Here is a 144,179-nt window from a genome sequence, read left to right as displayed (position 1 = left end):
AAACTGCCAACTCTTGAGCCACGATTTTGTGATTTCTCTGACCATTCCCCATTTAACTTTGGGGTGGATTTGCTGGGACGTCCACTCCTGGGAAGATCTGCAAGTGACTTTAATGTTTTCCACTTGTGAATAATGACTCTCACTTGAGAATGATGGATTTCAAAAAGTTTGGAAATGACCTTATAACCCTTCACAGATTGATGGGTAGCAAAATTGTGTCTGTAAAAAGCAAGCAGCAGCAACCAAAACCTCTGCTTTGATGGAGGTGCTCACACTCAGTTCAGTTAAGTAATACATACTGTTTCTTATTTTGGCTTATTATTTGTTAACTAAATAATGACACAGTGTAATATATTGTGTTTTGTTGTTCATCTGAGTTTGTATTTTTCTAATCTTAAGACCTGCTAAGAACCAGGTTAGTTTTATGTCCATATATGTGAAACCCTTACATTTAAAGAGGGTGTACTTTCTTTGAATAATGAATGTATTCCCAAACTATAGCTTTATGTTGTTTTAATTTCTTCTTTAAGCACTTCAAAGTGAAACTAAACTCTAAACTAAATAAATAGTCATGCTAAACATACATTTTTGGATCAGATTATTTTTTAAGTCAATACTATGCAATGTCAGTCTCTCCTAGTTGTTCACTTTGCTTCTTATCTGTCACAATCTCATTAATCTTGATTAAACATTAATCTCAGTTAGAGCAACCATCTTTAAGAACACTTTGCCACTCCATCAGCAGGAAAGAGACACATAGCTCACACACCCACATGTCTGTGGTATGTCTGGAGACAGGGAGAGCCATTGTTAAGAGATTAAACTGAGGCCACCCAGGGAGATGGGGTTCTGGTACTAAAATAAAAAATATATAATCAAATTTTCAAGTAATGATAAAAAAAGATGAAACAATTGTATCAGCAATATTACATATTAGGAAGAGGCAGGGATCTGTAAAGGAAATTAACATCAAAGCACGAAAGACGTGATTCTTTCAAAGTTTGGTCTGAAAATAAGAGCAATGTCCTGTCTTCCCCTCTTGCGTCACTAGCCATGTTTGCCGAGGTTTCCGTCTGGGATGAGGAGACTTTCTCTTCCTGATGTCTCCCCTACAAAGACATTTCTGTCACCAGGTTAATTTCCCACTACAAGACGGACGGCAAACACCCATAACCTACAACACCTCCTATAAGCGGAAAAGGGTGTGCACCCTCTGGAGTAGGAGATGAAAAGAAAGATGAGAAAGGGATGCTGGGACCTCAAAGGTCAAACACAAAATACCAGATCCATTTTTCTTTTAAGGAGGACTTTGTTGCTTATTCAATAATGAGTAAAGATGAGATGCTGTCTCCCTCCTCAAAAGATAAATTTAGCCATTTATAAGCCACACACATACACAGAATAGATCAGTGGTAATGTCAGCCCTTTCCTGGGGCTTGTATGTTGCACCTGATGTTCTTTGTCATCTAGTCAAAGAAAAATATTGGTTGTGTGCTTTACCCACTCTGCTACTATAATAGAATTTCAAAGATAATAGCATTTGTGGGAAAACAGAGACCTTAACTTTCTTTCCAAACTCAAATGAATGAACACAGCAGGAATGATGTCATTGCTAATATGATAAGCCGAAGCAGTTGTATGAATACTGTGAAACTTGTGACGTCATACGGTGACTCAGACACACAAAAGCTACAAGAGGTTATGATCACGGAGGAAGAAGCTCAATGACTAACACATGCATTATCCATATATTAAATATATATTGCAAATGCACTAATAATTAGCATATAAGTTATGCATGAAAAGGCCTATCTGCTTAATCTATCTGCCTGTCTGTCTGGCAAGTTACCTGTCTGTCTGGCAAGCTACTGCACTCTGGAATACTGCAAACAAATGGTCTGCACTGTTAAAGTTATTGGTGTGTAAGATGCCAATACAGCATTCTTCTTAACTATGTTAAGTCCATAAAAACTAATACTAGACAAAGCAGAAGAGATAAGAAGAGACATAATTACAGAAAAAGTAAAAATGATCAAATGTATTTAAGCTAATGTATACATTAGAATCAGGGTTCAGTAGGCAGAGAGTTCTGTGGTGTGAAATTTTTTGATAGGAAATGTAAAATCACTTTAACTAACTGTGGTCTGAGAATAACCAGGGCTTCACCTATAGATCTTAATGGTCCACGGGGCACATACCACGTCAATAAATCAGAGATCTGTCCAGGACCGAGGCTGTCCTGGCTTTGAAAAATTTGCTTTTTCTTTAAAAAAAAAAATTGTACAGACTGCAGATTGTAGCTATTTAGATAATTTGGCACTGCATAACCAAACTGGCAAAAGATCATTTTAGAGATTATCTTTGGCTGGAGTAAATAATAACAAACATAACATTTTTGACTTGATTATCAAGGCAAAGTCAAATATTATCCAAGTATTCCGAGGGGTCTCTTTACTCTGATGCTAATGGTATCTGGGGGACCAAACATTGTGCATTTTAAAAAGTCTTGGGACATCTCAGGTTTATTTTTTATTAAGGATCCAAGTTTTAAGATTTTCTAGTCTGTTAGGAGAGAGCTGTAGAAGAATAGAGTCACTCACAGAGGCATAAAAAGCTGTTGGAGAAGTATGAGAGTACAAAGTTTAGGGATCACTGAGTCGTTATTAAAAGACATTGGATCCAAATGAGGTTTCTTTGGCAATGAATAAATAATGGAATATTTAAAACAGTCTGATTAATAACCAGAACCAAACGTATTAAAAATGGAACTGGGGAAAATACGATCTTAAGCCAGTGAAAGACAATAATCTCCAGGATGTAGGAGAAGAGCAAACACTCTTATTTCTGCTCAATATAAGCTTTAGCCATAGGTTAGCATCAAAAATGGCAACAGATGAAAACAGATAGCAAATTTGGCACCTAGCACCCAGAAATCTTTTTTTATTTTATCTGTAAAATAAATAAAGTTACTGAGGAAATTCTTCACATTTATCATCAAAGAGCTCATGCCCCATCAGCCCTGAAATAATACAGCCCTTAATAAAATATGGAGACAACACTGAGCAAAATTGATAACTGTCTAAATAAGACTTATACATATTTTACTTTCAGCCAATGACATTTTTTTTACCCCTTTTTGTTGTTTGATTGCGTTATTTAGCTTCTCATAATAGTTTACCTTCTTAACTAACTTCCTGAAATGTTCCTTAATTTTTGAGTTGTCATCAATTCATCAATGAATAATTAGATAATTAGTGACATGACATGACATGACAGTGGAGCCAAAAACACATCACTCCTGACTGTTCATGTGAACAGCTAAAAAAAGATTTTATGTGAAATCATACCTGAACATTCAATTTGTACATAATAAGATCTGCACTTAAAGTATATTGTAAATGTAATAACAATCGTTCCACTTTTTTGACAGAAGACATAAAACCAAAAAGCCCAAAATTGAGAGGGATGACTGCTTTTGCCAGGAGCATTAGTTGTGCAAAATTACCATAGTTTCCCACAGAACTATGGCATTAGCATATACACTATGCTACACTACAAACTCTTAATACTAGCTGCGATGACAGGTTTGAAAGATCTGAATTCAGACTGAGCAATGTTCCTGCGTTACATTCATAACATGGCTGTCTCAAATTACCCAGCAGCACACAGTAGACAGCCAAGTTTATAAGCACAGTGCAAACAACTGTCATTTACAATTTTCTCAGAGTGTTAAAAACAAGTTTGAGTGTAACTCCCAGATTGCATTTCAGGACAGCAGAAACTTATGCCAGAACCAAGCATTGCAGTAACTGTTATTATAACATGCGAGCACACGATTTAAATATTGTAATTCTTATAGGATATGAGTAAGGATGCTGCTGTTTCAGAAGATAATTTCATATCACTTCCTTTGCAACCAAAGTATATAAACACAAAGATTCCTATTACTCCTTAAAATTCCTGCATGTCATTGGATATCTTCGGTGAACTCCCTTGTATCATCATTTTGTCTTAAATGTGTCTCAATTCAGTCTTTCAAGTGCAAAGTGAAACAACAAAATCTCAGTGATGTCTTTTTAAATTAATCAGCCTAAGAAGGGCTGCGAGACAGCAAAAATTTACGACATGACTTGTAACTCATGAATCTTCTTGAAAGAGAGGGAGAAGCCTCCCACTCTCTACACTCCGTGCACCTCTACATGCCTCTCTGAGAGACAACATTTATAACTACTAAGGATGGGCGTGCATGTGTGTGCTCTAGCTTTTGAATGAAGTGAAAGAGGATAGGTCAGAGAAGGCTGTGTATATCAATGCCAGATATCGACTCACTGCTTGCTTTACTTTACTCCTCTACTTGGAAGTCACCTGCAGGGCCTATGGTCTTTGGTGTATCGCAATTTAATGTAGGATACAAATGACCAGTGTTGATCAAGTTACTTGAAAAAAGTAATCAGTAACTAATTACTGATTACTTCCCCCAAAAGGTAATCCTGTTACTTTACTGATTACTTATTTTCAAAAGTAATTAATTACTTAGTTACTTTTTAAAAACACGATTTACAACCTGAATAGGTGATAAAGTGATAGATCTTTCAGCCTAATTCTACTTTTTCTACATAATCAATCATACAAAATGTAATCAAATGGAAAAGTCTCTTTTTAAAACTAGTTTTATTAGTTTTAATCTTTTAACTTTACGCATCAGGCAAAACTTTAATTATATGCAACATTCTCTGACTGGAAGAAATTTGTTTAATATTTAAACCTATTTTCTACACATTCCAGCACATAAAATAATTTTTTTGTGTGTGTTTACACTCACTCTTTCAAATAGATGCAAGTAAAACACAGCAGAAAATAAATAAAGTCAAAGACTCAGCGGTCCTGTTGCTCTATTTTCACCTGTAAAGCAGGAGTGAGGTAGGCGGAGGTTTACCCTGGTGCAGGTGTGCCGCAGCGGTCAGTGGAAGAATCCGTGAGTTTCTCTGTGAATTTCCCATTACGTTGTAGCGCACTTGGCGCTTGCTTGGAAGTTTAGGGGGTTTTTTCGCTGTAAAAAGAAGTTTTCTTCCCACGCACAACGGACACTAATGTTTTTGTCACTTTTTATGGAATCAAACTTAAAGTAAGGTCAGTACTTCCACGCTTTAAACGCTGCATGCTCATACTCTCTCCCACAATCGATATGTGATCCATTGTTGATCTGCACACAGCTGTTGTCACGAACGTTGCACTTGCTTATGTCACTGTCATGAGACATTCTCGCAAAAAAATCACGATTTTAGTAACGCAGTAATGCAGCGTTCCCACGGGAAAGTAATGGTAATCTAATTACCGTTTTTGCAATAGTAATCCCTTACTTTACTCGTTACTTGAAAAAAGTAATCGGATTACAATAATGCCTACTGCCCATCTCTGCAAATGACTCACACAAAGTATATACATCTATAATATGTTGTTTAGCATTGACATGCAGTGTGCAGCCAGAAGTTAAAGTGATCTGGAACAATCTGGAATGATGTTCTGGCATCTTGAGTCAATGAGTAATTAAATGTGATAGAGAGGTTAATGCATTTTTTTCTTTGATGCAGCTTGGCTTTGCTTTCCATTACGGCCTGGAGATAGTTGCTGGGTAATAAAATGATGACATCCCATGGCCTGCTTGCACCTTCAACACCCATTTTCCCTTTTTATTCCTCTGATACGTTCATGGTGCAGCTCAATATCACCAAACACACAAAAGGTTTCTGCCTATTATCTGTGAGTGTAAATGTACAGTTTCCCGGGCAGAGAAAAAACATGAAGAAACTATATTCAAAGCTAAGGACTGCTCAGCAAGTGAAATTTACAAGGAATTTAATTCCTGCGTGTGTTTCATTTTAGAGTTTTTACTCCTCAGCTGTAAAAAGCTTATGCGGTATTGTGGTCACCCCACCAGGCAGCTGGTGTGGACACCAAAGTTTGTGAATGGGATAACTCGAGTATGAGCCAACATAGGATTTTCAAATTGATACCATAAATGCCTCTACTGAAAATAACAGCTATGTTTGAATCTCAGTGACCCCAAGGCTGAGGTCAGAGGTCAAGTTTTCTAAAAATCTTGCTGACGCAATAACTTGAGAACAAGATAATGTAGGATTTTCAAATTGATACCATACGGCCATCTACGCGGAGGCTGAGGGGAAGCACTAACAACCGCTAGTATTTTTAAATCAGATATTGGACCTATATATAATGTGTTGCTAAGTTATGTTTTGTGAGGCCTTGAAGCTTCTTCAGTTCTGACCTGAACTGAAGAAGCTTCTCGGATGAGAGGTGAAACGTCTTCAAGCAACTTAAAGAAGTCCAGACGCTTTTCTTTCCAAGCTCCTTAGATTGCCCCCTTTCTGGTTTCATATTTTTTTGCATATTGACAAAACCAAAGTTTAACTTTTTGTGTAAAACTAATGCAGCATTTCATGCAAAGAACATTATACCAACAGTTAAATATAGTTCTAGTGCAATTGTCTGGTGGTGCTTGTGTGTGTGTGTGTGTGTGTGTGTGTGTGTGTGTGTGTGTGTGTGTGTGTGTGTGTGTGTGTGTGTGTGTGTGTGTGTGTGTGTGTGTGTGTGTGTGTGTGTGTGTGTGTATATATATATATATATAATTTGTATTTATTTATTTTTTTCCTGAATATATTTGGTCAAATCGTAAAATAGAAATGAATATCCTCGTAGCAGCACGGATCAGCTGATTAATAAATAGATTACATCACAACCTACCAAGAGACTGGGTTCTATGGCTGCAATCAACATATTTCAAAATTTTACTTGGAAGGCAAACATTCTACATTTATGTTTTTTCACAGTTTCAGTAATGCTTGGCAAATCATTTGCAAATGTTTGCTTAAAGTCAGTGTCTTCCATGCAAACTAATTGTCACTGTGGCCTCCTCCAGGTAGGACATGCTCAGAAAACCTGATCCAGAAGGCGCCGAGGAGGTATCCTAGTCAGATGGCTGAACCAATTCAACTGGCTCCTTGCGATGTGGAGGAGTAGCACCTCTACTCTGAGCCTCCCTCGGATGGCTGAACTCTTCACCCTACTTCTAAGAGAGAGCCGAGCCACCCTCGGACAAAGCTCATTTCCACCAGTTCTGTGTCAGCGATTTCGTTCTTTCAATCACTACCCAAAGTTTTTGACCACAGGTAAGAATATGAAATGTGTGTAACTCCAACAAGTATGTAAATTGTTGGCCAGAGTGTAGAGATTATGTCAGATCTTAGACATTTTAAGTAGGAGCAAATAAGAATGAATCATCTGACACCTCATAGGTTTTTTCCTGTTTGCCATTAGAAGATCAATCTCAAAACCTCTGGTGTGCATGTTATATAAAGTGATATAATGGTGAAGTGTGAGGTATTTGCAAATAAAATATAATACCAAAGTATCTAATATTTTATGAGTGAGGATAGGGACCTAGATCAGCCATTAAATCAACAGCCTTCACTTTCACTTTATCAGCTCGCTCTTCACCACGATAGACCAGTACAGTGTCTGGATCACTGCAGCTGTAGGCCCAATCCATCTGTCAATCTCCTGTTCGCCTCCTTTCCTCACTCATGATCCCGAGATACTTGAATCCTTTGATAAAGTATTACCTTTAGGTAAAATGGTTGGCACAAAATACATAATGTGTATTTAAAAAAATCATTTGGGGGAAAAGTAAATCTTTTGATAACTCCAAAAGAGAGTTATCAGTCCTGCAAATGTGTGCATTGTCCAAGAATTTAAAGGACTGAATATGGAAGACTGTCTAACAGAAAGCCCATGGGAATGTCATAATACAGCTTTTAAAAGGCAATAAGATCTGAAAATTTATGTGAAAAGAAAATCCATCCAAACTTGTTCTCTTAAGGTCAGTGACATTTCCTGAACAATTCATTATGATGAATATCATAAACGGTCCGCATATAGTTCTCAGGGGTAATAAAATCCAAATACAGAGATCCAGCTCTCAAAAGTCATTTGTTACAATGCAAACGCTTGTTTTAGTACTGTAGTGGGCTGGAGGCTGCAACACAACATCTGTACGCGGTAACTAAATATATTCAAAGTAAAAAGAAAATTAAATATATTTGCTTTTTAATTTTTATTACTTTATTTAATTTTTTCCAGCTTAATGTAATTTTTTAATATGTAAGTTCTAAGTTTAAATATCTCCAGGAACAAAAGGCAGTACACAGCTGTTTCACACCTTAAGGTTCACACTCCCTTGCTGCCTCCCAGAGTCCTCAAAGAGACAAAAGACTCTTCCTGTGGAGTTTTCTGCTTCCCCCAACTTCCTTACTACACCCCCACCATTTGTCTTACTGTATGAGTGTGAGACATGTTAAAATCCAGTGGCACCAAGGTATCATACAATAAAATAATGTGATTAATACATAAGTAAAAGAAATTCCTATACATGCCCCTTCCTGATTTCTTATGTTTTAACATGTTTGTTACACTTACATGTTTCCAATTTCAAATGTTAACACAGATGTTCAGAGTAAATACAGATTGTAGTTTTTTAAATGATGATTTCATTTAGTTTGGGGAAACAGCTCTCCAACTTTACCTCATGTAGAAAAAGTCATTTCCTTCTAAACCTAATAAGTGGTTTTGTCATCTAGCAAGAACTGCAATCAAGCATTTGCAATAACTAATAAAAAAAGCACTTGGGACAATTGTGTTGGTGACAGCTTTTGTTATAATATCAATAATATTCATATGAATATGGGATACTGTTACATGTTTGCACAGACTTTTGTGGAATATGGAGACACTCCTGGCACTATATGAGCAAAGTGAGACTCATTTTTTAGGGTTGGTGGAGATGAGTGTGAAGATCCAAACAATCCCTGTCAGTGATGGAGAAGCTTTGATGGAAATATTTGGTAAAAAGTTCACCAGCATGAAGGAAATGAAGTTTCAAACTTTCCTTAGGAGGAGCCCAGCACGCCTGCTTAAAGAAAAGTGAGTGTGGCGATGTGGATGCTTGCAGCGACTGCTGTATAGAGGCCATCCTGCTACACATGAAACACATCAGAGTCATAATTGTTATTTTAGTCACGTGTTTGTTTATTATCCTTATTGTTTTATCTGGGACTGTTTGCAGACATCTCAGAGAGAGGAGACACCAGCATCTGAACAGAGACTCAAACCAGCAACCTGCAGCTCCCTGCTTGGCTGCTCCAGTTTTCTCCTCACTCATGTTGCCCACCAGTGATTTCTAGCTGCCCACCCACACAGCAGGCTAGAATATGCGCTGAGCCTCAGCACCCAATACTTGGACATATTTTCTTTATTAAATAATGAACCAGACCCCAAAAGTAAACAGCTGTTATTGCTAGGCAACGGGAGCAGCATTTGGTGATGCAGCACCTGACATTCCTGACCATGTGGGCGGAGCTTGCATGAAATGGAATGTTCAGTAGAACTGTGCAACACAAGCACTTAGTTCCAGCATGTTTCATTGTATCCAGACACAGCTAGAGACACATCTACAGCAGCATCTCTGTGCAGGACAAACGACAGTTGACGAAGAAACATCGAAAACTTCACTTCACTCCTCTACAAAACGTTGGCTCCTTTGTTTAAAAGGCCAAAATGAATCAGGGGAGAACGAGAAGAGGATCGGCGAGTGCTTCACCTCACAATTCAGTACAGCTGATTAACCTGCAAGAAGAACTTCAAATGATACAGGCTGAAAATATCAAATTAAAAGAAGAGGCAGAAAAATCAAGAGGAGAAGCTAAAGATTCAAAGTTTGAAACTGATGTAGTATTGCAGGAATTACTGCATGTGGGTCTCAAACTTAAAGGAGAGAAAATGGGAAAACAACAGGCAGAAAAGGAGAATGAAAAGATGAAGAAAGAACTGTTGGAAGCTCAAAAAGCATTGGAGGAAGAGAAAAGCACAGCACAAGAAGCCAAAAATAAATATCAAACTGCAAAGAAGGAGGCAGGAAATGTGATGCAGGAATTACAGGAGGTGCAGGAAGCTTTTGGAGAGGGAAAAAGGAAAATGCAGTTGGCAACTCAAGAAGCTGCAAATGTAACGGCTGAAGCTGAAACACTAAGGAAGGAATTAGTGCATGTAAAGCAACAACTTGAAGAGGAGAAAAGACGTAAACATGAGGCAGAAAATGAGATTGAAAATTTGAAGAAAGAATTGTTGGAAGCTCAAAAAGTGTTGGAGGAAGAGAAAATTAAAATACAGGAAGCAAAGAAAGAAATGGAAGATACAAAGAGTCACACTGAAAACATGAAGAAGGAACTGATGAAAGTGCAAGAAGAACTTGCAGAAGAGAAAATTGAGGTGAAGGTATTCAAGAAAGAAATGACGGTGACCAAGAAAGACTGCAAAGATGCACTGAAAGAAATGCGAAAGCACAAAAAGGAAGCTAAAGAGCTCCTCAAACACAAAGTGAAACTGGCCAAACAGCAGCTGAAAGAAAAATTTAAAGATGCCGAGGAGCAGCTCAACAAGACCTTAAACGAACTGAAGGCAAAAGAAAAAGAAAAGCAAGCCGAGGACAGGAGGGGATTCTGGAGCAGACTGCTGAGAAAGAACTGACCCAGCAGCATCAATAGTTTCTTCCCCCTCTCTCCACCTTTCTTTCAGCCCATCCTTCGTCTTGGGACGTTTGCTTGTTTTTTAAAAACTGAAATGCATAAATAAAATTGCCATAACTTGACCTCATGTTGCCTGCTTCTTTTCTTGTGTGTCTGTGGATGTAAAACAGTAACACACTTTCTGCTCTGTGTCTTTAATTGTAAATAAATGCAATATGTTTTCATTTTAAAATGCAGTGCAAAAAACTTCTGCTCTAAATCTTTTTTTTAGCAAAAGGCTTTTTTTTGCCTATTGTGGAAGTTTTCCATTTAAATAAAGCCTGCAGACGAGCGGTGAGCGGTAGCTAACATTCTTTGATCAAACACACAAAGAACAGACAACCAAGCTTGATGAAGTCCCTGCATGACCGCGGGACAGACGGTCAGCAGAGTCTCCCTGAGCCCAGCATGGCTCTCAGTTAAATATCTCCAGGAACAAAAGGCAGTACACAGCTGTTTCACACCTTAAGGTTCACACTCCCTTGCTGCCTCCCAGAGTCCTCAAAGAGACAAAAGACTCTTCCTGTGGAGTTTTCTGCTTCCCCCAACTTCCTTACTACACCCCCACCATTTGTCTTACTGTATGAGTGTGAGACATGTTAAAATCCAGTGGCACCAAGGTATCATACAATAAAATAATGTGATTAATACATAAGTAAAAGAAATTCCTATACATGCCCCTTCCTGATTTCTTATGTTTTAACATGTTTGTTACACTTACATGTTTCCAATTTCAAATGTTAACACAGATGTTCAGAGTAAATACAGATTGTAGTTTTTTAAATGATGATTTCATTTAGTTTGGGGAAACAGCTCTCCAACTTTACCTCATGTAGAAAAAGTCATTTCCTTCTAAACCTAATAAGTGGTTTTGTCATCTAGCAAGAACTGCAATCAAGCATTTGCAATAACTAATAAAAAAAGCACTTGGGACAATTGTGTTGGTGACAGCTTTTGTTATAATATCAATAATATTCATATGAATATGGGATACTGTTACATGTTTGCACAGACTTTTGTGGAATATGGAGACACTCCTGGCATTATATGAGCAAAGTGAGACTCATTTTTTAGGGTTGGTGGAGATGAGTGTGAAGATCCAAACAATCCCTGTCAGTGATGGAGAAGCTTTGATGGAAATATTTGGTAAAAAGTTCACCAACATGAAGGAAATGAAGTTTCAAACTTTCCTTAGGAGGAGCCCAGCACGCCTGCTTAAAGAAAAGTGAGTGTGGCGATGTGGATGCTTGCAGCGACTGCTGTATAGAGGCCATCCTGCTACACATGAAACACATCAGAGTCATAATTGTTATTTTAGTCACGTGTTTGTTTATTATCCTTATTGTTTTATCTGGGACTGTTTGCAGACATCTCAGAGAGAGGAGACACCAGCATCTGAACAGAGACTCAAACCAGCAACCTGCAGCTCCCTGCTTGGCTGCTCCAGTTTTCTCCTCACTCATGTTGCCCACCAGTGATTTCTAGCTGCCCACCCACACAGCAGGCTAGAATATGCGCTGAGCCTCAGCACCCAATACTTGGACATATTTTCTTTATTAAATAATGAACCAGACCCCAAAAGTAAACAGCTGTTATTGCTAGGCAACGGGAGCAGCATTTGGTGATGCAGCACCTGACATTCCTGACCATGTGGGCGGAGCATGCATGAAATGGAATGTTTAGTAGAACTGTGCAACACAAGCACTTAGTTCCAGCATGTTTCATTGTATCCAGACACAGCTAGAGACACATCTACAGCAGCATCTCTGTGCAGGACAAACGACAGTTGACGAAGAAACATCGAAAACTTCACTTCACTCCTCTACAAAACGTTGGCTCCTTTGTTTAAAAGGCCAAAATGAATCAGGGGAGAACGAGAAGAGGATCGGCGAGTGCTTCACCTCACAATTCAGTACAGCTGATTAACCTGCAAGAAGAACTTCAAATGATACAGGCTGAAAATATCAAATTAAAAGAAGAGGCAGAAAAATCAAGAGGAGAAGCTAAAGATTCAAAGTTTGAAACTGATGTAGTATTGCAGGAATTACTGCATGTGGGTCTCAAACTTAAAGGAGAGAAAATGGGAAAACAACAGGCAGAAAAGGAGAATGAAAAGATGAAGAAAGAACTGTTGGAAGCTCAAAAAGCATTGGAGGAAGAGAAAAGCACAGCACAAGAAGCCAAAAATAAATATCAAACTGCAAAGAAGGAGGCAGGAAATGTGATGCAGGAATTACAGGAGGTGCAGGAAGCTTTTGGAGAGGGAAAAAGGAAAATGCAGTTGGCAACTCAAGAAGCTGCAAATGTAACGGCTGAAGCTGAAACACTAAGGAAGGAATTAGTGCATGTAAAGCAACAACTTGAAGAGGAGAAAAGACGTAAACATGAGGCAGAAAATGAGATTGAAAATTTGAAGAAAGAATTGTTGGAAGCTCAAAAAGTGTTGGAGGAAGAGAAAATTAAAATACAGGAAGCAAAGAAAGAAATGGAAGATACAAAGAGTCACACTGAAAACATGAAGAAGGAACTGATGAAAGTGCAAGAAGAACTTGCAGAAGAGAAAATTGAGGTGAAGGTATTCAAGAAAGAAATGACGGTGACCAAGAAAGACTGCAAAGACGCACTGAAAGAAATGCGAAAGCACAAAAAGGAAGCTAAAGAGCTCCTCAAACACAAAGGGAAACTGGCCAAACAGCAGCTGAAAGAAAAATTTAAAGATGCCGAGGAGCAGCTCAACAAGACCTTAAACGAACTGAAGGCAAAAGAAAAAGAAAAGCAAGCCGAGGACAGGAGGGGATTCTGGAGCAGACTGCTGAGAAAGAACTGACCCAGCAGCATCAATAGTTTCTTCCCCCTCTCTCCACCTTTCTTTCAGCCCATCCTTCGTCTTGGGACGTTTGCTTGTTTTTTAAAAACTGAAATGCATAAATAAAATTGCCATAACTTGACCTCATGTTGCCTGCTTCTTTTCTTGTGTGTCTGTGGATGTAAAACAGTAACACACTTTCTGCTCTGTGTCTTTAATTGTAAATAAATGCAATATGTTTTCATTTTAAAATGCAGTGCAAAAAACTTCTGCTCTAAATCTTTTTTTTAGCAAAAGGCTTTTTTTTGCCTATTGTGGAAGTTTTCCATTTAAATAAAGCCTGCAGACGAGCGGTGAGCGGTAGCTAACATTCTTTGATCAAACACACAAAGAACAGACAACCAAGCTTGATGAAGTCCCTGCATGACCGCGGGACAGACGGTCAGCAGAGTCTCCCTGAGCCCAGCATGGCTCTCAGTTAAATATCTCCAGGAACAAAAGGCAGTACACAGCTGTTTCACACCTTAAGGTTCACACTCCCTTGCTGCCTCCCAGAGTCCTCAAAGAGACAAAAGACTCTTCCTGTGGAGTTTTCTGCTTCCCCCAACTTCCTTACTACACCCCCACCATTTGTCTTACTGTATGAGTGTGAGACATGTTAAAATCCAGTGGCACCAAGGTATCATACAATAAAATAATGTGATTAATACATAAGTAAAAGAAATTCCTATACATGCCCCTTCCTGATTTCTTATGTTTTAACATGTTTGTTACACTTACATGTTTCCAATTTCAAATGTTAACACAGATGTTCAGAGTAAATACAGATTGTAGTTTTTTAAATGATGATTTCATTTAGTTTGGGGAAACAGCTCTCCAACTTTACCTCATGTAGAAAAAGTCATTTCCTTCTAAACCTAATAAGTGGTTTTGTCATCTAGCAAGAACTGCAATCAAGCATTTGCAATAACTAATAAAAAAAGCACTTGGGACAATTGTGTTGGTGACAGCTTTTGTTATAATATCAATAATATTCATATGAATATGGGATACTGTTACATGTTTGCACAGACTTTTGTGGAATATGGAGACACTCCTGGCATTATATGAGCAAAGTGAGACTCATTTTTTAGGGTTGGTGGAGATGAGTGTGAAGATCCAAACAATCCCTGTCAGTGATGGAGAAGCTTTGATGGAAATATTTGGTAAAAAGTTCACCAACATGAAGGAAATGAAGTTTCAAACTTTCCTTAGGAGGAGCCCAGCACGCCTGCTTAAAGAAAAGTGAGTGTGGCGATGTGGATGCTTGCAGCGACTGCTGTATAGAGGCCATCCTGCTACACATGAAACACATCAGAGTCATAATTGTTATTTTAGTCACGTGTTTGTTTATTATCCTTATTGTTTTATCTGGGACAGTTTGCAGACATCTCAGAGAGAGGAGACACCAGCATCTGAACAGAGACTCAAACCAGCAACCTGCAGCTCCCTGCTTGGCTGCTCCAGTTTTCTCCTCACTCATGTTGCCCACCAGTGATTTCTAGCTGCCCACCCACACAGCAGGCTAGAATATGCGCTGAGCCTCAGCACCCAATACTTGGACATATTTTCTTTATTAAATAATGAACCAGACCCCAAAAGTAAACAGCTGTTATTGCTAGGCAACGGGAGCAGCATTTGGTGATGCAGCACCTGACATTCCTGACCATGTGGGCGGAGCATGCATGAAATGGAATGTTTAGTAGAACTGTGCAACACAAGCACTTAGTTCCAGCATGTTTCATTGTATCCAGACACAGCTAGAGACACATCTACAGCAGCATCTCTGTGCAGGACAAACGACAGTTGACGAAGAAACATCGAAAACTTCACTTCACTCCTCTACAAAACGTTGGCTCCTTTGTTTAAAAGGCCAAAATGAATCAGGGGAGAACGAGAAGAGGATCGGCGAGTGCTTCACCTCACAATTCAGTACAGCTGATTAACCTGCAAGAAGAACTTCAAATGATACAGGCTGAAAATATCAAATTAAAAGAAGAGGCAGAAAAATCAAGAGGAGAAGCTAAAGATTCAAAGTTTGAAACTGATGTAGTATTGCAGGAATTACTGCATGTGGGTCTCAAACTTAAAGGAGAGAAAATGGGAAAACAACAGGCAGAAAAGGAGAATGAAAAGATGAAGAAAGAACTGTTGGAAGCTCAAAAAGCATTGGAGGAAGAGAAAAGCACAGCACAAGAAGCCAAAAATAAATATCAAACTGCAAAGAAGGAGGCAGGAAATGTGATGCAGGAATTACAGGAGGTGCAGGAAGCTTTTGGAGAGGGAAAAAGGAAAATGCAGTTGGCAACTCAAGAAGCTGCAAATGTAACGGCTGAAGCTGAAACACTAAGGAAGGAATTAGTGCATGTAAAGCAACAACTTGAAGAGGAGAAAAGACGTAAACATGAGGCAGAAAATGAGATTGAAAATTTGAAGAAAGAATTGTTGGAAGCTCAAAAAGTGTTGGAGGAAGAGAAAATTAAAATACAGGAAGCAAAGAAAGAAATGGAAGATACAAAGAGTCACACTGAAAACATGAAGAAGGAACTGATGAAAGTGCAAGAAGAACTTGCAGAAGAGAAAATTGAGGTGAAGGTATTCAAGAAAGAAATGACGGTGACCAAGAAAGGCTGCAAAGACGCACTGAAAGAAATGCGAAAGCACAAAAAGGAAGCTAAAGAGCTCCTCAAACACAAAGGGAAACTGGCCAAACAGCAGCTGAAAGAAAAATTTAAAGATGCCGAGGAGCAGCTCAACAAGACCTTAAACGAACTGAAGGCAAAAGAAAAAGAAAAGCAAGCTGAGGACAGGAGGGGATTCTGGAGCAGACTGCTGAGAAAGAACTGACCCAGCAGCATCAATAGTTTCTTCCCCCTCTCTCCACCTTTCTTTCAGCCCATCCTTCTTCTTGGGACGTTTGTTTGTTTTTTAAAAACTGAAATGCACAAATAAAATTGCCATAACTTGACCTCATGTTGCCTGCTTCTTTTCTTGTGTGTCTGTGGATGTAAAACAGTAACACACTTTCTGCTCTGTGTCTTTAATTGTAAATAAATGCAATATGTTTTCATTTTAAAATGCAGTGCAAAAAACTTCTGCTCTGAATCTTTTTTTTAGCAAAAAGCTTTTTTTTGCCTATTGTGGAAGTTTTCCATTTAAATAAAGCCTGCAGACGAGCGGTGAGCGGTAGCTAACATTCTTTGATCAAACACACAAAGAACAGACAACCAAGCTTGATGAAGTCCCTGCATGACCGCGGGACAGACGGTCAGCAGAGTCTCCCTGAGCCTAGCATGGCTCTCAGTTAAAAAGTAGTTTTCAAAGCCTTTGCACAAGAAAGGTTTTTTAAAGTATTACAGCTTAATATCAAAAATGTAATGCTTTATTACATGTTGTAGTATGGTGGGGATATGAGGTCAGCTATAAACTAAAGGAGAGGCTGTCAGTACCTCACCAGGAGATGCAAGTTTTAATAAGAATTTTTCTTATCATTTTCTTCTTGTCAAAGGACAAAGTGTTGTACATTTATGTATTTAAAAGTGGTTTAACTTCAAAACTAAATGTCTTACAGATCGTGTCAAGCTGTCTGGATCCTTTTTGACTCCCTCTTTTTATCTGTTTTCACAGATATTCATATCTCACCCTGTAGCATTATATTAGGTTATACTTAACAAATGCACTTTTCTCTTTGGTCATTGCTCACATACATGCATAAAGAAACTACAACAAATCACTCTTTGGACGTGGAAACCAGGTTCTTGGACCCGCACTTGACCCCTGAGACTTCTGCCCATGGTTTCTCTTGATTTTCATGTCCGAGCATTGAAATATTCTCTACAAATGGCAGATCTCACTAGATTGAGAACCCTATATATCACCTACACCACCATCATTCTGGTAATATTCTTAAAAGTCTCGTCAGGACCTGCCTGTAGCTTCCTAAGCAGCATGATTAAAGGTGTCAGATCGCTTTTTTTGTTTGTTTTTCTGGCCCCTCAGCTTTAACAGTTTTAGTCCATGTTCGTTAAACTCCATTGTGACGATGGCTAGATTCTTAGAAGCCACAGACAAAACCCATGTCGTGGTATATATCACACCTACAGGATATAAATTAACATCATGTGTGTAACTCCAACAAGTGTGTAAATTGTTGGCCAGAATGTAGAGATTATGTCAGATCTTACACATTTTAAGTAGGAGCAAATAAGAATGAATCATCTGGCACCTCATAGGTTTTTTCCTGTTTACCATTAGAAGATCAATCTCAAAACCTCCGGTGTGCATGTGATATATAAAGTGATATAATGGTGAAGTGTCACCTCACCTCTGTGGACTCATTCCGCTTCCTGGGTACCACCATCACCCAGGACCTGAAGTGGGAGCCCACCATCACCTCCGTCATTAAGAAAGCCCAGCAGAGGATGTACTTCCTGAGGCAGTTGAAGAAATTCAACCTGCCAACACGGACGATGATGCAATTCTACACTGCAATCATCGAGTCATCCTCACCTCCTCCATCACCGTGTGGTACGCTGGAGCCACTATCAGGGACAAACAGAGACTGCAGCGTGTTGTGCGCTCTGCTGAGAAGGTGATTGGCTGCAGACTCCCATCTCTGCAGGACCTGTACACCTCCAGGACACTAGGGCGTGCAGCTCGGATCACAGCTGACCCTTCTCACCCTGGACACAGTCTGTTTGACCTGCTCCCGTCAGGCAGGAGGCTCCGGTCCATTCGCACCAGAACCTCTCGCCATAAGAACAGTTTCTTCCCTCATGAACAGTAACCATATGACTGTTCCCACCACTAACACATGACCCTACGCTGTGTTCACTGCATCATTCCATGTTTGTCACTGATCACCACACGCACTCATGTATATATCTATGTACTTAGCACTTTTAATTCTTATTTTTATGTCTATTTAAGCGTTATATGACAGTATGTTTGCACTAAGTACCGCAGCAATTTCCTAATGTTGTAAACCTGCTCAACATTTGGCAATAAAACCCTTTCTGATTCTGATTCTGATTGTTTTTCAGGATACCCTCTTGATGCCTCTCAGGTGTGGTGTTCCAAAGAGACCCTGAGACAGACTTTGTACATGCTAAAGTCAGCTTGGGGATACTTCATTGTCGCCTTCACAGAACTGGAGGAGGAGGGTGGAGACCAGGAGGTCTGTGGATCTCTATTAAGACAGGTAAAAAAGCCAGATAAGTAGCAGAAAATGGATGGGTGGATAGATGGATGAAAAGCTTGACAGTCATAATATTATCAAGGAGTTGCCTTTAAATTGTTAAATGTTTAATATTGTCATGTCTGATAACATCAGTGGACCAAATTATACAGAAACTGCAACTCAATCAGAAACACTAATCAGATTAACTGTCCATCATTTTTTCTGTCTCAAAGTTTTTTTTCTTCCATCAGATGTTGTCATTGGGGACATATTCAGACATATTTAACTGGCTTCTGTAATCACACAGAAATTGGACACAGTAATGCCTTTAACCATCCGCCCTCATTCTTCTCATCCCCCGATCTTGTTTTCTATCAATTTTTTTTTTTTTTTTTGCATTCTCTCCCAACATTTTTCCTTCTCCCGTTTGTTTTCTTATGATGTTTCTCAGATTTTAGTTTTGTTTCTTTTTCCCTAGAACATTACAGAAGTCAATTTTGATTTACTTGACTCAGCAGCTCAGCAGAATGTTATGGTCTTTAAATGCTTCTAAAAAAGAAAATAACCATGATGTTGCGTTTAAGTGCAGAGTAAAGAGTTTATGTTTTTAATATTTAGGTGGTCGTGTCACTTCAGCGAGTACGCACACTGTGCCGCAGACAATATCATCTTTCATGTTTTAGCTAAAATATCCTGCTGTCATCAAGCTGTAGATAGGACTTCATGCAGCAAGTCAAATTTTAGGTGGGATTTATGTGTATTTTCATAACATATGAAATAGATTATATATTAATGCTATTGTATTATATATATATATATATATACATATATATATATACATATATATATATATATACATATATATATATATATATATATATATATATATATATATATATATATATATATATATATATATATATATATATATATGTATTTTTTTTTTTTTTTTTTTTTTTTTTTTTTAAATTTCCCCGCTCACCCCTGTGGGCGGTTAATCCTTCAAGCTCGGGTCCTCTACCAGAGGCCTGGGAGCTTGAGGGTCCTGCGCAGTATCTTAGCTGTTCCTAGGACTGCGCTCTTCTGGACAGAGATCTCCGATGTTGTTCCTGGGATCTGCTGGAGCCACTTGCCTAGCTTGAGAGTCACTGCACCTAGTGCTCCAATTACCACGGGGACCACTGTCACCTTCACCCTCCACTTCCTCTCGAGCTCTTCTCTGAGCCCTCGGTATTTCTCCAGCTTCTCGTGTTCCTTCTTCCTGATGTTGCTGTCATTCGGAACCGCTACATCGATCACTACGGCCGTCTTCTTCTGTTTGTCTACCACCACTATGTCCTTCCGCTTAGCGTACAGCGTCAGGATGCTGGACTTGGGGCGAAACCCTCCATGCATGGTAAGGAGCTTTCTTATCTTTATGTCAGTGGCTTCTATCTCCTCCTTTGGCCAGCCTATTACCCCAGCAGGGTACCTGATCACGGGCAGGGCGTAGGTGTTGATGGCCTGGATCTTGTTCTTACCGTTCAGCTGACTCCTCAGGACTTGCCTGAACCTCTGCAGGTACTTGGTGGTTGCAGCTTTCCTAGCGGCCTCTTCATGGTTCCCATTTGCCTGCGGGATCCCCAAGTACTTGTAACTGTCCTCTATGTCTGCAATGTTGCCTTCTGGTAGTTTGATCCCCTCTGTTCTGACTACCTTCCCTCTCTTTGTTACCATCTGACTACACTTCTCCAGTCCGAACGACATTCCGATGTCATTGCTGTATATTCTGGTGGTGTGGATCAATTAATTGGGCTTGGAGTTGGCCTCTAGTGTTGTACACCACATACCCATTGAGTTCCTGATGAAGGCTCTCAGGGTCCTGTTGATCTTGTACAATTCTAGGCATTGCAGGATCCAGGTGTGGGGCATTGAGTCATAGGCCTTCTTGTAATCAATCCAGGCAGCGCACATGTTGGTCAGTCTGGTCTTGCAATCTCTGCTGACTGCTTGGTCTATCAGTAGCTGGTGTTTTGTGCCTCTAGTATTCTTGCCCATACCTTTCTGTGCCCCGCTCATATATTGACCCATCTTAGGCGCTATGATGCCTGACAGGAGCTTCCACGTGGTGCTGAGGCAGGTTATTGGTCGGTAGTTGGAGAGGACCGGTCCCTTCTAGGGGTCCTTGAGGGTCAGGACTGTCCGGCCTGATCCTTCGTCAACTAGCAGCAGGAGAATAAACAGCCGGTTAATTCTCCTGCCTTCTATCTCTCTGGTGTACTTCCTCAAGCGGCTGGCCAAGGCTGTGAGTCGTTGCTTGGCAGTTTCCAAGGCCTCAGATATGGACAGCTTCCTGTACTTCTTAGGCACCTTCTTCATTGTGCCTTTCTCCAACTCCGATAGTTGGCTGACCTCCTACCTTGATTTTAGCCTCTAGCCTCCTTCTCCATGGAGGGTACTGCCCCTTGTGGCTGTTCAACTTGTAGCCAAGAATCTCACTGATCACTGCCGTATTGTAGATCAGCTTGTTAGTGTCGGTAATCGTGGCTGTAGGTATCGTCCGTAGTGCTGCATTAACATCATCTAGCAGACCTTCCGAGGGTACTTCACGTAATCTTGGTAACCGGCTACGGGGGGTCCAGGTTTCAAGCTTGGCCATGATCCTACCTTTCAGGAGTAGTCTAACCACTACGCTATCCAAATGCTATATATATCGAAATATATATATATATATATATATATATATATATATATATATATATATATACATATCGAAATATATATATATATATATATATATATATATGTATATATATATACTTGCACAGCCACCGATTGTGCAAGTTCCCCCACTTAAAATGATGACAGAGGGCAGTAATTTGCACCAGAGGTACACTTCAACTGTGAGAGACAGAATGCGAAAAAAAAATCCATGAATCCACATGGTAGGATTTGTAAAGAATTTATTCGTAAATTAGGGTGGAAAAAAAGTATTTGGTCACCTCAAACAAGGAAAATCTCTGGCTCTCACAGACCTGTAACATCTTCTGTAAGAAGCTTTTCTGTCCCCCACTCGTTACCTGTTTGAATGGCACCTGTTTGAACTCATCATCTGTATAAAAGACACCTGTCCACAGCCTCAAACAGTCAGACTCCAAACTCCGCCATGGCCAAGACCAAAGAGCTTTCGAAGGACACCAGGAAAAGTATTGTAGACCTGCACCAGACTGGGAAGAGTGAATCTACAATAGGCAAGCAGCTTGGTGTGAAAAAATCAACTGTGGGAGCAATCATCAGAAAATGGAAGACATACAAGACCACTGATAATCTCGCTCGATCCGGGGCTCCACGCAAGATCTCATCCCGTGGGGTCAAAATGATCATGAGAACGGTGAGCAAAGATCCCAGAACCACACGGGGGGACCTGGTGAATGACCTGCAGAGAGCTGGGACCAAAGTAACAAAGGTCACCATCAGTAACACACTACAACGGCAGGGAATCAAATCCCGCAGTGCCAGACGTGTTCCGCTGCTGAAGCCAGTGCATGTCCAGGCCCATCTGAAGTTTGCCAGAGAGCACATGGATGATACAGCAGAGGATTGGGAGAATGCCATGTGGTCAGATGAAACCAAAGTAGAACTTTTTGGTATAAACTCAACTCGTCGTGTTTGGAGGAAGAAGAATACTGAGTTGCATCCCAAGAACACCATACCTACTGTGAAGCATGGGGGTGGAAACATCATGCTATGGGGCTGTTTTTCTGCCAAGGGGACAGGACGACTGATCCGTGTTAAGGACAGAATGAATGGGGCCATGTATCGTGAGATTTTGAGCCAAAACCTCCTTCCATCAGTGAGAACTTTGAAGATGAAACGAGGCTGGGTCTTCCAACATGACAATGATCCAAAACACACCGCCCGGGCAACAAAGGAGTGGCTCCGTAAGAAGCATTAGAAAGTCCTGGAGTGGCCTAGCCAGTCTCCAGACCTCAACCCCATAGAAAATCTGTGGCGGGAGTTGAAAGTCCGTGTTGCTCGGCGACAGCCCCAAAACATCACTGCTCTCGAGAAGATCTGCATGGAGGAATGGGTCAAAATACCAGCTACTGTGTGTGCAAACCTGGTAGAGACCTATAGTAAACGTTTGACCTCTGTTATTGCCAACAAAGGTTATGTTACAAAGTATTGAGTTGTATTTTTGTTATTGACCAAATACTTATTTTCCACCCTAATTTACGAATAAATTCTTTACAAATCCTACCATGTGGATTCATGGATTTTTTTTTTCACATTCTGTCTCTCACAGTTGAAGTGTACCTCTGGTGCAAATTACTGACCTCTGTCATCATTTTAGGTGGGACTTGCACAATCGGTGGCTGACTAAATACTTTTTTGCCCCACTGTACCTCCTCAAATAAACTCCAATCAAATAAAGAAAAGGATCAGTAACTTTCTGGAATGAGGGCTAAGTGTAAGGTCACATTTTCCAAGAGACATATTAGACAAACTTATAAAAGTAAATAAAAATAAAGAAAACTGTTAAAAGCCTCTCATATTTTTCCTTACAGTCTTGTTGAGGTCATTTGGAATTAAACTGGACCTATAATTTCTGCCTGTGTTAAATATTAAATATTTTAAGCAATGTTCATAGTTTAATAATATAAAAACTGGATTTGATGTGCACATTAGGTATATTCAGCCTGTTTGCTTCCAACTAACTTCCAACTGGATTAGACTGAAATCATTTTAAACCTGTCTAATTCCTCATGTGGTTGCCCTTTGCACTGTATTGTATAAAGGAGATTAACTGCGAGCCTGCAATCTCAATAAAGCATTGTAACCAGTCATCGACTTAACTAAGAATCTTAATTTGGACCAACCTACCGATACACTGCAGAGCTGCTGATTCAGAATATTCAGTGAATATTCTGTTTACTGTGGTTTATTGTTTATTGCCGTTTTGATCAAGAATGACCATAACAGCAGTTTTCCAGAATGGAGAGGTAGTCTGAGAAAAGCTGAAGCTGAAGGTAAGTGGCGAGGATGGTCCAGGTGAACTGTGGCACAGGAAAACAAGGTAAGCAGAAAAAAACAAAAGCATGAAAACTTGGAGCCAACACCAACGTGAGGTCATTGACAAACTGGCGGCAAAGAAGAGTCCCCATGGAGCTTAAGACCTCATCCTGATTACCCAGAATCAGCTTCAGGTGTGCAGGACTGCAGGAGACATCCGCCCAGGGGCGGAGACCAAAGGAACTCAGGTGCCTGATGGAATTTCCCATCATATCTCCGGATCATGACATCATGGAACCATATATGCAACAATAACTGTCCACACTGATCATGGCCTACTTGTTATCCAGCATACAAGGCTGAAAACCAAGGGAGACAGAGCTTTTGCCACTGTGGCTGCCAGACTGTGGAACTCTCTTCCTCAGAACTTAAGATCTGCGGACTCAGTGATCACTTTTAAAAAACAACTAAAAACACATCTTTTTAGAATTGCATTTGTTAACTTTTGACTGTTTTTGTTTTATACCTTGTGAAGCACTTTGTGATCTTTTATCTAGAAATGTGCTATAGAAATAAAATTTTACTTACTTACTAGGATAAAGAACTGTCACGGTTTTCCAAGTCCTGCATTTGGATCCTCATCTCTGCCTGCCCGCACACAGAGCCCTGACAAAAACATGTCTAGACTTTGGAGTCATTACACCCTGTCTGTGTCTAGCACATGTTAGTCACCAGTAATGGATGAGTTTGGCGATGTTTTAAAGGTGTAGGACTGCTTCCCGTTTACATCGACCCTAGTGCAGTGCCTGTGTTTTATTTTCTTTGCTTTGCGTGATCACCTGCAAGAGGAAGTACAGAACATGCAGAGACAAAAGATTATGACAAAAGTCACTGAGTCAATTCAATGGCAGGCAAATTAAGAGTATTTGTTGACTCTAAAGACTTGAACAAGGTAATCAAATGACCACACTACCTCTTACCAACCCTTGATGATGTCACATATAGGCTAGCTGGAGCCTGCTACTTTAGTATCATGGATGCTAGTTCAGGTTACTGGGCCCTGACAACATTCAACATAGCATTTGGGCTACAAATTCCTTTGCCTACCATTTAGACTGAAATCTTCCCAAAGATGAGTTGATATATTACAATGTATCATATATAATATATGATAATGGTGTAATATAAAAACAAAAATTAAGATGCTGAAAAAGTGCGTTTTTAAAAACTACTGTTTTATAGGAATCAAGAGTAAGTAGCAGCCAGCTACTACTGATGAAATACACTTGAGTAATTGATCATCAGCAAGTGCAAACACCTCTACAAAAGCAAATTTTTGGGTAGTTTGCTGGAGTATTCACTATGTCAAGGGGGAAAGACAAGAGAAGCAATTGTTTCTACCAATTAGTCTACAAAGGGTCAAAAGCCTGTTTCCATGGCCATCATTCTAAAGGGAGAGAAATTAGTCACAAGTAGGAACTATTCAAGAGAACTGCAGATGTTACCAGGAGTGCACATCCCAACAAATTTATCCAAAGGGCAGACCATGCAATCCTGCAAAGTGGAGATGCTTGTGCATAATGCACAGAGCCATCTACGAAGAAATCCAGACACGGCATATCAGTACAAACATGTCTTACCAACTGTCAAGCATGGTGGTGGATGAGGTGATGATTTGGGCTTGATTTGCAGCCATAGGACCTGAGCACCTTGGAGCCATTAACTCCTTCATTTCAAAGTATTCTAGAGTCAAATGTGAACTGTCCAAAAGCTAAAGCTTGGCTGAAGTTAGGTCAAATGAACCTAGGAATACCAGAAAATCTACAACAGAATGGCTGAAAACAAAACAAAGTTGTTGCAATACCCAGACCTGATGAAAATGCTTTGGCAAGAGAGCTGTGCATAAATAAATCCCTGCAAACCTCAATGTACTGAAGCAGCTAAAGAATGGTGGGCCAAAATTCCTCCACAACAATATGAGACACTGATGACTCCATACACAAAGCAATTACTACGAGCTATTGCTGCTAAAGTTTTTTTCTACAAGCTACTGAATCAAACAGTACACTTAGTTTTTGCCCACTGCTTCTGCATTTACCTATTGATGTTTAGAAGAATTGCCAAATGAATTCTTGCAATGTCCTGACACATAAAACTTCCTTTCCAAAACACAAATTTAAAAGGTGAGCTTGGTGTAAAGACTACCCGTTACTGTGGCAGCAGTGATGAGACCAGAGAGATGGAAAAATTTAAAAACAGATGTCCGAAGATTGTCTCAGATCTTTTTAATTCAGGGTGATGGTGCATGTGCAGTAATTCTTTCCTTGGGCATAGTACAGACCGAAATAAAACAAAAACCTGGTAAGAATTGCCGAACCGTAGCTGTGTTAGGAATGCTTAGAAATCATTACAATTTTGTGTCCATGAACTTAAAAAAAGAATCAAAAAACACAGTTTTATATGTCTCTCCAAGTGACAGCACTGCAAGCTCCAGAATGTTTCAGTTTTTTGTTTTAACTTGACTGGAAACTGCTGTGCTCAGTCATTTTTATATTTGCAACTTTAAAAAGATTTATGGCTAGAATTGGATTAGGGGCAGAGTGCTGCATGTTGTGAAATGCACAAAAGATATTATAGACCAATTCTCATGAAAACAGTCTACAAAGAGTAAAGAGGTCAAATGTAAATTGGCTAAATAAGAATTTTCTGCTTCAGCAAAAACCCTTACTGGAAGTAACTGGCAAAGTTGCTTCTGTTGTAATCCATCAGGATGACATGGAGCCTTCTAGGATGACAGAGGGTTATTACATCACACTGATCCGGTAAGTAAAGTCTGGAATTTTTGATTGATTTGTAGTTCTTCAGTATTTAATCTGCGATAAAGATAAAGACATAAAACTGTCTTGGCGTTCTGAGAGTGCAGAATTGAAGACTTTATATTTTCGTTTGATTTTTTAAAAAACAACAACAACAACAATATGCAAGTTTGGATTACAAAAAGCAAACAAAAAAAGAAAACGTCATCAAGGAATCGTGCAGACAGAGATAATGGTATAAGCACTACAGTTCTTCCGAGGAACTGGCTCCCAATCAACGTCTTCAGCTACAGTAACTGATCCATGCCTGAGTGCATTTTCCGTACAGTGATGGTAAGGCCTTTTCTTGGGAATACACTGTTGTCCAGCAAGAGTCTTCTTGGAATTAATTATTATCTCTTTTCTAATAACAAATATAATTTAAATGCATTCCTCTGGGGGTATTTATGCTTTTCTTCTATTTAGAAACTTTCCTGTTCTCCTTATGCTTGATTTTCCCAGTCCATGGACATGCTGCATCAATGCATGCTAGGAAAAAAAAGCACATTTTTTAATGTAATTCAATACAAAACCATACCATTTATTCTCCCAGGAGAAATTCCATTTACAAGGCTCTCACTCTCTCGAACATTTACAAACACTGAGCTGATGCAACCTTGTCTCTCTCTGGCTCTCTTCCCCTTCTCGTGTCATCCTTTTCTCTCAAGCTTTTAGATCCCATGTCAGCAATGTTGAGTAGTTGGGGGGCCCTCCAGGAAAAGTGTGTTAGTATCAATTGCTCCCATGGGGAACGTCATCTGAGAAGAGCTCTTTTGCCTTCAAATATACAGCGTGAGTTCAGCAGCTGAATCACAAGACAGAAATGCAGTATAGCTTTTCAGGCATGCTTTGGCAGAATATAAAAGTCCAGTTTGTCATCTTGACCTTCAGAATGTGTTGGATCAGATGATGAGGCATGACTAATTGTGTGTGGATACCAAAGAAGACAGGGATACTGAGTGAGCAGAGCGCTGAGGTCAGGGGCTACTGTCAGGATGCTCTCAAGGGTATGAGATTCATTTCACTTCTGAAGCGCTGGGTAATACATCTGCTTACTCGTGTCTTGTTGTCCTTACCTATCGCTGCCTTTCAGCGCTGTGAAATGAGCAAAAAGGGTAATTCTGCAGTCCTGGAAATGGAAAATTGGGATACAGTGAAGCATCCTGCCTGAATAAACAAACTCCACACTGTCATCTCATTTGTTTTCTGAGATTTCAGTACTAAACCAACAAACAAAATCCTCCACAGCTTTCATTCATCCCTCCCTTACTGACTTTGCTTTTCATGCAGATGTGGGAGGCATCCCAGAGTTTGCAGAATAAGGGACAGAATACTGAAATTAAGCCACAGTGTTACTAGCGTGCTGTTAACATATGCTCTTTCTCAGAGTCGGCCAAAGACAGTGATGTCTGGAGGCTCAAGGAGAGCCCCGGAGCCTGGTGTCAGACCCAGGCATGGTGCCCAGAACTCGTACACAAGCACTCAGCGGGATAATAATCTGATAATAGCAAACACACATTCGGAGTTATTACGCACAGACAAAAGTAAAAGAGCAAAAAAAGATCAAAAGAAAAGGGCAGCCAACCGAGTGGAGAAATAGAAGGGAACTGGCTCAAGCAGAGATTATTTCCTTCTTTAAAATGTTGCTGAAGGCAACATCGAGAATAGTATGAGAAGCATATATGCAACACAAAAACAAATGTTCATATCAGTACCTTCAAGCTTTCCTCTCATCCTAAGTCAAGACTTCCTTTTCTGCACATTTTCCTCTTTACATTTTTTAAAGTTACAACATTTATTGATGTCTTGTCATTCCCGCTTTGTGATTTTTTCCAACACTATTATAACCGTGCAGTTTCTCAGCTCATGCCTGAAAGCAGCTGACCTGAACTAGAAAACAGTGGTCTGGCTTTTTTCAACTTGTGCTTGAGGTTGGTCCACAACACGTTGACAGATGTCAGATAGGAGTGTGGTCTTACTCTATTATTGTGTTGCCTTTGGAAGGATAAACCACACAATGGTCACAAATATGTTACAAATGGCTTTGGTGATTCACACAATACTGTGGCTAAGAAATATGCTATGCACGCTGTTGGGCTCAGATGCTTTTCAGCATCTGTTTCAGACAGACTGGACCAGATAAACCGATTAGAGTTTTTATGGTTTATGTTCACACAATATCTTTCATGTTTTTTTTGTCCGAGGATCTCTATTTGAGCCAGGCTGTTAAGAACCACAATATTATTTGTAGTGAATAATCTCACACACATGGTGAATGGACTCAAAATAATGGTTATATGTCAAGGAGAGAGACATAAATTTGTTTTTCAGGCATAGAACTTGTATAAGTTTAGTCTGTTCCAGTAATGTAATTTCAATTTTGCTTAATTTAAACAACACACAGAGAAAGAGAGAGTAAAAAGGGAAACTTGATGGGTTTTTTTCTTTTTTGGAAGCTGGCTGCATGTTACATTTTTGCAGCTTCCTGTTCTTGTTATTCCCTGAAACAATTTGCCACAATTCCCTTTGACACTGGTGCGAATTTATTGCTTAAATCGTTCAGTTAAATAAAGCTGAACAGTAGCCATGTGAGCTGTGTTCAAACTTTGGCAACGGTAAAATTAGATTGTTTTCCAAAAGCAAAAATGAAACTCTTAAACTTCTTAAAGCAAATAAACTGATGTGTTAAACTCTAAAGTCCCAACAACAAAGCCTAATGACTCTGGCCATGTCTCGCTAACAAGGCTTTGGACAACTTGAAAGGTTTGCAAATTCAAGTTCCTTTGGAGTGGACTGTATTAACTTTGTTTATCCCTTTTCTTATCTACCCCTGTAATAAGGCCAACAATTTGTTCAGTACATAATGTTAGCCAGCCTCCACCCTCAGCTGTACTTCACTGCTAAATACCCTTGAAGCACACTGACCTAATATAAATGATGAAAGAGGAATAAAATCTAGAAAAGGAACAGATTCCTGTAAACGGAAGTTTTGAGAAGTGATTCACAGCTAGGAACTGAGCTTACTAAGATAATATTAAGTTGCACGCTGTCTTCAGAACTACAATAATTCCTTGTGGTAGCAAGGTCCTGGAAACATTCCTAAGAGACTTTGGTCCATATTAATGTGAGAGCATCACACAGTTGCTGCAGAGTTGCTGTCTGTATGACTATTGTGCAAATCTCCTGTTACAGCACATCCCAAAGGTAATATATGGGACTGAGATTTGGTGACTGTGGAGGCTGTATGAGTAGAGTGACATGACATGTTATCCTGCTGGAAGCAACCTTCAGAAAATTGGAACACTGTGGTCACAAAGGGATGAACATGGTCAGTAGTAATACTCAAAAAAAAAAAGGCTCAGTTGGTACTAAGGAGCCCAAAGTGTACCAAGACAAGAAAATATCCCCCACTCCATTGCACCACCACCATTTATTTCTGTGTGCCCTTAGTGGGTAGCCACTCTTGATTTTTGCCTGTTTACTTGAATGTTATCCAGCAATGACCTGCCTTACTCCCCTTCTGTTTCTCCATGCCTCAGTTCTTCTCTCTATTATTGTAAGGTCTTTACGTTACAATTTAAAGCACCTTGTGATGATTGTTGTTTTGATGTGGTGCCATATGTATTGAAATGAATTGAACTGAATTTCAGTTTGTTGGATTTTCTGGACTTATCTACCAAAGTCTCTTTGTTGTTGTTGGTAAATCTGATGCTGCCATTTTGGATCCATATATGGACTCTGCAACAGGAAAATTTTGTAATAAGGCAGGGTGTGGGAACAAATAGTAAAGTTCTGCTCAGGTTTTAAAGGTTAAGGTTTTGAAAGAGAAATGATAAGACACTCTCTTTGAACTTGTTAAAAGTCTAGAAGTGGGAGATGGCCTTTTGGCTGGGCCAGGAACATGAGGAATTTTGATAACACGGATCTGACGAAATTAGAGCACGAACAGCTCTTTCAAAGTTGGCTACAGATAAAAACAATGAAATCAATAAAGTTTCACAATACTACTAAGTTGAATAAAAAATCACGACTAGACTGCCCTGGTGAGCTGTATGTCAAAGCAAAGTTCGGAGTAATGATACTGCAGCCAGGATGTCTGACGTTGAAGGACAGGTTTCCAAGATTCTTTAAGTCACGGGTCAGCTCTGGAAGGACAAATGAAAAGACGTCAGATCTGGGCTTGTTAAACAGAAGTTTGGGAACATCCGTCAGTCAGCAGAACATATAGCTATGTGCCATCTGTGCAACAGTGGAAAATAATATTTCTTCTATGAGTTACATGATCCAAGGAAACAATATGAATAGAGAATAAACTGGGATCTATTATTGAATCTTGTGAGAACACTGCATGAAGAATAAGGGGGAAAAAATCCCCTACTAAGACGAGAAATGATGAGTCAGATAGGTAGGAGTAACACCATACAAGAGAACTATCCTTGATTCCAGTGCAGAGTTCAATGAGATTTAAAGTATATCATACATATCAAATGTAGAAGGTAGGAGAATTAAAACTGAGAAATGACTGGAGTCAGCAGTGAGCAGTAAATTATTTGTAAGTTGAGTAAGAGCTGTTTTTGTGTTAGGTACAATACCAGCTGGGTATTTCATTATTGGTGTCATTCAGAGATGAAGACACAACAACCTTTTGAATAGTTTAGGTAGCTGATGGGAAGATCAGGTAGCTGGAAAAAATTGAAATGGGAATAATCATGTCTAATGTTTGCACTGAGATCTGTCTGACATTATTTAAAGAATAACAGCCTCACCATACCATGTCCGTCTGTCTGTCTCTTTCTTTCGCCGCCAACTCCTCCTACTCAATCAGGATTTGAGCAACCAAACTTGGCACACAGGTACAAACCAGCCAGAATTCTGGCTCCTGCAGATTGGCTGAGTTCCCATGTGGTATACAAATCAAACTCAATAAATCCATCAGTCAATTACAGGTACTCCTGACCTCAGTTCGTTATAAGTACAAAACACCCCTGTCCACAGAATAAAAAGATGACGATAACAACTGTTGGTGTGATGATTCAGAAATATAAACTGACCATCAATCTGCCCCGGTCTGGAACTCCACATAAGATCTTGCATCATTGGGGTGAGGATGATCATGAGAAACGTGGTGGATCAGCCCAAAGCTACACGGAAGGAGCTTGTTGATGATCAGAAGACAGTTGGGACCACAGTCACCACGAACACCACTGATAACACACAACACCATAATCAATTAAAATCTTGCAGCCCAGCGAGGTCCCCCTGCTCACAAGGAACATGTAAAGGCCTGTCTTAAACTTTCCAGTGAACATCTAAATGAGTCAAAGAAGGCTTGAGAGAAAGTGCTGATGAAACCAAAATCAAGATCTTTGGCATCAGCTTGACCTGCAGTGTTTGGAGGAAGAGAAATGCTGTATATGAACCAAAGAACACCGTCCCCAAAGTTTCGCACGGAGGTGGAAACGTTATGCTTTGGGGTTGTTTTTCTGCTAAGGGTACAGGACGAGGTCCAATGGACAATATCCTTGATTTATACATCTTATAAAGTGTATATATTATTATATATATTATTATATTATGTTATTTCTTGAATGTCGTGGCAGTTTTGCACTTTTAATGATTTGTTTGAACTGTTGTGTTGGGGTGGATTGTACTGCGTACAACTTTAACAACTCTAAAAACAAGAATTGATTGCACAAGATTGGATTTTTTTGTCCACACTGGTTCAAAATTATACATAGAGTCTCAAATATACAAATACATCTCCACTAATAATTGTCAAGTCACGCCTACAACAGCTGCTTTGGGTAGCCATCACAAAGCCTGTGGCTTCTATCTATCTATCTATCTATCTATCTATCTATCTATCTATCTATCTATCTATCTATCTATCTATCTATCTATCTATCTATCTATCTATCTATCTATCTATCTATCTAAACAGCTGCTTTGGGTAGCCATCACAAAGCCTGTGGCTTCTATCTATCTATCTATCTATCTATCTATCTATCTATCTATCTATCTATCTATCTATCTATCTATCTATCTATCTATCTATCTATCTATCTATCTATCTATCTATCTATCTAAACAGCTGCTTTGGGTAGCCATCACAAAGCCTGTGGCTTCTATCTATCTATCTATCTATCTATCTATCTATCTATCTATCTATCTATCTATCTATCTATCTATCTATCTATCTATCTATCTATCTAGATAGATAGATAGATAGATAGATATCTATCTATCTATCTATCTATCTATCTATCTATCTATCTATCTATCTATCTATCTATCTATCTATCTATCTATCTAAACAGCTGCTTTGGGTAGCCATCACAAAGCCTGTGGCTTCTATCTATCTATCTATCTATCTATCTATCTATCTATCTATCTATCTATCTATCTATCTATCTATCTATCTATCTATCTATCTAGATAGATAGATAGATAGATAGATAGATAGATAGATAGATAGATAGATAGATAGATAGATAGATAGATAGATAGATAGATAGAGTCCATGCCTTGTTGGGTTACAACTGTTTTAGCAGCAAAAGGGTGACACAATTATCTAATAACATTAGACAGGTGGTCATAACATTATATTGGATTTTTGCATGTTTTCCCATAAAGACTTGCCAGGGGTCACCATCCATTGTTTAGGTCCACTTTTGTGAAATTGGATTTCATTTATGTAAGCACAACAGGTTCTTTTTCTATTCAAGAAAAAAATTTGAAATAACAGGAAAATGCCAGATACGTTGCAAATACGTATTGCATGACAACGGGGGTCATGTTTACATACTTTAAGGGGCAGCTATGCACGCAAGATCCTTGTTTCCACTACTTTCAAACCTTTCATCTCTTTATTTAATAGAAGTTCACCAGTGGCAGGGATTACTTGTAATGAGCTACACATGGGAATGAAACTCTTGTTAATATTCACACCTGAGCTCTTATTCTCAAGTCTGCTGGCACACACCATTTCCAAACTCGCTTGAACAAATCTTTTTGAAAAGTGTTTGTTCTGTTATTTATTAAAATGTTTATTATTATTATTATTATTATTATTATTATTATTATTATTTTATTTTATTTTATTTTATTTTTTGTGAATTGGGTGAAAATTTGAAACCTGTTTTTCCAGTAATACTTATTCCTGTATAAGAATGCATTGCTGTGAAAGATGATGATAAAACTGCATCTTTATGCCTTTTCAGCACAAGTCTGTCACATGGTTGACTAAGCAATACTGACCTGCAACTTCCACCCCTTTTCAACAACCAATAAATCTGTCAGATCAGTCAGAAAGGGTGGTCTCCAGCAGCTAGTGGTAACTGTTTGCCAGAGGTCTCTGCAAACATTGCACAAATCCTAATTACATGAACACCTTAGGTCCCATTCCAGAGAGGTGAGCTAGTCTGGATTGAGGCTTGAATAATAGTTCCCATGTTGCAAGCAAAAATCATCATTCATGCTCACTCCTTGTCACTGTGCAGATTGAACCATTTGATTTACACGTCTCAAGTCACTGAAAGAGCTGCTCTAAAGACTTTGATATTGGTAGGGCTTCACCTGATTTGTCCTTCCATTAACTCAGAGCGTGCATTTTTCTGTTTGTGGAATATAAGGAGAGTAAAGAGCTTGCATTCGGATGAAATTATTTTGGAGGCAGCTTTGCTAATTTATGTCACCATAAACCCTTAGCTATAAAAGTATGATCTCACCCAAACTTCATCTTCCTTGACTCCGGCATCTAATAGCAAACATGTGTATCTGTATCATACATGAAGGATAACTTATTTTGTTCCAGTCAAAAGGGAAGAAATGGAGTGTGTGGCTTTGAATCCCTATTAGACTGAAAATAAAATTGGGAGATCTTGCATTTCAAAAGGGCTTAAATAGTTTTTTTATTTGACTTTACAAATCCCTGAGTGACACATTTATTTTTCATGATGAGCAATCACCACAAGTTTTATCTTGTAGCGTACAAAACAGCAGCTGCATGAATTATTGTAATAACAGTGCATAATGATTTCAAAACATGGCATAATAACCGGTGTAATTGTGGCCTGCAGTAGGAGGAGCAGCAGCAGCAACTCTCGACATTTAAAAACTACTTCCACAGCACCCAAAACATGCTCAGCATCTCCTCACACACTAAATGTCTGGCACCAAATTGCAGACAGATGCAGTAAAAAAGATGGTTTGGATTATCTGACAGCTAAAGTACCTGAAATTTTCCTTAGGGATTACTAAACACGTTAAAATAAGCACAATGAATAATACATTTACATTATTTGGACATCTACACACATGACCATTTAAAAAACAAAAAACAAAAAAAAAAACAAAAAAAATGTCCATGTTCTAGTGTTTTGTTATGTTTAGCTCACCCAGGTTAGGTTATGGTTTGGTTTTGCCTTTTATTTTATTCTGTTTCACCGACATTGAATAAACGGCTCGTTTTGTTTCGCTCAACAGCTATTTTGCGTGTTTGCACTTGGGTCCACCTCCTCACTCGACACAGTCAGCTTCGCAGCCAGACTGTGACAGCACATGTTCATGCCATACCATTACCTCCTGTTTGATAGATGTAGTATGCTTTAGATCCTGGACTTTACCTTTACATTTCAAGAGTGTTCTTGACCTGTTTAAATGCTGTTAAGTTGTTTATCCTAACTATTGAAATAATTCTGCACTTTAGTTGTTTTCTGTAGTCTTTCAGACCTGTCGGGGTTGCTGAGCTGGACAGTGCATTCCTTCATTTGAAGAATGTTGATTTTGCCACTCCTAAAGTTTTCGCTATCACTCTGATAGGTTATTTTTATTTCTTTCAACCCAATGATGGCCTCCCCCACACACACTGACATCTTTTTGGACGCCATTTAAAATTATCATGAAAATACAAATGCAGGTCTTTTAAATCAACTTCAGGTATGTGTGCTTCATTTGCCATGAAATAACAAGACCTCACCTGGCCATGTAGCGGCTTGTCAATCAATTGTCCAATTAAGCCTCTTTAAATGGGGGGTTGTGTATAATCATTGGTGTGATTCATAAAAAGTTTATGCAAAAGTTTTGTTAAACCCCTTGAAGTGAACCTGAACATCTGCACTTCAGTAACATATTGGTTGTTTGATTTAAAATTCACTGTGGTGGTGTACAATGACAAAATTACAAAAAATGTCTATCTGTCCCGCAACTTATGGACTTGACAGAGATAGTATAAAATAGATGAGCATCAATCACAGTAGAATCAAACACTTAATCTGTACTGTGTATTAATAAAACTTTTCTTAATGAAAACCAAGTGCAGAGATTTCTGCCTTCCATATCAAATTATTCATTTATATATTTTTTTCTTTTCTTTAATCCTTTCATACATGTTGAATATTTGCACAAGCACAAATCCCATCCACATTTCAGACTGCATGGATTTAGAAAAAGAAAAAAATACTCCTAAACTTTACAGATCCAGAAAGAGCTGCTTCTCCGTGCAGTTTTTCCTGTTTCTAGCATCACCCTCATTTTGGTGTAGAGTGTTTACACTCTATTCTTCTGTGTGAGGAACATATTTCTTATTTGTTTAGTTGTCTACATCTGCAACCCCCCAGCAAAAAATGTAAATAATAACAACTTTTATATCCTGCAATGAGGATACAGCGGTCATTTTTCATTTTGAGAAGGAAATAAAGTTACCATTTAAAGTTTGTTAAATCTGAAAACCCTTTTGCACAAACTGCAATTTAATGTTCCATACTGGAGGAGTGAATTTGTGCAAATCAGGGCAAAATAAATAAATGACAAAGCCAATTTTTTTATAAAGCATTGCTTTCCATTGCATGATAAGTGCATTCACAACATCTGGGAGTAAAATATTGCATGATGGTATTGTCAGTTTCATTTTGCCGACTTAAAGTTGGCCAATTACATAACCATTACTGGAACCCCAACTTACATCCTCTACATCTTTATAGAAGGTGTCAGTCAAGCGTGGTCTGTACATACCTGCACGGTCATCTCATCCGCCAGAGTAATTGAAAACACTGCTGTGGAAGTATGAGGACTTTAATAACGCCTTGCTCCACTGAAAATTACAATTCTTTCAAATCGTCAGATGAAAACACACATTTGGAAGGTTAAAGATAGTTTTACACATTTTCTCATTTCCAGTACAGCTGACCTTTGACCATATGCTTAATTGATATCTAAACTGGATATGCAACACGATTGAATAAACACTGGAAACCATCAGCAATCAGCAGATGAAGCGGTCTGTTGACACGAGATTAAAACAATTCACAGGGTTGACTGGAAAACAGCTTGTCATGATTGATTGGTTGGAAGAAGGTTACGAATTCAAGGCCAAAGCTTTCCCTCTGCTCTGTACTGATATCCAAGGTATTACTTATCATATGATGACAACTAATACTTACACAGACAAAAAGACAAAAAAAAAATAACTATAACGTGTAGCTAAATAAAACTATATATAGTAAACATCATGGGCTGTTAAATCCAATAAAAGCTGCTGAGCCAGCACACAGTGTCCAAGAGCATCAGTAGCTGTCCAGGACCACACCCAACACATACACTTTGGGTGTGAGAAGATTAGGGTGGATGAATAGGATGTTAAAAGTTAATATTTTAAAAAAAAAAAGTTAATAAAACTTTAACACTGTTCATTTCTGATTTCCAACCAGCAGTTAGAAATGTTGTTTCTTTCCATAGCCATTAAACTGGCAGTCTCCCTTTAAACTGCCTCTTTACCGCTAGCCTTTGCCTCTTCGGACAAAAGGCCTCTTTTTCTTTGGCTGTGCACCTTTTACTCAGCTACCTGGGGAAAGCTGCCAATGGCAATGCACAGAAAAACAAAAGTAATTTTGGGTAGTCAAGGACAGCAGGTGGTGGTAGACAGAGCTGCAAAGTGAAAGTCATGCTAAAAGGGAACCAAACTTGCCAATAATAGGTTCAATAGGCATTTATTTTATAATGAAATGTTACCCAAAAAGCCTTATTATTTTAGTAAACTCAATAAAGTCTGTAAACATATTTCCCTAACTTAACTATGTCATGTTTGTGCTCACCATAACCAGACACTAACCTCTATGCCTTCTCTTACATAATAACTGTTTTTAAACTGTGATTCCTAACATCCACATTTAAGTGGCTGCGTAATATCAGAATACACTTCTCTGTTAATGTGTTTTTCTTGACCTTGAGTAAAGATTTTCAGTTAAACTTTCATTTCCATGGTCAAAAATGAACTTTCATGCTCAACTGCCTCCATATTGTTTGACACCGCAGATGTACAAAATGAAACAGAAGATGACTCACTGTCTCTAAATATGGAAAGCCATTCATTCTAGTGAAAGCACGTATACCACGAAAATGTTACAATCAGCCCCTTCTTCAGTGCTCATAATGTATGGTTAGTGTCTTTCTCTAGTCAAGCAGGCACAGAAATCAATTAATAGTCACATGTCTCCTGTCCCATCCAATCATTTATGTTCGTGATCCGTCTCGTTTATGTGGGCTCATTCATCTCTGTCTCATTCATTCTGCTTCCTTCAACGCTGTTGATCCTCGGTGTTTCTGCTCTGCCTTCGCCTTGCAATTTACCACCCTCCACTTCCCCCGGCCTCATCTAGCATTAGGTGTGGTTTCGTGAAATTTTTGTGTGTGTTCACTTTGATTAAAGAGGAACTCGACTGATTTCACAAAGTCTTTTGAAGACTTTCATGGTCTTGGGAAAGGCTTGTACAGATGTGAAAAAAAAAGTTGGACTGCATACAGCTTAATTTTCATTAGGGGCTCCATGAAAAACTGGGAATGTTGTGGAGACCTCTAAACCAGTAAACAGAAATCAACTATTACTGCTAAGAGTAAATGTTACAGTTACTCAGCTAACTAAAATTAATTGTTCGCCCCTGGTAAACTGTTTTGTTGCTCCAAAGAAATACAAAACATCTCGAGTTGCAAAGTCAGAAAGATTTATCCAACATCTTCGAGCTTGGCGTACCGACATATCACACATCAGTTTGCTTTCAAACTGTCCACAGCTACATTTTGACAATAATCTGGAAGAGCTGATCACAGGCATCAACTTCCTATTCAGTGACTGATGCTCATTGCTATTTCTTCATCAAGACTTGTAAAATCAATACATAATTTCGCCGACTAGGGTGGTCTGCGAAGATGTCCTATTACCCCAATCAGCCACAATTTTAAACCCCATAGTAACTGCCAAAACAGCTCTGACTCTTCTGCACATGGGGCCTCTGGGCGGCGTCCTATAGCGTCTGGCTCCATGTTGCTGGCAGCAAATTCTCTGGGATCTGTGAGTTGCAGTGGGTGGAGCCTCCGTGGATTGCTCTTTTTTTCAGTGCATGCCAAAAATGCTCAGTCAGATATGTACAGTGTGGAAGCTGGGTCACTGCTAAGAGATCTTTTCCTGCTTTCTCCAGGCGCTGCTATTACTGCAATTAGTTCAGTGTCCTCTGTTATCCTGCTGGAGGAGTCATCGGAGGGTGTTGTTCCCATTTGGGAGGTTGTGCTCGCTCTGCAACAGTGTTTAAGTGTGTAATACATGAAGCAATGCGAACAGGATCCAAGTTTCACAAAAGATAAACATTGCTAATCCCAATTTGTTTTTGCTCATCTGTGTGATTTACTTTTTTCTACATGTGCCAGGTGATGCAGTGGTGCCTCACGGCACCTGATGCTTGACTCCAGCCTTCGTAGAGTTTGCTTGGGTGCGCCACCTTCCTCCCGCGGCCTGTGGTAGATTAACTAGTGATTCTAAGGTGTAAATGTTTCACCTAAGAGTGAGTGGCTGCACATGTCAGTGTGTTATCCCTTTAAGGAGCTGGATGTATGGCAGCACGCTGCCAAGCTACACACATCATGTCCACTACCCCACAGCAGTTTCCGGCTCTAAATTTTGTGGTTATGGTTGAATCTTTTAATACATGCACTCAATGAAATGATACAACAATTTGCATGCATTCACGTCACGTTAAAGCAAAGTAAATTCCAACAATCTGTTGAAAGACAAAGGTGGAGGGGGAGAGATAAGGATGATGAAATAAAGAGAACAAGAATCTGTAGTATTCGGGCTCATGAAGGATCTATTTTATCTATTAGGAGGATTTTCTCTAACCAAAAACACATGGATGGAAGAGAAGGAAGAGAACCAGTTTCTAAGCTGGGCCTTTAACTGCAAATGTTAATCGTAGTCAATTTTTTATGAGACACCAAAAAATGGAAGTGAATCTCACCAAAATGGAATTACACATTTTCTATTTTCACACCATTCAAAAATATGTTGTTTCTAGCTCAGGATTCAGTTCAAGTAACCGGCTTCAGTTCATCTGACCTTCATAAATAAAAAGATTTTCAACATCCATCATGATGGCAGGGGGTTCTTTTGTGGTGGTGGTCAGAATCAGAGGAGATCTCTCTCTCTCACAAGGCTGAGACAATGCCCTCGAGTAACACCTTGAGAAAGTTACATTTTCAACTTGGATCAGACATCAGGAAGAATGAGGCACATTTGCGAGAAGACAACCATATCCTCCCCTGATTAATTAATCAGATCGCCTTCCAGAAGAGAAGTGTCACAAAGAGTTTAGAAGGAAAAGGAGAACAAACCTAATAATCAGTATGTTGAAACCAACGACCGCCACACTGCACATGAGGCTTACGGCATGCCATTTACTTGAAATCACATGAACTTGACTCAACGACTTACACACACACACCGGACAACAAAGTTTCACATGTGACCGTACCAGAGGTTAGAAAGGTCATACAACTGAGAATAGAAAGTGGGTTAAATGAGGTTATGCGTCTATCTAAACAGCCATTCAAACAAAGAAAGTTGTGATTTCTGCTGTCGCCGGAATTGTGACACAAGACACGCTGACAGGAACTTTAAGCAGAAATGATTTCAAAACATTTCTAGCAGCAGTCCAAAGAATTAAAAATAACGGACTAAAATGAGCATCAAAGTGCCAAACAGTTATGCTTTTCTTCTGTGTGTGCTTATCTTCTTGCCAGACCATTAACAGGAATACTGATCTATTATAAAACATCAACCTTCCTTTGTACTTACCAGTCATTTAAACTCAGTTGTTTCAGTTTCTTTTATTTACTTTCAGTCCAAACTGAAGAGACATTTATATCCCAACCAAGACCAAAAGCTTTAACATTTTTCATATTGGACTTATTTTCACCTAGTCTTTGCGGTACAGTGAGCTTGATGTAATTTGACTGATGGCGATAATCTGCTCAGCAGACATGGGTTTTGTGGTTTTGAGCATGTTGCGTTCCGTGGTGGTACTTTGTTTTCCATTTGCGTGGAAAGACTTCAAGTGTCAAACCCAGCCAAGGAGCTGGCTGAGGGTTTGTTGTTCTGAACAAGAGTACAAATGTGAGCAACTTAACACTGATTTTATTTGTGCAGAATGATGCCCCCTGCTGAAGCGTTTCTTCACATTTCACTCACAAAATACTTATTTTTTTAATGCATTCTAATATTTGCTCTGATGATTGTTATATGAGTGACATTTGCACACACACACACACACACACACACACACACACACACACACACACACACACACACACACATATATATATATATATATATATATATATATACATACATATATAGTCTTATATGGGCAAAAATAGTTTTAGTTTATTTTGCATTTCATTAAATGTTATTATCACTGTTGGGCTCACTTGATATTGTTCCCCAAATTTATTGCTTAATGTGGCAAAACAGTTTAGTTTTCGTGAGATCAAAAGCTGGACACTGCTCCAGATGTGCAGAGGTTTCTCTCTCAAGCGCACTTCATTAGAGTGGATGGTCGTGTCATAAATTAAACACCTTTCCCCCCATTTCTTTTGATTATCGAACTTACTTCTTTCCTAAACGGATCAATCAGTTTGGCTTTAGAGCAGCAGAATCGGTGATCACATCCTCCTTCGAACATAAAGACACACAGAGTTGTTTTTCCCAAGCCAAACAGCTGTGCAGCGTCATTGGATTTGTCACTGCCTTTGAAGCACATCCATCCTCTTTCGTTTGCAGATACAATGGGATACCTCATAATGAAAGGGAAATCAGTGTCCACTTTTGTCATAATTTTACTATAAATCAGTATATAGTTCGTTCAAAGGAAATCTTTCTGCCGTTAAACAGGAAGGCATTACCGCTAACGAGCAAAGGACTGCCTGCTGGCGGAGGAGTTTCGGAGCTCGGTGACAGCGCGCACTGTCCTTTCAGCACCAAGGTTTCACTTTACGCACGACCACAGCTTCACCCAGCCATGCAGTGAGAGCACCGAGTGGTCACTATAAATACCCTGCAACAATTGAACTGTGAAAGACAGAAGATTATGTGGAAAATCTGAGAGTATTTTTCTGAAGACTCCAAGATGAAAAGTTAGGTTTTTGATTACACACACACACACACACACACACACACACACACACACACACACACACACACACACACACACACACACACACACATTTATTTATAGTGTTTTATTCTCAGGGGTATGAAACATAACGCTTCACCCCTATCGTGTCTTGACAATATTGTGGGGGAAACGGGGGGACTGGGAGGGGGCGAATGGGAGCCACTTGCACGCCCATACCCATACTTTTCTCTCTCTCCCCCCTTTAAAAAAAAAGCTGTTCAAACTACGGCAGGGTAGTACAGACTAATCCCCAAAGAGGAGAAACATGCAAACCTCAGTAATCCTATTTACCGAATTGTTCTGACCAGAGACTATAAGGCAATAAGTATTAAAACCCGTTTGTAATTAATTTTCAAAATGATCCTTAAACTGTCCATAGCATAATTGCGTTTCAATTTCCATGATGGATGTAAAACGCGCAATGGCTCTAATGAGGTTATGAGCCTCAGAAGAAGGATATGGGAGCATTTCCACTAAGATGTCGGTATCTGCGCTGTATTCTGGGCTGAGTGGAAATTTCAGTGGAAGTAGCCTATTAGTAGGAAAAAGGCTTCCTGTAACCGCGTATCGTACATATAAATGGAGTAAGGCAAAGGAGGGGGGCGCAGAAAACTTGACACAGCATTCAAGTGATGGTCACTCAACCCATGCACACTCACAGACATTGCGGAGTAACCTACAGCGGACAGGTCACCACGTCGGCGAGACAGAATAAAAAGTGAGCCTCACTTCTTGGCGACTAATCTGCTACTTCAGCCAGGACGCGCACGGGATCTGGGAGCACCGGACCACTTGAGCTTTTCTGTGCGCTCTCTCCCTGCAGTCTGCCGGTCTTCAAAGGATGACCACAGGGGCTCGGTGAAGATCCCTGACTTCACGAGCTTTGTTTTTGCATTAATAAAAGCAGCTTTTAAGAGGACATATTTTGGGGCGGACAAACTCCGAAGTTGCGCACAGTTTGCATTTCTTACTGCTGTGTGCCTGAAGACTTTATAAAGGTAAAAATAGCTTTAAATTGTTACTTTTAGAATCTAGATTTCTTTACTGTTATGTTTTTATTCTTAGTTCCTCTCTTACTGATGCATTGTTGCCTTTTGTCTGAGGGTGACTTAACTGTGTCGTGTAACTTCTCGGTAACAGAAGCCTGGATCAACATAAATAAAACTTTTTAAGCTACAAGACTACAGCCACATTTAGACAATGAAGACACTCAAGTTATTAAAAACATAAAAACAGAGTAACTGTTTGAAAACAAGCACGTGGTAAGCAGTTTTGCATAATATTTTGGAAAGCGTATTTGAAGATAAAGTTAAATAGCGCATGGGTAAGATTACTTAACAGTCCATCAAGCTTCGGTCAATCAATTATGATCCGAACTTGGTGGACTATTAGGTGCGTGCAGTACTGTGATTTTCGCTTTGTGGCCCATTAAGAAACTCTTGTGTTATTGTTTTGCGGCGTTGGGAGGATTTTAACCAGCATTTACAGTCGCTCTTGGCGGGGTGTAGCCTAATGGGATTCTGGGACTTGTGAAATTAGGAAATGAAAGGCTTTTAACATTCATACTCAATCTCTCCTGCAGGTGCCCAGAAAAGAAAATACGACCTCACTGTTTCCCCCTCACTCCCCGGGAGCTATGAGCGAACTACGCAGGCATTTCATTATAGGACTGGTGTTACTGATGTGCACGCTCACCGACCACTGCGGCGAGAGCGCGCCCTCCACGGTCCCAACAGGGGACGCATCGGCCGGCATGGACGAGCAGCAGGACTTGAGGCGGATGGTGGAGATCGTGAAGCAGGTGGAGGGGAGTCGGGGACGCCACAGTGCCAAAACAGAAGCGCCGGCAATTTCACGGGAGACGAGCTCTCCGATGGAGCAGAAGGATTTTCGGGACCTCAAAGCATTCAGAGGGAATCAGGCTGTCGGTGAGTTTTCTTCCAGGAAGGAATCTTAAGTTGGATGTACAGTCAGGGATGTAGCATACTGCGATATGGAAGTTTCATAGAGAAGAACAATTTCCTCTCTATTTTCTCGCTAAGGCTACCAAGTGCATGCAATATAACCAAAACTATTTGGTTATAAAACCACTATACTTACTGATAGTACTGACGGTTATTTGAGGGTCATTTGGGCCAACTGGCCCTTTAAAGCTCTCTTACTATATTTTGCTTGATAAAAACATCCTTGTTCTATGTGTTGTGATGGATAACTCCAGAGCTGATATTTTAAGGCCTCCTGATAAAAATATGCCATCCATCCATTTTCTTCTGTCTATATGATACAGACTAAAACTTGACACCCTTTCCTTATCTCCTCTCTTTAAACAGTCATATTTCCCAGAGATCTAAGAAAGAAGGAGAAGTTCATAAAATACTTAACAGGTAAGACATTACTGCAAAATCAATGTCTTTTAAAGTGTTTGCTAAAAAGATTCCTACAAAAACAGGCCAGGGAAGTCAGCTATAGCACACAAAAGTGAATTACAGCTTCAGACAATGACTACAAAACAGATGTTATTGAAGGTTGCTGCGGCAACGTTCTTAAAGCCTCCTCTCTGTTCTTGTTTCAGGTCCGCTCTCCTTCAGCCCCAAGTGCAGGAAGTCGGTGTATAAACTCTACCACCACACGAGAGACTGCACGATACCTGCATGTAAGCTGCCATTACACTGGCCCTCTTGACACCCTGAGTAAAGATCTTGTCCGTTCAATGTCAACACACTAAACCACTCACTATCTGTCCATCCTATTTTCTTTCCTCAGACTTCAAAAGATGTGCACGGCTTCTGACACGGCTAGCAGGCAGCCCACAGTGCACGGAGGGGTAGCACACACCAGGTACGGTACCATGTTCCTCTGATTCAAACATGAATTTTTTATGGCGAACAGCTTGTTAATGTGTCTCGTTGAACGTAGACAACAGAGTTCAGAGCACATTATAGACCGTGTGTGGGTGTAACACAGTCATTAATGTTGAATGGGATGTGATAAGGAGGAAGTATGAGGTAGTCTTCAAGGTCATTTACTTGAGCAAAATTAACAAGGCCATGTGGTAAAACTGCAGCCACAAGTAAAAGTCTTCAGCGTGGACTCATGTGCTCTGAGCTGATTTGTTGTTACTAGAGTAGCATTGCTAATGCATGCATGTTTTTTGGTATCAGCTTGCTTTTATAGTTCTATAACTGTCACTACGTTATATACAGGATTGTAGTTATAATCTGTACAAACGCATTACAGCTTGTTTTGTTTGTTTGTTTTTTTCATTAACGTAAATTTGATTGGTAACATAACTACCGTATAAAGCAGAAAGAAAGAAAGGTATAGTTCTAGTGCCATTTCTCTCTTAAAAGTTGGCTAGAAGTACAAAATACTTCTTAATTTGACTGAACTTACAGTCATTAAACATACTGTGTTACTTTCTACTTCTGTGGCACAGATAACTAAACTTCCACTCAAATATTGTACTTTATGATGCATTCAAACGTTAAATGAATGTCCATTTTATGAATCTGTATTTCGAGCCAAGCTCTATAATATATTAATACACTAATCTATAACAGTATTTATATTTAAAGCTATTTTTACTATTTCCTATAAGCACTTAACTGTGTTTTCTTCTAGCTCGGCAGCAGAGTTCAATTATTACATTGAGCACTTAAAGCATAAAATTACTGCTTACATAGAATTAATTGAGAATAATGATGTAATCAAGCACTTAAATTCTCACTACACTAAATCATTAGTAGTACTAAGAATAATTTTGCTTAAGTAAAAGACTAGATTCAGGATATTACCTTTTTTTTTTTTTTACTTTTGTGTGATTCGTATTTAAGTAAGAATAATAAGAATAAATAAAATGTTTGCACTGCATGAATTATCAGTGTCATTCAGAGTCAAAAACCTCTCCGGTTATGGTTATAGTGTAATGGTTATGTTGTTCTGAGGCACTACTCAGACGTTTGTTCTCCGTGGTGATATGCTTGCTGTGTCCACACACACACGCCCTAACAGTGGCACAGCGAGAGCAAAGTATCAAATTTCTTATTATTTGTGATTCTTTCTGAAGAGGGGAGAATTTTTCAGGTGTTTTCAAGTTGGTCCTGAATATCACGTCTTCTTTGTTACAGGTCAAAGTCACACACGAGTCCTTCAGAAGAAAAAAAAACTTGGGAAAAAAGTGCCTTGGACAGTAAGGAAGCCTAAATCTGACCAGCCCCGACGGACACTAGGCACAGTATTGTCATTCACTGAGGTCTCCTTCTGCTAAGGCGTGGATGGGTGCCACCCACCACTCAGGCTGGGCCTTGATGGTTAGCTGTCACCGCATGGGGGAGCAACCCAGGCAACAAAACCCAGACCAGGATAAAGACAGTGAAACTGAAGAGTGGAGAAGATAAAGAAACAAGCGGTTGAGACACACCAACCTGGGGCCTCTTCATGCTGGGATCCAAAAAAGATGTTGCTAAAACAAAACAAAAACATATTTTTCTTCATTTATTTTGCTCAAGAAAAGAGCGAAATCCAAATATGCTCAACCCTGCCTGTACTACCTTCTACACAGACAAGTTTTCACAGACCTCCAGCTGGCAGTCAGTGCATAGTTTCAGCCACTTGTGCTCATACTGAGAAAGAACTGTGATTAAATTATTAATTGCATGAATTTTCCTCTGCATCTTTGTGAAAAAGATAAAAAATAATAATAATAAAACAAAAGAAGTGGTTGTTGGATTTTGGTAGAGTGCAGTACAGAGTATATTTATGTATTTGAGTCATCAAAAGGTAACATTGTACATAATGTAGGCCATCTTTAAAAGCAGGAGCAATATCTTCACGCTGTAAAGCGAAACATAAAAAGAAGCCACCGATGTACCATAAATTAACATGACTGGCATTTCCCAAAGGGGTGTCCAATATATATATATAAATATATATATACCATAGCTATATTTAAAAATGAAATATACTTAAATAAATTATGAGATTGGTACAAATATGGATTGCCTTTCTTTTCTTGTGCGATATTTTGCTTTGCATTCCCATCTTGAATGAGGAATGATCCTCGAATAACCCTGTGACTGGACTGAGTCCTGGAACATCTGATCCTGTGAACTTCCCACTGCTATTTCAGACAGACTGTTAAAAAAGATCAACTGGCAAAGCTCAAAGTGTTCGAATACATGTTATTGCAACATGATTTTTTTTTATGTGATCACTTTCCAGATGTGGCGGTCAGCAGATTTCACTTGCTTTGCAGCAGTCACATTGAGAAAGGAGTTCCTCTTAAAAGGCTGAGTCACTCAGGTTTTCCTGTATATTTCTACTGGTATCTATTCATCAAAACCTTTTATTGTTATTTGAGCAGGTTTTGAGAAGTTTCCTGCAAATGCACTTAAGCAAAGGTGAATGTACAGTGCTTAACAAATTTATTATATCTAATGTAGGGCCTAAATTAAGAATACTGGTTATTACCAAAAAGGATGAGTTACTAATATGCTCAAAATTACATTTATTTACTGCTATCCCTGTAAATACAACAGAAAAAATAGTTTTAGTGGTTGAATGTTATGTTTCATTCATTTATGACTTCTCTAGCTCAAATTTGGGTATAGAAACTTATTTAATTTTGTCACTTACTTTTGTAAGTAATGCAATTCGGTTTATTACTTACCTAATAAATAACAATATATTATTAATTTTAAACAACCTCCTATGTTTTCTTCATTTTTATGGCAAATCGAATAAATTTATTAAGCACTGCAATATGTTTTTTGTTTGTTGTTGGTTTTTTTAAAGCATTTTAAAGGAGGAATGGGACCCACGAAAAGCAACACCATTGTTACTGTGGATGTGCTACAGACCACAACAACTGACAGGCTTCACTGAAACCAAATTGTGATAAAGAAATTGAATGCACACTAATATCAATTAGCAATTATGCTGATTAAGGGGAGGAGATAAATAACAACAAGACAGAATTAATTAAAAAGTATACAATTCTATTGACAGTTATATTATCTGTAAATCCACAACTGGTGCAAAAATAGTCCCTACAAAGACAAAGATCAAGTTTACTGCCACTATATGCAGATTACATGGACGACTGATTATCTAAAATACACCTCAAACATGGCAAAATACTTGAGTACTTTTCGGGTTCTTTTGGGTGAACTGGCCCTTTAAATAAGTGCATCAAGATAAAGTTCTCTTAAGCCTTTTGCATGAAATTTGAACCCTGTACAGATGCAACTGCTGCAGACTGAATATTTTTGCAAGAAATTACTTTCGAGGGAAGCTTAATTTGTTTGGGTTTGATCCTAACCAAGACAAGAAAACACTGCTTGGAGGACCTTGAGTTGAACTTCATAAAGAGATTAAAGTTGGCTCTGCTCTATTCAAGTATCCCAGTGAGACAGAGGCAGTTAGCCAGTATGCATTTATAGCAGAAGCTAAAGCACCTTCATGGAATTAAGTCGTTTATTTCAAGGTACTCTGTGAAAACAGACCACCGTGTATGTTTTTAAAAATTAGACTACTAAAATATCTATATATTTTCTTGATCTTTTTTTCCAATTCAGGGTTACAGTGGGGCTCCAGCCTATCCCTGCTGTCACACAGCAAGAGTTAAATAGATCACCAGTCTGTATCAGGACTTACACAGAGACAGATAACAATTTACACCTATGGCCAATTTAGAATCATTAATTAACCGAACATGCATGTCTTTTAGAAGACAGCAGGACGTCAGTGTACCCAGAGAGTACACGCAAACCCCACAGAGAGGCCCCAGCAGCTGGAAGATTCAAGCCAAGGACCTCCTTTCTCCCCAAAGGGGAGCAACTTAAAGACTAAGAAGAGCTCTTGTACAATAATATAATCACTTTTTATGTAAAGTAAGGTAAGGCTGATACCATTTCTGTTTTTACACTAAATAAGAGGCTTGAGCTGGTTAACTTAACATAAATGGTGGTAAATGGACTGATTCTTACATACCGCTTTTCTACTCTCCTGCAGTATTCAAAGCGCTCTATACAACATGCCTCATTCACCCAATCACACCCATTCATACAAGCGCTTTCCTCTATACTTTAGTGCTGTTTAGCTAACATTCACACACATTCATACTCCAATGGATGTATGGGAGAGCAACTGGGGGTTACTATCTTGCCCCCCAACTGGGGGCAAGATAGTAAGATATTTGGCATGCAGACTAGGTGGAGCCAGGGATCAAACCACCAACCTTCAAATCAGTAGCTGACCTGCTCTACCACCTGAGCTACAGCCCATGGTGAAAAGATCCAAATTTTAAAAAAACAACAACAAAAAAACTATTTCATCATCAACCTTTAAAGCTTACTATTTAGAATACGAGTTTTTAAATTGTACAAAAAATGTTTACTAAGGCATAAAAAAATTAGTTGCAATTGAATTGAATTGAATTGATTGAATTGAATTGATATACCTTTATTAGTCCCACAAGGGGAAATTTCATAAGGCTGCCGACCTATTGCACGCAATGGCGGTGCCATCTTACCCTCCGACCATACATACATTACACAAAACATCACATGGGGAAGACAGGTCAGAGAGGTATAACAATGGAAAATGCACCACATGAGGAAAGATAAGGAAAAAAAAAACTCCCCCCAGACTGAGCTCCAACAGGGAGATCAGTTTGAGAACAGAAAAAAACACCTCTGCACATAGCACATAAAAAAACTCTTAATACACATGACAAGCAACAGGGGTGGGTAAAGGGTGAAAGGCAGCCGAATTAGACAGTACATCCGGGCCTGCGTGCGCTGGTCTCCTTGATCCCCGTCAGCATCGGAAGGGAATAAGCGTCAAAGGCGTTTGGAAAAGGAGGGGGGATGATTGTGTGCATATATGCATGACCTCAATAGAAGCTCAAATACTTTTTTTTTCTTCTTTTTTTGGACACAGGCAAGACCAGTCTGTTTTATTTAGCACTGAAATAAAGTTTGCTGGGGAAAGTAAGCCAGGGAATTAATTTGCATACTAAATAACTTGTACTGATTTTCTGGCATAGCTTAAAGAGTAGTTTGACATTGTTTTGAAATCATATTTAATAGCTGTCTTACCTAGACGTAAATGGGGAGATTTCCGACATGCTCTCGTCTAAATGCCAGATACAAAGTAACATTCAAAAACTAGTTCACTAGCCCAGCTGAGAGTCAATATAGGGAAGGAGCTGGTTTGTCTAAAGCTAACTTAAGGTTATGTATATAACCCCGGTTCTCTGAGTAGCATGAGTGAGCGTCTCACTATCCGATTGTTCAGTCTGACGTCACTAGCCGTGTCTGGGTCTAAACTCCGCTCCAGGTCCATATATCAAACAATCACTATGGCATTACTGAGAGTTGAAAAACTGTTTAAAGTCTTTCATCTTTAATAAAATGATCAGCGTTCTGCCCTACCAGGTGTAACAATTGAGTTTAACATCCAGGCATCCATGAAAATGGAATTTATGACATTTAACGGAGTTAGAAGTTAGCAGGAAGTTAGCTCGCTAGCTTCTATCTAAATACAATATAGCATGTCCTGACTGCGGGGTTTTGGAAACAAATTCAAACGTACAGCTCTGTTATCACTTCCAGCATAAATGAAGACAGAAAACTAAACAGCAGTGACGTTTGTAAGGTTACTGAAGTTGGGCTAGCTGGTATATAATGATGTGCTACGTGACCGCTAGCGACACAGCTATGTTAGCATAATATAAACAAGCTAACTTTTTTTCCACTCGATAAAAGTTAACGTGAGTGTTCAGGAACAAATGTAATCACATGGCAGGATGCTGTAAAAGGACCAAACTTCAGCCAGGAGAACAACTGAGATAATCCATCCACAATACGAGGTTAGTCATTCATATACTGCTGCATGGGCTGGGCTGTAGTTACATCCTAAGGTTTTAAAAACTGAGCTTAAATAAATGATTAGTGGTAATAAAAGCTGAGGGAGGTCAACAGTGATCACTGACTGTTTTAGGAGCTTTTTGAGATCAAATAGAAGAAAATACATAACATTAAACATGTTAACAACACAAAAGCCATATTAAACGCAGACTACTTTAGACCCGGAAGTAGGATTCGTCGCGTCATCACTGAACAACCGGATTGGAACACCTCCTGCGTGACCTTAGCCAGCCCTTACAGGCTGGGTAAGGGCAGCCTGTAAGGGCGCCCATGTCAGGAGGGGCTAGTGCCTCCCTATATAATAGGCTGACATAGCGTCAGATGCCATTCAAAAACCTCTTCTCGCTTCTCACAGAAACCTGTAGACAACTGTGCTATTGGGTGCTAAGCTAAACTGTCCACAGATTCGAGTGAACAACTCGGTCGCCGGGCGCTTTGTTCCCAGCTTTTCAGTTGTCCACTAGCATACAAGCAGTAACAATACTGTTCTGTAGCTAGTGCTGGTGTCAAGTAGCAATACTTTCACCCAGGGAAGTAGCAGTATTTTCCAAAAGCGAAGTAGCAACACTTTGCTAATAAAGGTACCACTAGCTTCACCATCAGGTAGCAATACCCTTCGATGCTAGCGGTTTTACACATTAGGTAGCAATAGCTGTAGAAAAGTAGCACTACTTTTCACCCCACGTTAGCTGAGGAATAGCAATATTCTCCACACTCAGTGTCAGTCTCGCTAACGTGTGCAACCCTCTAGCTAACCATAGCTACGACTGTCAACGAAGTTGCACAACTCTGTCCTAGCGGCAAGAAGATTTCTTCCTGGGATACACACCCTGTGTGTGCGGCATGCCTGGGTTTATCTCACACTCGGGCTGCCTTGACACCCGCACACGACTGTATCCACTGCGCGGCTTTCCCACGCAAACTACTCCGCCGCAGGCTATCTCGCCAGGCTAACCTGTCGGGTGGCGACCCTTTGCTGTGTGAGGCTGCTGCAGCGCAAGGAGAAACTGAGATGCCCGATGATTTGGCCGCAACTGGATCTCGACATGCAGGACATGTGCAAGCGCGCAGCTGCTAGGCTCAACATCCTGTGGCCCGCGATACAAACAGAGATTGTAAAGTCTCGTTTTGACAGAAAGAAATTGCCAAAGGCGAAAAAGACGGGGAAGCATGTGTTGCCTGTTTTCTCGGAGCTTCTTGATGAGATAGCGGTGACGTGGAAAGCAAAACCTTACAGCGAGAAACACCCCATCGTGGGGAGCTCCCTGCTGAATTGTGAGGGGATGGAGTCTATCGGCCTCCACCAGATGCCACAAGTGGAGCCGTTGGTAGCAAGCCATCTTCACCCGAGACGTCTCTGTCCTCATCGGCCCCATCTCTCCCCTCCAAAACAGACCGCTTCCAGTCTAGCCTTACAGATAAGTGCTACAAGGCAGCGGCTCTGTCATTAAGCTGAGCTAGAAGAGGACATGCACGGGGCGACCATGGCTCAGGGATTGGGAATCGCACCTGTAACCGGAAGGTCGCCGGTTCGATCCCTGGGCTCTCTGTCCTGGTCGTTTTGTCCTTGGGCAAGACACTTTACCCTACTTGCCTACTGGTGTTGGCCAGAGGGGCCGATGGCGCGATATGGCAGCCTCGCTTCTGTCAGTCTGCCCCAGGGCAGCTGTGGCTACAACTGTAGTTTGCCTCCACCAGTGTGTGAATGTGAGAGTGAATGAATAGTGGTATTGTAAAGCGCTTTGGGTGCCTTGAAAAGCGCTATATAAATCCAATCCATTATTATTAATATTATTATTATTATTATGACAGCTAAACCAGATACCACAGTGTGGGAAGAGATCTCTCATTTCCACGGCTGTGATAATGCAGATGAGCCCGTCACCTCGCTCACCTGTGACAGAGGTGACGGAACACCGAAATGGCGTATGTTTCGCGCTGCAACCAAAAGGGGGTGCCAAAACGCCATCTTCGGTTGAGTGGCCAGTGAGCCCTCTGTCTCTCCACATAAAGAGCTGGGCTACCTGCACTCAGTCAAGATGGGTGCTGAGGTCATTGGAAAAGGGCTACAGGCTGCAATTCAATGTCACTCCACCACATTGCAAAGAAATCGTTTACTCTCGTGCTCTGGGCGAATCTGCCACTTTTCTCCTGGAGGAAATTTCCACCTTGAGAGACAAAGGAGCTATAAGAGTTGTCCCTCCCGAGGAAATGCACAGCGGATTTTATTCAAGGTATTTCCTTGTGCCAAAGAAAGGGGGGAGGGGCATGAGAGCCTTCCTGGATCTCCGTGCCCTGAACCGGCATTTAAGGACATACAAGTTCAGGATGTTGATGCAGGCGACTGGTTCACATCAATCGACCTGAGGGATGCTTATTTCCACATCCCCATATATCCCCCACACCGAAAGTATCTAAGATTTGCTTTCCAGGGGATAGCGTACGAGTTTATAGTCCTGCCTTATGGTCTCTTACTGAGCCCAAGGGTGTTTGTGAAATGCACCGAGGCAGCAGTGGCCCCGCTCAGGGAAAAGGGCATTCGAGTCGCCACATACATCGACGACTGGCTGGTGGCAGCCCCAACCCGCCAGGAAGTGGCTTGTCACACAAATGCTCTCATACACCATCTGGAGAGTTTGGGTTTCCAGATAAACGTGGAAAAGAGCATATTGAAGCCAACTCAATGCATTACTACTTTCATAGGGCTCAGCCTAGACTCCCTCCGGGTGAGAGCTTTTCTGTCCCCAGAGAGAACAGCGGCCATACGGTCATCCCTAGCACTGTTTCGCAAAGTCAACACAGTGACCCTCAAACAGTGCCAGAGGCTCCTCGGTCTGATGGCTTCTTCTCTAGTGGCGATAACACTGGGACACCTGCACATGAGAGGCTTTCAGCGCTGGGTGGGCTCGCGGGGACTGGACCCTCACCGAAACGGCCACTGTTGCGTGAGAGTCTCTGCAGACTGTTCACTCGCTGTCCGCGAGTAGAAGAAGCCAGGTTTCTTGTCTCAGGGCATTGCCATGGGGGCAGTTTCAACCAGGAAGGTGATTTCCACAGATGCCTCTCTTTCAGGCTGGGGGGCCACCCACGAGGGCAGAACAGTGAATGGGGAGTGGGGCCCTCACATGCGCTCCACCCACATAAACTGTCTGGAACTGCTGGCAGTTCACCTGTCGCTAAAACACTTTCTCCCTTGGCTGAGAGGTCATCATGTTTTAGTGAGGTTGGACAATTCCACTGTTGTGGCCTACATCAACAGACAAGGGGTCTGGGGTCCCCCAAGTTACACACACTAGCACACAGACTGATAGTCTGGAGCAGTGTCCACCTGCTGTCACTGAGAGCAACTCACGTGCCGGGAATCTTGAACTTTGGAGCAGATCTTCTCTCCAGGAGCAATCTGCTGTATGGCGAATGGAAGCTTCACCCAGAGGTGGTGAAGCAGATCTGGCTGCGATTCGGTCAGGCGACCGTGGACATTTATGCATCCAGGGAGAATGCTCAGTGTCCCCTGTTTTACTCGCTGCACGATCAGAAAGCTCCACTCGGGGTGGATGCTCTAGCTCACGAGTGGCCGAGAACCCTCCTCTATGCTTTTCCCCCAGTGGCCCTCATTTCTCCAACTCTGGCCAGAGTGAGGGAGAGAAGTCACTATATCATAGGTGTCAAACTCTGGCCCGCAGCCTAATTACATTTGGCCCGCGAAGCCATACCAAATTACTATTAGAGCTGGCCTACTGGTATTATACAGCTAATATATATATATTGTTTAGTATTAAGCTTTGCTTGTTCCATATTCAGTTTTTCAGCAAAACGTGTTTGAGTCCATAAGAAAAGATTCATTCTTATATTTGGAGGAATAAATATATTTCAATAAATATTAACGTTAGCCCGCGACTTTGTTCTAGTTTTGAATTTTGGCCCACTGTGTATTTGAGTTTGACACCCCTGCACTATATGATCCTAATAGCCCCGCACTGGCCAGGGAAGCACTGGCTGGCGGAGATTTTTCAGCAGCTGTGCGGCCGTTACAGAGATCTCAGAGATCTCCTGTCTCAGGCACGGGGGGAAATATTCCACCCCCATCCAGAGAGGCTAGCTCTATGGGATTGGCCCGTGAGTGGTTTAACCTGAACACGGTGGGGCTCCCTCATAGTGTTATCGACACTATTCAGTGTTCTAGAGCATCGTCTACTAGGATGCTATATGAGCACAAGTGGCGTGTGTTTGAAAGCTGGTGCTTAGAATCACAGGCCATCCATTTTCAGTGCTCTGTGGCTGTGATTCTGTCATTTCTTCAGGCCCTGATTGATAAGGGTAAAGCCTTCTCCACCTTCAAGGTGTATTTGGCAGCAATTTCAGCCTGCCATATTGGTTTTGAGGGGAAGACTGTTGGCCAGCATCCCTTAATATGCCGTTTCATGAAGGGTGCACGGCGTAAATTGCTTACATCTAGAATACAATACAATATAATTTTATTTATATAGCACATTTAAAAACCCGAAGGCACACGAAAGTGCTTCACAGTAATATGGAGAGTCAACATAAGTGTCTAGGCCGTTGGCTCCATCGTGGGACCTTCCCATAGTATTAGCTGCGCTCTCCTGTTGCCCATTTGAACCCCTGGAACAGGTTGAGTTAAAATTTCTGTCCTTGAAGACGGCTCTATTGATTGCTTTAGCTTCAGCTAAGCGTGTAGGAGAGACCCACGCTCTCTCAGTGCATCAGTCATGCATTCAGTTCTCCTCGGATAATACGAGGCTCAACCCTGCCTTTATCCCAAAGGCCGGCTTTTTACCCACCACCTTTCTCCTCAGAGGAGCAACAGCAGCTGCATACCTTGTGCCCAGTCCGTGCTCTGCACACACCCAGAGTGTCAGACAAAGTGACCAGCTGTTCGTGTCCTGGGCTAAACCACATATGGGAAAGCTTGTGTCTAAACAGCGCCTCTCCCATTGGATAGTAGGAACAATTTCCCTGGCCTATACTTCGGCCTCCTGCTGGCTTGCGTGCGCATTCCACTAGAGGTTTGGCAACCTCATGGGCTCTCTTTAGGGGAGTTTCTATTCCTTCTCCCCTGTGAAGTGCTGTTGGGGACAGTTGTCTTCTTAACAGGCATGTCTGGCAATCTGGGAGTCAGTATTTCTCCCATAGTGAGACACGAAACGAATGCTATGAAAGAGAACTTAAGGTTATGTATATAACCCCGGTTCTCTGAGTAGCATGAGTGAGTGTCTCATCGGACCGCCCTCCTTGCTATGGAAGCGAGGAAGAGGTGGGCTTGTTTTGAATGACATCTGACGCTATGTCAGCCTATTATATAGGGAGGCACTAGCCCCTCCTGACATGGGCGTCACTTAGCAGGAGGCGTTCCCATAGTGAGACGCTCGCTCATGCTACTCAGAGAACCGGGGTTATATACATAACCTTAAGTTAGCTTTAGACAAACCAGCTCCTTCCCTATATTGACTCTCAACTGGGCTAGTGAACTAATTTTTGAATGTTACTTTGTATCTGGCATTTAGACGAGAGCATGTCGGAAATCTCCCCATTTACGTCTAGGTAAGACAGCTATTAAATATGATTTCAAAACAATGTCAAACTATTCTTTAAGCTATGCCAGAAAATCAGTACAAGTTATTTAGTATGCAAATTAATTCCCTGGCTTACTTTCCCCAACATACTTTATTTCAGTGCTAAATAAAACAGACTGGTCTTGCCTGTGTCCAGAAAAAGAAGAAAAAAAATCATTAAGTCAGGAAAAAAAAAGTTGTGTTCTCATATTTAAAACTTAAAAGCTCCTAAGGTTTACAGATACACAGCTATATCTACGCTAAAACTAGAGTCATCACCAACTGGAAGCCCTCCAGCCACCAGTTGATTCATCTTGTCTTTCTACTCCACTCTTGTGTAATGATTTGCAGCCGTTTTTCCTTGCATCTATCTCTATCTGTGGTGAAATTAGTCTACCATTGTGAAGTGCACTGAGTGGTCATTTGTGTGGGTGATTTAGAGACCAAATTTATTATAACACTGTCGCCACTTCTGACTTAAGTGATTGCTGTAATGAGAAGATTAAGTTTTGCGTCTATTAAAAAAATAAATTTTTTTCACTGCTGTTTTTTAAAACAAAACAAATACATGCCATGTTCTTTATACAAACCGAACATCTCCCAGTATATAAAAATAATATGTCAAGAGAATATCCTAGCCATCAAGCACTAATGGTAGCATTCCCTTTGATCCCAGTGTCAGCATTTAACCCATACACCTCTATTACTACTATAGCAATAGCCCTAATCAATGCAAATAGCTGACCTGATTGACTACCTCCCTGGACTTTTTTTGGGGGGGAGGTAACAACGGTAAAAACAATAACAATAATAATATTTATAACAAGGTGCAATAATATTTAATGTGCAATATGTATGACTGTGCAATGACAACAAAGAGTTATCTTATATTATCTTATCAATTTTGTAGAATTTTCAGGAAACAAAAATTGACAATGTGTAAAAAATAATAATAATAACAAAAGGAACTTTAAACTGTCACACTCACTTTATTTGTTTTATTAATCAATTGAATGTACAGTCTGTTAACTTGCCCACACAATACTGTTCTAAATGTACATTATGCGTACACCAAAACAGGTAATCTGGTGGTATTTAGTATTTACTCACAACAGAGTTATACATATATTTGTGTAAGTATATTTAATTGAGAACCCATATTTATTCATACATCTAAGACATGTCAATGTAGATGTTAGGAGTTCTTCTCCAGGAAAGCTTTGCAGCATCGTACACACTGCTCATAGACCTTTTCAAAGTCTTCATCACTTCCCTAAAAGACAAAATTAGGGAGGGGGAGATTAAAATGATTTAGCCAACTATTCATAGCTCGCAATCACTGGAATTTGTTGTCTGTTGCACACAGTGAAAATATACAGTTATATGAATGGAACAGAAGTACGGCCTGCCCTCTGATGCAGGCTGGATACACCCAAATTATAAAAAATGACAGTTTGTTACTCAACTGAGAAATGTTCTTATTCCGAGAACCAAATTGTCAAGACTGAAGCCAAAAGGGTTTTGAAATTCTATTCATAACTATTCAAAGTGGTATTTCTCGCTGAGATTTACGTTTTTAAAAAAAGAATTTGTAAACACATAACTACATTGAATTTTGTGATTCCCTAATAAATTATTTATTATTTTGTTAAAATAATTTATTATTTTTTATATATTTTATAAAAATAAAAATATAAAACATATTTTATATTTGTTTTTTCCCCCCATTATCTGATAGAATTTTGTGTGTTAGGGCAAACAAGTCCTTCTCCCACATTGCATCCCTAACTTATGGGGTTCCACAAGGTTTGATCCTGGGTCCACAATTATTTTCCTTCTACATTCCATTTAGCTGGCATCATTAAATCCTTTTCTGACATTTTGTATCACTCTATTCTGATGACATTCAGCTGTATCTGTGACCGTGGATGTGGACCTAAGCAGCTGCAGAGGCCACTGTTTTCCTGTCTAGGCTAAAATGTTTTCAGTGGCACCATTAAGTGCTTATAAAATAAGTAACTGTGAAATTCATAGGCTACTTGGTAATCTTCCTAACATGTCAGGTTATGCCTTGTCAAAAAAAATATTTGAAATGATTTGTTATCACATCAAAATGTTTAAGTACGTAGAGTACAATGATTGTTGTGATGCTGAATTGGGTTTTTAAGCATCGTGTAATTCTATTGTGTACTAACTACTAAATTGCTGGTATCATGACATCCCTATACCAATGATCCAGCACTGTATGAGTAGCAGCAGCAGCATTTCTTGTGTATTATGTGCAGAAAGATGAATGATGAACACCTTCACATTGATAAAATAAAAGAATCAGAAAGTTTGACATTGAGTTAATTTAACCCATTATAAGTAATCCAAATTGTTCTATAATCAAGTTCTTATTGTTTAATTACGAATTAACAAACAAGAAATAAAAAAAATGAAAAGTCGATACCTACATTTTAAAATATTCCATTAACAATCGCTCAATGCAACTGATTGAAAATAATAATAGAGCTAAGAAACATTTAATAGAGAAACGTTGTTATCTGTATTTTAAATTTTTAAAGTTTACAATGGCCGTTTAACACGTCTCTTTCCTCCTCTTCAGTTCACATCATCATGAACTCATGTTTGTAGTCTTGTCACAAAACTTCATCTTGGTTTAAATTCAACTGTTATTCTCAACTGATTGAGTGAGTAACTACACACCTGTGACACATGCCACATACTCCAAATTACTAAAATATAAATATTTTAATAATTCCATTTGTGCATTACGGACAATCCAGAATTCATGTGTAAAAACAACATAATTCTTTATTTATCCTGACACACGGACAGCGATTGTTCTCCCCTTTTTTGCTCGCTTGGCTGTCATGCTATGTGGTTGCTGGCGAGGTACCAATCCAAGTACTTACATGCCTCCAAAACCACATTGACTATAATGAGATTTGGTAAAATTACACAAAGAAATACAGCGTCCAAAGCCAAAATCACACAATCCAATACACTCAATACAATCACATAAACTGTGGTCACTCTTTCTTCTTCCAGCTGCATCACTAATAATTCATGACTGTTTTATTTAAAGTCCAAGTTCTTACGGGAAAATCAAAGACATAGGAACTATACAATATAATTCATCTAAAATAGCTCTAGCCACACACATTTTTCATAAAGACCACATATGAAAATTATTACTTATTATAAGATCCCTTGCCATTTATTTAAATAAACCAACCATAAAAATATATTAAAGTTTAAATGGCCACAGGAGGTTAAGATTTTTTTTTTTTTTTTAAATGTCTATTGTCAACACTCAAACTTTCAAAGCCTTCCAAAGGTCTCTGCCTGCACTTTTCCAATTCTTGCCTTTTTCACTCATAATACTCAAGACAATAAAAACCAGCCAAGAATCCATGTCCAAATCATCTGGCAGGACTCAAAACATCTAGGGAACAAAAAGAACTACCGAGCCACGGACTGTGAAAAGCTTACCAATGTGAAACCAGAAAACATCTGTTATGGTTCCGTAAAACTAATATATTATGGTGAGTGTTGGTCTGGAAAGGCTGAATACCACTTTTTTGTGAGAAACACAGCTATTTTACTAGCAACCGTTCATTTTGTTTTGGCGCTCTTTACTGCATCAATTGTGTCTGGATTTCTCCCTGCAGACAACTTAACTCTTCCACTTGCACCTGAAGACTGATCCGGTCCATCCAAAACCATAAATATACTTCAAATGACTGCTCTGTGTGACATTTCCTGCCCTTTATCTTGTCCATAGAATTTTTCCCACGTGATCCTTTGAAGAGAAACACAAATGTTACAGAATGGGCTGAATGTAGCTTTTTTGTATCTACTACAATTACTGAAAGAGTTTGACGTTTTACTTTGAAATACTTTTTTGGGCTTTTAATCAGGATTCTTATTATGAAAAAAAAGTTCTTCCCGCTTTATTGTCTCTTGTATATATTAGATTTCATTTTTTTTGTATGTTTGGCTTAAAGTTCCCCCTTTTCACATTTAGTGCACAACAGAGTTCATTTAGACACCTTATCACTAGTAGAAATACTAGATTGGGTTTTTGCCTGGGTAGAGAGTCTAAAGGGCAGGTCAGATGATCCCCACTCACACATTAGACTAGGGATATAACAATTCATCGAGTCACTCAAATAACTCAATTATAGGAAAAAAAACCCTCAATACAAATTGTTTTAATTCAATGCTTCATTTAATCCACTGCTCGGTAGCGCTCAGTTGTCACCATGTAAACGTGATAATTTTACCAGCATTTGAGACTAAAAATAGATGTGCAATAGTAATGTATCTAGGGCCACGCATGTGAATAAAAAAGTATTACAACATTAAGCTCATGCAGCCCCCAGTTTTTAAATAAAAACTGATAACTGATAGCACAAACACAGCAGACAAGATGACGTCATAGTTTAATGTGGAGCCGGAGTTTGTCTGCACACACGGAGAAGAGCAAAAAGGCTGAGCCATTACTGAAATGGTGAGCTCAGGTTAAGTGAAAGAAAATGTTTTTTCAAAACAGCAGTCCATGTAACTGTAATCGCCATAAAAACCTATATTAGGAAAAATATGGAAGGACCTTTTAATCAAATCATCTGTTCAACAGAAGAAAAGCGAACTTGATGTATACAGTTAGGTCCATAAATATTTGGACAGAGACAACTTTTTTTCTAATTTTGGTTCTGTACATTACCAGAATGAATTTTAATTGAATCACCTGACTTGGCTATTCAAGAATATTTGACTTCTTTGCTTTAATAAACTCCTGGGTCCTGCTTTGGCTGTATGTTTTGGGTCTTTGCCCATCTTTATTATGAAATGCCGCCAAATCAGTTTGACTGCCTTTAGCTGGATTTGAGCAGTATATCTCTGAACACCTCAGAATTGATTTGGCTGCGCCTGTCCCATTTCACATCATAAATAAACACTAGTGTCCCAGTGCCACTGGCAGCTATGCATGCCCAAGCCATCACCCTGCCTCTGCTGTGTTTTACACATGATGCGGTATGCTTTGGATCATGAGCTGTTCCACGCCTTCTCTCCATACTTTTTTCATGCAGTCATTCTGGTAGAGTTTGATCTTGGTTTCATCTGTCCAAAGAATGTTTCTGACAGAACTGTGCTGGCTTTTTTTTTTGTTTCATGCAGTCTTCTCTTTATGGTAGAGTTGGATATTGATACAGCTACCTCCTGGAGAGTGACGTTCACTTGGTTGGCTGTTGCGAAGGGGTTTCTCTCCACCATGGAAATGATTCTGTGATCATCCACCACTGTTGTCTTCTGTGGACGTCCAGGTCATTTTGCGTTGCTGAGTTCAACAGTGCTTTCTTTCTTTCTTTCTTTCTTTCTCAGAATGTACCAAACCGCAGATTTTGCCAGTCCTAAAATTGCTGCAATTTCTTGGATGTTTTTTTTTGTCTGTTTTTGCAGCTTAAGGATGGGGGATTTCACCTGCATGGAGAGCTGCTTTGACCCCATGTTGTCTGTTCACAGGAAAATCTCCCAAATGCAAGTACCACACCTCAAATAATTTCCAGGCCTTTTATCTGCTTAATTGATAATGATATAACGAAGTAACTGCCCACACCACCCCATGAACTAGCCTTTGAGTCAGTTGTCCAATTACTTTTGGTCCCTTCAAAAAAAAAAAAATAAGGAGCACGTGTTAAGGAGCTAAAAATCCTAAAACCATTATCCAATTTGAATGTGGATAGAGATAGTCAGGAATATGCACTTTTCCCTAGCAAGCTGAGGTTGCCGTCACTGAGTAACTAACAGGTCTTTACGCCTGCATGAATTGGGCTTTAGCAATCAATTTCACAGCAAGTGCCAGCTGCCACTCACCAACCTTTCAGAGAATGCACATTTCCCCTTGGAACCATTGGTTGCCAGAGAGGTCTCTAGGCCTTTGTGGTTGAGACCTTAGCATGGCACTTAATTTAACATGCCAAATGGTATAGATATTTAAAATGAGTTCTTGTGTCTCCCTTAAATGTAAGTAAAGGCCTCTAAATGTTGCATCTTGTAGTTTTACTGGCTTTGGCTTCTTTGCTGGACCATCTCGCTACAACATTAAATTAAACATATCCTCTAAATTTGAGCAATAAAGTTGAACATAGGGATGTGTTTGAATACTTACATAATAAGGGTCTTGGATGATCAGCTGCTTCTGGGGGTCATAAGAACCAAGAAGCTCAATTTTTGCTGTGTAGTCTTTCACGGACTTTGACTTCCGTTTCAAGTCACTGCAAAGGTGAGAGAAAACAAGTAACTCCAAAAGAACAGAGCACGAAACAAGGGAGGTTTGAGCACCTCTGGATTAAAGAGGTCACATGCTTCTAAATATTCGAGATAATGTTGTTGTATAGTGTTTATTGTCTGCTTCTTATTCTAGCATTCCTCTAATAATAATTACATTCATGTCATTAACTTTAAATCAGTGATAAATAATAAAACGGTGTAGTCTGGAAACATACAGAGTACATAAATGAAAAGTAACACCTTAACATGTTTAAGTCAATCCCAGACAAAAGCAGTAGGTCAAAGAATTAATGAATTCTCAGTCTGGCCAACTTAAAATTTGTAGGAAACAAAGTGTGCAGGGGGAAAAGAAAAGACTGCCCCAAAGAGCAAAGACGAGGCATCCAAAGAACTCAGTAAGCTGCTTACAGATCAGATCTGCCGTGGGCATGTGATCTCAAAATGATCCTTAAACGTTCAAAGTAGCAAAAAATATCCCTCCCCCTGACCTCTGCAAAGAGCTTAAGAAAGGATATTGGTCATTAAAGGGAGGCATTCTCCTACAAGGCATTTATAGCTCAATGTCCCCACCATTTTTATGTATGCATGTGAAAGAACAGCACAGATAAACGTCATGACAGCAGGACACACTAGTTTGGACCGTTACAAGACAAATGTTTTTTGACACTTAACACATGACACCAGCGCTTTCAGTGTCTAAGTATCCAACCGTGATTGACACTCTTAGAAAAAAAATAAACACTGCTGCTGTGGGCTGAAATAACTCTACCTCAGATTGCTCTCGTCCATGCACAGAATGTGCTCAAAGCTCATGAAATCTTCCTTGGTCACCTGCAAGAACAACAAAACAAATATTACTTTTGGCTCTGTGTGGAAATTCAGTATGACCAGCAGAGACTCCCTCTGGTCCTTCAAAGAGGGCTGAATGGGTTATGCAGCTAAAAGAAAATAAAAAAGCAGCTTTTTCACTGACACATTAAACCTCTAAAGACAAGAAAAATAAGACAACTCAGATCTTATTAAATCATTCATTTATCATCTGCCTTTTTAGTAATAGCTTTTGGATGTAGTTATATTATGTCAATATTTTTAATTACGTTTCATTGTTCGTAATGGAGGCCAGCATCCATGTGCTGGATTCCAGCTGCTGTTACATGCACAAAGAATTTTTAAAACATAAATGAAATGATGTTGCATTTTCAACAAGTCACACAAGCCTTATTTTCCCATCTATTCCTCCTCCCTCCTTCTCCTGCTCAATGGCTAACTCATTTTAACGTGAAAAAAACAAGGTCGCGTTTATAACAACTTGAATTCTTGATTCTTGACCTAGAGGAAAACCAAGTTAGGGAAAGGAGCACGTCTGTATGCCTGTGGAGGGGTTTATACAGTTTTCAATGCATTCTGTGATGATTTAATGGCACAAGCAGCAATAAAAACAAAAAGAAAAAAATAAGAAAAACAGGCAACACCCCGAATACTTTTAAAGTATTTTGACAGTGGATTTATAGGAATGCCAAGGAGAAGCTAAGGGCAGAGAGGCATGAATAAAACTCCCGCATAGCTCCAGATGTTGACATATGGACACAATAACAGTGACAGCTTGTAACAGCAGACGGGTAAAAAGATGTTCATTACAAATGTTTTCGATTATATTCACGCAGCGAAACGCTCCAGCCACTGCAGTCTGATCACTGTATTTCACCCATTCTCACACTTTCACATCCTCTCTCTCACACACAATGATAATCTGTGTTGATCATAATCTCAGTGCCTGCTTCTTTCACAGTGTAAATGAAGCAGTGGTAATCCTCTATCAAAAAGTCTTGTGCAAGACCTCCTCACAAAGTTGACAGAGAGCTTAGTTTGGTATCTGAAATCTTTGGCTAAGAATGAGCAAGGAGGTTTTTATGGAAAGCAAAGAAAGAGTCGGGAGACACTCATAGAAAAGTTCACATTAAGATAAAATGTGCAAAATAAAACCAAAGGAAAGCCAGGAAGGAATGTGATTGGAAATCTAAAAGTTAATGGTTCTTTTTAACAAAAAAGAAGAATTTGACATGTCACCGTGCATGTTGGTTTACCGTCATACTTTAACAAAAGAGGTACTTGTTGATATGTGATTCAGGAAAGCTGTAAATTTATTTTGCCCTATATCTTCATTCAACAAGGTTCTTCTATGTGAGGGAACAAAAACCTTGCACGCCTGGCCAGTCAGCCACTGAAATTTGCCTCCTTGGTGACACTTCAGACATTTGCGTCTTTAGCCTGTGGTGATAACAAACATGTCCTCTTGTTGTAGTTAAATTTCAACATATGCTGAACTTGTTAAGTTTATAAAAGGAGCAAAAAACAGACACTCTGTAATGTAGTTGTTAGTAGATTTAAGTGTTTAGTAACGCTCTCGTGGTTATATGGAGTACAGTCTGAAGACACTTAATATATTTATACACTTTATATAAGGTTATGGGTGATGGGGAAAATTATAAAATATTGTAACATTTCATTTATTAATATTTATCCAATTTCATAAAGGTTTTTTCGCAAGTGGTTGCCACTGCAAAGAGCTCTGTATATCCAGTATGGCACCGATTTTTATGCCTGTCCTTTCCGATGCAACCGTCCCAGGGATTTGTGTGTTCTTGCTTCAAACTAAGGATCTTTTACAGGTTAGGTAAATGTGATAACTACTACACTGTAAAGCCACCACTGATCCTATTTGTGGAATGAATTAACTAAGAATAAATGGGGGGAAAAAGCAAGTAAAGATGGAAGTAGTTAAGAGGCATAAAAGGAAAAAAAACAATCAACATGCATAGAATAAAACTTTAAAATGATACATATAAATGAATAATGAAAACGACACATAATAAAGCCCTAAAAATCATATGGATCTGTGTGATATATAGTATACATAACTCAATTTCTTATAAAGAAATAGTAGCGGAGTGATTTTAAGTTCTGTTTTACTACTCTGTGGGGAAACAGTCTTAGAAAACACAAAAAAACAAAACACTAAAACACTGCTGTAAGCAGGCACTAGGGCTGTGCGATAGGACCAAAATCTCATATCCCAATATAAGAATTCTATCATCTCGATAACGATATAAATCACAAAAATTTAACATTTTCTGTAAATTCTGTGAATCTCGGGCAGCTCGACTTGCGGGAAGTGTTTCCAGCTGCGCGTCATGTAGCTGGAGTCGAGTGTTTTAACAGATGCATGAAACGATACATTTTTAGACACAAGTTGTAACAGCCGCAGTTTTCTTTGTGAGTATTTATTACACAGGGTGCTGCGGGGAAAAGCCTGTTCTAATGTTTGAGTCTAAGGTTTATTTTTTAGCACCTGGCGGCTCTTTTTTACTTCTCATCCGTAAATAATCTGCTCTTTCACGTGATTCAGTTTATTTTGAAAAGTCTCAACAGGATCTTGAGCTTTATTGTGAAAGGTTTATGTGGAACATAAACAAGCAGACACACGATGGTGTTACTGTCGTTGTTGCTAACCACAACGCATAAAAACAGGCGCTTGTCCGTAGTGTGGTTATATTAAATATAAGAGAAAGAGAGAACTTGAAGAAATTAATATAGCCACTACAGTGACCATCAAAACGATGAAAAAATATTGCCGTAAACAGTTTATTTTGCGACACCACGAAACAAACAATAGCTAAAATGAAACGATAAACGTTTTTATATCGTCATCCGATCTATATCGTTATATCGAACAGCCCTAGCAGTAGGGCTGCACGTAGGGCTGCTCAATTAATCGAATTTTAATCACGATTACGATCTGGGCTTTCAACGATCATTAAAAATGACTGAGCCGATTATTAGCCCCTCCCTCATTTATCCGCAACACCTTAAAGGCCGGTCCGTGAAAATATTGTCGGGCATAAACCGTCCGTGGCGCAAAAAAGGGTGGAGACCGCTGATTAAGAGGACCCGAGGGAAGCTCAGAAAGCTAAGCAGAAGTTATTTGGAGAGGAGAGTGACTGCTGTTGGTTGAAAAGACAGGTAAAAAAAAAACTTCAGTGGTGTTGCACACTATTTTACATTATTTTTTTAAAGTCATTGTTAACCCTTTAAAGCCGGTCAGAGCAGCACGCTCCGTGTTGTGTAACTATTTTTAAATCCCTGTAGAACCTGAACTGCCTAAGCTAGCGCAATAATTTGTTTTGCATATAAAACCAGAGGAGTTGTACTTACATCTGATGCCATCAGCTTGTCCTCGGTCACAGTTTCCTTCCACATAAAGCTTTGCAAAAATTGCATAAAAAGCGCTTGCAGGAACAAAAACACAATATTCCAGAAACACGCTTTGCCGATCCGATCAGCTGTTCGTAACACTTCCCACATTGAAACAGTCGTCAGCACGAACTACCGCATATCCGCCATTTCCTGGCCGAAACCGGAAGTGACGTCATTTTCGTGGAAATTGTAGTTTTTTACTCGTAGGCCTTAAAAGCCTATACTGGTCATGTTTGACCTTTCTGAATAGTTTCTGTGATGCTTAGAACTCGAATTGCACTGCTGGAAATAGTTTATTTTGATGCACCTGCTGTTTTCTTTGCAAATTTGCATCATAGGATTGTTTTTTCATTTTTCCTGCAGTATATAAAAATTGCTGTATCTCCAAAATAAAACTATGAAGACACTCAAAATAAATTTCCTGTTGTTGTAAACTATTTTTTGCAACTTTTTTGTATTTAAAGTTTTGAGGGATAAACCCTTAAATTTCTCCAAGTAGAAATATATGTAAAGAAAAACAAAAACGATTTTCAATTTTTTTGTAGTTTATTGCACTTTTTTGCAATTAATGTAGTTACTATGGACTTAATGCATACATATTAGTTAAAATATGGGCTATAACAGTTGTATAGCAACTTGAAATGCTCCCACAAATGGCACTACAACATGTAAAAATATAATATAAGCTCTGGCGGACTTGGTTCTATAGTAGGTCTTAAAGGGTTAAATAAATATCGTCAAATAATCGAGATCTCAATTTCAGTGAAAATAATCGTGATTATCATTTTTGCCATAATCGAGCAGCCCTAGCTGCACGATTAATCGTTAGAAAATCGCGATCTCGATTCATACTTATGTGCGATCTCATTTCCAAATGACAACGATTTAAAAAATAAAAAATAAAAAAGACGACGACGATTGTACCGCATTTTGATCCGGGACGTAATCTGCATGAAAACAAGCGCTCACTCTTCCTGCTCAACGAATGACAAGGGCGGAGCCTTATACCACGTGATACAGAAGCTGTGCCGTGTGATGCTAAAATTAGCAGGGAAAAAACAACAGAGAACACGTCAGAGATGACGAGAAAGTGACAGGACAAAATCCGTCCCGGTCAACCACCCAAACATCAATAACGGGAACCTTATACAGCGCTTCCCTATACCCGTCGAACTCCCGCAGGCACAAAGAAATTACAGAGGCTATTACTTATCACCTGACCAAAGATATGGCTCCCATCAACACTGTGCAAAACCAGGGATTTAGGAAAATGATAAACACCCTAGACAAACGCTACACAGTGCCGTCCAGCAACTATTTTTCTATTGTTGCACTACCTGCTCTATACACGCAGTGTCGAGCAACGGTGGAGACGGAATTTCAAGCAGTGCAACATTTTGCGGCAACAACAAAACGTGAGACATCTGTTGTTTTTATGTTTATTTATTGTTTTTATGTTCAGTCTCAACTGTTACGAAGTTGATGTGCAGTTAATAAGTGCAATAAATATTTATACTGGAAAAGAAAATCGTGAGAGAATCGTGATCTCAATTCTAAGCAAAAAAATCGTGATTCTCATTTTATGCAAAATCGTGCAGCCCTACCTAGCAGGCACATCTACATTTGAAGTTAATTATCTGTTTGCACACCAGCTTTCACTTGTGTTGTCGATTATAGTTCTAGCCAGTAATAAAATATAATATCTACATAATATCTACTTACAGCTATCATTAATGTGTGTTGAAGAAGCATTCCTTAGGAATTATCCAAAAAATAACCATTAACAGATAAGCTAAGATCTTTTCTTCATTAATTATGTTTGCACTTTTGAGTAATGGTGGGAAAAGGACGAGAATTCAGCTTGTAAAACTTATCTGCACAGCATCAATGCTGAACTGGTGACAGGTGAAATTAATGTGATTACTACAGGATGATGGTATTTTGGCAAAAAGTGTTCATTCCTCAAGTGTTGGTTTTACGATAATCAAATTGCAACTCTCTTAAATCTGATGTCTGGATGTCAAATTTTTGATTACCCTAAGTTACTTGTTATGGATCACTTTGAAAAATATGTGTTTATAAAATAAACACACTTTTGTTTATTTGGGGATACACAGGTCTTTAAACGAGCTCCCAGCTGGCCAGTTTGCTTGGACACTGGCCACGCCAGGCCTTCAGCAAAGTTGGAGGGTGGGTTATTAAAAAAGAAAACGTGGCAGAAAAGAGTGCTAAAGAAAAAGAGGAAAAAACAAAGACTTGTCAAAGCTTATTGTGTGGATTTGGTTGGGTTTAAGCCAAGGGTTGAGCCTTCCCATCCCTGCTTTGAGGAGATTAGATGAGGGTCTGACAGAACTGGTTTGCAGTAAGCCAAAACAAGGAGATGGGAGATCTCAAGTCTAGGGTGAAACACCGGAGATCTCTCAGTGTTTAAGGGCACTGGGGAGTAGGAGTTACTGTAAGGAGAAGCCAGCGCAGCATAAAGCCTGAAGCCATACATGGACAAACATCTTGGTGTAATTTCAGGCCTCTTTAAGGATTAGAAACATCTGTGCAGTGATGCTTGCTACACTGGCTTCATCAATATTTCACAAACGTCACAGGTGCCATCAACTTGAACATTAGTCTAGACCAGGGACTGGCTATCAGCTTCTTTATTACACTCAAAAATACTACCCCAACTCCTAAAAATGTTATACAGTTTGTGATATGTAAATAAAAACAGAATATTTTCTGAAATCCTTAAGCTGAGAAAATGAGCCATTTTAAGCCATTTTGCATTGATGGTGCAACCCATCTCAAAACTCGCAACAAGTTCGTGTTTACCACCGTGAAACAGCTCCTCTTCCTTTAACAACAGTCCATAAAAAACTGCAAAATGAGGAGACCGGCTGCTGATCTTTGGGTAAATTATTTTCTTTCCTTCTTGTCTGGTATAAGATTCTAGTTGCTCCACAGTCCTGGGTGTTCTTTGTCATATTTTTGGTTTCATGATGAGCCAAATGTTTTCAGTCTGTGAAAGGTCTGGACTGCAGGCAGGACAGTTGGGCTCTTCTTCTATGAAGCCATGCTCTTGCAATAGCTGCAGTATGCAGTTTGGAATGGTCTTGTTGAAATATGCAAGGCATTCCTAGAAAAAGACATCATCTGAATGGGAGTATATGTTATTCTAAAACCTGTAAAATAGCTTTCAGCATTGCTAGTGCCTTTCCAGATGTGCAAAATATCAATTCCAAAGGCATTAATACACTGCTATACCATCAGAGCTGTAGGCTTTTCAACAGAATACGTATAACCAGCTGGATCGTCCCTCTCCTCTTTACTCTGAGGGACGCAGCATTTTTAAGAAGAATTTTACATTTTAATTTCTCTGACCACAGAGCAGTTTTCCGCTTTGCTTTGGCCCAGAGAAGACTGTAGTGTTCTGGATTGTGCTCACGATTGGCTACTTCTTTGCATGACTCAGCTTTAACCTGCATTTGTGGATGGCATGACGAACTATGTTTACTGATCTATGCCTATTTTTCATGCAGTGCAACCCGAGGGGCCAAAGATCACAGGCATCAAATACTGATTTTTAACTTTGTCCCTTGCGCACAGAGTTTTTTTCAGATTCTCTGAATCTATTATGATTATATCTTGTACTGCAGATAATGAGATATTAAAAGTCTTTAATGTTGAGGAACATTATTCTCGGCCCTGGCCCAACATTTTTTTGAGACATGGTGCTGCCATTAATTTCTTAATGAACTTATATTTACATTAAAATGGTTAATTTTCCCAAGTTTTTATGTTCTATTATGAATTACATTTTGGCTTAGCAAATATGGCAATTAGTGTATTGGGTTTATACAAACAAACTTTTTTTCTTTTTTTAAAAGGATTAGATAGCCAGTGCCTCAAAATGTTTTTTTAAAAATGTAGGCCCTTTTCCAAACAGGTTTAAAATTTACTTCAGACAGTTCTGTGGAAGATCCTGTTCTAGCGCATCTCGTTAACTCATGAGCAGGTTAGCTGACAGTCTCCTTTTCAAAAGAAAACCAGTTAAGCAGCTATCCCCAAGCAGTACAAACACGTGTTTCACTTCCTTCATGCTGCTGTTTGGGCACAATGTCTTGCAGTCTTAGCAACAGTCACCCTTCTCTACTAATTGAAAGATCCAAAGAGAAGAACAAACAGCACAAACCAAAACTTCTAGCAGGTGGAAAGTTGGTTCTTGTGATTAGAAAGCTGACTACACAGACCTGGAGAATAGGTTTCTAGGATGACAGACTCCCTGGTAGGCAGCTGACTGACATCAAAAACAACCACAATAGCTATTTAACAGTTCTTCTGTAGACAGAAGAAAGCATGATGGAGCAGACTAACAGATCAAGACCTTCAGAATAAAATCCAAGTGAAACATAGAGTGTAGACCAGTAACACTCAGCTGGTCTGTGAGCAACATCCATGCTACCACAAGAGGCCAAGATGCCTGAAAATCATCCTGTAATTAAGAGAGAAGACTGCTACCTACTCTTCTTACTCACTGTTTTAAGTATGTGACAATTTATTTTTAAAAATGTGATTGAGCAGCATTACATTCTCACATACACACGCACGCACACACACACACTTTCCACTGCAGTGACAGCAGCTGTGGGACGTCTGGTTGTACCTGTCGCGCCCTGTGGTCCGTGTCAATGCCATGCTTCCTGAGGCAGGCTAGACCGCGGGCATCCGGTAAGCTGCCTAGATTCCAGTCTGATGTGGCACCACTGTCTATGATCCACTGCAACAGAGAACAAAAAGGGGGCGCTAGCTACGTCTTGAGAGAGGTGGTGGGTGATCATACCTGCCTGGCCACATGCCTCATGGGCACGCCATGCCTCTTCATGCAGGCTTGACCACGGTGGTCTGGAGGGTTTCCTATCTCATAGGTGGAGGTGGCAGCACTGTCTATCCTCCACTAGGCAGAACAAAGCACGGGAATCAGAAACTCAACAAAACCGAATTACAGTCTCATAAAGAAAGAAGTTTCTGTACAGAATAAAGGGCAACTCCACATTTAAACTGAAGGTAAATGTTCCTAATCATCTTTAGAGACTGTAAGCAGGTCGCTATTATCCAAATTGAATTCAGTGAGGAATTTTGAACTTTCATTTTTTCCATTTTAAATCAATGTACTGCAGTTAGTAGCAAAAGTTAATTTCATATAGAATTTCTCTCCAGAGACCAGGACTTTAAAACTGCGAAGTTAATACTGCCAAATTAAAAATATATATTATCAACCAACCAGTATGAAGAAATAATTTTCCTCACTAATGCCAGAGGAAATATTTTTGAGACTAGTTCTTGATATGTTATTCATATTGTAGTGTTATACGTAATATGTAAAGGGCTCTTCAAACATGCAACACTGAACAGAACATTTAAGGTGAGTGGCTGACACTTCTGTTGTCATTTCCATAGTTGTATCAAATGGCAGGAGTTATAAACAGAAAAAATGTGTACAGCAGATCTGTAGTACGAAATGAAAACATATGTCAACAATGACTTTACCTGATCAACGATGCCACCATCAGTTGCCATCTTCCTGAAGACTGCTTCAGCAATGGGGGATCGGCAGATATTCCCTGTTCAACACCACAAACAACATCACCATATTAAAGGGATAAGGATATATTTAGAAAACTGCAATATCCCAGTGGTAATACACATAACTTCAGTATATCATAAAGATATATGTATGATATTTTAAAATACAAACTTTTCTGTATACGGTAAATGGATTTCGACTGCTAAAACAAAAAAGAAATGTATTGTGAAACTGACTTTACTTTCGGACTGTGTCAACAACTAAAATGACTTAAAATCTTGAGTCGAGGCCAGATATTGATTAAGCTTTTTTCTTTCTTATTCTGTGCACTGTGATTGCTCCCTGGGACAGCATCTGAGGCATAACAGACGAAAAGGGGCAAAACCTTTACAATATTTTAAAACCTGAAAAAATATTTCTAAAACTTAAGCTCATATTTTAACATGTAGACCCATGCAGAAGTCCAGCATATTACTGGCAACATCCAAAGACAATGGATTTACTGTGCTTATATAAAACTCCTATTTGAAATACAGTCGCAACTTTGTGAACAGTGACTTTTTTTTTCTTTTAAATGTCCTAAACAAAATCTAGAATCTCATAAAAGATCTAATTGAAGAGCAGACTTTTGGCTTAAATTTAATGCAATTAACATAAAACAAATTAATTAAAAATATTTTCAGGGGCTTAATTAGTCAAATTGAATAAACCATAAATAAAATGTTCACAGCTTTTGTCTAACCCGCCTAATTATCTGTGCTGTTTTACAGAAGGCCAGTACTACTTGAACCCTTCCTCCAATTAGGATGTCGACAGCACCAGAGGTAAAAGTATGCAAAAAAAAAAACCCTAAACGGGATGCTTTAGTAAATGGCTAAAATAACAACTAATCTGTTAATGTCCAAAATATATAACATAAAATCTATGTGTGTCTTAACATGTAATGTTTAAGTTACTGTTTTGGTAGTTGCATCAAGCAGTTTCTAAAATGTTTGATCACGTTTAGTATTTTTTCAGGAAACAGTCCATTGGTAAAGTAAAATCCTCTGTAGAAGCTTTAATGAAATGTGAAACGAATTATAATGAAAAATCTACCACTCAAATTAATAACAGAGCCAACCTACACTCTGCTACATCTTGAAAACTATTTCAGAATTGGACGCATGTGCTTCAAATTATCTGCAGTGACGTTTCCGTGCTGAGGTGAGTTCCTGACAGCTTTCACTTTGGATTCTTTGAGCTTAGACACGTATCTCTCCAGTTAAACACGGACACCTTGCTTGACGTTTACACATAAGGCTACAGCTGATTAGATACCAAACATACACACATGGAAGTTAAAAGTTTAAGAGCCTTAAGTGGAAAGTGTGTTTGGCAGCTTCGCGTTCATTGTAAGGCAGCTAGTACATAGTTAGCACTCTGAGGTACATCTAACGAAGCTCATTTCATTTATTAAAATGCGATGAGTTGACCTGCTGACAGAATGACATGTTTGCTTTTAAGCAGTAACACGTGTAAGTTTTAACTGAGGTTTTGTGGGTTTAAAAGACGTCTCTTACCCAAACAAACGAACAAAACCGACTTTGTACCCGTCGCCGCCATGTTGAAAGGTCCTGTACGACTACGACACCGGCTAACGTGGCGGCCAAGTACTGCCTGAACAAAAGTATAGCACGCTGACAGTGCTGAAGGGTTCAAGTATGAACCACATGCGCCTTAAATTTAAAGAGTATTACTCTCATTTACATTTACATTGGAAATTATAAGTGATACCAGATATCTGTGAATATATATTTTGTTTGTTTGTGTTTTGTTTTGTTTTTAGTTGACATACAACCCAATGTAGTCCTACTGTTAGTCCTAAGCCCATATAATTGGGGACAGTAGTATCAGGAAGTCCATCTGGTGTAAATCTGCCAATTTGACGTGATGATATGTTGAGGGATGGAAATTGAACATCTGCTGAAATATTCACAGAACAAAATATTGCACAAAAAAATTTAAACATAATCAATAGCAAATAGCAGCAACAGCTGCTATTTGTCTGCTCACACTCTTAATTTGCATTTATGGTACTGACAGCCCACGGGTAGAAGCTGTTCTATAAATGTACTAACGAAGAAGAATGAAGAGAGTATGACTGAAAGATAGGAGTGCGTTGAGAAGCTGATGAATCAGAATCAGAGAAACTTTATTAATCCCAGACGGAAACTGAGTTGTCATAGCAGCAAATATACAACAAACACAAGCACGCACATAAGATTAGTGTAGAAACAGAGTTATAATAGATAAATATTAAAATAAATAGATAAATATATGGATATAGGTATACATATAAATATAAAAGGACGAGTATGTGTGGAAATATTTTGCAGTGTACAAAAGTGACAAGGTGCGTTGAGGTGTGATTAATTCTGTTCCACATGTGTGGACCTGACCCAAGTGGATGAATTAAAGAGTCTGATAGCAGCAGGAAGGAACGACCACCTGTAACGTTCTCTCAGACAGCGAGGGCGAAGGAACCTGTTGCTGAAACTGCTCTTCAGATTGTCCAGTGTGTTATGGAGGGGGTGGGAGTCATTGTCCATGATTCCCAGCAGTCTGCCAGCATTCTGTCACTGATGACCAACTCCAGGGTGGCGAGCTTCATGTCAACAACAGACTCTGCCTTCCTGATGAGTTTGTTCAGTCTGTTTGCGTCCTTTGCTTTGATGCCTGCACCCCAGCACGCCACAGCAAAGAAGATGGTGCTCGCAACAACAGACTGATAAAACATGTAGAGCAGCCTGCTGCATAATTTGAAGGATCTGAACCTTCATAGAAAGTAAAGCCGGCTCGAACCCTTTTTGTAGGCAGCATCCGTGTTGGCAGACCACACCAGCTTGTGATCCAGTTGAACTCCCAGATACTTGTAGGATGTGACTATTTTGACATCAGTCCCACGAATGCAGACAAGGGGAGGGTCGGGATCTGTTTCTGCCAAAGTCCACCACCAGCTCCTTTGTTTTGGCCACATTCAGCTGCAAGTGGTTCTCCTCACACAACCTCATGAACCATCAATCATTCCTCTGTACTCCTCTTCCCTTCCCATCTCCACGCTTCCAATAATGGCCGTGTCATCAGAGAATTTCTGGAGGAGGCACATTTCTGTGATGTACTTGAAGTAGGCTGTATAGATGATGAAGAGGAAAGGGGACAGAACAGTTCACTGGGGTGCTCCTATGTTGCTCTTCAGACTCTGACACACAGCTCTGCAGTCTCACAAACTGCGATCTGCCTGTCAGGTAGTCAAATGGAGAAAATGAGAGACAGGAGCACTGATGGAGTAACTGATGGACCTGCTCTACCACCTGCTCTACAGCCACATGACTCGTTGAAGCTAGTTCAAGAAGAGAATCAGCAATATGATTTCATGCTGAGAAAGAACACTACAGATGCAGTGTTAGCAAAGATTAACACTGTGGTACTGCGTGAGGAAGTTAGGCGTGGCAGAGAAGTATGTGAGGGTGGTAAAGGACATGTATGAGCACAGTGAGACAATGGTGAGGTGTGCAGTAGGAGGGATGGATGGGTTCAGGGAGGTGGAAGTTGGGATTATATCGGTATACACTGGCTTTGAGCCCATTCTTGTTTGCAGTGGTGATGGACAGGCTGACAGATAAGGTCAGACAGGAGTCTCCATGGACTATGATGTTTACGAGCATTTGGAAGAGAGCCTGGAGAAGTGGAGATGTGCTCTTTAGAGAAGTGGAAAGAAACTTAGTAGAAGTAAAACAGCATATGTATGTGGATGACAGTGAGACAAGTGGAAAGTTCAAACAGCAAGAAGCAGAGGTCAAATGTCTAGTTCTGCTGGTTCATTATGAGTCAGTAAAGGACTAGATGTTACAATCCCAGACAATGCATTGCTTTTAATGGAGAAAATCTTGAGGGATGGTTGTTATGAGGAAAAGCAGCCCAGAAACTTTACCACATCGTTGTGTGGCACAACTTTAGTTCTTTTACCCAAACTAACCTGCCATTTTCCGCAGTTAGGTTTAGGGATTAGAGATCTGATCTAAATTGTTAAAATTTGGGACACATCGTCAGTAGTGGACCTTGGATTCATCGGGTGTTTCGGCCATTATCGCTAGACACCCTCATCCAAGGAGGCCCTGCCAGGGTTGATCAGGCCCTGGAGCATGTCAATAGTTTATGTTAAAATAAACAATTAAAGGTGGAGTGGAGAATTCAGAGTTATAGAAGTCCAAGCAAAAGACAAACCTCAAAATTAAAAACTAGACATTGCAGGAAAAATTGAAGCAAGAAATGTAATGATAAATTTGAGGCAAAGACTTGCAAAAGACTATTTAATTCTGGTCCCAAGTCGTCAGCTTCAGACTGACTAAAAGGGAATAATCAGAAGAGCAGGAACCAAAGTGAAAAAGCATGTAACATGGCAAGAATCTAAGTGTTATGTACTGAGATCTGAAAATTTGCTGTGCCATGCTTTTTAATCTCCCTTTCTGCTTCTTACCCTCACCTTAGCCAGTGATGACGTCTATTGCTAATTGAAGGGGACACACTAGTTCTAAGAAGAAGCTCAAAATGACATGGGTAAATAGACTGTAGAATGACAGATCAAAATATTACCTCGAAAAACATTTTAAAGAGCAACCTGCCAGGAAATTGTCAAAAAAAAAAGTTAGTTTTAGTTGGTTTTCTTAAATATGTTGCTATTTAAGATAATCTTCAGTGTTTCATTAAGTGAAGCAAGTTTAGGCCTGTGATTCACCTTTGAGGAATGTCTTTTTTTAATGATGTCTTTAAGTGGAAAACCTAGCAATTAGATGCAGGTGGTATTATCTATATCCACCACTGGCCCCAAGCCTAATCCCCCCTTCAATGCCAACTCGAATATGATAATGAAGGATCAAAGCTGTGTAAGTTCAAGCAGGTAAACAAATGTATCTGGATAACAAATTTTTGTATGCTTGAATTATTTATAGGTCAGTGTTAAGTGACTTAAACAAACAGACAAAAGACATTCCTCTGAAAATGATCAGGTACAATGACTGGACTGAAAATTATTTAAAATTCAGCCAGTATCCAAAGAAAATAGGCCCATGAAGTATGTTTCAAGAAGGATAACAGTCATGCTTTCTGTGTACTAGTTTCAAATAATTATAGCATTTAAGTGATTCTCGAGTCATTGCATTTTTATGATATTTACATTTTAAAACAGTTCCTTCCTTGTGGAAATAGATGTTGTTTGCTCATTTCCTCTGGTTTGCCGCTGTATTAAATATGCTTCATTACTAAATTTAAAACACTGTACTTAAGAAATATTATTCCTAAAACCATGTTAAAGGCTGTAATACAAAACAGTCTTTTTTTTGGCACAAATGTCAAAACACAATAAAACTACATTAAATTAAAAAAAAATGGAATAGCAAGCACTCTGCAAGTTCAGACAGTATTTATTATAAATATTTCAAAAGAAATGAACATTAGTACAAAACAAGGCTGTTTGGGGAAGAATGGTTTCAATGCATTTTAATGGCTGGCTTAACTGTTCTGAGAGCATGAATGAATTCCTGGAAAAAATGCTCCTAATTGACTGAAAAACAGCAGCTTTTCATTATTGGTCATAGCATGCGCTCATTACCATGATCGCCTTCTTTTTCTTTTTTTCCCAAGCTTTATTTTCATTTTTAAATTAGAAAACAAACACAAACAAACAAAGCAACAACAACAACAACAAAAAAAAAACCCCAGAAAACTCACAACTATGGGACAGAGCAAGTATCAACAAATAACCACAACATGGCAGGCCATTGTGACCACAGAAGCACTCCCAGGTACACACTCTTGTATCTATGCCTTTCAAGGATAACCTCAGACATCTGAAAACCAAACACAGAAAATACAAGCATAATAATAATAATAATGATGACAATAATAATAATAATAACATAACAACATTGATAATTACAGAATTTTTTTTAAAAACAAACAAACAAAAGAAACAAAGAACTCAAAAAAAGTGAGCAAAACACAAAACACATCATGTAAACCCCCTCCCACCATCCCCCCACCCCTTTACCCCTGTATGGCTCTCAACCTCATCACATTCGTGTATCCAGACAGTTTCTATAGAAACTCTCATGCACAGGAATCAACATCCCCCACGATAAAACTGCAGCATTCAGGAAATCGAGTCAGGAGGGCCTAACCGGGGATCAAATCAAGGCAGACCCAGGGGGATTTGCGTCATCTCTATGATCTATTAGGTCCAAAGACGGTAGTACTGCCAGGAAGGGGCCCCAAATTTCTTCAAAGGTTCCATATTTCCCTTTTACACTATGCGATATCTTCTCAGGTGTGCAGTAGGACGCTAGCTCATTAATCCAGTGTCTCAATGTTGGAGAATTTTCAGATTTCGAATATAGCAGAATACATTTTTTCACTGCAGTACTCGCAAGTAAAATAAAATATCTCTTATGGTAATTCACATTAATAGAACCTGTGTCACCTAGAATTATAGTTTTGGGTCCAGTTCAATTTGGATCCCCATTACCCTTGAGATTATTTCAATGGCCCGTCTCCAGAACTCTTCTATCACTGGGCAATGACACAGCATGTGCAGGAGATCATAATCTGTCACCTTACATCTCAAACATTTGGGGGAATAATTATTATAAATTTTATAAGATAAGATAAGATAACCTATATTAGTCCCACACGTGGGAAATTTGTTTTGTCACAGCAGGAAGTGGACAGTGCAAAAGTTATGAGGCAAAAATTAGAATACAATAAGAATGTATGTAACCTATAAGGGGTGTAATATATCCTATGAAATATATTAAATTGCATTTGCCTGTGTTTTGTAGAAATTAACATGGTCTGTGCCTGTTCCAGTAAATGGTGCCATTCTACCTCTTCATAGACATGGCCCAGGTCTGTCTCCCATTTTCTTTTTATACACGCTTTGTTATGGTCAGGTAACTTTTCATTCATAATAGCATATATAGAAGATGCTATTCCTTTTATTGACTTCCATGGTTTGGTGCAAAGATGCATTTCTCTTGGTGAAATATTTACAGCAAAGTACTGAATTTTACAGTCAGATATAGAACATAACTGTATAAGGGACAAATAAATGGTTGATCAAAATGTAATCACACTCATCCAGTAGGGGGTTGATATCATGATCATAAATGCACACAAAATCTGTACTTTTATGAATTCGTACACATTATTTTAACTGACTAACGAGCAATTATTTCTATTAGTTATCAAATACCGGATTACCATACGTCGTATCTCCAATTCGTCTGAAAAGTAGAGGATGGAGAGTTTCTATGTCAATGCTTGATGTTATAGTCTTTTCTTCCTTCATTTTGCCCCCACCCCCAAAGTTAACAGTGGAGGCCTTCTCATCTGAGAGTATAAGAGTGAATTGCTTTGTTGAAATCACATTAGATCACTTTAGTCTAATCACTCGGAAGATCTTTCAGGTAACGTTGCGCTTCGGCAGGAGTGGGGAAAATTTTGATAGATCCCTGGTGCCTGATGCGAAGTTGCGCTGGGTACATCAGAGCATATTCAATCTCCTTCTCTCGCAGCCTCTGTTCCACGTCACGGAACTCGTCTCTTCTGCATTGCAGGTCTGCGCTGTAATCCGGGAAAAAAGATATTTTCTTATTCTCATACGTCATCTCTCCCCTACTTCTAGCCAGTCAGAGGACTTTCTCTTTGTCTCTGAAGTTCAGAAACTTAGCAATGAGGGGCCGTGGTCTGTCAGACTTCTTCCCAACGCGGTGTACTCTTTCAAGGGTAATGTGTGAGGTGAAGTTATCATTCCCCAGGATTTGTGGTATAAATTTCTCCAAAAATCCAACAGCGTCGCAGCCTTCTGCTTGCTCAGGGATGTTCAGTATCCTAAGGTTGGACCTTCTACTGCGGTTCTCCAAGTTGTCAATTTTGTCTTTTGAGTTGCGTTGTCAATTTCTCCATTTTATCGACACGGTTGTGTGCATCTTTAATGTCGTCTTTGTTTGCGCTCACTCACGCCTCCATCTCCTCAACCTGCTCTGAAAGCGCATTGTGAGAGGATTCAATTTTCGTCAGGGTTGTTTGTATGTCAGCCGTTTTTTTTGGGGGTTTTTTTGTTTGTTTTGTTTTTGGTTCGTGAGGTCCTCTTTAGTGTCCTTGATAGCATTGAGTAATTTGCTAATTGGCAAATCCTCCTTCCCATCCGCCATATTTCTTGTTGCTAATATGTGCAGGTGTCCTGAAGTTTTAGCCGTTTTCTTTCGTTTTGAGTGTCGCAAATTATAACTTGCCATACAGAAGTTTCCTTAGTAACCTTGCCTCTTGCTATGGTCCAGAATTATATGAGGGCAAGTCAGGATAAAGATAGATTCCTGGGCCTACCGCCGAGAGCTCACGAATACACGTCTACTCTCTTCCGCACTCAGCCATCTTTTTCATGATCACCTTCTTAAAGACTTTAATCAAGATGGCAATTGTTTTTTGTGGGCTAAACTGTGATTTTGGCGTAGAAAATATTGCAATGGTGCTTTTAATTAAAAGAGATTCCACACATGAATACTGAAACTTAAACTGGCGAATGATTTATGGTGGAAGGAAAGATGTGGCCAGGTTGTAGTCACAGGCTGATTTATTTAATATAGAAAAACTACTTTTGTCATTGTGAAGCTCACAGAGCAGTTCAAGCGCAGCTGTGACATATTGTACTCATGAAGAAAAAAGTTGGCAAGCAAAACAGCTGATGGCCTTAGTTGTTACTAATTTGAATGCACACTTAATTATTATTTTTGCTCACATTAGCCAGCAGAATATGTTCTTAATACTACTAGCTCACTTTAAAATTAACATCTGGATTTACTGAACATGATACTAAAGTGGGTTTATGGTTGGTAATAGTGTTTTAAAGCTTACACCCAAATCCTTGTTTAACTACTGAACTCTTAACCCACCAGAAACTCTTGGGATTTTACACCAGAAATAAAACAGGTTCACAGCCTGGTAAAAAGTATTAGTTTCTATAGCTAATTTCTGTCATTGTGACAACAGGTGAACAGGTTATTATAATAATTATTATTATCATATAGTTATTTTTAGTTGAAAGTTTAAAGCTGATTAGTGTGTAATCACTTCTTCCAATAAATTGATGAACTCTGATAAACTTAGAAATAATCCATTTAACATACAAAAGAGCAGATTTGTGGAAGCTGTCATGTTTTGCCCCACAATCTTGAATACAGTGGATAAGATCTACATCACTACAACGCTGCCTAATTACATTTTATGTATGTGGCTATAGACTGGCCACATACATGCTTCAAAGAATGTTTCAGTAAAGCTGCCTTACAGCAGCTAATGGCAGCTAACAGGGCCTAACAACATCTAAAACAGTGGCTAACAGCAGCTAAGAGGAACAAAAACAGTGCTCACTAACAGCAAAATTCAGCAAATCCTCAACAGCTCACCTCACTGTCACCAAACAGAAGTGAGCTTTTCTGACCTATTGACTCGCATTAGACTCCTTTCACAAAGTTTTACAGACTCCTCCAGAGTAAATTGATATGGACACATGTAGAGCTGGGCGATAGAAGGATAACGATATGTATCGCGATATAACTTTTACTCGATAGAGAAATTAAGCTATCGCGATAGACCTCGCCGCTCTTGTCCTCTTTAAAAAAAAAAAAAAAAAAAAAAAAAGGTCAGCCAATCCAAATTAAGTAGCGCAGAGCCGAACCAATCACAGCCGCAGCGTCACGTCGCGTGACTTGTTACGTACAGCACAAGTGCCAAGCCGCACGTGTGTTTGTTTGGGAAGCAGCCAGCGGGTAATGGAGCCAGCGCGTAATGGAGGAAATGAGTGTGCCGACTAGAAAAATCAACCGAGCGTGACCGAAGAGAAAACAGATGATGGTTCCAATGCCGGAGAGATTGTCGAACGGAAGAGCCATAGAAGTTCCGTAGTGTGAAGGTATTTCGGCTATTTCAAGTCTGACAAAAAAACAGAGTAGCGTGCACTGTAAATTGTGCCGAAAGCAAGTCTGGAAATACAATAAACTGGTGCATGCGTCACACTGTGCGCCACGTTATTGTTTCGGTGAAATGAATTTCTACAATACTGTTACTGTTAATTCTACTCTCTGCAGTGTTTAAATGCTTACATATACACAGTTACTGTCCGTCCACACATACGACTCGGTTCTGCTTCTATGCCCCAGCTTTGTTTACTTTTTCCCACCGAGGCTTCTAGACTTCTGATTGGCCAACATTTCTGCACGGTTAGGAATCTAGCGCCACCTGCTGCTTTGGCATGTTCATAGCAGCGTTTTCCTTCATTTCTGCCTTTATGTGTGGACGGGATTATTTTTTAAAACGAAAACGGAAAATCTCCGTTTTCAAAAATACCCGTGTACGTGTAGACGTAGCCTCAGTCTCTGAATGGAAGCGCTAATTCGTCATTCGGCTTTTGTCAGACTAAAGTAACTGTTAAAACTGTTTGAAAAGCTAAGCTATACAACAAGGAGAGATTGAGAATTTCCTTTTAGTTCTCAGTTTATTTGATATTGACAAAAGTTAGTCAGTTTTGTCTGTTCTTCTGTAAAACAAACTAAGATTTATTTTTAGAATTAATATTTTGTTTCTAAGTGGAATTGACAATTTAGTCTGTTTCGTTTGTTCTATTTTGAAACTTAAACGCTTTAGCGGCTGCCGTTTGTGTAGTTTGCAATATTTGCCTTTATTTATCTGAAAAAGTCTCATGTTCCTTAAGTACATCTACCCTGTTGAACTTATTATGGGAAATAAATATTTAAATAAAAACAAGCTGCTGATTATTTCACATTTTACTTGTGAGCAACGGCACATTTAAATCTTACAAATATAGTTATTTGGCTTATATCGTGATAGATATCGTTATCGCCTGAAATGAAAAAAACATATCGTGATATGAAAAAATCTCATATCGCCCAGCTCTAGACACATGCTAATTGCTCAGATAAACATTGGACTAACAACCTACACTCACTACAAATGAACAACAGTAAGGTTTCCTTGCCCTATGGTGGCCATCATAGTTTAGATTATACACTTGAAATGGGAGCGGTAAGAGAAAAGTATTCAGTTGATTGTAATGTACAGGGAGTGCAGAATTATTAGGCAAATTAGTATTTTGTCCACATCATCCTCTTCATGCATGTTGTCTTACTCCAAGCTGTATAGGCTCAAAAGCCTACTACCAATTAAGCATATTAGGTGATGTGCATCTCTGTAATGAGAAGGGGTGTGGTCTAATGACATCAACACCCTATATCAGGTGTGCATAATTATTAGGCAACGTCCTTTCCTTTGCCAAAATGGGTCAAAAGAAGGACTTGACAGGCTCAGAAAAGTCAAAAATAGTGAGATATCTTGCAGAGGGATGCAGCAGTCTCAAAATTGCAAAGCTTCTGAAGCGTGATCATCGAACAATCAAGCGTTTCATTCAAAATAGTCAACAGGGTCGCAAGAAGCGTGTGGAAAAACCAAGGCGCAAAATAACTGCCCATGAACTGAGAAAAGTCAAGCGTGCAGCTGCCAAGATGCCACTTGCCACCAGTTTGGCCATATTTCAGAGCTGCAACATCACTGGAGTGCCCAAAAGCACAAGGTGTGCAATACTCAGAGACATGGCCAAGGTAAGAAAGGCTGAAAGACGACCACCACTGAATAAGACACACAAGCTGAAACGTCAAGACTGGGCCAAGAAATATCTCAAGACTGGTTTTTCTAAGGTTTTATGGACTGATGAAATGAGAGTGAGTCTTGATGGGCCAGATGGATGGGCCCGTGGCTGGATTGGTAAAGGGCAGAGAGCTCCAGTCCGACTCAGACGGCAGCAAGGTGGAGGTGGAGTACTGGTTTGGGCTGGTATCATCAAAGATGAGCTTGTGGGGCCTTTTCGGGTTGAGGATGGAGTCAAGCTCAACTCCCAGTCCTACTGCCAGTTTCTGGAAGACACCTTCTTCAAGCAGTGGTACAGGAAGAAGTCTGCATCCTTCAAGAAAAACATGATTTTCATGCAGGACAATGCTCCATCACACGCGTCCAAGTACTCCACAGCGTGGCTGGCAAGAAAGGGTATAAAAGAAGAAAAACCAATGACATGGCCACCTTGTTCACCTGATCTGAACCCCATTGAGAACCTGTGGTCCATCATCAAATGTGAGATTTACAAGGAGGGAAAACAGTACACCTCTCTGAACAGTGTCTGGGAGGCTGTGGTTGCTGCTGCACGCAATGTTGATGGTGAACAGATCAAAACACTGACAGAATCCATGGATGGCAGGCTTTTGAGTGTCCTTGCAAAGAAAGGTGGCTATATTGGTCGCTGATTTGTTTTTGTTTTGTTTTTGAATGTCAGAAATGTATATTTATGAATGTGGAGATGTTATATTGGTTTCACTGGTAAAAATAAATAATTGAAATGGGTATATATTTGTTTTTTGTTAAGTTGCCTAATAATTATGCACAGTAATAGTCACCTGCACACACAGATATCCCCCTAAAATAGCTAAAACTAAAACCAAACTAAAAACTACTTACAAAAACATTCAGCTTTGATATTAATGAGTTTTTTGGGTTCATTGAGAACATGGTTGTTGTTCAATAATAAAACTATTCCTCAAAAATACAACTTGCCTAATAATTCTGCACTCCCTATATTGACATCTATAGAGATTTATGAGATTTTATACACTGCACACTGTAATTTTAATGTTGTGCTAGACCAAAGTGAGCAAATTTGAGTCCCTGAACTAGACCTCACAGACACCTTTGAGGTGTTGGTGCTTTTTGAGCATTTTAAAGCAGCGATCTGACAAATAGTAAGTTCGGCTCTGTGGTTGATATGTAAAAAGGCTGCGCTTTAATTTTGGTGAGTATTTTATTTCTACATTAGTTAACAGTAATTATCAGGTCTGTGTCTGAGTGATTTACCCAAACAGTTTAGGGATACGCCTTGCTAATAATAATGGCTGATGAAAATTTAGTACACCATCCTCTCATCCAAATTTGATGACTTGTTCTTCTCACAAAATGGTCACAGCCATAATTAAGGTTACCTTTTAGAGGTCAAATGCACTCTTAGTTAAGAATACACCAGCAAATTTAAAAACAAAACAAAACAACAACTGCAAAATCACACAAAATATGACAGAAGCTGAATAAAACACAAACAAATTACAAAAAAAATCTCAAAAACCATAGCAGTAGTGTTTTCGGGCAGATGCTAACATGACGAAGCAGCTGCAGATCCTACAGAAACCAAAACTTGTGAAGATTTGCACGGAGACAGAGTTTTAATCGCATGACTTGCATGTAATGCTGTTAATATAATATTAATGTTTGCTATTAACTGTTTACTGTTATCTTGTCACTTTTGCATCTGTTTCGTCACCTTATTGTCTCCCCAAAACACTTTTTGAGTGCTTTTGCAGTGTTTATCCTATTAGCTTTTTTTTTTTTTTCTTTTTTTTTTCTTGTAAGTATCAGTATTTGTAAGAAAACATTTTCATGTTTTCTTACAAATACTGATACTGATACAAAGAATATACAAATACTCTTAAATACTGATTTGATTTACAATCTTATGAAATACATTTAAATAAACGAGTATCTAAAATTAAGTTCAAAACACACTAGTGTGATAACAACAGATTGAGATCTTGAATAAAGATAATTTGAAAAATAGTTAAGAAAAAGTACGATGTTTTAAGGATTTATACTGCTGAGCTGAAAGTTATAGTTATTCAGATTATTTGAGTTACATATTAATAAAAACATTTCTTTTATGGAGTTCTAAAGAAGCACTTCAGTAAGATAAATACAAGTTTGTTGTGTAGTGAGATTTATGGTGGACTCATGAGGAGATATCTCCAGAGAAGGTGAGTAGTTCAACATGCCATGAAGAATCCGATAATGAGCATATGTATGAGTTCAAGCGTGTTTGAAAAGCATGTGTCTAAAGGTGATGGAGACGATAAGGTATTCACTTAATGTAATTTATGGTGGTGAAAGTGAACTGTGGTCTATTCATGCACATGATAAAACCTCAAAAACTTAATGTCATCCTTCTTTTTTGGTTTCTAAAATTAAAATAATAGTCCATCCTGCTGATCATGCAAAGTCACTTCATCAGTGTATGAGATAATTAATCTATAATTAATCTTCAGTTTCCCACTTTTATAGTTTTAGCAATTCAGGTCAAAGGTCAGGTCAGATAAAAGGTCAGTTTTAGCCCGTTCTTGTGGATTACTGGCTTCTGCATAACTGCTGTATGTCTCAAGAGAAAGCCACTGTTGTTCAGAATCTCTAATAAACTGTAAACATTGAGCCTTTACTCACCTTATATCCTTAAATTCCTGTAATCCTTCTATCTGCATATCTAAAAACTATAGCAACAACCTCACCAGAACTTCAGATTGGCCTTAAACCTGGCCCTTATTGTGTTGATCCCCATCCATGATGATTTACAGCATCAATAAGCTAAAGCAGAAGAAGCCATTTGGGAGTTCTCACCTGGCAGAAAGAAAAGGAAACACTACTCCCATAACAGAAGTAACACCCACCTCAGGGGCCAGCTTTCATGGACCTAGATACGGCCATCTCGTTAGCCTTGTCCAACATCCAGTCTGTCATGTCAATTGCAGACTCCAAAGCCTAAAGTCCGGTTTATTCACCAACCGGTCTTCCTCTCACTCTTCCTCCTCGTTAGCGAGGCCTGGCCCCTTCTTCGATGTTGTCGATAGCAACAGAGCCCTGCTGAGATGACTGAAAAGTGTAGTCCCAGCCTCCACTTTATTTCCTCCCACTGCTGTAGTGTTTTTTTTTTTTTTTCTCCAATTCATGAAACCAAATCCTAGCGGGGACTCTCCTTTCTTTTAATGGATTATTAGCTTCTAAGTAGTATACAGACGAGGCCTCCAGGGGTTTTTACGTGGGTTTTTTCAATAATCAGTGCTCTGCTGACCTACAGCCAAAGAACTGTCATCCTTGCAAATTCATGCTTTCTCCAATGCTGGCTCATATGTACATGTTATGATATAACCTCTTGAGTTATGTTTATAAACTCTCTCGTTGTGTTACCTCAAAGCCGCAAATTTGTGAACCTTCAGTTGGTCTTACTACACGTCATACAAGTCTGTTTTCCTTTCCCACGATTGCTGCATGTGCGCTCTCTACCTTGGGTTTTCTACATGTGCACACCAGCAGGCATGGAGGTTTGCCCAGAGTAGTTGGTTTGGGGGGGGGGGGGGGGGATTTATGGCTATACTACCTGCTTCAGGCTTTCACTGTATTCACACTGAAGGGGAAAAAGTCTAAAGGCCTAAAACGGAGTTATACTGCCTTATATAAAATGCTGCAGATAGAAAGGATTTCCTTTGACAGTCAGACAGTCGTGACTGCTTCAAAGTGCTAGTCTAGGCAGGCCATAAAGTAAAACTCAGCCCACATTCCCAGTGCATCAGCTGATTTTCTTTCCGGCCCACATCAGCTGATGGCTCAGCTGATGCCCTTCTAAGCATGCAGTTGGCAAATCTAATATATCCTATTAAAGCTGCTTTAGCCTGCCAATCCAAGCTGCAAGCTGCTTCCTCTACAAACTGCTTTGCAACCCACCTCCACCCCTGCTCATCCTCTTCAAGCTATGCCTGACTTAATCAGCTGTCACTGAAGCCAGCACTGTTCTGTGCCCTATGGAGTTTAGGTTGCTGCTCTCCCTGCCTTATCCTTTCTATGTATACACACTGAAGAGCAGGGAGAAGGGCAGGGCCATACAGCCAAATATAAATGACTGCAGATGGAAATAATTTTCCTTGACTAAAATGATTCTGACTGAAATACTATGATTTGGTTTGCAGCATCTGGCAGGCCTGCTGGATCATGATATATAGTATACATCATATACTATGTTGAAAGAAGACTTTTTTTCTTGCTTTTTCAACAACACAAAACATTGTGCAATATCCGTGTGCACACTGAAATTCAATATTTGTTCACAGTGAAAACAATGTGGCCTTCTGACATTTTAACTTGTCATCCAACATATTGCTTTTCATCTGCTCCACACTGGGGATTTAAAGGATGCACATCATTGTATTGTTATTACAGTTTTATCAGCGTATTCGGTCATTAGCTACAGGAGAATGTGTTATATAACATATTTACATGTGAATGGAGGTGTATTAGCAATGTAATTATTGCTTTTCTTTAAAGCAATCATTAAAACTTGAATATGTTAGAAATTGTATGAATCCATTTCGCAGTTATGAGATCTAAAGAGCTAGGATCCAAGAGATATGTTACCAATTACAGTTTAATTTCTTGTTAACTACATGATTTAAGATGTTAAATTTTATTGGTGTTCGTAATAAAGACATTATGAAAATCTAATTTTCATTTTAAAACAAAACAAAAACCATCTGTGGCACTATTTACTTTCAAAGTTATGTAACGAGCTTATATCCCTTGTGTGCTGCAATTTCGTGTCACAGTTGATGCTCATAATCACTTCAGTATGAATGTGGCAGAAAGAAATGCACTGACATTTTTTCAAAGAGAAGTCCACATGTGCAAAAGTAAAAAAGAAGGATTTACAATGTTTGGGGGCTTGAATTGACTAGAAAATTATTAGCTAGTGTTGACTAAACCAGACTGTATGACTACATTCAAATAAATGTCATTTGTTTTGTCTTCATAAGGGTTTTTTGCCTTTTGATTTGTTTATTTTTACAGTTTCATGCTAAGCTGCGGCGTCTGAAAGCACAACGCAGGTATGAGTACTCCAAGGTTTGCCAGCAAACTGTGACATCACCGATTCTTACAGGTGCAACAAAGCGAGCCGCCCATCCATCCTTTGTGTAAATTACATGTTCGTGTCAGATGATTCTAGAAATTTTAAAAAAGCTGCTGTTATGTGCATAATACAAACCAAAAGGAAATGATTTTTCCCAGAAATTAAATTCCTTTTCCCAATTCAGACACTGTGAGGGCCAGTTTGCCCACTGTCTACAAGCCTTTTATTTCATCTCATCTTTTGTTAGTATAACAGCATCATTTTCAACTTTACTACAGTTTTTCTCCATTGGTTTGGCTCATTTCTTGAAACAGAAATTACATTCTCAAAACTCTAAGATCATTTGGCAAAACACTCTTACAGTTTAGCACAACACTATAGCTCACCTGCAAAAGCTCATATCTCTTCCAAAACTGTTCACTCAGGCGTCAATCTAAATCCCTTTCGCATTTAAACAGTCAGTGTCTCCAAAATGGCAAAGATCCTTCTCAATAGCTTTGGCTCATTTCTCGACACAGATCGGACATTCTCATCATTCTTGGTGCTTTTGTCAAAATAAACCAAGATGGTTGATCACAACAACATGGTCCACCTGCAAAAGCTCATATCTCTCCTAAAACAGTTCACTCATGTGTCAAAACTACATTTCTTTTTAATCTGAATAGTCAGTGCCCCCAAAATGCATCGTCCCTTTGGCATTGTGTGAGTACTGTCATACAAAATATTTAGATGTTTTGTCACTATGGCAGAGGACCAACAATATACAACAGAAAAGAGTAGCCTCCAAGGTTTGATATCACAGATTGCACTCACACTACCAAGGAAATTATAACCATTTTTTTATTCACACGGAAAGAAAGTTCTCATGCCAAGTTCTCTTGCAATGCAACGAGGGAAGAAACGGCGTGCATGCCGCAACCATCCCCTGCATTGATCTCCTGTAATGTCGTCACACGCTGCGTCCATAGCATGGAGCAGGGACGGCTGATCCTGAGCATGATGCTCATACACTCTCCACCTCCAAGCAGAGAAAAACTCCTCTATCGGATTGAGGAAAGGAGAGTAAGGTGGCAGGAACCCCATGACCATCCTTGGATGCGTTGCAAACCAGCCCCTAATGAGTGGGCTATGGTGGAAATTGACATTGTCCCACACAATTACATAAATAGGTAGGTGAGGCCCTATGAGACCTCTCTCATTTTCAGGGATAAAATCGGTATAAAGGCGATCCAAGAAGATGAGGAGCTTGTGTGTGTTGTATGGGTCAAGACTGGGGATGTGAGTGGCCACACCATTTTCAGAAATGGCAGCACACATAGTTATATTGCCCCCTCGCTGACCTGGGACATCCACTGTGGCCCGGTGGCCAATAATATTATGGCCACGTCTTCGGCCCTTGGCCAGGTTGAAGCCAGCTTCATCCACGAACACCAGGATGTGAGGGGTCTCATGTCCTTCCAATACCATTATTCTCTAAAATAGAGTAAAGAACATGAAATCAGTCATACAGAAGAGTCATATACTACAGTTAGACAATTACCTGTTCTCCCCCACAGGTTCAATATACTACAGGCCACTACTCCAGTGGTTCTAAACTAGTGATAGGCCTATGAGGAAGTACTGCAGGGGTATTTGATAGAAAGGGGAGTGGGAATAATGGAGGTATTGAAACCAAATAAGAGAACTACTGCTTATTGTGATTACAGGTAAGGTTATAATAAGAGACAACCAGTAACTGGCTTACATTTACATACTGGTAGCGCAGCTCCTTCACTCTGTCAGAGTTCCTCTCAAACGGTACCCTGTAGATTTGTTTCATTGTCATGTGATGCTTCTTCAAAACCCGGTCTATTGTGGAGATGCTTATTGTGTTTATATTCTGGAATATATGATTGTCCTGAAGGATGGCATCACGGATCTGTCTCAATGTGATGGCATTATTTGCCATCACCATGTTTTTTTTTGTTTGTTTTGTTTTGTTTTTCTTTTTGGAAGTGACATCAGAAACAGCAGCATGTGACATCACGTGATGGCGGAGCTTCAGTTCATCCTTTGTCATCCTTTTTTTTTTTTTTTTTTTTTAATAGGACAGGGGGAAAGAATGAAAGAAAGAGGGGGAGAGGAAGAAAGAAAACCAAAGGGGAGAAGAGACGGTGAGAAGGGGGGGAAGAGAGAGAAAAAAAAAAAAAAAACTCCTGGGTCACCTGTATGGAGAGAAAGAAAAACAAAAAAAACAGGGGAGACAGCAAACAACAAAGAGCAACATAATAATAATTTTAAAAAAAAGCACCATCACAATAAACTAGCTAGTCATAGATATCAATAGTTACTAAATAATAAACGATATTGTGCAGCACGCAAGATAGACAGCGCACAGTGTGCTTTGAGGCAGCAGCCAAGAAAGCTGTAGTCCGCATCTGTGAATACCCATGTGTACACCTGTGTGCATACCTGTGTGGATCAGCATGCTTGCATTCCAAAGGTTTCTCCATGTAATGATCTGCTAGAGAGTGTGGGGAGCCACAGCCCTGTCCTCTATGGTATCAAGCAGGTATGCCATCACCATGTTACAAATCTCTCTTTCCTGTTGTTCATTGAGCAGTTTTCCTCTGCCACCCACATGAGGTTGTCGTCCAATCCTACAAAAAGAACAGAATACAGTAAGTTACCAGTGTAATTGTATTATTATTTTACTCACAGTAACTTCACCACAATCCTAATGCAACATTGCACAGTGACTGGAATACTACTCTAAACTTAATTTTCTAATTATGTAATTCCATAGTTTACAGTAATATGTTCAATACATTTCTTGTCATATTTAGTATCAAAACGTTCCACTAGTCCTCTCCACCTGCTAGTATAGACCTACAACTGTAGGCAGATGCACACAAAATCTCTACAGTAAGTTATACATTTTTTGCCTCACGCACAGTGCCCTGTCCTATACAACATATAATTCCATCATAGATTACATGGAGTCCATACCTGTTTTCCCTGCGAAAGGTTTGGATGATGGAGGAGACTGAAGAGTGAGGCATATTAGGCTGCACTCGACGACCTGCCTCTGCCATTGTGAGGCAATGGTTTATGACATGGTCTATAATTGTGGCCTGAATTTCATTCGGGACAGCACAGTGTCTTCGCGCACCTCGGCCTCTTCCCCCTATTCCTCCACCACGCATTCTCACTTCTTCTTCTTCTTCTTCTTCTTCTTCTTCTCCTCCTCCTCCTCCTCCTCCTCCTCCTCCTCCTCCTCCTCCTCCTCCTCCTCCTCCTTCTTCTTCGTCGTCTCCTCCTCCTCCTTCTTCTTCGTCGTCTCCTCCTCCTCCTCCTCCTCCTTCTTCTTCTTCTTCTTCTTCTTCTTCTTCTTCTTCTTCTTCTTCTTCTTCTTCTTCTTCTTCTTCTTCTTCTTCTTCTTCTTCTTCTTCTTCTTCTTCTTCTCCTCCTCCTCCTCCTCCTCCTCCTCCTCCTCCTCCTCCTCCTCCTCCTCCTCCTCCTCCTCCTCGAGGAAGAACTTCCCCTTGTCCGTTTGCTTGGCCTTGTCTATCCATGTTCAGAGATCGGACTGGTCCTGATCAAGCTCTATATATCTGTGTTTGGCAGCACACAATCATGGAACACACCTGTGTGTGTGACACTCCCTCTTAGTCTAGTTTCACCTGACTGTCAATGACTGTCATCAATTTATCAAATATTCAAAGAAATTCATATATGGTATTCATGGTATTATGTTCTTGACCAATTTTGACAATTGAACAGACAGTTGTGCATGCGAGTACTTATACAATGAAATCATGCTGACATGTTTTGGAGGGAATGATCATTCGACTGAGAATCAACTAATCAGTTTAGATCTACAAGATCTATTCATTTGGAAAATGTGCTAAATGTGGGCTAACTGCATAACTGTAGGCTACTTGTACTTAATCATTTGCAAAGATGCACTGAGACAATTGAGACATGTACTAAGGCATTTACCATTTGATAAAATGAATGAGAAATGCCATTCTGTTGTGAACATTTGCCAAGAGGTTTGGAGGTTTGCCCATGTTATTTTGAGAATGTAATTTCTGTTTCAAGAAATGAGCCAAACCAATGGAGAAAAATTGTAATCCATTGGGTAGGTCCAGGAAATTCAGGTTCCAGTAGCAAAACACAGACAAAAATTTGCCTAGTAATAAAAAATTAAAATAAAAAATAAAGGGGAAAAATGAATATCAATATATAAGCATAAATATAACATATATACATGCATCTATAAATACAACATGTAAGAATAACCAGTGTAGCAGCCAAAATATCTATTGCACAGTATTTTGTTGTGCATTCAGAGATACTGTTCTGCATACATTGGTTATTTGAGTTTAAATCTATCAGTTCAAAGCAGCTTGACGAGCAAGGCATTTTTACACAAAAAAACTCAATAATTTTCTTTATTTCACTGTAAACACTAAAAATGTTTGTGCATGAAAATCCCAGTAGATTAGCAGTTTCTGAAATACTCTGATACCAACAGCCATGCCACATTCAAACTCACTTTAGTCGCTTTTCTCGCTCTCTCTGGTGCTCAGTTTGAACTTTAGAAGGTCATCGTGACCTAGTCTACGAGCCTAAATACATTAGGTTCTTGCCATGTAAACAGCTTATTGGATATTCCGCTAACAAGTAGCTGAACAGGTTTAACTAATAATAATGTGTCCAGAGAGTGTATTTTCCACCCCTTGTTAGACATAAAGCGAGTCTGTTATTCATCTTAGCCCAAAGAAAAAATATTAGGTAAAAGGGGGGGGGGGAAATCATTTAATGAGGAAAAAAACATTGCATCATTAATCCCCTGAACGGTTGTTTTCTGAAGAATTGTAAGATGAGCCTTTGATTAACAGACACTGAATAATTGAGAGGGAGGTGACCTTATATTGATGACAATTAGCGCTGTATGCATAATTAGCAATTATCAGTTACTTTACATAACCCTCTGACAAGAACTGCAAGCAAAAGATGGCTGCGGCAATAATATTTGACAATTTGCGAGTCGTTTTTAATTGAGTCAACAAGTTTCATTCACGTCTCAGGATGGATGGTAATTGTGAATGGCTTAATAAAAACACATTTAGCAGACGATACAGTGTCACATTAAAACGCAAAATGTGTGGGGGGGGTTTTCAACAAGCGGCATAAGTTTAGAATTAAATAAATGTGAGAGGACTCGGGGGAGAAGTGACTAATGGTGTCAGTCCTCATGTTTACTTTGCTTCCTTTCATCCCACCCTCAGTTTTTCGAATGAGAAACAGATTTCAGCAATCACTCAGACGATATGTTAAATGATCATAAACACTGTTGCCTGCAATTAGTTTTAGCGCTAATCCTTATATCAAAAGATGTGACACAGGTATGTTTGAAGTCATCCACTTGCAACCCTGAGCCAAAGGACAGATGTGCTGACGAACATCTGTCTTTGTAATTCATTTTGGCCGATAGTCACTTTGGCCGAACCTTCAAAAGAGGGCTAGTTTTTAAGCATTTTTCTATTTTCCTCCTTTTTTGTGTTTATTGGAGAAATGGCACGAAATGAGAGGGAGGAAAAAAGAGGTGGGAAACGACTTACAACAAAGACTTTAAACCCTAACCATCGAGGGTGCCCCCAGGGGGGCTGACTGAGGATGAATTAGCTTTGTGTGGAGGTGATGTGCAAAAGTCTCAAGCAGCACCATTTCTTTATATTTTGCACAAAAACCTGAAATAAGTGTTGTAATTTATTGGGAAATGGATAAATGGATATCAAGCATACAGAGCATACAGAAACAGAGTTTGTAACATTTTAATGACCTTGAAAGTCAATATTTGGTGTGACTACCTTTATTCTTCAACACAACCTGAACTCTGTTATGCAAGCTTTCTTGTCATTTCTTTAAGTAGTCTTCAGGAGTAGTTCTCCAGGATTCTTGGAGGACACTCAGAGCCCTTCTTTGGATGTTAGCTGCCATTTGTTATGTTCTCTGTCAAGATGATCGCACACTGCTTCAATTACAGTGAGGGCCAGGGCAAGTTGTTACCAATCAGATGCTTTCCAGATGGGTATTGCGTGGTGGATTAAAACCTGATGGTACTTTAATTCCATCAATTTTTGACAAGATCCCCAACACCACTGAAATGGAGCCCAAAACCATAACAGAGCCCCTGATTGTTTTCTGATTGGCATAGGCATTCATTGTTGGGTGTTTCTCCTGAATTCCTTTGAAATTTTTGAGTTTAACTTTCAGCAGCTTCATGCTGCTGAAAGTTAAACTCGAAAATTTCAAATTTGTATTCATCAGTCCATAAGACCTGTTGCCACAGATTTTCAGTAGAGCTGTTGAGTAATTTGCCATTTTTGTTACCCACCAGTCTAGTTTCTTTAGTTATTTAAGGATGCACTGCTCACCATGCCGGCGGCACGGTGGTTAGCACTGTTGCCGTACAGCAAGAAGGTCCTGAGTTCAATTCCAACATCAGGCCGGGGCCTTTCTGTGTGGAGTTTGCATGTTCTCCCCGTGTTTGCGTGGGTTCCCTCCGGGTACTCCGGCTTCCTCCCACCGTCCAAAGACATGCAGCTTGTGGGGATAGGTTAATTGGATAATCCAAATTGTCACTAGGTGTGAATGTGCGAATGAATGTGAGTGCGAATGGTTGTCTGTCCCTGTGTGTTGGCCCTGCGACTGACTGGCGACCTGTCCAGGGTGTACCCCGCCTCTCGCCCTATGACAGCTGGGATATGGGATAGGCTCCAGCGCCCCCCCACGACCCTGAAAAGGATAAGCGGAAGCGAATGGATGGATGGATGGATGCTCACCATGCCAAGACATGCCATGTTTTCAGGTAACAGCTCTTTGGGAATCATTTGTTGGTGCCAAAATGTAATTTTATGTTTGTTTTTTGTTCGACTAAAGAATAAGATGGGACTAAATCACGTGTTGTTATACGTTGCAATGGGTACCTAAAGATGCAACTGGTTTATTGTTATCCGTTATGTGTAGACACAACATTAGTTCATCCTTTGAGTTAGGTGCCTTTTTTGTTTGAATGATTCATAAGTTAAGTGACTTCATCAAAAAATACAAATAATAATTAAATGAAAAGGACTAGACTGGAAATGAGTGAAAAAGCAGCCAATGTCCAAAGAAAAACTTTGAAAAACCTTCAGAAAGCCTGGAGAACTATTGCATGAGACTGCTTTAAAAATGAGAAATCTACGGCTCCTTGGAAGCAAAATATGAAGAAAGGAGGAGTGGCTCAAAACCACAATATTATATTTTTTGTCTTCACCACCTAACTGAATATGTGCCATAGAATATGCAACTTTTCCATCTTCTTTGCTTTAGAGACAACAGAAACAAGTGAGGTGTATCCTCATAAACTGGCAGAGCCATTGTTGATATAAAAACTATTTATTACAGCCTGCATGTCTGTGATAATGATATACAAACAAAACCTTTCTGCAACATGTGTGTTAGCCTCATACTCCCAGTTAATCGTGTCATTAATCATAATGACATGTCTTGGATACCTCTGAAGTTGACATTCATTTGAAACGGGGGTCAAGAAAGTATAAAATGCAAGTAAACAAAGCTAAAAATTGCATGGCTAAGAAATGTAAATGTCAACATGGAAACAGATGTGGTATGAAGATTATGTACAAACATTGAGATGTCAGTTTAAATTATCTGAATTACAGCTTTGGTTTCCTTTAGTCAATCTAACATGCAGTAAAATAGCATCTTCCTCTTTTTGATGTTTAATGGATGCAATAAGCGATGCTGCATGTGGTCTTTGCTCTTGAAAGAAAGTCTTGAAGTGAGGATATGAATCAGATACAGTCTTCTAAGCTAACTGCGTGGTAGACTTGAGGCTAATGGCTTCCATGCTATCCATTCCAGTGCTGCCCTCTGCCTTTTGAACAAATAATCCTGGAGAACTGTTATCTTTCAGGTTCAGTTTGTAGGCGCATGCTTCACCTTCTACTTCAATTACTGTTTTCATTTCCATGAGGCAGGAGAAAACAGGGAGTAGGATATCATTCCAGGTTTTGTAATAAGAATTGCAATGTTTCTGTATACGTTCAAAACTTGATCTTGCAGCTATTATAAGCTTAGAGAGGACAGCTGAGTGTTGTTGTGTTTAATTTTATCAGATATGAGAGATGAGAAACCAGCTTGCATAGATTTTCATGTCTGAGCACGTATATCTACCACACAGACTGCATATAAAGAATGGGAATAGTTTCCAGGTCTAAGAGGTAAAGTAAATGCAGAAGGGCCACAAACCTGCAAATCTTTCAAATGACCAACAGGAGGCATCTTGTTGGAAAAAGATGTCCGACATATATAAATCTATGAGAAAATAACTCTACAAGTCACTTTGTTTGGGATTTAGGACCCAGTGTTTTGATTTTCTTTAACTTTTAGTGTTTCCTGGTTTCTTTATTTCAGTTTGTTTTATTGGGTGAGTCCCTTATGTTAGGGAGAATGTAATTCCTCAGTGTTTAGCCTTTGGTTCTTGTTATTCTTAGTTTTCTTTACGTCAGTGTTTCTAGTTTAGACCACCTTAGTTTTACCTATCTGGTTTCTGCTCTCAGTTAAGTTTGTTTTTATTCTATCCCTTGTTTCAATTATCATGCTTGTCCAGTGTTGCCATGCGTTGTCTAGTTTTTATCTGTCCGTGATGCCATGTTTAGTAAATTCCTTTTTTATTTTGCTTCCTTTGTCATGTCTCCCTTGATTGTTGTCAGCTGTGTCCTTACCTGTTGCCCATCCTCTTGTCATCTTATGAGTATTTATTGTCTGTGTCACCCTTTGGTCATTGTCACGTCCTATCGTCATGCCTGTGTGCTCACTAGTGTTTTACAGTGGCTTGTCTTTGAACATGTTAAACAGCCAGCAATATTCATTCATTCATTCCACTTCACAATCCTAAGTTCTGCATTTGGGTCTGCAACCTGCCTGTTATACAGCACTACGTGGTACACTTGATATCTGACTGCAGTAAACACTTTTAATGAGGTGAGTTTACGGGCTCAGTATAACCAAATACATCACAAAGTTTATTTTGTAAAGCATGGTACTCATTATAGTTTAAAAAGGACTATAAAGAAGTGTACGCTTTAGGGACACCATATTTTGTGATTGACAATCTGCTATTTTATGAGCATGTACAGTCCCTCGGTTCATTAGTCAGACCCACTCACTCATTTCAAAATTTCACTAATCACTAGGTAATGTCATGCGGTTGTGTCCATCTTTTGTATACAGTCTACAATAATAATAATAATAATAATAATAATAATAATAATAATGATAATAATGGATTGGATTGATGCGAAGCTCGTTTCTCTCTGCAGTTTTAGGTTTAATTTTAGGTCCCACCGTCCAAAGACATGCAGCTTGTGGGGGTAGGTTAATTGGATAATCCAAATTGTCACTAGGTGTGAATGTGCGAATGAATGTGAGTGCAAATGGTTGTTTGTCCCTGTGACAGACTGGCGACCTGTTCAAGGTGTAACCTGCCTTTCGCCCTATGACGGCTGGGATAGGCTCCAGCGCCCCCCGCGACCCTGAAAAGGATAAGCGGAAGCGAATGGATGGATGGATGGATTGGATTTATATAGCGCTTTTCAAGGCACCCAAAGCGCTTTACAATGCCACTATTCATTCACTCTCGCATTCATACACTGGTGGAGGCAAGCTACGGTTGTAGCCACAGCTGCCCTGGGGCAGACTGACAGAAGCGAGGCTGCCATTTCGCGCCATCGGCCCCTCTGGCCAGCACCAGTAGGCAAGTAGGGTAAAGTGTCTTGCCCAAGGACACAACGACCAGGACAGAGAGCCCAGGGATCGAACCGGCGACCTTCCGGTTACAGATACGCTTCCCAACCCCCTGAGCCACAATCTTCTCATGTCCTTTGCAAGACATGGCCCCAGCATATTTTAAAATAAAAAAGTGAATGAGAAGCGCTCTATGGTTGGCACTTGATCAATTATTCTTCAAACTATGGTTCAGAACATTTTGTTTCAGTAGCACCATTGCCTCTAGGTGCCACTTATTTTGCTGCCTGTAAGCCTGTCAGTAAGTTGCCAAACACAGTCACTTACTCATACACTGACTAATAACACTTGGTGGAAAGTGTGTGAATCTGCAGTGCTGAGCAGAGGTTTGCTGATTTCTCCACTCCTGCAAAGAGGTCTGTTTCCAAAATTGCTGTGTAGATTCACCATAAATGAAAAATCTGATTTTTAAATGACTTTGTTATGTATATGTATTTTATTTTGGCTATTTTACACTGGCCTCGATGATTGCTTAAATACTTATGTTTCAGTGGACATTCCGTGATTTATTTTTGGCTACATTAATGCATGGATGAAAAGTTCTGGCACATAACACAGAGATATATAGTGTCAGAAACCCAAAATCATGACATAAAGCAGGTGTGTAAAAATAAGATCAAAGTTTACTTGAACCAATATCAAAACATTACCTTCAAAGAAGGCAAAGATTCAGGCAGGGTTCAAAAGCAGGCAGAGAAAAAACAGACTAATACAGGAAGACAACCGAGGGGGGTGGAAATCAGCCGTGAACGTGTGCCGTAATGACTAAGGGGACCAGTTGGTGAAGTGGATGCAGGTGAGCAAAGAAGCTGAAAGGAAAGCAGGGCAGGTGGGAATGGTGGGTTTGGAACAACAGGAGAGAAGTGAATGGGAACATAAAAAAACAAACTGCATGAAGACCAATATACACCCAAAAATCTATAATTTTTTCTGCTAATTGTACCTTCTTCAAGAATAGATAAAGAAGACCATAAAGCAAGACAAGACACAAATGATGGGAGAGAAGGCAAAATTGAATATAGTAGTTGTATATAAACACCTGGTAAGTAAAGAGAGGTTAGTGGAGAAGTCCAGTGCATCATGGGAAGTCCCCCAGCAACCTGAGCCTATTGCAGAGGATCACCTGATCTAGCTCACACTATAAGCTTTATCTGGAAGTAAAGTTTAAAGTCAAATCCTCAATGGAGACAGGTCGTCTGTCTGGAAGCTGGTTCCACAGGGGTCTGACAGCTGAAATCTCTCCATCCCATTATACTTACTACTGGGAACCAGCAGTCTGAGAGTGAGGTGCACTGTTTGGATAATATGGTACTATGAGGTCTCTGACATATGATGAGGCCTGATTATTCAAGACCTTGTATGTGAGGAGAAGAATTGGAAAGTAAATTCTGGGTCTAGCAGGTAGCCAGTGAAGAGAAGATAATATGTTAGAAACATGATCTCTCTTTCTTGTCCCAGGCAGTACTTTCACTGCCGTGTTTTAGTTCAACTTAAGGCTTTATGGGGAATTTTTAGAACCGTCACATAATAAAGAATCAAAATAGTCCAATCTACAAGTAATAAATGCACGAACTAGTTTTTATCACCACTCTGAGACAGGATGTTTATAATTTTATCAACTTTGGGAATCAATCAATCATTCAAATACCTCATTTATATTTAGGTGATCTCCCACGCAAGGTCATCTTCTCAGATATGTAGACAGCATCTGGTTTCACCACAGCCCTCAAACTTGCAGAGAGAGCAAGAACATCAACTTCTGTTTCAAATAGACCTGAATTTTGTGTTAAAGTTCATTTCTTCGTATGCAAACAGACACTTTTCAAGCCTGAGGAAAGAAACCAGTTTGTTCACAATTTCTTTTTTGTCAACACTCGTCAAATTGCACAGTCACAGTCACCACACTGAACACAGTGGAGAAATGGAGTTTTTTTCCCCCGAAGTATAAAAAGTTCTAAATTGAAACTTACATTCAACAAACTATTTTTTTATGTTTATGGATTAGTGCCACCATGCTTTAAAAAAGCATCACTGTTTCATACCTACCTCCAACAATCCAACTGTTATATTTCATACACATTCTCCAGAATTTAAGGATGACTAGTTGAGGGTAAACACTTATTGCACAACTTTTTCACTATAATGAGCACCAAGCCCATATGATGACTCAGATTTAAAGTCATTAAAAACTATAAACTGTTAATGATTCAGAAGCCAGTTTTCCTGAATGTTGACAGTATGAAACATCCTGTCTTGTGCAACAAGGCTAAAGATCCACATTTTCACCTGAAGGACTGGGAAACACACTCTGCAGAAGTGTCACCTTTCATCGTTCTCACTTGCGATGGTATCAGGTGTACTTTGAACAGGCTTGTGTCTGGCTAAAACTACCCTTGCGCAGGATGGGTGGGGTAATATGGTGTGTGTTTAAACAGGCAAGGTAAGGTCCCCCGTCACAATACGTGCTCAGGCAAAGATCGGGCTTGAATGGAATCCTTTACCTGTAGCTCTGGGGAAACTGTACACTGAAAATCTACAACGAGACTTCAGTGCCTGTCAAAACCACAATGGAGACAACTAATGATACCACAAAAATCCTGGGGAAAGGTCCTGAATACCTTCGTAAACAAATGGATTTAGAGAGTGAGACAAAAGGACGCATGAGTGCCGTGGAGAGGCTCGCCGCAAGTAAACCAAAATACGTCAAAAGCCAACAGGTGGTTAACTCAACTCAGGAGCCAGTGATTAGCCTTGGATCGGCCTCTGTGAGTAGCACTGGGTCCTCTAACCGAAGCTCACACCGGGATGGGAATCTTCCTACAGGGAGTCACTTGACAGGGAATACACTCACTGTGCAAATCTCTTCACCAGTGCAGGCACATCGCTCCAGCGCCAAAAAACGACCAGACTCTCTTCTAATTTACAGACAGAAATGTGAGTTATTGAGAGGGCCAGCAAATGAACGGAAACACCATATAACCCGTAAGTTGTTGCTCAACCCTGTGAATAAAAATGCCCCATTATCCGAGGGGACAGATAAGGAATGTGAGTCTCAGGGCAACGGGGGAAAAATCACCACGCCTAAGGAAACAGCAAAGGAATGGAATCCACATGTAGTTATCTCTAAACCGGAGAGCAATGGAGTGACAGAAGAGTGCAGAATCAAGAACAGTGACTCTGGTACAAAACCTAAGGCTGGAGTTGTAAATGCATCTAGTGGTCTCCTGACAGTTCCTGAGGTTGAAAGGAGGTCTGGCAAAGGAGTCAGTCGTTCTCACTCTGATATCAGCTCCAGGTATTCCAAAAACTTTGCAGACTTTGATGTTTTTTTCAAGTACTGCGGGCTGGACGGTGAGGTCATTGAGTCTTTGGGGAAGGACAACTTCTCGGCTCGCTCAGATGAAATTGCAATAAAGGTTCGGAGTGTCAGTGTTTCCACGTCAGATGATGGCTTTTCCAGGAACAGTAGTGACAGCGATGCGCTCATGGAGGAAAAGCTGCACGAGAAGATACGTCAAGAGACCTCAGTTATTGAGCGCAACGCACGGATTATCAAGTGGCTGTACAGCTGTAAAAATGCTAGTGACACTGGAAAAAAGTTACGAGATCTTCACTGATTGCGCTTTTTCTTTTTACCAAGTGATGTTACATAAAAGTTATATTTTGAGGACAAAGATGGAAGTAGTTTCTTGTTTTTGGCCTTAGAAAACACTGAATGATACCCTACTTTTCCAACTGTACCTAAATCTTAGGATATGTATTGTGTATGCTGCATGTGTGTGTGTGTGTGTGTGTGTGTGTGTGTGTGTGTGTGTGTGTGTGTGTGTGTGTGTGTGTGTGTGTGTGTGTGTGTGTGTGTGTCCTTTACTGATGACTTTTCTGAGAGCAAATGATGACTGGGTGATTTCTTATTTTTTTCTAATTTTTTTTTACTTGCACAGGACCATCTATGATCTCAGTTACACTGGAAACAGATAAAATACAATGTCATAAAAGCGATACAAAAACAAAAAGTATTTACATTATTCAGCTTCAACATTTTTAGGATTACTGGCTTATTTAATATAATACTTTTGCGTTCTATTCAGACTCTATAAAAAAACATTTCTGTATTAAATATGGTCAAACATGCATACAAGAAGGCAAGCAGTAATTCAAAAGAATTCAGTGAAGTGCTGTGATATGAAGCAAAAACATACTAGTATGAACTAGTTTGGGATTATTTTCTTTTTTCATAAAAATAAAATACTTTTAAGTTCAGTGATTTTGGTTGTGAGCCTTTTTAAAGTAAATGGCCCACAGTCATATAGACTTACATTGTTTATAAAAGCTATACTGTATTTTTATGCGACTATAATTTAAAGCTCAGAGGCGGAGCCAGACATTTGAAACACCCGGGGCTTAGCCCAAAGAGTAGTATGCATGTGGGATTTTTTTTTTTTTTTTGGGGGGGGGGGGGGGTGTAGAAATGACTGAAAGATTAATAGGCTCTGTTCAAAAAAGAATGACTTCATATAGGGAAAAATATATATCACATGTGCAGGACACCTTAAACTAGTTTTTTAATTAAGCAGCAAGGCAGAACAAGGTCAGGGCTGTATCAAGACATGAGGACTAAACCCCAATTCAACCAGACCCAGAACTGATCCAGAATTAAAACAGGACTACAACAGTTCAAAATCAGGACTACTGAGGACTTAACCAAGACAGAACCAGAATCAGAACTAGATGATAGCACTAAAAATCATCATAGACCTGCACTACACTTATTTTTTTAATTCTACCAAAGTCCACTATTTAGATTGAGAAAAGTTTATATAATTATTTAGCCTTGTTGTGCAAACAAGCCTGCAGAACTTAATAAATACAGAATTTGAAAAATAACAAACCTAAAAAGAAACACTAGGTACGAGATACATGAGGACCTGTGATACGGTGATACTTCTGGTAAACAACCATTTGACTAACATGTGTGTCTCACCTGCTCTTGTTCCCTCTCTGTTCTGTCCTCGTTCTCCTCTCTCTCCCTCTTTGTGCTGACAATCATCAAATATACAGTTGAAACCAGATATTTACTCTTCAGATAAAAACACTTTTTTAATTGTAACATCAAATCAGACTAAATGTTTATTTCTTTAGATTGATAAATATAAAAACATATTTGTTAACTTTAAGAGTAAAGAGAGAAACTATCTGTATTTCTTAATAGCAAATGGCACCAAATTGTATTCAAACTGAGCCACACTTATGGAGCTCCACAGTTCTTTTCCTGGTGTTTTGGTTGATATCTCTTGATTTTCCCATGTCAAAGAAACAGGCTCTGTGTTTTGCCTTATATGCATCCACAGCTGTGCCACCAGTTTACTCACATGGACTCTACTAACCTATCAGAAGCTTCTTCAGCTCAGAATGGAATCGTCTGGAGTTTTCTTATTAATTAACAATAAATTTAGTGTACATGTACTCCTAAATTTGATGAAAGTGATAAAAATAGCTCTGTCTCTCTTTATTCTGACATTTAACTAATTCAAAATATATTTCAATATTTATCTAAAACAAAAATTTACTCTAAATTGATGTTGTACAGTAAAAATGTTTTATGTTTTCTCCCTAAAGTGTAAATGTCTGGTTACAAATGTGAATATCCTGCTGTGTACTGAAATCCCTCTTGTTTTGCATAGAAATATACTGAACAACATACAAAGCATAATATATAAAATAACATTTACCTGAGTTTTTTCTTTGAAAGAACCCTCGAATGTCCATTCTTATGTTTCAGTACATAACTGAAACCGATTTAGTCGGGGAGGGTAAGAACTGAAAATATGAAATAAACACACGTAAGCTAAGACTCTAAAAAAATAGCATTTGTTCGGCTTTTCATTTTGCCATTTGTTGATTCACTTGAAGAGCAAGTAAAATAATATTGGTCAAGTGATCAGTTTCATATCAATCTTTCGTGATGCACCGTCATATTTACATTATTTGTACGGTACGAATGATTTGCTTTGGTACCTGGTCAAACTTAAGCTCTCCTTAGTATGGCTGGCTCCGTCTCTCCAACAGCGCACTCACGGGCAGCAGCTGCCCCGCCCCCTCGCTCAGTCGCTTAGTGCCTGAGCTTGGATCATACCAATATCAGGGGGGGATTCACGCACAGTCGTAAATTCCCACAGTGTGCACTATGTGCTTCGAATATTGTGTGTACTTTTTGTTTTATACAGTTGTCAGCCAGGCATCTAACTATGAAAAAATTACACTCCAAAATACCCCGGGCTTCTGACAAAACAACCCGGGCTTAAGCCCCGTAAGCCACCCCCCCGCTCCGCCCCTGTTAAAGCTTTTGAAAATGTACAAAATTTGTCAACATGACATACTTCCTGCTAATGATAACTCAACGTCTAACAATGCTGCAGCAATTCTAGCTGTAGCTTTTTGATGAGTTGTCATCAATGTTACATAATTCATCTACAAAACATTTGTGTGTTTATTTATTATTCATTAACATGCAATTATTTTATACGATCACTTATAAAATGTACTATTTGTAAAGAGTGGTACTATTATTTTAAGATAAAAGGCTCACAGCTCATGGCCTTTTGATTCTTCCCAGGAACATTAAAAGGAGTCTCACACTGATGCTCATAAATTCTGCTCCTCTGCGAATACCTTTAGGCCACCTCAAACATGAAAGCATCCCTAAATCAGAATTTGTACAACCTGCCTTTTAAGTTTATAATCCAATAATGTGCACTCCCATTTCTCTCGGGGTGAAAGGTATACATTCCATCACACCAACACACATGAAGACACACACACCCACACACAACCTGGAGACTTACTCTGAGTTTACCCATAACTACTGCCTGCCAAACTCTGACCATAACTTATCCTAATGTTAAAAGATAGCTTTAATATATAAATTTGAATGATTTAGATCATGAGGATTTGTTCCCTTGTCCACATACAAAAAAAAATTTGCATGTATGTGTGTAAATAAATTTAGGTCACCACAACAAGTGTAATATCTGCCACCCCACAGACACTCAAATGCAAACCACAGCAACTGATACAAAAAAATTTACGTATGGAAGATCTGCTTATATTTAACAGATGTATGAAAAAACATTTGAGGAAGTGATTATTTTCCTCGCAAACTTTCCCTTAGATCTGTTAGGGGAATGTGCTTAATAATCTGATCGGCTTATGTCCAGTGACCCGTTGTTGTTGTATCTCTCTCCCAAGCTCCGTCTGCTTTGTCTCTTCATTGCTTTCTCTCTCTTTTTGTCTTTTAGCCAAGTTTTTTTTTATTCTTTGAAGCTCAGTGGCTGAACATGAGCTGGGGGAAAGCAATGGAAAGACTGTGCTTGACGCAGTATGTTAAACGTATTGCCACCTATTCAGTTTCACTCATTGTCTTCTTACAGAGAAAGAAACAAACAATATACGTTATAAGTTCATGTGAGTGGGCACAAAGTAGTTAGCTGGTGCAGACACACCTTTCACTTCTCCAAATGCCTGACTGACTGTTTAGTACAAGCCTCCACTTGTTGGTTGCCAAAAGTAGAGGTTACCTGTTGATAATGATAGTCATCAATATGTGATTATTGATTGTGAATGTGAACTCACTATTGCTACAAGTTTGCATTTAATTTTGTTTTTTATATGTAAAACTTAAAATTTTTGTACTCCTAGATAATTTGTATATCTTTACCACCTTTTGCCCAGTTTTACTGCTACTGAAAACATAAAACACAAATAAAACTGTTTTTACAAGTAAAATGTTGCATGAGTATACTCACAGTGGGTGGAATGGAAATGTTTGCTAAAGTTTAAAAGTTTTAACCCAGGGTGAATATATTGTCTTTGAATTACTCCCCTGCGACCATGATAAGCGGAAGGGAATGGATGGACGGATGGATTGATGTTAAACTACTTACTCTTTTATTAGTTGTTCTGTTGGTTATGAGAATTATCAATTACCTATACACTGCCACTTCATCAGTTACACATTGCTAACACTGGGTTACCTTCAGGGCTGCCTTAATTCTTCTTGGTGATGTGATATCATTATTATTATCATATCATTACATTACATTGCTGCTGATTTTTCAGCTGAAGATCAATTATGAGAATCTCCTCCTCCACCACATGCCAAAGGTACTCTAGGTGTCTATTAACTGTTTCTTATATTCTGTTTTTCCACTGTACTTGAGCCCTCCAACTGCTTTATATACAAACACACATTCATGAGTGGCATGCCGTGACTTTTACAGAAAGGCAAGCAGAGACAATCGTCACCCCTCACACCCACTACACACACAAACAAACACACCTTCTTCAAAAACACCAATTTAACAAGATAAACTGGATCAGATTAAAACATGCCATTTGTGCTGTCCATCTGCACATCTTCACGTTTCTACACTCCTTCCTGGCTGAAGAGATGTAAAATATTTCTAATAACTTAGTTAAATAAATATCTACCATATTCCCCCCACTTTTTTGTATTGTTAACTGACAATGACAAGTGGTGGAGGAACTTTTCAAACCAAAAAGCAATAAAAAACCTTACTTTACATAAAACTGTATTATTGAAAAATTGTGTATAAAGTATCAAAACTAAAACTATTCTGCAGAAAAATGTCACTAATCAGTGTTAAATATTATTTTTTATCACTGCTCCATATGTTTAAGGTTGATCACATTTTAAACACTGTATTTCTGTTTAATTTTCAGCATCAAATTCTATAAATCACACATTTGTCGTGGCTGTCCTGTGAGGACCGCATATCTATGAAAAAAAAATCATTTGTTCGTTGCCCATCTTTTCTACATCACAAATGTTCTCCAAGGTGGCCAGTAAGACAACTAGTTGTGTTTCCATACGAAGCATATTACTGATCTCAGAGCAATGAAAGCTCCCCTCAGCTTACCATGAAAGACCAGTGGTTTATCCAAAAAGGACATGCACAAATCACCTGAAACAAACTGCTGGCCTCCTAGCTCCAGTTATTGTTAATAGGAGACAGACACGCCTTCAGAGATGGAAACAGCTACATTTTTCTGTGAGATAAAATAAGCACAGCTTTCAGCGACAATAGCCAACTGCAGTCACAAAATAGCAGTAATGTAAAGGACAGATTAACTGACAGGAGGAGCTTTATGATGAGGGATCACTTCACTTTGCTATGTTATAATTCACGTTTATTTTTAGATTTGACAAGGCACGCTACTTGCTTTGCTTGTCCTGATGGAACATCACTGACACTACCAGTCTAAAGTTTGGACACACCTTCTCATTCAATGTTTTGTTTTTATTTTTGCTACTTTCTACATTGTAGATACATAAACAATGTGGGCTTTAAAGATAATTAAGAAACTTTCTGAAGGAAACCTGGGCTTGTTAAGAGAGACGCCATCCATTCCACTTTGGATGGAGAAGCTCTCATTTCTAAGAATCTGGCCAAATATATTAAGCCCCCCAAAAAGTGACGATCCAGAGTTGGGACCAGGAAACAGAGTTGCAGTCTTACACGCCTCTCTGCAGCTTCTCTCCTCCCATTATCCCCCCAAAACCCCATCCCCTCAAGGTCTGTGTCAGCTCCCAAGCAGACAAAAAAACAAACAAACTAAAAACCGGCAAAAAACAACTGAAACATAAAAAAACACAAAGAAAGAACAATACAGTATCATCAACAGCACCAAAGACTAAAACAGTGAAATGTGGATTGTTGAACATTAGGTCTCTGTTACTTCATGAGTTAATAATTATTCAACAAATCGATTTATTTTGCCTTACAGAAATACAAAAATGACAGCCTCAACACGGCATTTAATCTGTTGTTAGACTCAATTGGCTCAGATCAGAGCTCAGATAAATGCCATACAGAGTTCCAGTAGCACACACATCCCTACATCAGCTGTTCAAAGGAGACTGTGCAAATCAGGCCTTTATGGTCAAATAGGTGCTAAGAAACCTCTACTAAGGGAAAGCAACAATCAGAAGAGATTTGTTTGGGCAAACAAATGTGTGGGGTTCAACACATTGGGTCTAACCCACAACCCTGAGATTAATAATCTCATAGTCTTGAGCTAATCAAGCTCCACAGTAAGCCTTCAGTTCATGTCATACCAACATTTAAGACAAGTTCTTCCTCTGACCTCTAATATAAATAAAGTATTTACACCCAGGAAACTCTCACTAGATAGTTTTTCTTTTCAAACCAATCTTTGTAAACCCTAGAGATATTTCTGTGAGAAAATTCCAGTAGATCAGCAGTTTCTGAAATACTCAGACCAGTTTTTCCAATGTGACTGATTAACAGGTAAATGTAATAAAGAGGATGTATATAAGTAGCAACAATGCCAGCAGATATGAGTGGGTATATATAGATTCTGGATAATGTTTGAGCTTATTGTATCCAGCTTATGGGACGCAGTATCCAACAACAAGACCAAATTGTCAGTACCTGTTTTACTAGTAATATAAAATTCTTAGTCAGTACTCTCATGTCACTCATTGTTATTGCTTTATCATAAATTAAATAAAATGATAATTGATTTCATTTTAAGACATATTTAATTATTCCAATATTTAATTAATTAATTATTTCATAGTTCCTGTGCTGCTGTCTATGAATTTATTTTCCATGTAAATCTCACTGATCAAAATCAAGAACTATGTCTAACACTGATTTAATCAAAATCATTGCTTTGGTCTGAAGTCAGTTCTTTCAGTGAACACTGCTCAATACAAGTACACAGAGTTTGAACTTGCATGCTTCTAGTTCCTACTTTGCAAGTACACTCAGAAGTCAGGACTTCTGAGCATGGAACATCCAGCTCACAGTGAGACAGTAGAATATTTGATGACATCAGCTCACTTTCACATTGTACTTTACTGCCTTTTAACCCTTATGGTTAATATTCACAATGAATATTGTGAATATTCATTGATTTTTTTCAAGGAGAGGGTAGAGCTGGGTGAATGGGTGGGTGCTTTCACTCCTGCCACTAGCACTGCTACATGATTTTACATTGACGTGATGGCCAAATAGGTCCTGCAACATTGGGTACGAAGGGGTTGTTCAGTTGGTTGCATTCAGGGGCGGAGCGGGGGGGTGGCTTACGGGGCTTAAGCCCGGGTTGTTTTGTCAGAAGCCCGGGGTATTTTGGAGTGTAATTTTTTCATAGTTAGATGCCTGGCTGACAACTGTATAAAACAAAAAGTACACACAATATTCGAAGCACATAGTGCACACTGTGGGAATTTACGACTGTGCGTGAATCCCCCCCTGATATTGGTATGATCCAAGCTCAGGCACTAAGCGACTGAGCGAGGGGGCGGGGCAGCTGCTGCCCGTGAGTGCGCTGTTGGAGAGACGGAGCCAGCCATACTAAGGAGAGCTTAAGTTTGACCAGGTACCAAAGCAAATCATTCGTACCGTACAAATAATGTAAATATGACGGTGCATCACGAAAGATTGATATGAAACTGATCACTTGACCAATATTATTTTACTTGCTCTTCAAGTGAATCAACAAATGGCAAAATGAAAAGCCGAACAAATGCTATTTTTTTAGAGTCTTAGCTTACGTGTGTTTATTTCATATTTTCAGTTCTTACCCTCCCCGACTAAATCGGTTTCAGTTATGTACTGAAACATAAGAATGGACATTCGAGGGTTCTTTCAAAGAAAAAACTCAGGTAAATGTTATTTTATATATTATGCTTTGTATGTTGTTCAGTATATTTCTATGCAAAACAAGAGGGATTTCAGTACACAGCAGGATATTCACATTTGTAACCAGACATTTACACTTTAGGGAGAAAACATAAAACATTTTTACTGTACAACATCAATTTAGAGTAAATTTTTGTTTTAGATAAATATTGAAATATATTTTGAATTAGTTAAATGTCAGAATAAAGAGAGACAGAGCTATTTTTATCACTTTCATCAAATTTAGGAGTACATGTACACTAAATTTATTGTTAATTAATAAGAAAACTCCAGACGATTCCATTCTGAGCTGAAGAAGCTTCTGATAGGTTAGTAGAGTCCATGTGAGTAAACTGGTGGCACAGCTGTGGATGCATATAAGGCAAAACACAGAGCCTGTTTCTTTGACATGGGAAAATCAAGAGATATCAACCAAAACACCAGGAAAAGAACTGTGGAGCTCCATAAGTGTGGCTCAGTTTGAATACAATTTGGTGCCATTTGCTATTAAGAAATACAGATAGTTTCTCTCTTTACTCTTAAAGTTAACAAATATGTTTTTATATTTATCAATCTAAAGAAATAAACATTTAGTCTGATTTGATGTTACAATTAAAAAAGTGTTTTTATCTGAAGAGTAAATATCTGGTTTCAACTGTATATTTGATGATTGTCAGCACAAAGAGGGAGAGAGAGGAGAACGAGGACAGAACAGAGAGGGAACAAGAGCAGGTGAGACACACATGTTAGTCAAATGGTTGTTTACCAGAAGTATCACCGTATCACAGGTCCTCATGTATCTCGTACCTAGTGTTTCTTTTTAGGTTTGTTATTTTTCAAATTCTGTATTTATTAAGTTCTGCAGGCTTGTTTGCACAACAAGGCTAAATAATTATATAAACTTTTCTCAATCTAAATAGTGGACTTTGGTAGAATTAAAAAAATAAGTGTAGTGCAGGTCTATGATGATTTTTAGTGCTATCATCTAGTTCTGATTCTGGTTCTGTCTTGGTTAAGTCCTCAGTAGTCCTGATTTTGAACTGTTGTAGTCCTGTTTTAATTCTGGATCAGTTCTGGGTCTGGTTGAATTGGGGTTTAGTCCTCATGTCTTGATACAGCCCTGACCTTGTTCTGCCTTGCTGCTTAATTAAAAAACTAGTTTAAGGTGTCCTGCACATGTGATATATATTTTTCCCTATATGAAGTCATTCTTTTTTGAACAGAGCCTATTAATCTTTCAGTCATTTCTACACCCCCCCCCCCCCCCCCCAAAAAAAAAAAAAAAATCCCACATGCATACTACTCTTTGGGCTAAGCCCCGGGTGTTTCAAATGTCTGGCTCCGCCTCTGGTTGCATTCTCCAACCTTTACCACTAGATGATACTAAATTACACACACAAAATACATAAATGAATACCTATTAAATTCATATTTTAACCACAAAGAGCTCACACTGCAAACCATATAGGACATTAGACTGTATTTTTAAGCTCAAACAGGTGACGTGACAATAACAATAAATTTTTTGAGAGCCGGTGTACAATGAGTCAGGGCTGCTGAATACGTACAAAACTTTGAAAGAAACATGTTCAAACGGGGTGTCGTTTTTGGACATCCGAAATAGCTGCATTTTTTTAATTTGCATATACAGGCACAGTATTCAATTGACCTTGCTCTGAACGACTTGCGACTTAAACTGAACAGAATAACGTCATTTGAAACAATCAAAAGTAAACTTATCTTTTCACATCCAGTTTGCAGCTTTACGCCATGCACATCAAAGCAGGAAGGTCCCAGAGTAATAAAACTGTGACCTAGATAACGTGTCATAAAATATACGGCTTAAACTTAAACCATACAACTGATGTGAAAAAACAGTGGGTGGGGTGAGAAAATAGTTATTTATTCAAGTTAAGTCTTTAAAGCGTTTCACAACATTTTTCAGCATCAGTCAGTCACTCAAAGCTCCAGCAGACCAGTTACCATCCCCCATCTCAAAATCAAAACACAAGTACATGTGTGCAGTCCGCTGTCACGTGTCGAAGAAAGCCCCCAACAAAACAAATGGGATTAAAAAAAAGCTGTTGAGTGACAGGAGTGATTATCCAATCGGCCTCCCGAATCTGGGTAGCAACAAGATAAATACAGACCTTTTGACCAATCAGAGAGCAGTAGGGGGCGTGAATTGACGAATTCTCGCGCTTACTTCCGTCAATATTTCCAGCTCCGCAGGAGGGGAAGGCTAGAGACGGAAGCAGAGACACAACAGAAGAGCTGCTTCTCTTTAACGGTTTGTTTGGCCGTTTTTCAGAAATTCACAGTCTTATACCAGCGTAGCGGAGATTCATTATTTTCTTCTTGTCGTCATTATTTGTTTTGGGTCGACTGACAGCTTCGTGTTTGATAGCTAAAACGACTTTAACAGCGCCCGCTAACGCTGTCATTGTCCAAATTCTGAAGGTAGAAAAATATATAATTGCGTCACAGATATTGCAAGGTATGTTATTTAAGTATATTAAAACGCTGTGGCTTAGTCTGGCCCTTTACATACGAGTGTTAAATCTGTAAACGCGCTGTAACAGGGTAATTGAGAATGGCTGATGGCCCTCTGCTTTATGTGATATGCAGTTGAAAGGTAGCTGCAGGCTACAGTGTCTCTATGAACACTAAGAGAAACCATAATAATACTTTTTATTTTCACCTTTTTTAACCAATGCTGGCATAAAATATAAGAATCTATGTGTGGTGGGATTTGTTTAAAAACAGTCAGTTTCAATTTGTAAGCTTTAAAAAAAATCATCTCAGTGTTTTTGAACTGCCATTAAATTGGTGATATTTATAACTTGTTCACCTTTTCATTTAAAAGTTGTTGTTTTTTTCAGTAGAACCTAATGTGAACATAATGTGAATATAACCGGTTAAATGCTTAAAACTGTTTGTGAAATTTATTGTAGCATGCTGTATTTAACAAGGACAAATTAGATTTCAAAATTTCTCTCTTCTTTGCATGGTGGCATCAAGAATAAAAAAATCATTTTCTAACAAAAGCTGGTTAAACCTCCAGGTGTGAAGTAGCAGCGGCCCTCTCTGCTCACAGTCTCACACCTGCCAGACAAGATGCCTTTCTTGGGTAAGGATTGGAGATCGCCGGGGTGGAGCTGGACAAAGACGGAAGATGGCTGGAAGAGGATCATCTTGTTCGGAGATGTTTTGGAGGACAACAACGGAGAGATTGATTTGAAAGAGTAAGTTGCCTTCACCTTTATCTACCTTTAATCAAACTTCTTTGGTTTAGTATCATCTCTGTCTGAGCTCTACATATTTAAGTAGTCAAAAATTCACCCAATTAAAGTGCACTTTAGCTCTGTATCACATTGGTGACCTGTCCTGGGTGTACCCCACCTCTAGGATAGGCTTCAACCTCCCTGAGACCCTCATAAGGGCGTGCAAAAGAGAATGCATAACAGTAGTATATCTAAAGTTTTGCTGCTCAAAATATTGATACAGCCTAAAATGGAATGAAAAAAAAAACGAAATTGCTGGTCATCTTCCTTTAAAAAAACAAGGAGTTTAATCAGTTTTGAGTAAAAGTAGATCATAGTTTATTGGCTTATATTCATTGCCTTATATGGCAATATGTTTGTAGTAGCTTGTATGTACATTGTACTTTGACCATTTTTAGTTTGCTGACGACATTTTGGAGTGCTGTAAAATTTTATATATTAAAAGTATAGTAATCAAAACAGGTTGCTTTTATTGTATAATCCAACTGTGCCTTTAGAGGCCAATCTAGGCCTTCAGTGGATACTCTAAATTGGATTACAGAATCACAGATTTCTTAGAAAATAGAAAAGGGGAAAAAACTAAAAGGAGCAGTGGTGAATGATTTAATAAGGATACATGAGTGGACAGATATCCGCTGAACAACATTTCTCTGGATATTTTTCACATTTTTAAACTTTGTAAGACCTACAAACTCTTTCAGGCTTCTTTTATATGTGTAAAATAAAAAAATGTAACCACAACAGTAGGCTAATTACATGTAATACCTGGCTTAATGGATCTAATGTCATGGGTTGCTGTTTGCTGTTACTGAAGAATTTTCTAAGCTATGATATGTGTTAATCCCTAACTGTAAGTTGACTCTCCTTCAGGATAATACTGAAGCTAAAGGGGAACTGGTGTAAAATGACCTGTTTACACAAGTCTGTTATAGAGATACCTAATAGCCCAGGGTTAAAGGGTACATAAGGCAACAATTCACTAATCATTCAACCACTTATTATGAGGGCCATAGCACATACAGTTGTGCTCAGAGGTTTACATACACTCATTATGGGGATGAATGTTGTGGTAATTTGGGTTTTTTAATGATTTCTTTGAACTGTTCTTTTTCAGGGGTGGAATGATTGTACAGCATACATCTTTAATGACTTTAAAAACAGCAGGACTTTCACACAAATTGAATTTATGAGGAGTTTTAAGTTGCACAGGGTCAAAAGTATACATATGCGCCCACTAATATTTGGTTCAGTGTCCCATCTCATGCAGATGATTTTGCTATCTGGCCCAGCTTCCTCTGTTTTTGCTTTGAGGCAACAGTGATGCTCAAAGCTTTTTCTGTCCAACATTCACACCCATCCAGACTCTGATGAGCACATCGGGAGCAACTCAGGTTCAGTATCTTGGATGCAAACTGGAGCAGGGATTGAACCTTTCAATTTTGTAGGGTACCTGCTTTTCCTTCTGAGCCACAGCCACCATCAGCAATGACATTGGTTCTCACGATGACTGTATGTAAACTTTTGACCTTTTATGAGGTGATTATACTGTACATTCCCATAATTTCAGCTTGGTTTTGCCAAAGAGTGTTGTTACAGAAAAAAGAATTGAGTCGACATATTTTAACATAGTTTTCAATGACATTGATTTGGCAGTGAATCCTGTAGTTCTGTAAGAGCAAAGAGTGTTTGTAGTTGTGTTTATGTGAAAAAGAGTCTCCTAATTATGACCAATTATTTAATTGTGACAAATCTGAATGTGATATCTCATCAAGGTTTCTCAATGCTGCAGACTACTTGCACAGCAAGTGACAAAACACACAAACCGCTCGCTGTGAGAGTGGAGCAAATATTGATTAGATTCGATTTTCATCTGGTTCTGCGTATAAGTCACATTCTTTATTGATTATTCTTGTGATTCTTCCAGTTTTCCGTGTTAAAAGAAAGTAGGCCTACTTGAGCTTTCAGCGTAATTTCACCTTTTCCTTAATCATCTCTGAGTCTGAACACAGTGTGGAGACTTCGGGTAAAGGCTTGGATGTGACTCGTGTGAAAAAGTTCCACTACTATGAGTTCAGAGTTCAGTTGCTTTGCTCTGTGGTTAACAATTCTAGCTAAAAAAAAACCTCTTTAAAGACACAAAATTCCAGCAGAAGGTCAGTTTAGGTCTGGAATAATGAAACAACCATGTGGTAATAATGACAGAGAGTTCACAGCCAACCTCAGGTAGAGAAGGCTGTTACCGTTTGGGAAAACTTGGAATTTTGGTTAGAAGAATTCTGGATTGTAGAAGGGTAATTATGCTGACTGCATAATGTATCAGGTAGTGGGAATTTGATTTGCTCAGTTTAATACTGGGAAGTGTTACTCCATTTTCTCACAGAGCCCTCAATCGGGGTTTTGAAATCCTACTAAATTCCTAATGAAATAACCAAATTGTTATGTGTGTATGTATGAAGGTCTTTGATCAGATTTATTTATGCTACCTCTACAAGTAGTTCTGTCTCAGGTTGCCGTCTTATGAATGTGGTGAAGTTTTAGAATAGTCTAAGCATGTGTGTTTTTGTTTGTTTATTTATTTTAAAGTGTCAAAGTTTTTTGTTTTCGATTTTTTTGGCAAGTTTTCAAGGTTTTAATCACAGCAAGTATAGTCGTGCTTCTCTCAGGGCATAAAGTATTACAGGGTCATAACTTTTTCACTTAAGCATATTAAACTTTATTAGGGTGTTTTGGCTTGGTGTTTCTTACTAAACCAATGTTTCCAATAGTGCCTTAAATCTTAATGTCGCTGCAACTCTTAGTATAAAGATGGACTGACTACAACTGATCGACTGCCAAGTCTCTCTCTAAATGTTGACATGACTGTCAGACACTGTCCAGCATCCGCAGAGCATTCTCAGAAGGTTTTCAAGTAAACATTTTTTTTTCCATTATTAAACAGAAAACAGGGGAGAGTTGACAGGAAATTAAATGATAGGAATATAAAACAAAAGCTTAATGTTTCCAATTACATGGTCCGTCTCAAACCACCAGGACACAGTGGATTTTTCTTGGTGAAATTACAAGAATAAGACCAGAAGTGCTCACGAACCATTAAATCGCTTAGAATTGGTGCCATAACATCTAGGCTTTTATGAGGTGATTTACATCACACAGTTCAACTTTTTTTCTTTCTGACTACATAGTAATATCATACAAACAACTTCTGAATGTGACCTGTGTGCAGTATATACAGCTAATCCTAAACCTCTGTGCATATGACACTTCTTTTTCACACACGTTCATCGTGCATGCTGTTAGATTGTAACAAAATGAGTTGAAGTTAATGTGCTTGTGAGCAGGTTAGGTTTGAAGCATAAGTTGCCATGACTGAGCCTAATCACGGAAAACTACAGGTTACACCTTAGGTTCCCTCTCAGAATTGACATCATAACTATTTTACAAGCCTTGGCTTTTATGATAATAGTGCATAATGATAACCTCCAATTTCAAACACGCTGGCTGTTGTGTGTTCAAATAATGGGGCTTAGTGGATTAAAGACTTTAATGGCAACAGCTTGTTGAGATCAGCTAAACCAAAAAAACGTCTTCTGCTTTTCGTCTTTCTGGTTTATATTACACACTGCCCCTGTCTGCAGCTCATGTGGCCTCCCACAGCAGAGCTCATGTTGTTCTCCACAGGAAACTTGTATTGTTTTGACATGTGCCAACTGGCAGTGAGCAGTTGTAAAAATGAGGAGACAAGAGGGGATTTTCTGTATTCATTCATTTCTTTTTGTATGTATTTTTTTCTGCTCCAGCTTCTTGTTCTGCTTGTGTTTTGGAGTTTTACTGGATGGAGGATTATTAATTGCCTCATTGTATATGACTAGGCATTTATATGTTGGCACGTCCTTCTACATCTTGAATTTATCTGACTCCCTCGCCTCTGTTGTTTAGAAATTTGTTGTTTATTTTGTTGCATTTTCATTAGAGTTTACTGAAAAGTGATCTTCTCAAGTCAACTGGTGACATCTCTGATCATTGTGAGGACCAGAGACTGTTGATATGGTGGACAATAGTTCATGAGCAAGCCTCATAAAACGTAAACACACACGCAGGGTTTGGTGTCACGCTGGTACTGACAGGGTGGAATTGATGGCATCTCAGTAGCAGTTGGTGACGTCCCCTTCAGGCCAGGGGAATTTTCTGTCTAACTAACAGTACTTCTCGGTACCACAGTGACTCGTCAGCAGTCTTTAGCCTGTCATCAGACAATAACTAATTACATCATTTAGGCAAATTGGCTGCTCTTCAGATGCAGTCTCCCTCCACAAAGCCAGTGACCTCATGGCAACCGAGGTACGTTTGCCAGGCGACCACATGTAGGCCAGAAAGAAAGGAGACAATACACTGGGTGTGTACTAGAATGGTACACAGTGTTACAGAAGTACTTCAGATCACAGTGCGTGTGTAAATCTAAAACAAACTGGTCACTGATCTTCATGCTGTCGAGTGTCAGTTGAGTGTTTGAACCTCAGTTTAATGCTCATTTCTCTTACAAGTAATCGTGTAAATTGATTGAACTTAATCAAATGTGTTTGTCTACTAAGAGACTAGAACATCATCTAAAAGTCTTCATACTATATTTTGTATTCGGTTAATTTCCTTTGGAACTACGTGCTCCCTTCAGGGCCCTGTTTATCTTTTATTTGAGGATTTTAAAATGTCCACAAATCCTTTTGAATAAGTTGTTCCTTTGTGATGTTTTTATTGGTTCCTTGGAGACGGTTATTCCATGTGCAGCCTGTGTAAGAAAGTCACCCTATTGAATTCCACCTTTTTATAATTCACTTTGACAGATTACTGCGCTTGCAAGTGTGTTTGTGTTTATGCCTGTGCAACTGGATAAATGGATAGAGACAAGGGATTACTGTGGAGCTCATTCACTCTGATCAGCTGACTCTGTAGTCAGACAAGCAAAGCCATGTCTTTACTTATGCTGGAGAAAATTTAAGTTGGTCTCTTATTCCATAAGACCAACTTAAATATGCTTCTGGAAGTATATTAGAATTGATAACCAGTGTAATGTAGAACAGCTGTGGCTCAGGAGTTGATTAGATTGTTCATTAATCAGAAGCCTGGTGGTTTGATCCCTGGTTTGACTGTTTTACACGTTGAAGTGTCCTTGACCAGGAGACTGCATACCCAGTACGTCCACTGGTTTATTTGATCAATAAAGTCCACAGAATAATGGACTTAATGGTGTGAATATACGTGTGAATGGTGAAATGTGGCTTGCACTGTTAGTGTTTTGATAAGTTCAAAAGAAAGGACTGTATAAATACCATCCATTTGCCCTAGGGTCTTATTTGGAGCTCTCCTCGAAGATGTTTTCCATGAAAAAATTCCCTTCGTGCCTTAACATGTATTAAATGTAACTCTACCTCTTTTCCTGATTTTATTTTATTTTTTTGATTGTTAGCATGGACAGATCAATGAATATGCAAAGTTGTCCCTGTCCTGACCCCTCCGTCTTCACTAGTCCACCCCCGCTATCTTTGTGCTTCTGCGAGGCCCCACTCGCAAGATCTTATTCTACATTGGGGTAGACAGGATTGGTCCAAACCAACTTGTTTTGCAAAAGAAGAAAATCCAGTGCTTAAGAGCAGGAAAAAGAGAGGAAAAAGTCACAAAACATATCAAATGAAGCCGCATGGGACCAACCGCACTGGACATTTTTGTCAATGCACCAAATATACAAGTTCTTCAACCTCTAGAAAGCAATCGGGTAAAAAAAAAAAGGAAAAAAGCATCCACTAGTTCCAAAGGTTAGCATGATGCTAGTCACATCATAGAGATATAGCAGCACAGAAGTTGGAAACACATTTTTAAAAGGTATGAGATTAAAAAACAAGTCTGTGTGTTATCAGCAGACTTTCCAACTGCTCGCTGAGCACTGTTGGGAACTATTTAAAGACTACATGACCCATATGATGACCCTGAGTTGGAAACCCCCACTGACAGGACTCTGACTTATTCAAGGGCTATGGGTGCACCATGGTACAATGTACTATTGCCTCATAGAAAGAAGGTTCTGGGTTCTAATCCCGAGCCTGAGCGGACTCGGTAGATGCTACCTTTCTGTGTATAGTTCGCAAGTTCTCCTTGTACCTGTGTAGATGCATGTTAGGTTAACCAGTGATTTTGAATTGGCTTTAGATTTAAATATAAGCATGTCTGTCTTGTCAGTCATGACAGGCTGGTGACATGGCCGATAAAGAACCCACGTCTCACCCTATGACACCCAGGGAGGGGTTAGCTTACCAAGAATTCTCTCTTAGCTGGCAGTGTTGCCGCTTAATTTAACCAATGGATTATTAATGCAGTGTATCAGATACCAGCTTAGTTCAGTAATTTGATCTGTCTCACAACGCTCATTAGAAAATCAGCGAACCAGAACTCCATAATCACACTCTTATTCATGATTGAAGTTTTGCAGCTTGTTTTTTGTTTTTTATTGTTTTTTCACATAGATTTATTTGTAGATAGTTGTTTTAATTTGTTTGTACTCAACAAGTAATTTGTTTTGTGAGTATTAGTTAATATTTTGACCTGAATTTAGTAAAGACATAGTAATAATTTACCTAATTGGTGGTTTAATTTTGTGGAAGTAGATTGAAAGAGTAGAGAACAGGCACAAAGTAAGCAACAAGTCTCTCGCACAACACAGGACTGTAATCTGAATTTTTAGCCTTTTTATGCAGTAAAAATGGTAAGAAACGTCTTCACAAACCCTGGGAACATCTGTATTCGCTATGTTGACTTGAATGTGACATGTTTTAATTCGTATTTCTGTTGGAGCTCGGCCTTTTTGAGTGTTCTCCGACAGCAATGTGAAGTTGAGGTCAACAACGAAAATGCTAAGTTCTGTGTTATCAAAAATAACACAGCCCTGAGGCAAGAAACAACAAAGATTAGATACAGCACGCTTAATGTTCTGAGACCTCTGTCCGACATGTTTGACCTTGGCCTGCATATCAGTGTAGCAGTAATACAACAGGTTTCCTTCAGTTTCTTTTTTTCCTCTGATCTTTAATTATTTATTTCTCACACTGGTTTTCCCTATAAGTTCAGTAACACTACATCACCTAACTTGGCTATGAGCCATCTTGCCGTGCAACTGTGACACACAGGCTATCAGTAAAAAGTCACTGATTTGCTTCAGGGCGACGCCACAGTGGTTCGGTGGTTTGTAATTACATGGTGTTTTCAGACTTGCGTGGAAGTGTTATTAATGCATTACGCACATGTTTCCTCTGTCCAAACAGGCTCTGCAATGGCAACAATGAAAATCTGTTTGTTGGAGATGTGTGTGAGCTCTCCACCACAAAGAGGAAAAAGGACTTCTACAACAATAACACTAAATCCCAGTGTGAGTTTCAGCTGCACATAATCACTGTTTTGGCTCGGGGAACTTTTTGTGGCATGAAGATTAAAAGCAATGTGTACAAAAGTGCAAAAGTCAGTGAGACAGAAATAAAACTCTCAGGGATTTGGATTAAGGTTGTGCTGCAAATGTTGTCTTTTTTATCAATTTGTAGTGTCCTCCGTCTCCAGATGCAGTGCATCCATTATAATATTAATAAGCACATCAGCAGCTCTTGTGCACCTTTTGAGGTTGTCTAGCTTACCTAAGTACTTCTGCATTTTATAGCTAAGATTTACATAGAAAATCTGAAGTGAAGTAACTTTTTATACTTTTAATAATAATTTGCCCTTAAATGATCTTGAAACTTTCATAACTATCAGTTCTTCTAGAGAGCACAAATTGATTGTATTATGTCATTATCCTACTGTATCAGTAAGACTTGTAATGTAATCCATACAGAAACCCTTAAACAATTTCAGACTTTGGAAATGTTATAATGTTCAATGTTGACTCAAACTTTTGCAAATAAATACATTTTTAAAAAGTCATTAAGTTTCAGGTGAAATATCTTGTCCCTCTCTTGTCATTAAAATATGTAAAATTCAATGATGCACAACTGTAAGAAAGCTTTCATTAAAATGTTTGTTTTTGCATTTTTTTTTTAGTTGTTTTCACAGATAAATGGATCTACATTCAGAAAGGGAGCACAAAAGAAGTGAGTACTGAGGCGTTTCACACAAAGGAGCGATTGTCTTTTAATGGAAAATACACATTAGTCAGTTCTTTAATTAACAGAGCTTGTGTGCACATGTTTTTTCTGATGTGTACCTACAGCGACATGGATACTGCACACTCGGCGAAGCTCTCAACCGGCTAGACTTTTCCAGCGCTATTCAGGACTTGAGAAGATTTAATTACGTTGCAAAAGTGAGCATTGATGCTCGTACATGATGTTAAAGAAACCTTTTAATTGTATGACTTATATAGCGCATCTTAAGCTCCTCCTTTTTTTTCTGTCACCCACAGCTTTTTCAGCTAATAGCCAGATCGCAGCTGACGTCTTTGAGTGGAGCTGCCCAGAAAAACTATTTCAATATCTTGGAGAAGATTGTACGAAAGGGTGAGAAGACCTGACATGGGGTGTCTGAGGGATAAATTGCACATACAGACTCTTTATTTTCATTATTACTTTTGGTGTCAGCGGCTTTCAAACTCTAATTTAGTTTTTTTCAGGGCGTTTTGTGTTGGGAAAAGTAGTTTTTATGTTTATAGATTTTTTGTGTGTGTGCGTGTGTGAATGTGAAGCCTTTGAGCGATCAGAACATGCTTTCTCTCATCCTGCTGTTCAGTCGTTGCAGTCTCATGTTTAACCGCAAAACCAATAGGGCTAGCATGCTCCATCATTACAGGGTTACAAAGGACAGACCAGGACTGTATTTTTTTTTTCATCCTTCAGTGGTGTGTATATTTCTGGTAAACACATTTTAGTTCTTTTGCAAACTTGAAGCTTTTTTGTAAAAAGAAATATTAGTTTTCCATTTGTCTTTTTGTTATGTATATGGGGTGGTTTACGGCAGGAGCCCGCACAACAACAAAAAATGTGTTATGATCCTTAAAAAAAAATTCCTCAATAGCCCTGGTGTTTTCCTTCATGTTTCTCTTTTGCTTGTGTTTTTATTCCAGTTCTGGAGGACCACTATAACCCACGCCTCGTCAAAGAGCTTCTACAAGACCTGAGCTCCACCCTGCACAGTCTGACCATCCATGGCAGGTGTGTCCTCGTGGGAAACGTCAACATCTGGTTGTGCCGTCTGGAAACCATTGTTAAATGGCAGCAGGAGCTGAACAACCTCCAGATCCCCAAGGTATTTTTATTGAAATCGCAGAGTAGGTGGACCGCAGAACTTCCAGACAGCAATCTAAAATAGCAGCCATGCTGGAAATCTGTCTGCGCTGACTTGTCATAAGAGTGCTGTTTAAAATGAGAAGTAGGCTAAAAATCTGCCTTTTTATTTACAGTGCTATACATGTAGCTCCATTTGTACCTGCTTATGAATTATGACTTATTGACAAGCTGGTCCAATTTACAAGCTGAATTTAATGTGGGAGAAATGTGAAATACAGAAGTGTTGTTAGTCCACTATTTATTTTTGGTGATTCTTGTTTCCTCAGCAAATGTGCACTGGCATGTCATTCAGTGATTTGCCCCTGCACATGCAAAACAAGATCCTCTATAAGTTCTCTGATGCCTGTGACATCATTAACTTGGGACAGGCCACACCAACATTGCACATCCTAAGTGAGAACAACACACTGTGGAAGAAACTCTGCCTCTTTCACTTTTCGGACAGACCGGTGAGTATTACACTTAATCATTTGAGCTTGAATCTAAGGTTTTATTACTTTTAGTCATACATATATAGTCGAGTGTTGTAAAACTGGATTGCTTCAGAACTAGAAGTAGAGCCCATGTTAACCACTAGAGGGCAGAGTTGGCACAATTTATTCACAGCTCGCAAATGAGCTTATCCTCTAGCTCTTACACACACACACACACACACACACACACACACACCCAAGCACACTATCTTAGACCTTTCGCACTCTTTCAGGATTGATGTTAATGAGGAATTGTTCTTGATTATATCTAAATACACACTGTTCTTGTTTTAATTGCATCTATCCCCAGAGTGTTTTAAATAGCTGGTAAAAGTTTCTTTCCATCCATTGTGTGTGTGTGTGTGTGTGTGTGTGTGTGTGTGTGTGTGTGTGTGTGTGTGTGTGTGTGTGTGTGTGTGTGTGTGTGTGTGTGTGTGTGTGTGTGTGTGTGTGTGTGTGTGTGTGCCCACTGCATTTTTGCAGTTCTGCAGGACTTTAGCCATAACCAGGAATGACAATGTGGACTGGAAGCTGATGTATTTCACCTTGCAGAAACACTACCCCATGAAGGAGCAGTACGGCGACACGTTGCACTTTTGCAAACACTGTAGCATCCTCTTCTGGAAGGTAAACGAGACAATGCAGCAGCAACAGTCTAAGCACGTTTCCTTATACTGATTTATTGATTTTGGTGGGAGATTTGGTGGGGATCAAGATAATCAAAACCTGTAGGCACATATGTAATGAATAAAATCTAACATGACTTGTAGTCATGTAATAGTAATATGACTATTATATTATAAATTTAGTTCACCAGACTGCTATTCTGAAATAACCTAACAGGTTTAGTCCAAGTTTAACTGCTTGCTGTTAAAAGAAAAGTCATATCTTTATATTTTGAATAGTTTACCTTCCTTGGTATTGCTTTTGTATTTTTAACTCTAATTATTTAATATTCAGTTTACTCTAAATTCTTAAAGCCAGCAATAAAAAGGTTTGCTGAATCAAAAAGAACCGCAGAGCACTGCCTGTAGTGCAGATCCTTGTTCACGATTACAGTACAATAATTAAAAAAAATTATAGTGTCAAGCAAATTAACCGACTGGTTTGCTTTCAGCAGCACAGAAAATCTGATCTTTTAACTAACTAACTAAGACAGAGATCATGTTATAGCAAGATCAGGGAACTTCTAGAGATACAGAAACTGAACAGTGCAGCACTTTTATTAAAAAGTATTCCTATACATTCAGTTTCCTCTGTTTGTTTCTTTATTTACTTGCCACAAACTCGTTATTATCCTTTCCTGGGTACCTAAATTATTTAACCTGCTGCTTTCTCTGCATCCTTCTCCTTGCTTGGCACCCATCCTTCCTGCCTCTTCTCCTGGTTCCCCTTGTCCCTGATACCTTAAGGATTGCCATCTGGCTTTGTTATTGAAGGTACTTTATGTCCCATAATGCTTTTCTATTTCTTAGATTGCCATCTTGTCTCATTTCCCCGATGATTGCCCCGATGGTCCGATTTCATTTCCTTGTATTGAGTTTTGTCTTTTGCTGTCCTGTCATCGTGTTTTGTAAACTCTGACATTGTTTCCGCTGACTTCTCCTTTAACCTGCTCCGGTTAAAATAGATTTTTTTTTCCCCCTGAATGTCAGCTGTCACTTTGTCCAACATAAATATTTGGACACTTCCATGTGCTATCATCCAGAACTTGCTCACCACATTTTTGTAAAATCCTTCCTAAGTTCTGTTTAGTTTTCACAAGCTTATCTATCAAGTGTCACATCACATTTTATCTTTTATATGCACTTAAATAGGCCGTGTGTTTTTACCACGAGTAAACAGTGACACATGGCCCTGAGAACTTTTAATTAAAACTGCCATAACCAGTGCTGTTATGTTCACAGTTTATGACATAATTACTAAATCACCCTAAGAGTAAGAGCTCGCTTCTGTGCTGTAATCAGTTTTAATTCTACTCTAAGTAAATGCTAGAATCATGACTGCGCCAACTCGGAGGTTTCCCAGTGTGCCTTCGTTCTAATGATTAAGCTGTTGACTTCCTTCCAGGACTTTGGCCACCCGTGCACAGCCAACGATCCAGACAGCTGCCTGATGCCCATCTCTCCGCAGCACTTTATCGACCTGTTCAAGTTTTAAACCCTCCATGCTGTTTTTCACCTGAAGCATCCGTTTAGCATCACTCCCACACCAAGAGGTGTGTACAAGAACTTGATGTCTTTAACCCAAATACAAAGGGCTTCAAAGAAATGTTTTCTTTATTTCGTTTACGTCTTTACTTCCTTACGCACAATTATTTCCGTAAATTGAGGAAAAATTAAATGAGAGGATTTCTCAGAATGTTGATAGAAGGTGATATATAAGCAAGGCTTTCTCCTTTCGCATACATGTTTGTCTTTTAAGACAAGAAAGGTTGCTCCTTACACAGGGAATAAAATATGATGTAAATGCAATGTGAATATTTTGAAAGGAAATATATGTAGAGCAAATCTTAGCATGTTTATGTTAAGTACAAAGCCCCCTAAAGATCATGACTGGAGTTCTTTTCATGTGGAATTTAAATTTAAATCAAACATTGAAGATATGACTTTCAGCCTTAAGGGATTTAACAAATGCTGTAAACCTTAATTGGACACCACTTCTTTGTGAAAATTGATAGTCACCCAAAGCATACTGTAAAAGTAAACAAAAAAGAGTTTCTCAAGGCAAGGAAATGGGATATTCTTCAATGGGCAAGTCAGTCACCTGATCTCAACCCATCAGAGTATGCTTTACAGTTATTAAATACAAAACTCAATGCAGAGACCTACAATCAAGAAGCCATTGAAGGTGGCTGCGGTAAAGGCCTGAGAGAGCAGGTCCAGGGAAAAAGCTCAAAGAATTTTCATCCAAGTATTAAAAACTATCCTCGTACCTGAAATTTTGTTAACTTGTCCAGTCGTTTTTGATCCTCTGAATTTGAGGAACTGTGTATAAAAATGGCTGTAATCCCCAAACAGTTAAAGCAAAATTTCTCTAAAACTGCTTAAATCAAAGCTGAAAGTCTGCACAAATTTTGAACCTAACTGCAGACATGTATTTTTATTTATTTTTTTAAATCACAAAGATGCGTTTCTAACGAACCATAAAATAGTCACATTGATATGAACTTCCTTTCCCCTCACAAGCGGGAAAATGAAAGGATATGATTGCATCATTACAACAAAGCGATCTACGACCATAATACGTTCATTTGTGTTCTGTCAGTATCAAAAGCAGTCTGCCCTCCATTCCCTGTGATTGCAGGCGTCGGTCCAGTTCAGTTACTCTTTAAAACTGATTGGAAAAAGATCTCTGAACTGGTTGGAAGCATTTCTTCTGCCATTAGCTGTTGCTGTATGTTTAGTTAATGTTATTGCACCAGGCCTGTCATAATAGCACTTCACAATATTGATATTATTGCACTACTACTATCTGCTCTATAGGCACACTATATATATTAAAATATTTGAGATGCATTTGACTTTTGTAGCAATAATGCTATCAGTCAAATTCATTTCTAATTTAGTTTTTTTTGTGCGGCTTTGTTTTGTTTTTTGAATATATTAAAATCAGTTACCATAACTATACAAAAAGACACGCCACAGTTATCGCCTTTAGAGAGTTATTGTAACCTCCCCAGCTTGGACTTTGCCCACTGCTGTGTTTCAGTCTGTGGTGCTATGGATGTCCAGCTGTAGCAGGCGTGGTACTTTTGATATTTGTGGTGCTTCTGATTTATGTATCAGCAACATGAAGTAGCATCAACACATTCCTGACCCAGTGCAAGTTTTACTCCCATTAAAAGCAACCATGTTCCAGCCATTATTGCTGCAGTGAAGGCACGGTTGCCGCTAAAGTGACTTAAAGCTGTCTGCAGTCGTTTTCAGAGATCCAGTCTGTTTCTTTTGTATAATACAGCTCAACCTTAAATTCATCAGCCAGATAAAAGGTTATTGCGAGGTAAATGTAGCCTGGCGAACTATTCTGTTGAGTGATCTTTAGGGGGCTCAGTATGTAAGTAATGGTAATGTGTTTAAAAAGAAAGTTTAACATTTATTGTGTGGCAGAAAAAGATGACTTGTGTTAATCTTTTATTTTTAATGGGGTTCAACAGCTTTTTGTTCCGTTTCATTTTGGTGGCATTTTCCTACAATAACTGCATGCCATGTTTGCGTCTCTGTTATGTTGTCCTCTGTGAATACCTGCCGTGCTCTGTGTACATCAAAAGCGTCAATGCGTCACGCACACACACAAAAGAAGTAAAACCCCATCAGCTGATCAGGTTGTTCTACTTTTGTCAGAACTGTCATGTGACAGGTAAATTGCAAAGCATTATTTATGAAAAAAAAGAACATTTTGTATCCTTCCAACTTTTGTAATACCCCTCTACTGTTCCCATACTCTTGATGGTACTGTCATGATTTTTCCGGGGCAGGAAGTAGCTATTCAGTAATAAATATTTCTAAAAACCTGTTTGTACTCTGTTATTACTTGATTGATGAGACTAAATTTTCTGAAGCCATGTAATCAAGTTAAAAAGGAGACTGGAAAACAAGAAGTGAAAGATCACATTTTGCCTATTTGTAAGGGTTAGATTATGTTTTCAATTATTAATAGAACAATATATTTGCAGTATTCTTTCTATTTATCTCGGGGTGTGTGTGTGTGTGTGTGTGTGTGTGTGTGTGTGTGTGTGTGTGTGTGTGTGTGTGTGTGTGTGAGAGAGAGAGAGAGAGAGAGAGAGAGAGAGAGAGAGAGAGAGAGAGAGAGAGAGAGAGAGAGAGGGGGGGGATCAGAGTAGACCATTTCTGTTTGGATCACTGAATTAGTCCAGATAGTTTCCAAAAGCAAAGTCCAGTGTGTTTACTTCACTCGCAAAATGTTGAAAGAAGCAGAGGCAGCGTGTCAGTCTAGATCTTTATTCTGGAGAAAAATGAGTCCCAGCCTTTTAGTGAATAAATACAAGTCACAGGCATCCCGGCCAGTGGAGCTGCATATGTGTAGATCTCTGGTTGTGATGAAGCAGATTTCAGTATCAAACAAATAACCCATTTAAAAAGAAGAAAAGATGAGTACATATCAATGGAAAGCACGAAAACAAAAATCATCGTAGGAAAAGAAGACTCTTCATTGTATGTGTTATAGCCAATATACATAATATATCACACAGCATTTAAGAATTAACAAAAACAAAAACACTTCTGCTGCTCCTGCTGGTGAAGCTTATAGCATCCCGAGACACTGGTTTGTAACTGGAGACAGGAAGTGTGGTCGAGCACATACAGGTGCATCAATGAGCTCAGCGGATTGGTCGTTTACAGCAAACACATGATGTCATTTTAATGACAAGGCACAAGTGCACAGAGCTACTGCTTCTCATGAGAAATGGTCCTAGTATTAGTTTGGCGTTTACTTTTTCCATCATTAGCAAAATTACAAATATCCAGCATCAGATTTAAAAACATCCGTCCATGAAACCACCAGCAGAGCTGCTTTGCCATCATATGGGATAGATGCTACAGATGAGATCTTACAAATGTTCATGTCATAAAGATGGTGAGTTGATCACAAAGTTGGTCATCTGGGGATTAAAATGCAATGTATTGTCAGCATATTACAAAATCCATTGAGATTTTAATCACTTTTCAATTATTACATGCCGGAAATGTAGTTTTCTCCGTTTTAATGTAGATTTTGACATGAATGTTGATCAGAAATCCTTATTATAAGTCTGATATGGCACAAGTGCAGCATCAGCCCCAATATAACAGCAGAGATTCAGATCTCAGAGCCGTGATGCCAGCTGTCTTCCCACAAAGTCATCTTCTGTCACTCTCAAACACACACGGGTATTTTACACGTAAATGCTATGTCATAAGCTGTTTCGTGATTGCACAGCCCATAATTAATATACAAGTTAAGGCTTAAGACATTCATCGCTCACATACTGCGACTGCATAGACAGGAAGGAAGTGAGAGCCAACAAAAACGTCTTCAGCAGGATATTCTTCATTGAGTCTCTACCAGTGACGCCCCAAAGATTAAATAAAAATCACTTTTCTTATTTCTTGGCAACATTATTTATGTAATTGCCATGCCAGTGAGTATTGCAGATAAAAATGTACAGCAGTTGAAGGTTTTCCTTTGTTCAGTTGTAGTTTTTGTGATTTAAAAGTCACAAATTCAGTCAGAATACTTCGTCTTATATTCTGATTCACTACAACATGTCAGCATGATGTTGACATTAACATTGGTTGTGTCCAGAGCTAGATAGAAAGAAATATTTGGTTCAGATTGTCAGATTTATTGATAGTACAGAGGTATAAAGTGCTGCTATTTAAACCCCTCCCATACACTTGCACTCTCTGATACAATCCCTCTGCTCATCCTGCTGATGCCGGCCAGCTTGACTTTAGCACGGGCCGTCCACTTGACGGCAGCTGTTGAATCATTGGAGTCCAACAGGTTAGCGTAGCGGGAGGAGTCCTCCTCTTGACCCCGTCCACACCAGGAGGGGAGCTCTAACGCCGTCGCCGGGATGCTCAGGGAGCTGGGGGATGACTCTGCCACGTCCCCATTTTGGCTCTTGCCTACCAGCGCTTCATCAGGAGCAGTCTCAGCGAAGTTCTCCAAGTGTGGTGGTTCCCAACCTTCTATCTTCTCCAGTTTTTTGGCAGGGGAGATTTGCCTCATCGTCATCGTAACACTCTCCCAGAAGCAGTTGGCCTTCTCTGGCTTGTCCTTCTTCTCTTTCTCCTTCTCCTCATCCTTGATTTTCTTGTGAGACCTTTGAGCAGGAAATAAATATACAGTTGTGGTCAGAAATTTGCATTCACTGACATTTTAATATCAAGGCAATTTTGGATTTTTTTAATCATTTCTTTGATTTTTTTTTTCTGGGTGGAATGATTGTACAGCATACATCTTTGATTACTTTTTTAAAAAGCACATTCCAGTTTATAGCAGATTTGAACTTTTTGAATGCTGAACATTTAAGCAATTTTCTTTCATATGAGCATGACAGTTTGGGGTTTCTTCCAAACCTTGGAAAAGTTGTGCCACATCTGAAAAACATCTGATTACGCGCAGTTGTTTGAACTGATGATTTCAAACAACTGGAGAGATTTAAATGAGTGTATGCAGATATGTGAGCCTATGTGGATTAGAAAAAAAAATACATTCACCCAATTCTTGATTTTTAAAGTCATTGCAGATGTTTGCTGTACAATCATTCCTGGTAGAAGAAAAGTTAAAAGAAATCATTCAAAGTACAAAATCACCATGACATACATTCCAACGATGAGTGCCTGTAAACTTATAACCATAACTGTAGTCTTAAACATGTTGATATATAACAGCCACTTACTAAGAACCACCCCTCCATCCTCCCCCTCCTCCCCCGTCCTACATAAACAGGAGTGTCTGGGTGGGAAACACTTACAGTGAGCTATTATATGGGAATTCCTGTTGTTTATCAAAGCAAGTGAACTGATTAAGATTTCCACCTTCATACATGTTCCACTTCCTCAAGGGGTCTGAAAGTTAGCAACAGCTGGACAATAAAGCTTTGGCATGCATGCATACATATATATATATATTTATTGTGGGTAGCTGTGACATGACTAAATATACACACACAAGTGGTTTTGACATGGATCCATTATATTTAGTGAGGAGTGTAAATGTTTGTACTTCACACACTTGACCAGTAATGGCTACTGAGTGCCTCTGTATAAACATGATGGAAACCAGAAATGTTGTGGGTAGTTGTGACGTGACTGTGCATTTACTGCATGCTATTAATCAATATGTCTATATAGAACTGCTGATCGGTAATCAATAATTTCAGAAAGACCATTTCTTACAACATTGCCTTCTACACCATGATAGAAGCGAAAACAGTGGAGCGCTTCTTATTCTTATTATTCATTTGGAGTTATTTTCTGTCACATATTCTACTTTGTGTTAGCTCAGTTTTTCCCCCTAGTAAGAGAAATATTTGGAATATGATAAAGGTAATAAGCGCATAACCTCACCCTTTGCGGTCAGCCAGCTTCTCTCCAGTTAGCAAGAAACGCTCGTCATCTTTAGATGAGAACATCTTCTTCTCCCTCCTGTCTTTCTTGGACATGATCTTCTTCACTTTGGCCTCCTGAGAGACACCAGCAAGACAAGAGTGTTTTTGAAATGCCGATCTGACTCGATTTCACTCATCTGTTGCATGTTAGCTTGATATCTCTGTATGCCTGTTTGTGAGTGATTGATACACCCTGAAGACGAGGATTTCACAAAGTTGGCTTTGCAGGAATTGAGAGGAGCAGCATGTTCACACTGATGAACGTGCAATCTTTATTTATTTTTTTGGATTGGGGAGGGGGGAATTTCTGTTATGGGCCTCACTGGCATAGAGCACATTCCACCGGGAGATCCTCCACTCCCTCTGAAAATCCCAGCCTCCCCGTCACATCAGAATTCCTCCCTGCCATGCCCTCGCAGATTTCCGCCGAGCACTGACGCAGCCGCCCTTAGCGACCGCGGAACAAAGTTTTGGCTTTGTTTCTCGCCTGGGAAGAATTCCCAAGGTCAGCTATCAAGGTCTTGACTCCTACTCACATCCGTGCTCGCCTTTGCTTGAGTGTGCATTCTCAGTATACACAATATTACATGATTAATGAGCTTAACCCTGACATGACCTTTCAACTGCTTTTATTGTTCTCATACCTATGAAGGACTTTAGTTCAGGGCTCTGTGTGCAGTACCTGCACAGATCTCTGACCAGAGGATGCCACCAGCAGCTACAACAAACAAACAAACAATGAGCTGGATATGAAATCAGCTGTCTCCCAAAGCCTAACAGGAACACGTATGATAAGATCTGTCACCAACAGATAAAACAAACTTTACAAAACTACCACTACATAGGCTCCACCAGCTAAAGTCATACACATGCAAATACTTAAGATACAGCTCATATCTCTGATGGATCTTTAAACACTTTACTCAGTGAAAATGCATCATATCTCCCTCTGCATCTCACTCAGAGGAAGTCTCTTTGATTATAAGTAGAAAAAAAAAATCCCAAATATCCTCCACTCACTTCTCATTCTGAACATGCCTGCAGGCAAACTGCCCCCCTACCAGTTTCCTGTTGTTTATTATCATCAAAAAACATTTACAAAACCTCATCTCAGCTGTTTCAGCACCCTGTCTCAACTCTTGACTGCCCAGCTCTTGTTCTCCGAGTGCCATCGAGTGTAAACTGCATAAGGTTTGCAGAAGCAGTTCGAGCTGTCCAGCAAAGAAACCGGAGATCCCGAAAGAGTTGGAGCCTTTCTGAATGGACGTATATGAGTGTATGTGCTTGCATGCATGCCTGCACAAATAGAGGCCTGCCTATTCTGCCACTGTGCTCTAACCTCTGGGCCTCTAGATCCAAAGCAGCTCAGTGACTGGCCAAGAAGGTAAAGCAAATGGCTCTCTGGCTCTCTGTGTTATTCACGCTTGGCAGAACAATGGAGGTGTTATGGACCAAATTCTTCTTTCCATACCTCTGACATTGAAGCAGAGGGATTGCTGCATGAATTGCACACATTGGGGATAAATTCAGGGGGGTTTTAAGCTCACAATCAGGCCTTGGTTATTATGAACATTATTTATATCACCAATTAATTTCATAATTGATCTAAAAACTGTCCAGTGCACCAAAAGCAACAGTTTAAAGGGGTAGAACCACAAACAAACCAAGATACTGAACTTTCATATACAGGAATCAAACCACTGACCCTCCAATTAATAAACAACCCACTCTACGCCCTGTGCTACCTCTCCTCTGCAAGGTGAGAGTTGTCTTCTTAGCCCATATCTTAACCCAATCTTCTTTTTTTATGCATAATTTACAGTCTTTATATTCTGTAAACAGAGCTCAGAGAAAACACAGGACTATGGGTCAAGTGCAATACCTTGAAAAGTTCTAGTGGATTTGCTTTTTCTAATGACACCAAAAACAGCTTTAAATAATAATTTAAAAAAAAAACAACAACAACAACAACAACATTTAAGATATAAGCTTGTTTGAATTTGATAAGGTGAATAATAACATGTTCCCATATTTCCCACAAAATTTAAGCCAGCAGCTGGTTGTTTTAGCTTAGCTTTGGACTGAAAGCACACAAGTGGTTTTAGGGGCCTCATGTGGTAGTCATTGGGGTATGTTTTTTGTCCATTAATTTGCAGTTTGACTCATTAACCAATTAATTATTCAATTCATTCTTTTTAGCATTAGATAAAATGTATAGAACAGAGTGGTAGTTCTGAAAGTAAAGAAGCATCTGCCCATGAAAGCCTATTTTTAAGTACAAAAGCATGTTCATTAAGCTTAATGAACATTGTTGAAGCATCGTAGAGTGAAACAGCAACAGGTAACCTCCACTTTCAGGGCTCCCTGTGCACTTAGTGAGTCCTAATATGAGCTGGAACAACAGAGGGTGAAAGAATTGCAGCCTTCCACAGTGTCTGTGGCTATTTTCAGCCTTGTTTTTCTTCCACACTGATTGTTCCACTCCAAAAAGCCCAGCTCCTCGAAAGAATGCTCAGTTTCCTTCCCTTCTCCAGCTCAGCCACCCCGTCCTCACAAACAGGACGGTGTATGAAATATGTCCTGTGAACTGAGTCGAATACAGTGGCTATACAATAAAGCGAGCGACCAGCCGGGGTTGAAAGACAATGAATCACCTGTGTGCGGTTTCAAATCAGACTTAACAAGTTCACACACAGCACGCCTTTGAGTAAAGGACCGCCGTCAGCACAGATTATAAGATGAACAGAGCGCTGAGATAAAACTCACCTCCACAGACAAAGGACACATGTCCTCAAACCCTCAAAATAAAACCACTGTTTATTATATTTACAGCAGTGATGACCAAGCTGATTTAGCTGATCAGAGCTTTCCTCCAGCAGACTCACTTTCAGCTCAGCTAATTTGTGACTCCTTAAATCTTATATAAATTATTTTGGTCATTGTTTCTAAGAGCTGTGAGGATGCAGTACTGACTGACATAATTAGTGCTACATGTATCAGTGCCTGGACAAAGTCAAATATAAGCAGTCAGACAGGTTTTAAGATGCTTGCTTATTAAACAGAAAAAATGTACACACGCACTAGAAGTTTCAAATGAACCAGGAAGGCTGTGTGCAAACTGTGATGGATGCTTACACACAGTCACAGTAATACATTTCAATCATTGTTTATTTCTCATAAACATGTTTGGTTAATTTTAGGGGTTTTAAATGTATGGTCTTAATGAACATCACTATGATTACACAACCTGTATGCAGTGTGGAGCAGGCCTGGTTGAACCCTGAAACACATCTTAATTGGATGTCCCAAAGCACCGAGAGATGTCTGCTACAGGCTGAGGCATAATAAAGCCGTAAGAGAAATCACCAAATGGACGGTCAAAGCTAATAAACTCCAGGCCGTCACCACTTGAGGCTATCAGCCTCCAAAGGGAAGGGGATGTTGCTTCAAAGGCAACAACAACTGCCTGCCCCACATTTTGCACCACACCTCTAACTAGGAGATGCAACCAGATCTCAGAAAGTCTTCCCGCACTCCACCCAGATGTGATTCTCCTATGTAGGTGCACAAAAACCATCTTGCTAGTCAAACTTGTTGTGCTCCAGGAGGACACGCTGTCCATTTTTCATGATCTGAAGAAAGCCACGTAGTAAAATCTGGCTGATGACGCCTTTGTCAAAGAATGGCACGCAGTGTCATTTCCTGTCAAAGTTGGCTGTGAACAGTGCACGATTTCCTGCAGAAGATCAGCTAGGAAAGTAAAGCATTAAAGAGTGCCACTAGAGAGTTAGCAAGCCCAATATGGTTATGGTTGATGAAAACTCGCAGGTTGAAGCCTTCTGCAAGTGAAGACTAATTTTATTTTCTCTGATCCACTGAGGCAAGGCATACAAGTTAAGAGGCAAAATGCTGGTGACCCTCAAGTACCTGCTGAAAAACAAGAGGATTCCCAGAAAAGTGGCCTTGTACTTGTCTTCAGCTACAAATGCACCTGCATCATGATTTTGAATGGAAAATATTCCAATTTGTAATTTTGCTTTGCTCAAACTATTTACAAAACCATGTTGTGATATGACATCAGAGGTTCCTACAAAATAAAAACCGATACCTTAGATGACTGAACTGAAGTGATTTAAATAAAAGAAACAGTCCACTGAAAGGTCAAAATAACCTATTTTTTTCTTTCTTGGGATAAGGCTGACAATACAAACGCACACAGTGACAAAACAACCCAGACAGTTTTCCAGCGATAAGGTTAAGGATAAGACTGGGGATGATGGCTGACAGCTGGTGTGTTTACAGATAAACAGTGCAGTGACACTGAGCTTGTGCATGCGTGCGTGTGTGAACTGACAGAGCATTGGCCATTTAAAGCATCTGGATGTTTTGGGCAACATAAAATTGACTCTTTCAGGGTCGATTCCTGCGATGTTCTGAGCGTGTGCACAGAAAGATAAGCGTGGGTCGCCTGAGTGCATATCTTTGAGCGGACAACCATCACGTGTCAACTGTGTAAGCTGATGTATGTTTGGAAGCAGATAGTGTGTTTGCGTCTGTGTTCTGTCTGAATAGCTGTGAAGGTGCTGTTTACCTTGGAGACTGCAGTGACGGCTTCCTCATCCTCTTCCTCTCCTTGTATGTCTTTGTCCTAGGACACACATACACCCGCAGTGAGTTAAGACAAATAGCAACCTTTCCCCGCCCCAAAACAGAAACTCTCACATTTTAAAGCAGGAATTGTGTGTTTGCGGACTGTGCGCATGCCTTCCTGTTTAAAAAAAAAAAAAAAAAAAAAAAAAAAAAAGGGAGGCAACCGTTTTCAAGTGCTAACACAAACACACCGTATTTGGAGTGCGAGATAGAGGGATGGAGGGATGGAGGGATGGATGGATGGATGGATAGAGAGCTGGGAGAGATGGGGGGAAACCACTAAGCTCTGAGGGCAGATTTAAACAAAAGGGAGAGAAAACAAACCCATGACCTCTTCCCTTAATGGTCCTCAACAATATGTGGACTGAACAGAGCTATTTTGGTCTCATTGTGTTTCAGTCTGCAGACTGTTTTTAATATAGACGTTGTATTTGTGTTATTATTTGACACCCTTTGTTTTGGCTTTTATATAATTGCCAATGGGCTTGTGCATTTTGTTTAACCATGTAAATAACTCCATTCACCAATATTCTACCTCTTATTATTTATATAAGCAATTTTTATGGTCTGCTTTAATACTTGCATGTTTATCCACTTTTATTCCACAATGACTCCTCAAGACTGTAGTAGGTTATATACATTGTTAAAGGAATATTATAGTGATTAGAGCAAGCTGTAGGTAATAAAAGCACTGCGCTGCAGTGGTTTGACTCATATCTATCTAATAGACTCCAATTTCTTCATGTAAATGGGGAGGCTTCTTCAAATACTTTAACTATGGAGTTCCACAGGGTTCTTTCCTAGGACCAATTCTGTTTACATTACATATGCTTCCCTTAGGCAGCATCCTTAGAAGGCATAGCATACATGTTTTCTAGAGTATTTAAAAGCAGACTGGGATGCAGAACCAGGCTCTCTGAGCCTGGTTCTGCTGGGGGTTTCTTCCTGTTAAAAGGGAGTTTTTCCTTTCCATTGTTGCCAAATCGTTTGCTCATAGGGGTTCATCTGATTGTTGGGGTTTTCTCTGTTTTCACTTTATTATTGTAGGGTTTAACTATAGTTGCACACCCACAAGAAATATGCAAGAAACAGAAAGAAGCAAACAATAACAGTTCACTAAATTTTCATTTTTTTTCCAAGACCGTTATATTTGCACTTCCACAAAGCTCCTCTAGTCTACAATTTGAAGTATCCTCGGCAATCATCCCAAACCCAGAGTTGCCCCTGATGTGTGAACACTAGCTTAAAAGTGCTTAGGTATAGGAAAAAGGGCATTTGTGTGAAATGGATGAATTAGGCCTGCAGCAAGAAAGCACTTGCTCTGAAAGTAGAAGTACTAAAGTTTACTGTAAACCTAATGGAGTTTTTATCAGAACAGTAATCATTTAGTTACATGCTACAAGAGTGTTTTCATTTGTTAGCGTCATAAAATTACCACGATAACTGAATGAACAAGTATAGTTTAATGTATTCAAATAGAGGTGGGTAAATAAAATCGGCATTCTTTCATATTAAATTTGAAATACACTTTTTTATGTTTTTGTGGAAGTACACTCCTAGTAAAACATCACACCTAAATACAAACCACTACAAAATATATTGAGGATCATTATCTTTGTCACTACCTCAGTCATTCCCTTACGACACTTTTTCCACCTCACTTTTTCCTGGAATTCTTGTGGACATTTCCAGGTCCTTTTCTTTTACCACCTGCCCACCAGTTTCAGTCACCTGACACCTCTGTCATCTCTTCCAAATCATGGCATAAGTATTTATACCAGCCATTATTTCGGCTTACAGTGTCAGTGTTATTTCACGCCATCGTTTTATTTCAGCTGTATTTACATCTAACTTGTATCTCTTCTTAGAGTCTAACTGTCTCAACTTCTACACCAAGATGCCAAATGTGACAATAAGCAAAAGCATTTTTCAAAAGCAATATTTGCACTTGAAAATACTTTACAGTTTGATAAACTTCAGACTCCTTTAGAATTTTAAATGACACATCCCATCATCCATATCTTGCAGTTTTATTACTTAACTTGCCCCAGAAGACTTAAGGATATTAAATCATGATAAGTAGGTTGATTGAAGTCATTAATTGTACAGCCAAGCCTCTATAGGAGCGGCGCCAGAATTCCTGCTAAATGATCAAAGCTGCATTAACTTTTAACATCTCCAAACTCTATGGGACAAAGGAGGAGAGATGGTGGTTGGACATGTCTGAGCAAAGTCTGCTGGGTCTCCGCCACCTGAGCTGATCAAAGATACAGTCTCACACAATTGCTGACTACTGTTTGAGCGTAAAAAGCATTAACAACTTCAGAACAGAGAGTGTGAGGGGGGGAGGAGATTCAGGGCAAGGGGGAGTAGTGTTTTGGAAAAAAATCCTCCTAACAACAGAGATCAGGAGTTCTTATTTCACACCCCCAGGGCGGCCTTTTTTGCATTCTCACTTTCCCTCTTTGTGTCTGCACACATTTAAGCGCAGTGTTTCACAACCGAGCTTGCCGGGCGATAAAGAACCACTCTGAATTCCAATACCAAAGAAGCGATATTTATACTCCACATTCTCCAAACCCAGGGACACAGAAAGCATTTAAGGAAACAGTTTAATGTCTTGGGAAATGTGCTTATTTACATTTTTGCCAAAGGTTAAATGAGGGCATGCATGCCAGTATCACGCCTGTAGACTGAATACCAAGCAAGTTTGCTCGGCTTAAAAGAAAGCCTGTAAATGGAGAGAAAGGCCACATGCTTGTTCATGGAAGCAGAATGAACAGAGCACCACTATTAACACTCTAGCCACATCATTTGAATTGATGTATACCTACATTTTTTGGGCTTATCATCATCTGCATTTTATCCCAGTTGTCATTACCCCTACTTTTCTCTTTGTTTGTGCTGTTGATTCCTTAACATGTACCTCTTTCAGTTTATTTCCTGTTTTATTTTGAAGGTTTGATCCTTTTGTGGCTTTTACTTCCCTCCTTTGATCGTTTCCCCACTCTCCCAAGTGTCGGATTAAACTCACCTGTTCCTTGTTATCCATCCGTGTAGTCTTTATCAGGTTGTTTTTGCAATCCCCATATTTTCTCTGCTGGCTCTCCTTCTTTCTAGATTCATCAAAAAAAACCTAAATAACCTTATACTAAACGGCTTCATAAAATAGACTCCCCCACTGTTCCCATTCTTCATCCCAAGTTAAACAAGCCATCTCCTGGTCCCCGTATTGAACAGCTAAATGTAGAAAGCATTCAGACAGATCCTATTTATGACATTTTTAGTGTTGGACTGAGGCAAACTTGTGAGACCAAACAAGTGTCTGAGGTCCAGGAACTCAACTCTCTTCCCTTCAGCAGGGGATCACATTTCCTTTACTATCCTCTTTATGACTCAATGATTTAGAAGTGAGGCCTTCAAAGGTTCGCTAGACGTGATGTATACTCTTATTACCCCACTTCACAGTCATGGTGGTTTTATATAAGCATTTAGGAGTGTTACTGCAGTAAGCCACAGACAAACAGGCAAACACACCTTCTGCAAGCTGACAGCTGCTTGCAACTTGTTGAACTTCAGTAGAAGTGAGTGGCAAAAGCAAGCAGGCACAGGGCCTGCTGTCACCCCGGTGCACTGTTCATAGACAAAAGGAATGATAGTAACTTCAGGCTATGCATTTCTCTGCTCTTGCTCTTTTCTCCCTCCCTGTCTTTGTGTTTTACTTGTCCGTATCTGTCCGACTGCAGGTCTCTCCACTATTACAACCAAAGAGATCTGCTGTCTTGTGATGACGATAAGCAAAAATAAGATTTTGATCAGGAGATTTAAATACGTGGAAGTATATTTGTCAGACAAAATAACAGAGGAAGAGGTGTGAGATATAACACAATGAAGGTCGCTGGCTGACTCTTGGGCCACCTGGATATATGTGGGTGGAGAAAGCTAAAGAGCAGGATTTCAGATTCTCCTAAGCAGAAACTTGACCCCTGATGGCTTGAGTGTAGGCGCACAGTAGCCAACAGATCAGACTATTGTTGTTTTGAGTAGTTTCCAGCAATGTTCTCTTTTTCAGGAAAGCTACACTTAATACCGAAAAATGGTACAGAAAAAAAAACTCCATACAGTGTGACTCAGCACAAAGTTCAGGACAGAGCTCAATCGACAGCCTCAACAAGACCATTTTGGTTTTCTTCATGATTATCACTTAAGTAGTCATGTGTTTTTCCCATGTTGTGCTTACAGGCTGTCATCTCGTCTATTTTCTGTCCTCGATTTGTCAAGATAATTAGTAGATTTGGTACTTTTTGTAGCTTTAAAGTGGATTAATCCTTTTTTTTTGGGGGGGGGGGGGGGGTCTTTCTTGTTTTTTGTTTAAAAAGTACAGAAGAATTCAAAAGGCTATCCCTGCAATTTCATTGTGATACAAAAATGCTGCAGATTCGCTTCGCTCTCCTCTTCGGTTGCTCTGCATGTGGTAAATCAGACAGTGCAGCTACGTCAGTTTGAATAACTGGAAGGAAAAAATCTTTCCTTTGCAGACTTTGTTATCATAACTTTAATCCTGACTTCATCCTGTTGGGTCTTTGCTGTGTTTACAGCATTTTATGATCTGACCCCTGACCCTTTTATGTACTTTACTGCCATGCAGACGGGACAAGACCCCCCCCTCCACCCACCTCCTCCTTGATTGCTTTCCCAGGATCTCTAAAGAGCAGCTGCTGCTCTGATCCTAGGTCAGTTTATAGTTTTTTGTTTGTGACCACTGGCGACAGAGACACAAAGTGAACTCAGAGCAGCTCTGTCCCCTACACATGTAAGGGAAACATGCGTTATTACTGGAGGTTGAATAAACTAAGCCAAGGGTCACAGATATCAGCACTGTCACAACAGCAGATGAAAAATGTTGGGAAATGATGTTGGTGGATTTTCCCAATTGTGTACTGCATGACAAATGTATACATGTAGTCTGAGGTGTATACAGGGATGGAGGTGCAGGCAGTGAGTAAAATATGACACTGATATGATTAAGGAGAGCATTTTTATGTAATTGGTGTTGCAAATGTCCTTAAAAATGTGATTCACTACTCGCTCTACCAAAAAGAAACCTAAAATCATGGCTGGCCTTTTAAAGAAGCTTTGATCATGCATACAGTAAGCTGATTACATACCGCAAGCATGACAAAAGCACATTATTTTGTGCCGCCAACCTTTATGAGGAATAAAATATCCCATGAGTTTTAACAGATTTATCTATGTATCCAGAGATTTGGAAGCCGCCCGTCCTCCTCCTCTTTCACTGGAGCTTCACTATTCAACTAGATGTGAGCACCTTATGCTCACTCAACATAGGTTTTTACTCAAAACCTGATCCAAGTGGTTAAAAACACCACCACAAGAATCTCAACTGATAAACATGTCACCTTGCTATTTCTTATGAGCAATGAGTCGTGGCTGGCTATCCTTGTGTGTCTGTGGGTGCGTATGCATCCTCCCCCATGCTCCCATCAGCATGACAGAGCCCAGCTGCTTACAAGTGGTGATACAGAGGTTCTTTAGACCTCTCACACTCTTATTGTTTACCTGGAAAATATGGGTAACAAAAAAAGAAGAAGAAAAAAACACAACCCACAACAAACAGGCATTTGTGAACCATGCCTTCTTAAGTACCAATCACACCTCTGACCTTTACGAAAACTGCAAACAGATTCAAAGTTGCATGTAAAACCTAACCTACTGTACATTAAATCATATCCATCTCTATAATAACATGCTGAATTTACCCTCCTGTATTTTATTTTATTACGTTTTAATTTAAATTATATTTCTTATACTTGAGCAGTATTGTGCCAAAATTAGTCCACACACTCTAGCTCTTAGATTCAGGCTCCCTTCTTTGACCTCCAAGCTGCATTTTCTAACCTGAGTTTCAGCACTTGTGCACCTCCTCCATTTCTTTGTTTGAAGTCTATTTGGCAACTTTTATGAGAAGAAAACATAAGAAATAGAAGAATTATGATTTGTCATTATTTAAACAGATGTATAATTATTCAGGCTACTTTATATTCTTATTTGTGTTTATTAAAGTCATTTTTAAAAAAGCCTGAACAGGTGAAATCAATCATTTTGATACAGTTTTCGTTTTTTTGTTTGTATTGCTACAATTTTACAGCTTCCCGAGTTCATCAGAGTATAAGCGTACCATTATTAGCAGTGAATGCCTCTGTTTGCTTTTTATCCGTGTCATTACCTTGTAGGAGTGATGATAGTGCCAGGACATGTCGTCCTCCTCTGACGCGTAATCCACCAGCACTTTACTCTTGGTTTTCTTAAACATATCTCCACTTGTCGCTGAAATGGACCGTGTCGGTCCTATAGAGAAAAAAAAAGTTGTATGAGAAACTCTGAAGTCGACCCCGCACTGTCTTGCGTCGCTTTGTCCGTCTTTTCTTGATAACTCTTTCAGCGACGCATCACCCTAGCCTTTGAACTCTCTCGGTGGTTTCTCCAGCCGAGAATCGAGACCGCTTTCTCCGTTAGCGGCTCATTCATAGACGTGTCAGAAGCTAGGTGACGATCGCGATTCGTTTCGTAATAGTTTGTCGTGCGTTTTTACGCAGTCTGCGCGACCACCTGGAGCTCAAGCGCTCGCTCCTCCCATATCCCCCTGCTCCTCCGACTGCTTGAAGTTGCCATGGAAGACAGAGGAAGAGGTCACACGTTTCATCTCCAGCCAATAACAACGCAACTCACCTATAAATGAAGAGGAAGTATACAAGTATACGCCAAGAATAGCTGTTGTCACTCTCTCCCCCTCTTTTTTTTATCTCTTACCAGGGAGTCAAAATGTATAAATAGCGACATCAGTCTGTTTTGTATTTGAATTAAAGGCGCAGAAGAAAAACTACAGTGTCAAAACTATTAGCTTCAACATGCTCTTATTAGTATGTTGCTGCGTTGTTTATTCTGAAGTGGCACCAGTCATAATTTATTTGTCATTGGGGACATTAATTTATAACATGTTATTGGTCTTGAAAATAACCAAGACTAACATTTCTATGTGTATGTGTTTCGTATAAAGACGCACCAACATGTAACACAGTCTAGAGTAAATTGACAGAAAATCGAGATACCTTAAGGTGCATGGAAACTGTAATTACTCGAGAAAGGCTGGACATGCCTGTTGTGTCACATTTGCTGTCTTATCATTGTGGCATTGTATTTCCATAATCTGTTTCCCATTTGCAGCAAGAC

The 144,179-nt window shown here is 39.4% G+C and overlaps 5 protein-coding genes and 2 long non-coding RNA genes across 13 annotated transcripts; 3 read left to right on the top strand and 4 right to left on the bottom strand.

The window, feature by feature from the left end:
* Positions 1-42,272: 42,272 nt before the first annotated feature.
* Positions 42,273-46,998, top strand: alkal2a (ALK and LTK ligand 2a). Its single transcript, XM_026193773.2, has 6 exons — positions 42,273-43,003; positions 43,588-43,933; positions 44,336-44,389; positions 44,578-44,658; positions 44,769-44,843; positions 46,133-46,998. Exons 2-5 carry the CDS (start codon positions 43,642-43,644, stop codon positions 44,831-44,833), a joined length of 492 nt encoding a protein of 163 aa, XP_026049558.1. The 5' UTR covers positions 42,273-43,003; positions 43,588-43,641; the 3' UTR covers positions 44,834-44,843; positions 46,133-46,998.
* A 10,479-nt stretch (positions 46,999-57,477) lies between these two features.
* acp1 (acid phosphatase 1) lies at positions 57,478-74,341 on the bottom strand. Of its 2 annotated transcripts, none has more exons than XM_026142787.2 (6): positions 74,197-74,341; positions 72,601-72,674; positions 71,894-72,007; positions 63,578-63,639; positions 62,687-62,792; positions 57,478-57,781 (listed from the first exon to the last, which is right to left on the bottom strand). In XM_026142787.2, the coding sequence occupies exons 1-6, from the start codon at positions 74,237-74,239 to the stop codon at positions 57,704-57,706; spliced, it is 477 nt and encodes a 158-aa protein (XP_025998572.1). In that variant the 5' UTR covers positions 74,240-74,341; the 3' UTR covers positions 57,478-57,703. The 2 variants fall into 2 exon arrangements, with proteins under 2 accessions (XP_025998572.1, XP_025998573.1); XM_026142788.2 differs by lacking the exon at positions 71,894-72,007 and adding an exon at positions 71,717-71,830 and having other exon boundaries at positions 74,197-74,340.
* A 15,339-nt stretch (positions 74,342-89,680) lies between these two features.
* Positions 89,681-92,737, bottom strand: LOC113006890 (uncharacterized). The gene is made up of 3 exons (XR_013901763.1): positions 92,490-92,737; positions 91,246-92,140; positions 89,681-90,974 (listed from the first exon to the last, which is right to left on the bottom strand). It is a non-coding gene; the product is annotated as an uncharacterized LOC113006890 (long non-coding RNA).
* A 7,228-nt stretch (positions 92,738-99,965) lies between these two features.
* Positions 99,966-101,096, bottom strand: LOC145420439 (uncharacterized). The gene is made up of 2 exons (XR_013901749.1): positions 101,011-101,096; positions 99,966-100,171 (listed from the first exon to the last, which is right to left on the bottom strand). It is a non-coding gene; the product is annotated as an uncharacterized LOC145420439 (long non-coding RNA).
* Positions 101,097-101,803: 707 nt separating this feature from the next.
* fam110c (family with sequence similarity 110 member C) lies at positions 101,804-103,036 on the top strand. The gene has a single exon (XM_080289690.1). The coding sequence runs from the start codon at positions 101,930-101,932 to the stop codon at positions 102,977-102,979; it is 1,050 nt and encodes a 349-aa protein (XP_080145816.1). The 5' UTR covers positions 101,804-101,929; the 3' UTR covers positions 102,980-103,036.
* Positions 103,037-113,264: 10,228 nt separating this feature from the next.
* On the top strand, positions 113,265-128,670 carry fbxo25 (F-box protein 25). Of its 5 annotated transcripts, none has more exons than XM_026142711.2 (11): positions 113,271-113,378; positions 114,153-114,333; positions 121,680-121,783; positions 122,446-122,495; positions 122,615-122,707; positions 122,807-122,900; positions 123,464-123,645; positions 123,953-124,135; positions 124,643-124,786; positions 125,572-125,598; positions 126,230-128,670. In XM_026142711.2, exons 2-11 carry the CDS (start codon positions 114,206-114,208, stop codon positions 126,317-126,319), a joined length of 1,095 nt encoding a protein of 364 aa, XP_025998496.1. In that variant the 5' UTR covers positions 113,271-113,378; positions 114,153-114,205; the 3' UTR covers positions 126,320-128,670. The 5 variants fall into 5 exon arrangements, with proteins under 5 accessions (XP_025998498.1, XP_025998496.1, XP_025998497.1 ...); XM_080289719.1 differs by lacking the exon at positions 113,271-113,378 and adding an exon at positions 113,405-113,585; XM_026142713.2 differs by lacking the exon at positions 121,680-121,783 and having other exon boundaries at positions 113,265-113,378; positions 114,153-114,218; positions 122,458-122,495.
* Positions 128,671-129,104: 434 nt separating this feature from the next.
* Positions 129,105-143,859, bottom strand: si:ch211-225h24.2 (testis development-related protein). 2 transcript variants are annotated; one of them, XM_080289721.1, is made up of 5 exons: positions 143,176-143,859; positions 142,848-142,904; positions 136,870-136,926; positions 132,238-132,353; positions 129,105-130,988 (listed from the first exon to the last, which is right to left on the bottom strand). In XM_080289721.1, the coding sequence occupies exons 1-5, from the start codon at positions 143,260-143,262 to the stop codon at positions 130,535-130,537; spliced, it is 771 nt and encodes a 256-aa protein (XP_080145847.1). In that variant the 5' UTR covers positions 143,263-143,859; the 3' UTR covers positions 129,105-130,534. The 2 variants fall into 2 exon arrangements, with proteins under 2 accessions (XP_080145847.1, XP_025998576.1); XM_026142791.2 differs by lacking the exon at positions 142,848-142,904.
* Positions 143,860-144,179: the final 320 nt, after the last annotated feature.

The sequence above is a fragment of the Astatotilapia calliptera genome, chromosome 15, assembly GCF_964374335.1.
Source record: "Astatotilapia calliptera chromosome 15, fAstCal68.1, whole genome shotgun sequence".
Taxonomy (NCBI): Eukaryota; Metazoa; Chordata; class Actinopteri; order Cichliformes; family Cichlidae; genus Astatotilapia; species Astatotilapia calliptera.
The sequence above is the reverse complement of the archived record's forward strand: the minus strand, read 5'-3'. Positions and strand labels throughout refer to the sequence as shown.

Coding starts and splice junctions, on each gene's coding strand:
- alkal2a (XM_026193773.2), top strand. CDS start 43,642: ATGAGCGAACTACGCAGGCATTTCATTATAGGACTGGTGTTACTGATG. Junction 43,934..44,335: donor CAGAGGGAATCAGGCTGTCG/GTGAGTTTTCTT, acceptor CTCTTTAAACAG/TCATATTTCCCAGAGATCTA. Junction 44,390..44,577: donor GTTCATAAAATACTTAACAG/GTAAGACATTAC, acceptor TTCTTGTTTCAG/GTCCGCTCTCCTTCAGCCCC.
- acp1 (XM_026142787.2), bottom strand. CDS start 74,239: ATGGCGGCGACGGGTACAAAGTCGGTTTTGTTCGTTTGTTTGG. Junction 72,675..74,196: donor GGTTTTGTTCGTTTGTTTGG/GTAAGAGACGTC, acceptor GGTGTTGAACAG/GGAATATCTGCCGATCCCCC. Junction 62,793..63,577: donor ATGGACGAGAGCAATCTGAG/GTAGAGTTATTT, acceptor TCACCTTTGCAG/TGACTTGAAACGGAAGTCAA.
- fam110c (XM_080289690.1), top strand. CDS start 101,930: ATGGAGACAACTAATGATACCACAAAAATCCTGGGGAAAGGTCCTGAA.
- fbxo25 (XM_026142711.2), top strand. CDS start 114,206: ATGCCTTTCTTGGGTAAGGATTGGAGATCGCCGGGGTGGAGCTGGACA. Junction 124,136..124,642: donor TTCACTTTTCGGACAGACCG/GTGAGTATTACA, acceptor GCATTTTTGCAG/TTCTGCAGGACTTTAGCCAT. Junction 124,787..125,571: donor GTAGCATCCTCTTCTGGAAG/GTAAACGAGACA, acceptor TGATACCTTAAG/GATTGCCATCTGGCTTTGTT.
- si:ch211-225h24.2 (XM_080289721.1), bottom strand. CDS start 143,262: ATGTTTAAGAAAACCAAGAGTAAAGTGCTGGTGGATTACGCGTCAGAG. Junction 142,905..143,175: donor ACTATCATCACTCCTACAAG/GTAATGACACGG, acceptor TTCTCATAAAAG/TTGCCAAATAGACTTCAAAC. Junction 132,354..136,869: donor CCGTCACTGCAGTCTCCAAG/GTAAACAGCACC, acceptor GGTGTCTCTCAG/GAGGCCAAAGTGAAGAAGAT.